A 144,179-nucleotide genomic window follows, 5' to 3' on the forward strand; every position below is an offset into this window, starting at 1 on the left:
TTCTGTTTCTATAAAAATTCCATTGGGATTTTGACTGGAATTGCATTGAATCTATAGATGGCGTTGGGTAGTATGGACATTTTAACAATAATAATTCTTCTGATCCAGGAACATGGGATATCTTTCCATTTGTTTGTGTCTTTTTCAATTTCTTTTATCAAAGTCTTGTAGTTTTCAGTGTACAGAACTTTCACTTCCTTGGTTTAATTTATTCCTAGGTGTTTTATTGTTTTTTGATGCGATTGTGAAGGAATAGTATTTTTATTTCTTTTTAAGATGTTTCTTTTAGTGTATAGAAACTCAAAGAAGTTCTATACATCAATTTTATGTCCTGCATTCTGAACTGAAACCACTGATTAGTTCCAACAGGTTGTTGTTTGGGTCTAAGACTTCCTCTATATAAGTTTATATCATCTGCAAATAATGACAATTTTACTTCTTTTCCAGTGTGGATGACTTTTATTTCTTTGTCTTGTCTAATTGTTCTAGCTGGGACTTTCAATACTATGTTGAATAACAGTGGTGAGAGTCTTGTCTTGTTCCTGATCTTAAGGAAGAGCTTTCAATCGTTCACCATTTAGTATATAAACCGGGAGTTTGTGGTAAATGGGCTTTATTATGTTGAGGTATGTTCTTTCTATATCCAAATTTTGAGGACTTTTATCATGAAAAGATATTGTATTTTGTCAAATGCTTTATTTGAATCTATTGAGATGATTATATCATTGTTTTTCATTTTACTGTTGTGGTGTTTCACATTTATTTATTTGCACATACTGAACCAACTTTGCCACCCAGAGATCAATCCCACTTGATCATGGTGTATAAATTGGTTAATATGTTGTTGAATTTGTCTTCCTTGTATTTTATTGAGAAATTATTCATCTGTATCAGGGATATTAGTCTATTATTTTCTTGTAGTGTCCCTATTTTCCTGGCATCAGTGTAAAGCTTGCCTCTTAAAGTGAGTTTGGAAGTGTTTCCAACTCTTCAATCTTTTGGAAGACTCTGAGAAAAATTGCTGTTAATTCTTCATTAAGTTTTTGATAGAATTCACCAGTGCGTCATCTGATCCTGGGCTTTTCATTTTGGGAAGTTTTTGATGACTGATGCAATCTCTTTATTTATTATAGGTCTGTTCAGATTTTTTATTTCTTCATAATTCAGTCTTTGTAGGTTGTTTCTAGGAATTTTTATTTTCTTCCAAATTATCCAATTTGTTGGCATATAATTGCTCATAGTAGTCTCTTACACTCCTATGAATTTTTGTAACACCATATAGGTATTAGGTTCAATAATAAGTAGAAAGACTAAGTTCAATAAAGAAATAAGGGAATGCAAGATATTGAGAAACAAAAGTAATCCAGGTCATAAAAAGGTATTTGGTTATAAAGGTAAAAATCTAAGTTAAAGAAGAAATATAATACGACTCTCTGTTGGATAGAAAATTTAGAAGGGTAAAATGCTGTTGCTCAGTGAATAAAATGTACTTTTATATTTTGTTTGTTTTAAAAACATAATATATAATAAAGAATAAATGGGACAAATTCATTAAATGGCCAAGATAGAGCAGGAAAGAGAAAAAAAGACAGAGAAATGGAAAAGTCTACCATCAGAAAAGGAGTATTGTTACAGCAAATGTACCCAGAGTAAAAGTCAGAAAGTGTATGTAGCACATGAAGTACAATCCAAGCTGGTATTAATATCCAATGAGTTTAATGTGATATATGGTGAAGGAAGAAGAGTTTTCTTGACAGTGATCGCTCATGTATTCAGGTGGCTGGAAATACAGTGGTGGTAGTAGATACGAGCATCCATCCAGTTTGAAGCAATGACCAGCCTTAAGTAAATGAGGGGAGACACTGAACTCAGATAATTAAATTATGGTGGAGAATAGACTCTAGTTTCAGTAGGGAGCTTAAATACAGTGAAAGACAAAGGAATTTCAGTCATGAAATTTGTGAAATCTCAAATATTTATGTCTGAAGGTACTGTAGGAATTTCTGGAGGTATAAGGTCTTTACAGTCTTTAATTGCTCAAGATGGAGTAGATCAGCCTGCTTATGTGTGAGTCAACATTAAAAGCTAAGTCAGGTACAAGGTCTGAGAGGCACACATGTTTGTGTTTTTGTAACTCATAATTAAGTACAGTCTAGATCTAAAGACATTTTGTTTCAGGTCCAACAGGCACTGGAGAAGATAAGTGTATCACATCAACAAATAGAATTAATTAGACATAAAGTATATTTATGTGTATATGAAGCAATATTCTCTCAAAATTTAAGTTAATTTGAGAGATAATAGTCATGATAAAATTGATATTTTCTTCTCTAGGCTTTATGGAAATTATAGTGATGTAAAAGTATGTACTAAATCATAACAAATGAAGTTTCTGTTCTCCAAAATAATTTTATCTCTCTTTGATTACTATGAAGTCATTTGATTAAAGACATTAGTTCTTCTATCTTTCTTTTTGGTAAAGATTAATATTAAAATTACTTTACAATCCCTGAACCCAAAACAAATGATGTTCATGGAGGCAGTCTCAACCTTAAATTATAAATCTACTGGTAGGACTTCACTAAGTAGATATTCTTTGTGAAAAATATCTAGAGATGACCCCCACATTTTGTTCCATTTCCATTTTCTCCATAGTCAGATAGTAGTGCATTTTCCTAAATCTAAACTATAACAAAAACAAAATATGAGTTCAAGAAAGCAGAGAAGTACTTTCCAAAACTTATTTCACTAACTATTAAAATTAAGACTAATTACTTTACCAAGTTTTATTTTGAAATTTTGTAGAGAGAAGAAAAATTTTCTGCCCTGAATAGTGATCAGTTCAGTTTTAAATATAATTTGAAAACAAGCACCTCAGTATATTGTTCAATTTCATATGTTACATACACAGTGTAGCTTCTAAATTTTATTAAGGAAATAAATGGTCAAAAATTTACTTCTAGTTAGTTTGAGTTTGATTTTATGCCAATTGCAACAAATGTTTTTTTTAAACTTATTTTGTGTGGAAAAAACTATATTACTCCCAAAGTGTAGAAATAATTGAAGGCCTGTCAGAAAAAATAAATTATATTGCTTTCATTTTTTTAAAAAAAAAAAAAGACTATTACAAATATCAGGAGTGTAGAGTGAAATTTCTGGCTCTTCTAATATTAGGCCAAGGATTGTAAATAAATGGCTCCATCTTAGTGTTTTCATCATAGTTACATGGTAGATATTTTACTTTGTTAAACATATAAGGACACTTGGAAAGTTTCCATGCCAATGGCAAAGTGGAAGGTAAATAGCTATTTACATTGAGGAGATACAGTAAGTTTTGCTTTCTTTTATTTGGGGAACTTTGAAAGGGTAGCTTTTGGAGAGAAGAATAAAATTAGACAGCTTTCATGAAACAGCTCTTTCTAAATGTTCTTAACATTCTCCCATTATGTTATAATTTCATATGAGTTATGCTGCCTGAATAGTTCCATGCATATGTAACAGAGGATTTAATAAGCAAATTATTTGGAGAGAGTAAATGTAATAAAGATATCATCTTGCTCTCAAGAACTTTTTATTTTGAGTGTAAAGTTAATAACAAAACATAGTTTGAGATGAAAACATGCATTAATTATTCCAGTTATTTTCTCTTTCTCTTAAGAAAATTATCCAAAAAGAGTCAAATTTGATTGAATTTAAGGGTCAACCTGTATGAAGGAATTAAAGATGAATGGTAGGAAGAATGGCCTAATGTTTTACAGTGGTAATAAAATCAGGGCATTGTGAGTTTATCATATGCCCCAAAATCACCAAATTATAGAATCAAATTCATTATCTAAACCACAAAGAAATTTGTGTTGTTTATAGGGATAATCATACAGCTGTGGCTAAAACATGCAAAGGGGGAAGAGACCTTCAAGTAAATTTTAAGAAAGTACAGGCTTAATTATCTGAAAGATATTTTTAATTTGTCAACATTTACTTTATTGAAAACTGTTTGTAATCTTTCTTTTAAATGCAATGTCTGTCATGGATACAGCTGAAGAAAAAATAAGGTTATAATGGAATTTGGATCCAAAGATGTCATTAGGAAGTGAGGCTTCATCAAAGATAAAGCAAGCTGCAAAGACCAGAGAAATGAGCTTTGAGAAGATGTATGTGGAAGAAGAAAAATGTATATTAGGTAAATAATCAAACTGAACATCAAATGTATTTGGGAGCAAAGTTAGAAATTTGTTTTGGATATACAGCAAGGATCAGGGACCAAGGACATAAAAATCTAATGAAAGTATGTCAGGAAATTTTGGACAATGTGAGGGGAAAAGGTTAATGTCTTGATCAATTGCTTTAAGGCTGTATAGTGGATGCAGATTAACTTTTCTGTTGAGGTTAGCAATGGAGAAACAAGAAGTCTGCCACTTGTTTCTGCCACAGCAACAATAACTTGGCAGCCATCCATGGACAAAAGTATCTTTGTGGAAACTTTGGGAAATAGGAGATTGGGAAATCCTGATGGAACCCAAGTGGTGGAGGGCAGTTTTGGAAAGGCAGGCTCACCAACTGTGGTACTAGGACCTATAAATCAATAAGGTAGTAGTGGACTTGAATAGCACTATAGACTAAATAAACCTAACAGACATATATAAAACATTCCATAAGTGTGAACAAATTTGAAAAGATTGAAATCATTTCAAGTATTATTTCTGACCATAATGGTATCAAACTATAAATTAATAAAAAAGGAAAATTAGAAAATTCACAAATAAGTTGAAATTTAGCAGCACATTTCTGAGCTACCCATGGGGCAAAGAAGTTAAAACGAAAATTAAGAAGTATCTTGAAACAATTGAAAATGGAAACAGAACATACCAAAAATTAAGGAATACACCAAAAATGAGTTCTAAAAGGGAACTCTATTGGTATAAATACGTACTAAAAGAAAAAAGAAAGACATTTAAATAAACTACCTAATTTAAAATTCCTAAAACTAGAAGAAGAAACTATGCTCAAAGTTAGCAGAAGGAAGGAAATACAGATTAGAGCAGAAATAAATAAAATAGAGACTAGAAAGACATTATAAAATATTTTAAAAATTAAGTGTTGCTATTTTGAAAAGATAAACACAATTGAGAAACTTTGAGCTAGAGTAATCCACAATAAATGAGAGAAGACTAAAATAATTAGTGAAAGTGGAGACAATACATCTGATACCACAGAAATACAAAGAATCATAAAATAATTCTATGAACAATATACATCAATAGATTGGTTAACCTAGAAGAAATGGATAAACTTCTAAAAACATACAATCTAACAAGACTGAAGCATAAAGAAATAGAAAATCTGAACAGACCAATTAAGAGTAAAGGATATTGAATCAGTGTTCAAAAATCTCCCAACAATGAAAAATCTGGACCCAGATGGCGTCAAGGATGAATTCTACCATCCATTTAAAGAACTAATGACAATCTTTCTCAACATCTTCTAAAATATTGAAGAAGGGAAAACAATTCCAAACTTATTTTATGAGGACATTATTACTCTCTTACCAAAATCAGATAAGGGCACTACAAGAAAAAAAAAAAAAAAAAAAATATATATATATATATATATATATATATATATATATATATATATATATACCAATATCTCTTATAAATAAAGATTCAAAATTTTTTAACAAAATACTAGTAAAACAAATTTAACAGCACATTGAAAGAATCATACAACAGGATCAAGTGGGATTTATCCCTGAGATGGAAAGCTGTTTCAACACATGCAAATCAAAAAATATAATACACTATTCTAGCAGAAAAAAGGATAGAAATCTATGATCATCTCAATAGATGCAGAAAAAGCATTTGACAAAATTTAACATCCTTTCATGATTTAACAGCATCTTTAAAAATTAGGTATAAAAGGAATGTACCTTAACATAATAAAACCTGTGAGTTATTTGTAGTGAGATGGATGGACTTAAGAGTCTGTCATAGAGAGTGAAATAAGTCAGAAAGAGAAAAACAAATACTGTATGTTAACACATACATATGGAATCTTAAAAAAAAGGGTTCTGAAGAACCTAGGGTTAAGACAGGAATAAAGATGCAGACATAGAAAATGGACTTGAGGACACGGAGTAGGGAAAGGGTAAACTGGGAAAAAGTGAGAAAGTGGCATTAACATATATACACTACCAAATGTACAATAGATAGCTAGTGGGAAGCAGCCGCATAACACAGGGAGATCAGCTCCGTGCTTTGTGACCACCTCAACGGGTGGGATAGGGATAGTGGGAGGGAGACGCAAGAGGCAGGGGAAATGGGGATATACCTATATACGTACAGCTGATTCACTTTGTTATACAGCAGAAACTAACACAACAATGTAAAGCAATTATACTCCAATCAAGATGTTAAAAAAAAAATACACAACAAGCCATAGATAACATCAACTTAACAGTGAACACTGGAAAGTTTTTTCTTAGATCAGAACAAGACAGGATGCCCACTCTGGCTACTTCTATTCAACAGAGTGAATATTTTGGTCAGAAAAGAAAATAAAAGTCATCAAAATCAGAAAGGAGGAAGTAAAACTGCTTCTATTTGCAGATTACATGTATTATATATTAAGATATGCAAATTCTTTATTAAAAATATAAGAACAAATAAACGAATTTTGTAAATTTGCAGAAAACAAAAACAATATACAAAAAATCAGTTGTATGTCTGTAGATTAGCAAAGAACTATCTGAAAAGGAAATTAATAAAACAATGCTCATATATAAAAGCATTAAAAAGAATATAATACTTCAAAATAAATTTAACAAAGGAAGTGAAAAATCTGTCAACAGAAAACCAAAAGACAACGATGAAAAAAATAGAAGACAAATAAATAAAAATATTCTCATATTCAATGATTGAAACAACAATGCTAAAATATCCATACCACCTAAGGCCATCTACAGATTCATTGCAATCTTTATCAAAATTCCAAAGGGATTTTAAAAAAAATAATTAGAAAAAACAATCTTAAGATTCATATGGAATTATAAATAGTCAAAATAATCTTGAAGAAGAAGAACAATGTTGAAGGATCACATATCCTGATTTTAAATTGTAATACAAAATATAGTGATTGAAGCATTATGGTACTGACATAATAATAGACACATAGACCACTAGAACAGAGTAGAGAGCCCAGAAATAAAACCACACATATACAATCAAATAATCTATAACAAGGGTGTCAAGGATACATAATGAGGAAAGGACAGTCCGTTCAATAAATTGTGTTGGAAAAATTGGACATCATATTCAAAAGAAGGATATTGGAACCCTATCTTACCCTTACAAAAATTTAATTCAAAATGTACTGAAGACTTAAACATAAGACCTGAAATTATAAAACTTCTAAAAGAAAACATAGAGAAAAGCTGCTTGATATTGATCTTGGCAATTATTTTTTTAGATAAGACACTAAAAGTTCAGGCAATAAAAGCAAAAATAAGCAAGTGAAATTATATCAAAGTAAAAAGTTCCTGCACAGCAAAGAAAACCATCAAAAAGTGAAAAGACAAATTATGGAATGGAAGAAAATATTCAAAAACCATATATCTGATAAGGGAGTATTATCCAAAATATATAGCAAACAACTAAACAGCAATAATAATAACAATAGTAATAGTAAAAAATTGAAAAATAAAACAAAGCAAATAATCAAATGGGTAAAGTACTGAATTTTTTCCAAAAAAGACAAATTGCCAACAGGTATGTGATATTGTACTCAACATCATTTGTCATCAGAGTCAAGCAAATCAAAACTCCAGTGAAATATTGATGTATATTATCAAAAAGACAACAGATAACAAGTGTTGGTAAGAGTATGGAGAAAAGGCAACCCTTTTGGTAGGAATGTAAATTGGTATAGTCATTATGGAAAACAAAATGGCAGTTCTTCAAAATATTAAAAATACAAACTGCCATATAATCCAGCAGTCACACTTCTTAGCATATATTCAGAGGAAATGAAATCAGGATCTTGAAGTGATATCTGCATTCCCATGTTCATTGAAACATTATTCACAATAACAAAGATCTGAAAAAAACAACCTAAGTGTTCCCTGACAAAATAAAATAATAAAAACCATATGATCTTCTCAATAAATGCAGAAAAAGCATTTGACAAAATTCAACATAAATTTATGATAAAACTCTCAAGAAAGTGGGCCTAGAGGGAACATACCTCAACATAAAAAAATACATATATTACCGGGCTTCCCTGTGGCACAGTAGTTGAGAGTCTGCCTGCCGATGCAGGGGACACGGGTTCGTGCCCCGGTCTGGGAGAATCCCACATGCCATGGAGCAGCTGGGCCCATGAGCCATGGTCTCTGGGCCTGCATATCCAGAGCCTGTGCTCTGCAACCGGAGAGCCCAGAACAGTGAGAGGCCCGCATACCGCAAAAAAAATCATATATTGCAAACCTATAGCTAACATCATACTCAATGGTGAAAAGCTGAAAGCATTTCCTCTCAAATTGGGAGCAAGATAAGGATGTCCACTCTCACCACTTTTATTCTACATAGTTTTAGAAGTCTTAGCCACAGCTATCAGAGAAGAAAATGAAGTAAAAGGAATCCAAATCAGAAAAGAAGTAAAACTGTCATTGTCTGTAGATGACATAATATTATACATAGAAAATCCTAAAGATACTACCAGAAAACTACTAGAGCTAATCAATGAATTTGGTAAATTTGAAGGATACAAAATTAATACACAGAAATCTCTTGCATTCCTACACACTAACAATGAAATATCACGAAGAGAGATTAAGGAAATTATCCAATTTACCATCACATCAAAAATAAAAAAATACATAGGAATAAACTTACCTAAGGAGGGAAAAGACCTGTACTCAGAAAACTGTAAGATACTCATGAAACAAATCAATGATGACACAAACAGATGGAGAGATATACCATGTATTGGAGTGGAAGAATCAATATTGTGAAAATGACTATACTATCCAAAGCAATCTACAGATTCAGTGCAATCCCTATCAAATTACCAATGGCATTTTTCACAGAATTAGAGCTAAAAATTTTACATTTTGTATGGAAAAACAAAAGACACTGAATAGTGAAAACAATCTTGAGAAAGAAGAACAGAGCTGGAGGAATCAGGTGCCCTGACTTCAGACTATACTACAAAGTTACAGTAATCAAAACAGTATGGTACTGACACAAAAACAGAAATATAGATCAATGGAACAGTATAGCAAGTCCAGAGATAAACCCATGTGCCTATGGCCACCTAATCTATAACAAAGGAGGCAAGAATATACAATGAAGAAAAGATTGTCTTTTCAATAAATGCTGTTGGAAAAACTGGACAGCTACATGTAAAGAAAATGAAATTAGAACACTCCCTAACACCATACACAAAAATAAACTCAAAATGGATTAAAGACCTAAATGTAAGGTTGGATACTACAAGACTCAGAGGAAAACGTAGGCGGAATACTCTTTGACATAAATCACAGCAAGATCTTTTGTGAACAACTGCCTAGAGTAGTGAAAATAAAAACAAAGGGGACCTTATTAAACTTAAAAGCTTTTGCAAGGCAAAGGAAACCATAAACAAGATGAAAAGACAGCCCTCAGAATGGAATAAAATACTTGCAAATGAAGCAACTGACAAGGCACTAATTTCCAAAATATACAAGCAGCTCATGGAGCTCAATATCAAGAAAACAAACAACCCAATCAAAAAAAATGGGCAGAATACCTAAAAAGACATTTCTCTACAGAAGAGATATAGATGGTCAACAAACACATGAAAAGCTGCTCAACATCACTAATTATTAGAGAAATGCAAATCAAAACTACAATGAGGTATCACCTCACACAGGTCAGAATGACCATCATCAAAAAAATCTACAAACAATAAATGCTGGAGAGGGTGTGGAGAAAAGGGGACCCTTCTACACTACTGGTGGAAATGTAAATTGGTACAGCCACTATGGAGAACAGTATGGAGTTTCCTTAAAATCCTAAAAATAGAACTACCATGTGACCCAGCAATTCCACTTCTAGGCATATATCCAGAGAAAACCAGAATTCAGAAGGTTGCATGCACCCCAATGTTCATTTCAGCACTATTTACAATAGCCAGGACATGGAAGCAACCTAAATGTCCATCAATGGAAGAATGTATAAAGAAAATGTGGTACATATATACAATGGAATATTACTCAGCAATAAAAAGGAACAAAATAGTGCCATTTGCAGAGACATGGAAGGACCTAGAGATTGTCATATAGAGTGAAGTAAGTCAGAAAGAGAAAAACAAATATTGTATAATATCGCTTATATGTGGAATCTAGAAAAATGGTACAGGTGAACTTATTTGCAAAGCAGAAAAAGAGTCACACATGTAGAGAACAAAATTATGGTTACCAAAGGGGAAAGAAGTGGGTGGGATGAATTGGGAGATTAGGATTGATTTTTATACACTACTATCTATAAAATAGATAACTAATGAGAATGTATTGTATAGCATAGGGAACTCTACTCAGTGCTCTATGTTAACCTAAATGGGAAGGAATTCTAAAAAAGAATGGATATATGTATATGTGTAACTGATTCACTTTGCTGTACACCTGAAACTAACACAGCATTGTAAATCAACTATACTCCAATAAAAATTTTAAAAAGTAAAATAAAAATTAAAATAAAATCATTGAATTGAGCTCCCCAAACTATAACATATTAGTAAAATGGAACTAAATTTGCTAGAACTGTCAACAGTAAGGGGGAATACCTTGACAAAGTGAAAGACAGTAATGTCTAAGTAAGGAGTCAAAATGAATATTTATAGGACTTGAGGTCTGACTCAAATGTAGGTCTTCCAGGGAGAGGAACTGCTGGGGACTAGACAAAATTTTTGATGTAATAGTTTAAGATTGGTAGACATAGAAAGCTGAGGCTGTTGAAGTTAGTCTTGGAAATTAAACAGTTGCTTCTTAAGGGGGCTGTTTTCCAAGGAGATTGCTATATCAGATAATTGATCTGCATGGGATTCCTGATGCAAACAGTAAGGTTATTTATTGGTTAACAGGTTAGTCCTTCCCAGGAAAAGTTTCCCTGGACCAAATAACTAAGTCATGTTGACTCAGATCATCTTAATTCATGGTATGGATAGCTAGGTTACGTTAAAACAGGTGGTCACAGTTCAGAAGTTTAATAGACCATGGTGAAAAGTAGGTCAGTCAGATTTTAAGGTCTGATTTCCTTTGATTTATTTTTCTAATGTGTACATTTGTTCTTCAAGTGAGGTCATGCTTTAGTCATATTCCACTATAAGTGTCTGTTCAAGATTATGATGTCATCATTTTATTAATGTCTGCATACTATTCCATTGAGCATGCCAGAGTTCAAATATCACACTATTTTGAGATACTTATAATATTAACATTTGTTAAACTTTTTCTCTATTATAAAATAACTTCTATGAACATGTCAGTAGAGCACTTTTTAGGAGTATTCTCTTTTTTGTTCTAACTATATTAAAATTATATTAGATTTAATATTTCAATTTTTTATCAGTTTCAGTGGGGAAAATAATATAATTTGACAGCAGTATATGCATCTAACAATTAGGCACTGATTTAAGTTCCATATCTTCCCGGAGACAATCGAAATGTTGTGACAGGACTTCCATATGCTGCTTTAACTAGAAAAGCAATCACATTAGACAGTATTGCCATCAACAATGTCCTTATTCAAGTAGCACCGACACTAAGAAAGCATATCAACAAGAGAAGCATAACAACACACTTTTCTTTTAGGATTTCACTGCAAAATGTGTATACAAATTCCCATCAAAAAACACTTAGCTAAGATTATGTTCTTATACGCTTATTCCAGAAGTCTAGAGTGACTCCTCAATTAAGGAATACCTATTTATAAGGCTTATTATAAAGATTCTATAGCAAAAATAAGTATAACCTTGATGCTTCACATCAAAACCAAAGTTATTGTATATTAATCTTGCAATAACATTATTTTAAACACCCCGTAAAGATTAATTGATCAAGTTATTCAGACTTTGGAAGATTCCTGAGCCAATGCATGATGGAGTGGATAAAGTGTAGATTCCTGAGGGTAAGACTAGTGAGGAAGGAGATGGGAACAGTTGTGATAAATAGAAACTGTGCCAAAAAGAAAACAAGTTATTAATGTATAGAACACAGGTGGAACAAAGAACTCAGGAAAACTGTTCCTATATTGATGAGGGAAGTAGCAGGAATTCTGGCCTCATTGGTGAGGGGGAGAGTTAATTGAATAACTCTATTTATGGCAACTATTATTTTCCATTAGCAAGTATGTAAAAGACCAGCTGGTAAGATATTTGTCATGATTTGACAGATTTGGTTCTTCAAGGCAAATTCTCTACAATGGGAAGGGAAAGGCCTGAGTGAAAATAGACAAAAGGTAAACTAGGAATAAAATGTTGTAAGCACACACATACAGCTCTAAATTCTTTAAGAATATACTGCCCTCCCTAAAAACACACTTATTTATTTTGAACCTATGAATGATTCATAATTATATTTGGAAATAATAATTCATATCCCATGTATTCCTCTCCCTTGTTTGGAGATTTTAGTAGCAGAAGCTTATGGATATAACACGTTGCTTGGTGATCTCAAACTTACACATTTAATCTCTTGTTGCCAGGGCATCTTCTGCACACAGCTCAAAAGCGAGACATTAAACCAATGTATTTCTATTTCTGTTTCAAGGCTTTCTTGGCTTTATAATGATCTCAAACCCTCTACCTTTTTAGAGAATTTTACATATATTCACATAATCTTTTAGCTCTGTATATAATGTGAAAATAAAAGAACCCTAAGGCATCGAGTTATAAATATAAAAAATTTGTCCTAGTAAACTACTCCTAACCACAGTGACAATTAAGATTACCTATTAAACTTGTAATACAATAAAATTATAGTAGAATCTTGCCAGTCACTTGTTGGCATTCCATTTAAAGGTGAACTGGGTTGGGTATTTATATGGCATATAAAAGGTCATTTTCCTTAAATATGCTTTTCTTTCTTTCAAAATTGCCATAAAATAATTTTAATACAATATACTCAACTAGAGCATGTACTCTTAAAGGCAATTCTATGAGATGACCATCTCAGAGCAATTAAAGGCCTTACTCTAGATGATACAGTAAGGAACAGTGTTAAGCTTTGCTCCTGGGTATTTTATCCATAATACCAGGGCCTGTGTCAAAAATGTGAATGTTTTTGATTAACAGAATTCCTTTCCTTCAAGATATTGTACTTACTGTTTCTTCTCTTAAAACCAAAACACTTAATAACAGCAGTTTTAGTTATTTTTAGACCCTGTATTTAAAATGTTTCCTTTATTTTAATGGAAAGTTTCTGTACTTTGTTAACAAAGCTGACAGAAAAATCTTGGTTACAACTAAGCAGATAGAAATAGCTTAGGATACACAAGAATAAGTCAAAATAGGATAGAAATAACAAACCTAGAAGCAAGATATTTTTTAAGAAATATAAGAAAACATCACACAAAAAAGAAAAAGGCTCCACTTAAATCAGCTTATATAAATTTACTTTTCCTTTCTTGGACTGAATATTGGACTATTCACCATGAACTATCCCTTCTGAGCTAGGTAAGCTAAAGTTATATTTGATAACGATCAACTAGAGACTAAGATATTTATTCAAAAGATTGATCTTAACTAAGTAAGAAGATACTTCATGTAGGAGGAGAGCCTAAATAAAGATTTAGAATCTAGTTAATCTTAGAACAAAAGGAATGGGTCTTGATAAATTAAAAATCCAGGAGCTCATATAGCTCAATATGAAAAGAAAAACAAAAAACAAAAAAAGAAACAAAACCCAATCAAAAAATGGGCAGAAGACCTAAATAAACATTTCTACAATGAAACTGAATCACTTTGCTGTACACTTGTAACTAACACAATGTTATTTATAAAGTATATTTCAATAACATTTTTTTTAAGTTCCAAAGCATAGTTCTAGTGGAATCTCTTTGAAGGTGAAATAATCAACCTTGGGTAGATATTTATGCATGTCTTAAAGGTGTAACAGAATGGCCATGTTGTGGAGAATGCCACTGTGAAAGTGTTGCCTTTACTATCACCCTTATAGCAAAGACTCTATCAGTCTTAGTCATCCACAGCCACTTTCACAGATTCTGAAAGAAAATAATACATAATTTTTCATGGAACATTCTAACTTTCTTCCTCCATCATGTTATAATTTTCAGTAAAGAATGAAAGACATGGTATTTAAATGTAAGAAGAAAAATGTAAATTTATAATTTATAGTTTAGTATTCTTCTTATAAGATTATTTTTTCTCCTTTCATTTAAAGTTTTAGATCACATCCTTCCTGCCCAACCCTTTCCGGAATGAAGAGGCTTTCCTTATTTATAAACTCTGATATCTACTTTGTCTTTTGAAATACGATTTTTTATGTCACATGATAATTGTCTTTCTTGAGAGTTCCTGGCAATTTCACTGTGCATTTGACAGATTCAAATTTCCTGCACAGTCAGACCACATACATGGGAGATGATCGTTTATTCAAAGACCTATTAGATGATCCTATCTATATATAACATTATAGAATATTATATATATGTGTATACACATATATATGTGTATATACACACACACACACACACACATATATATATATATATATATATATATATATATATATATAAATTTTACTCCATTGAGTTTGATCATTAAAAGGTAAGCAGCTACCATGGCACTAGACTTTCTCCTGAATATCCTGATCACCTGGGCTTTGAGCATCCTTTTGTAAGGTTGTTATCTGAGGTTGTAAGGACCTTAGAAAAATTCAGTTGGTGCCAGTTTTTAGACTGCATCAAGGACATAAGTTTGGGGTTGTTTTCTTTTAATATGTGATATGTGTGTAATATTTCCTCCGGCTTTGATGAATAGCTGACTTATAAACTCTTCCGGTAATTGTTGTGCCAAAATCAATAGTCACTACTACCTGCATAGTTTTGCTTTTCTCTGAAGAGCAGCAGTCCTTAGCAAACTGTAATCAAATGCCCTAAATCATACTCTTAGATCAGAGTAAAGAAACCATTCCGTGCTATATATTTCTCCTGTGTTCATTTCTTGCAGATGACTTTCACTGTGTTCTCTGTCCTGCAGAATTGGCCAGGTGAAAATCCTGGAATCAGGTTCTCTTGTGGAGGCCAATCCCCATGCCATCTTTGACCAGGACAAATGCTTGCCCTCTAGATGCTGCTAGGCTGATCTCTAAACCTTTTCCTCAGCACCTTTACTTGTACCCTCTGGTCTGACATACCTGCCCCTCACCTCTCAATAATTCAAATATGTTCTGTCCTCAAGTTCCAAACCAAGTTGAGTTTTGAAGACATTCACCCTACTGTAGCTAATAAGTAATCCCAAAATTTTTATGGTTTAATAATTTAAAAAAAAAAAATTGTATTTCATTCACTCAAAGTCCCCTGCAGACCTAGTGACTCTTCAAAGCCATTGTCCTCCATATGATGATTCAGTAATCCAGGCTGCTTGATATCTTGACTTAATATTTTAAGACAAGACTTTCTCCACTTTTGTTGTAGAAGAAAAGAGGTGGCTAGAGAACTGGGGTGAGTATTAAATGCTTGAAACCTAACATAGTCCACATTATCTCTGCTAATAGCTTGTTGACCAGAACTAGGTGTATAAGCTCCACTCCTAACTCCACACCCCATGTGTCTGGAAGCTGAAGAGAAAGGATATCTGTAAGTATAGCCTTACCATAAAAATATACTAATAGACAAGATTTAAATGATGTAAAAGGAAAAGTTTACAAACACATACACAGTACACATTCCTTTGAAGTCCCTGTGAAACTAATATTTAAGCAAATTATATATAAGGCCCATTTAAAAATCAAAATAAATAGCTATAAAGAATAAAGTAGGAATAATTACCTAATTATAGTGTAAATAACATTACAATTAATAGTAAAAATAGAGAACACTAGAGCTAAACCATAGATACTTACTTAAGAGAGTCCCATAATAAGCAAATTAAAGTTATCTATAATAATACCAATAACAATAATACCAATTAAATTTAATATTTTATAGACCTTACTGCTTGGCAGACTTTATTTACATTTATTACTTCATTGATCCTAAAGACTTCTCTATGAGATAGTTATTATTATCAGTCCTACTTTACAGAAGTGTAAACTGAGGTACAGAAAAGTAACATGACAAAGATCATAGAGACAATAAGAGGAGGATCAAAGACAGGATTTGCATTGCCACTTAGATAATAATGATACTATCAAAACTTACATGGCATGACTTTCAGGAATGCTCAGAAGAAATAATTTAGCTTGTTAAAACAAGATATTTTAACAGTGAACCAAAATATGCCTGGAGATGGAGAAGAAATCAGTAAAGGATATATGAACTCATTTTAAAAAAGAAGGGAAAAGTAGGACTGGCAAACAAAGCTTAGAATTATTTCCATAAATAGATAAATGTCTAGCCAATCCAATCAAAAATGTTTTAAAAATCACCAGGGTTTCCCCGGTGGCGCAGTGGTTGAAAGTCCGCCTGCCGATGCAGGGGACACGGGTTCGTGCCCCGGTCCGGGAAGATCCCACATGCCGGGAGCTGCTAGGCCCGTGAGCCATGGCCACTGAGCCTGTGCGTCCAGAGCCTGTGCTCCACAACAGGAGAGGCCACAACAGTGAGAGGCCCGCATACCGAAAAAAAAAAAAAAAAAAAAAAAACCAAAAAACTCCCCAAAATTATATTAAGGATGAAAATTCTACAGAGATACCAAAGACATTTAGAGAAGAAAAGATGGAAATTATATTCTCAAGAATATAGAATTAAAAGTAAAATTCTCAGTGACATGAATGATTTACTTAATTACAAACGACTTATGTTGAACACAAAAGATATTGTGAATGTAAATACATAATTAACCTTTCAAAAATTAAAATTTCACTAAAGAACTATCCTCTGAATTAATTCTAGGACCAGATGATTTTAATACCTACGTCTATTGAGAAATATTGAAATTCAAATTTACTGAAATTTATCAATAAGGGAGTTGCACTAAACCAAAAACAAAATGAAATCAACATAGCCAAATTTGATAAAAATAGAAGAAATAAACTACTTATGTGTGTAGGGCAACCTGGGTGTCTTGGAAGCACCTCTGCCTATAGAACAAATTTGTCATGGATAAGACACCTTCTTTGTAACATTTTTGTACCTAGGAGTGGCAGAAGAGATCTTCAAAGACACCCCCCCAAAAAAAAGCCTATTTGAGGGGCTGGGAGTCTAAGCTACAGGCAGATACAAAGAGCTGAAATGATTAGAGAACATGTAGCCCTATAATCTTTTCTGTCATGTAGATTTGAGTTTGCAAAGAGGTGCAGTTGAATCTGTGGCTTTCACATTTGATCTGTACACTTTTCTTAGTATTTTCTGGCTAGTGTTCCTCTGTGGTCCATGGAAGAAGAAAATTATCTTTTTTCCCCCCAATACAGGTATATAGGAGTCTCACAGTAAAAACAAAACAAAACAAAAAATAGACTCATAACCAAAAATTATCAAGAATACACAAAATGCTGAGAGAGAGAGAAGAAAAAACAATCAGTAGGAGGTTTGGATATTCAAAGTGAGATAAAGAATTTAGAGGAGATGTCTTTGGAATACTTAACTAGCTAAATGCTTAATTAGATAAAATACTTAACTAGATAAATTAGATAAATGAATAAAACATAAGAGGCTGTCAAAATGAACAGGCAAATTTGATACAGAGTGACACCTATACAAATGAAATTTTTAATTGTGAAAAATCAAACCTTAGTGGAATTATGAAAAATAGATTATATAGAGCTTAAGAGATAAATTGTGAATGATTGATATACAACACAGGAAAATAAAATATGGATAAAAAGTAAAGAGATATAGATGATAGGATGGAAAAATAAGTCTGTGTATATGTATATAAGCCTGTGTGTCAGTCTATATGTAAATCCAGAAGGAAAAAATAAAAAGAATGGATAACAACCACATTTTGATGAAATAATAACTAGAAACTTCCTGGAACACTTGAAAAGTGTGAGTCCTTATATCCAGTGAGAATGTAACTGAGTAGAACCCAATGTGGCCTTCCCAGGACAGGCCCCTTCCCCATGTCCTCTGCTGTAGCTCCTCTCTGAAGTACCTAGATAATAGTACCTGATGCATATTTCCTGAGTTTTTTCAGATGCTAAAACCACAACAAAATGGAAGAAATGAACTACTTGATGATCATGAGCATGCAAGTCCCAGGCCTTCTTGCTCCTAAGGATTGATCACCAACAAGAAGTCAGAGAATTGTGCATGAGCTGATCATATACCCTGGGTTGCCCCTCCCTCACCTTGCCTTTAAAAATGCTTTGCTGAAACCCTTTGGAGAGTTTAGGTTTTTAAGCATGAGCCACCCACCCATTCTCCTTCCTTGGCCCTTGCAACAAACCTTTCTTTGCTCCAAACTCTGACGTTTCAGTTTGCTTGGCTTCACTGTGCATCAGGCACATGAACTTACATTCAGTCATAAGAACGATATATCCTAATCGGGTTAAATAAAACAAATCCAAATCTAGATATATGTTTATAAATCTATTGAACACAGAAACCAAAAATAATATCATTAACAGTCAGAGATAGAAACTAGATGACCTACTCTTATTTTCTATTGTAGAGGAAAATCAAATTAGACTGAAGAAGACTTCTTAACAGCATCAACTGAAACCAGAAGAGAGGGAAATAAAATTAAGGAAAAAAACTAAGGAAGGGGAGTAAAAAGAGAAGTTCCACAAGTGCCTGATTTTCCGTAATTATGCTTTAGAATTGCAGCCGTCAAACAATGGATTCTGTGGAACTGAGGAGGACCAGGCATATTTTGCTGCGAACTTACATACACTAAGGAAATTGGGAAATGATGCTACATTTGTGCTCTTATGTTCTGAAGTTATGAAACTGTTTAGAATGAGGGCTTTATCATGAGCCTGCAAGGTAATGAACTAGACAGGAAAATTTCTTTAGAATGCATAAATAATCATATACTGATTCTATCATTAATTAAAATTTTGATCTTTTGCTCATCAGGGGCTTTTTGTTTTAATTTCCATTAAAAAAATTGTGTTAAAATATTTATCTTGATTACTGTGTGCTTTGGCACCCCTTAAATTTTACACTCAAGAGACATGTCTCTGTCACCTCACCCTAGTTCTGGCCCTGTATATCATATGGTGATTGTTGACTGAAAAAAATGCCCAACCTAAAAGTTGAGAATTACGTATTATTTGGCACACTAAACTGAAGATTTAAGCCCAGGACACAGCCTTTCAGTTACCTCGGACAGACTACTCTGAAGAGGTAAGGCAGGAGCAAGAATATATAGGAGTTTTTGAAACAAAGACCAGGTAGTCAGAACATCAAAAGATTACTGTTAAGTAAAGAAAACCAAATATCTCAAGTTAAGGAATTTAGTGCTTTTCTACGCACAGAAAGATGCAAAATCAGGGCTCATTGAAATCATTCCTTTGATATGTACCTCAGATATCTGGGGCCAGTATCCTGTGTTTTCCTATTCTGAATCTCCTCAGGGTGCAACTTTGTGGGGTAGGGTGTCTGCAGTGGCTGATGGCTTGACGGTCAGTATCCTGTTTCTATCTTGAGTTCCCTCAGAGCTTACCATCGGGATGGCTGTAATGTGATGGCTTAAGGGCTGCAACATCCTTTATTTACTGATATGGTAGGCAACATTTTTTTACTCACATGATCTATAAAATAGAACTAGATTACTTAGCACATAATATTGCTAATGACTTTAAATTAGATAAAGCCTGTGTAATTGGTGATATGATCTCTTTGATTAGTTTGGGGGAGAAATACAATCAACTCCTATCTCTCTCTCTCTCTTCTCCCCCATCTCTCCTTAAGTCAGAGTAATTCATCAAAGTCCCCTCACATGTTTCTATCGCAGAGAATTCTTGAGATGACCTTCAATCTTTCAATCACCCCCCCGATCCCCCCTAACTGTTCCAGTATTCCAGGTTCTACCAAAGCTGTCAGTTTAGGTTATGTGTCCCAAGTGGGGCAGGAAAATAAATAAGGTTTATCAGAGTTCAGCTGTTTCAATTTACCTTTGTTTTGTTGCAGACAAATATATTTGATTTGTTGTTGAAAACTTTCTGTTCAGTGTATTATTCTCTTAACATAAGCCCATTTCAAGTGATTATGTCACGATAAATTATAACCACCAGCACACAATGTCAAATTTCCCTGATTTCTGAACCTTCAGAACCACAATTTTCTCAGGATGAATTTACTTTGCATTGAGAATTTCACCCGAAATCAACTTCAACTGTGACTATCTCAACCCATCACATAGTTTCTAAAAATGCTATTTATTCCAAAAGTCATTCTACTCATATACAAATGTATTAATTATCTTTCAGATATCAGCATATAGGGAAGCGTAAGCGAGTCAAAAGATGCTCTTTCCCTTAAGGATTGTGTCCCACCTCATCTTATGTTAAATGCTTTAGGGTCAATTTAGTGTTAGCAAACTGGAAAATATCATATTGTAATTTTAATTTTAGGCTTCCATTACTTCCAGCCTATTGCATATTTAACACACACATTAAAAAAAAAAAGAAAAGAAAAGAAAACACAGGCACCCATACTTAAACTGAACACCAATTTGTGTATATAATTTGAATGCACTGAACATCCACATTTTCTTTTACATAACATTTTCTTACCTTCTTTGTAGGTTACTGACATGATTTTTCCCTTAGAAAGACCATATATAATGCTCATGAAAGAGATTTAAGTTAATCATTGTTTTAAAGTTAACTTTTTTGTTTAATTTTCCTCTTGAGGAAAGATAAATACAGTTACTTCCATGGCTGGGTTTTTCTTCTCACTGATACTCATTGTTCTTCCTTTAAGAAGCACAAAAACAATTTTCTGCAGGAACAACATACCGGCCATAGTGTATTGATTGCTTTTTGGTTTGAGGAATTTGAATGTACAACTACAGTTCTTCCTACTGGGAAACACTAAACCATGCTAATATTACATTTTGGTGGGAGAAAAATGAAGGAACTAGGATAGAATGGGAAGGAAGATAAATGAGACGAATTTCATAGAAGTAAGGCCTTTTTTTCTCTTTCAATACCTGTAGCTTTCTCTCATGTTAATTGTCTTTCTTTTAAACACACACACACACACACACACACACACACACACACACACATACAATTGCACCTTAATCTTCTTTGGCAAAAGCAAGGAAGTCCATGAATAGACCATGAATTTAAAAATTATTCACCCATCAGTTGATTCAAAACAAACAGCTTCCAGGTGATTTGGTAAAAGTGACTGGTTGACAAGTGAAAAATTAATGAAGATCTAGATTGTTAAATCTGTACATAGTAGTATAAGGAGCTAAGGGGATTAGAAATGACACTAAAAATGAGAGAAGAGAAATAGACAATCTTCTCTCAATTACCCATCTTGAGTTAATAGTCTAATTATAATCTTCATTCAGCATTATTTATGCCACTACCATGCTCCACTGATTTCATTGTTTTTAATTTAAAATTTGTAAAAAGAATAAAAGAATCCATTGCTTACTCCTGGCCCTATAAGAGTATGCTTTAAATTGAGAGCAAACAGTTTGGGGAAAGATGCTTAAAATGCTTAGAAGGAAGTGAATAGATGAATGTTCCCAATCAGAAAGAATTTTGTTGTTTATATCTGCCAAGTTCTCATATGCTACATTGGAAAAGTGAGCCCCATGGATATTAAACGTTTAGCCCAAGTCCATACAGCATGGTTTGTATGGATTGTGTGTTGACATAAACAGTTTTTACAATGGTGATACCAAAATCCTGTTGTCCCTACTTACATTCCTGTGTTATTTATTTTATCAAATGTCCTTTCCAATAATGTATCCATGTGTGGATCTAGATTTAAATAGTGGATTATTCATTGAATAAATACAAATTTGAAGGAAAAAATATTCTTCCTTGAGAAATTTAAAAATTGCTAAGAGAAAAAGCTAAAAAGTTAGGTTCATAGTTTACTTCAGTTTCTACTAAAATTCCCTGCTCTTGTTACAGAATGAACATCAAATTGGATTTAGGACAGATCATTATTTTTCTGATGTACTATCTTGGCTCTCCACATAAGTGTAGATTCTTCTTAAGCACTGTTCTTTCCAGCCACTCAGCTGGAATCTGAAAACTCTCATCTATCACAGGGAGCCTTCACACTATATCAGCTAACCCCCAAAGGCCAGAAAGGTGTGATTAGCCTTAACTGCATCAGTGAGGAGGGTAGGAGTAGAAAGGCGTCTTGACTTCCAAAATCTACCATCTTCTTTTCATAAAGCTTTCTTGTCTTGTATCAGTAATTTTGCTTATGGGAATCAGATAACAAATAAATTACCTGAGAAGAAAATTGATGTTCTCTCAGTCCTTATCAACATATGTATTAAAATAAACTGGACTCTATTCAAACTACCAATCAGTACAAGGATGCTTTAAAAAAGATGATTTGAAATATGATAGGATACATTTTCAATAACATTTAATATTTTACAATGTTAAGGGGAAATGTGAATATTTTCAATCTTCTTCCCCCTAATATCTGTCTTAATATAAAATAGATAACTTATCAGTAACCTGTTTGTGATTCCATTGAATATACAAATCCATTTAGAGAAATCTTTTCAATATTGAGTTTTAATTCCATAAATATGATTTATCATATTGCCAATAAGTTCACTTATGGAAAATAAGCAAAGAAGGAAAGGAATTAAGTGGGCTAGGAATCATTCTAAGAAAAATGTACAACATATCTAAGCTAAAATATTGAGATAAATTAAGAAGACCAAAATTAATAAAATAAATTTTAGAGAAACAGATATACTCTGCCTGAAGTCAAGACTTGTTATATAATTAATAAAGTAAGACATATGTATAAGATAAATAAATAGAACAATGGAATATAATGGAATCTAAAAATATTGAGAGTTGATTTATAAAAAAGCTGGCACTACAGAGTAATGGTATAAGAATAGTCTTTTGTATAACCTTCTTTCTAGCCAAAAAAAAAAAAAAAAAATCGAAATATTGATAAAAAAAATAACAGGAAAGGGGAAGTTTGGTAAGAAAGAAAACTTTTAGACAATAACTGCTCTATTCCAGGCAAACTCCACAGAAGAAATTGTGACCCCACCCCAAAGGCTGAGTGGAGAGTGCAGACTTCCATCTTTGCCAGGCTGTAATGAAGCAACACAATTTCCTCACCAGGGTAGTGTCAGAGATGACAAGTAGGGAGCTGAGGCATTCATTCACACTGGCAGTAAGTGACACTTAGGATTCCTAAGTGTCAGTGGAAGGGTTCCTTCTTATAGTGTCAGTGGAGATCAGTTAGGGAACTTGGGCTTCTACCTTCACTTGAGGGAAATGAGGCAGCTCTCTACTACATTCTAGGGGGTTTCAGAGGAGGTCTAGTGGAGAGTAAGAATTTTACCATGGCTCAGTTCTAATGAGCCAGCTGTGTTGATAATATAGTTCTGTATCTTGATTGCAGTAGTGGTTGTGCAAATTTGCACATGTGATAAAATGACATGGTATTATACACACACATTGAACCTATGACAGATTCTTGTTTTTTAATATTGTACTATAATTATGTAAGGTATAACCATTGGAGAAAATTAAGTGAAAGTACAAAGGACTTATGTGTACTATCTTTTCACCTTCCTATGAAGATATAGTTATTTTAATATCAAAAGTTTGGAAAAATGGATAGTAGGGCTTGTTGTTAAGAAAAAAAAATTAAAGAGAAATATTCATAATATATACATATTTCCCAAAATCAGTAAGAAAAAAATTAAGCACAAAGTTGAAAAGGAACTGAACAGGTAATTCATATATGAAGATACTTAAATATTTGAGAAATATATAAAAATCTGCTGAAAGTCATTGTAATTGGAAAATTGAGAATTGAAAGACAATAGCGCAGGCATTGGTGAGGATATAAAGAAATGAGTTTTCCTACACTGTTGTTAGTAAATTATAGTACTGTAGTACTCTATATATAGTAACCTGTAAATATTTAGTAAACTATTGTCCCTATAGTATTGAAGTAAATATTCATAGCTGTATAATGTATATACCAAATTTGACCATATTGATAATCTATGACCCAGCTTTGCTACTCCAAATGATAATAGCCAGTTCATTCACATGTCCCCTGTTGTACATATAACCTTGTTCATAAAAGACATCTGTAGTAACCCCCCAAGTACCCAACAAGTGTATCAACATTTTAATGTATAAATCAACATTTTAATGTATAAATAAATTGTAGTGCATTTGTACAAAGGCAATGACATTTCATATATATTTATAACAAGAGGTAGGTAAAATAGCTAAGTTAGTTAATATCATCTCTATTCAGAAGAATGAATAGTTCAGAATTTCTTCAACACATACATTCTTGACAAAAGCTGTTAGCAAAAGTGTTTCATACTGTTTATTTTTCACATTTAAAAAAAATAAATGTTTCCCATTGCCCTTCACATAGTGATGGCACATATTACGTAACCAATAAATGCATCCTTTGCTCAATTGAACAGTTTATTTAGACATTAATTTGCTGCCTCATTCAATAGATATTCTTTGAGCAATTCTTATGAGTCTGCAAATGAGAATGACCCTAAAGTTAAAAAATAAAATTATCTTTAGGGAAATCATGTCTAGTTAAATATTAAGAAAATGAAACAAAGAGAATGTCAAGAAATCACAGAGTTAAGATTTTTAAACCATACCCAGAACTTTTCCTAGAGGATGCAAAGACTGATCTGAAATTTGAAGGGCATGTGAAAAAGCTAGATTAACAAATATGAGTGGAAGATGTTATAAGCAGGGAAAAAATTATCCAAACAGGTTTAAATCATAATTAATTTTAGAATATTCATGTCATTTAAAGAATAAATGCACATGATAAACTATGTTGCTCAAAAAATAAATGTAAATGGGACAGGTTGGGAGGTCAGATAAGTAGATTAGGTAAGTGAGGTAGGCAACAATCAGATAAGGAAGGAAAATGTGAAAACTGTGTAGATTTCAAGGATTTCAAGCAGGTGCTTAATTTTCTCAGACAAATCTTTTTAGAAAGATCATTACTAAGTTAATTTCGATATCAATTAACAGTGACAAGGCTGAGGTTGGAGAAAAGAGGCAAGAGGATATTATGATAATAGAATAGTGAATTGATAATAGTATTAATTTACATGATGATTTGTTCATATATCAGGAGATATTCTGTTGATACTGGGAAAGACATTTCATTTTGTATCTATTCCATTCTGTCCATAAATGTCACCTCCATGGCTTAGTCACATAGTTTTCATCAAAATCTCTTCAATAGACTTATCTTCTTCTATACTTTAACTAAATTAATTTTCTTGAAATTCTTAAAGCACATATAGGTTTTTGATTTTTTTTCTACATCAAGTCTGTGAATTTCTGACTTATTGGAAAGATTTTCCATACATCTTACTATTATGCATTTATAATTATTTCAGCTTGTACTATTGTATCTTGATGGGAAGCAATATGAGTATCTTCTAATTTCTTCAGTCAGGACTTGCTGAGCAAAAACTAATAGCAATCTGAGATAAAAGACAAACGTTGGAAGTCAAAGGATGACTAAAATGTGGGCAACTGTAAGATGGTGAAACATTTCTGGGAGATTTTCATCTTCCCAGAGATAAGCTTTTATTTCAAAGGGAGGTAAGCTAAAGCCATGCATTTGTCCTTCAAAGGATTGTTAGATATTAGGTAGCACAAGTTTCTGTCACTCTTTCCAGAGGAGAGGGGGCAGGTGTCCAGATTCTATATATGTTTCCAGAGTCACTTTTTCTGTGTTGCAAGAAACTGCTGTTTCACAGGAAGAGTGACATATGCCCTCATCTCATTGTCATAAAGTAGAAAAATATGAGGCATGAGGAAAGGATGCATGTAATTGCTATAAGGAATAATAATTTTACCTCTCATCCAGAAACATCATGTTTTCTTTTATAACAACAATAAAAAATACTTACAGATGTTAAAAATGTTACAGATGTTACTTATTATTTAAAGTAGACCAAAGAATGAGTAATATTATTTTTATTTCACCTACTGTTTGTTTTCTTTAACATACTTATTAAAATTGTAAGTATGGGATTTATTTTCTACAGTAGATTTAAAAACAATTTTTGTTTTGGGACAATTATTTAAAAACAATTGTCTCCACAAGTAGTTTTTCAATCCATGATGCCTGCACATCAGTGAATAGCTCTGGCTGATATCACTTCCAATTCTAATATTTTACAAGTAACTTGGAGGTATTCAGTGAATCTTTTGCATCTGTCCATCATATCTATTTATGCAATCTCAGGTTAAGAACAATTTATGATAATTGGATGTGGGTATAGTCACAAAGCAATTTCCATATTTTTTGCTAGGTGCCAAAAATGGCTTCTTTTGGCAAGTACACCTCAAACAATACATTTGGTAAAGTTAACTGTCACTTATAAAATAAAGAAAAGGAAAAAAACTTTTTTTCTCTTTAATATGATAAACAAAATAGAAGAAAATGGCCATACACAAAAAAATTGGTAACAGAGAAGCAATATTGTGACACAAAGAATTACTCTATTTAGAATAAATAATAAGAAAAATGTCTCACATGTAAACATAATAAACAAGAAGAATTGAAATCCAAATCAGGTCAAATGACTGTGTGATGATGTAATTATTACTTACATATTAGTGTTGTACTTAAGAAATAGTCAATGAATTTCAGTTTTGATGTCAACTGCTGATTACCCTTACAACTCAAAAATGGTCACTGAATCCAGCTCACTAACATTCGATGGCTGACTTTTATTATAGGGCTCTATGGGAAATACATTTCTGTCAGAAATCGTGAATGCAAATCTAGATCACTATTATTATTACACTTCTTGGAAAATGTTTATTTTGAGATCTTAAAGTTGATATGGACACCATTTTGTTAAAGTGCTTTCAAGTTATTGAGAAAATTCTATTAATACCATTACTCCAATATCAAGAAACGTGTTCATTGCCATATTTTCAAAAGCATGTAGAAGTTTTAAAGTAATTATAAATTCCTGTTACATTGTACTGATTTCAAAATTAAATCATGTCATTATAACTTCCTCCTTTCTTCATTATGATTATAAACATATCAAGAATATGTTGTTATCTAGAATCAAATAATTTGGAAAATATCAGAAAATTAAACTACCTCTTCACCTGAACTAACTTGTGCTTATTGACAATTATTAACTTTAGAAATATTATATTTTTCTGAATATATCCTTCACTTCCATATCTTCCTGCTATTCCTATTTGGGATGTTCCATATAAAGGCAGACTGATATTTAACAGGTCATTATTTTTATTAATAGCAGACAATGCAGCATCAGGCCAACCCTCCTGCAGGTAGCAATTATAAACTTGGAACAAATATTTGTTTAAAAATACTATTTGAAGACATTGGTGAGTGACCAATACTGTACTGAAATTGGAGTTGGTTTACTCCTTTTAAGGACAAAAATTCCGTGTGTGAAATTCATGTTTATTGGGCTTGTCCCCAAAACTATTCCTCAGTTCTGTATCACCCAATGGCTAGCTAGAACTCAAATAGAAGTTTACAATCTTAATGTCTTGAGATGTGAAAGAGTGTTTTGAGAGCTACCACAGTATCTGAAATTTAAGTAGGGTTAGATTTCAGGCAGAAAGAAACCACAGTGGGAGGACTCTCAAAATCTTAGTTTAAACCCTACAATTTCATTGACAATTACTGAATTTTCCATGTACTGGCTTAACTAGCACCTTGGAATACACAAAGAAACCCAAGAAGAGTCATGTGTTTTGAGTAAAGCTATGTTTCTGAACTGCATATTTTACATTATGATTAAGGATGCAACAAAAAGAGATAAGTCTAACAAAGAATGAAACTAAGCCTCTATGGTCTCAAAGTGGCTAGCTGGTAAGTAACCTAGTTGGTAGAACAAAAGTCAAAATATAGAGATAAGAGACTATAACCCCATAAGTATTATGCATATGATTCAGTATTAAAATGGGGGAAATGTGATCCATAGTTGAGAAAAAGAGTGACCAATGAAAATAAACCCTGAGATAACATTGGAGTTACCACATTAGGAGTTTGCAGCAGCTCTTAAAAATATGTTTACAGACTAACAAAGATAGAAATGCTCAGAAGAAAAAATGGAAAAAAAAGCTAGTAGAACAAACATAAAATATAAAAAAATACATTAGGTAGGATGAACAGCAGTTTTGATATGAAATAAGTAAAGTTCAGCACACAAATATTCTGGAAATAGAAATGGAAATAAAAATTAGCCCAGCTTAAGTAGAAAGATAAAACAAATTTTAAAAATGAACAGTTCAGAATTCAGTGTATCAAGATGATAGAATAGAAAGATCCAGGCCCTCACTCTCTAATGGAAATACCAATTAAAGTACAACATATGGACCAACATAGCTTTGTGGGGACTCTAGGAAAAAGTTAATGATTGGCTGCAACCAAACAAACCCCCAACCAAGAAAAAAGCCACACTCAAAATTGTAGGAAATTTTATGGCATCTTTGCTTGCCTTTGTCTTACATTCTCCCCAACACAGTGCATTGTGTTCAGAAGAAAACCATTTATCGCCTGGCTCTTCAGTTTGCAATGCTCTGGACTGACTGTATTGTCTTCTCAAGTTGCTGATATCTATCTTGCCTGACTGGGATTACTGATGGGAATAGAAATATAATTTGTATATGAGGTTGGAGTCTACTGAAAAGAGTGGTGGGCATCATAATATGTGTGTGTATGAGCTGCAAGGGGGTCTCCATACCCATAGGTGCCTGGTGGCCTGAGATTATGTGGAGAGGAATATGATAGACCATTTAAGGTCCTGAGAAAAAGCAGAAGCAAGACATTTTGTTAAATTAAAACATTAAAAAGCACAGTGTATATGGGAGAATTGGGAAGAAAGTCCATATACAGGTCCAGGGAAAATGCCTCCCCAGAAAAATCCTAAAAGACTTTGATCTTTTATACTGGGCTGATTACTGGACTATTTCACCTGCATGGAGACAGTACACAAAACTGGGAAATGTAGCTATTTTTTTTAATGTCTAATTTTCAATAAAAAATTACAAAGTATACAAAAATAAAACAGGGAAATTAGACTTATTTAAAGGAATAAAATACATCTCCAGAAACCAAACCTAAAAAAAATATTAGGTTCAGATTTGTTTGACAAAACTTTAAAATTGATGTCTTAAATATAATCAATGACTTAAAGAATAACATAGACAGATTCAAAAAAGGAAATCAGGGAAAATATATAAGAACAAAATGAGAATATCAACAAAGGAGCAGAAATTACGTATAAAAAAAAGAACTAAAAAGAATTATAGAGCTGAAAAATACAATAACTGAATTGAAAAAAAAAATTACTAGGAAGTTTCAACAGCAGACTTAGACCAGCAGAAAAAAGAACCAATGAACTTGAAAACAGGTCATTTAAAATTATAGAGTCTGAGAAGTAGAAATGAATGAAGAAAAGTGAATAGAGCCTAAGGGACTTATGGAACACCACAAAAATGATCAATTATGCATATCATAGGGGTCCAGGATGAGAAAACAGCAGAGAGCTTATTTGAAGAAATAATGGCCCACAATTCCCCAGATTTGGGAAAAAGATGTGTATATACAAATACAAGAAGCTCAAAAAACTCAAAGTAGGGTAAACCCAAAGAGACTCATGCTAAGACACATTATAATCAAAATGACAAATGTCAAAACCAAATAAGGAATCTGGGAACCAGCAATAGAAAAGCAACTTGTCAAATGCAAGGAATTCTCACAAAGGTAATCAGCTGATTTCTCAGCAGAAGCACTACAGACCAGAAAGCACTGGGATGACATATTTAAAGGGCTGAAAGGAAAAAAAAGTCAACCATGAATACTATTATAATGCAAAAGTGTCCTTAAAAAATGAGGGAAAAATTAAGATATTCCAAGTAAATAAAACCTGAGGTAATTTCACCACTAGACCTACCGTATAAAAAAGGCTGAACAGTGTTCTCCAAGTTAAATAAAAAGGTGCTAGAAAGTAATATGAAGCCATATGAAAATATAAATTTAACCAAAAAAGTAAATATGTAAAGAAGTATAAAGTCCTATTTTGCAATTTTGGTTTGAACCTCTACTTTTTAATCATTTTATAGAATATAAAAGACAAAAATATAAAAATAATTAGAAATCTATGTTAATGTGTACACAATTTTTAAAATTCACTTTGCATTTAACAAATATTTTGGGTTCAGATTCATATATAATTCAAGTGTTTGAATGATAGCTTCTTAATGTTTTTGCTATCTGCTTGGAGTGATATAAGCTCAAAATTGTTGGGATCATCTACATAGAGAACCTCACTCTAATTTTGTCTTCTCAGTTCCTTAATACTGTTAAGCTTAGCCTCTCAGCCACAAGTTCTTAATTAGTAAATATCTTAGGAGGAAACACAGGCAGACAAGCTGGTCTCATTTCTAGCTCTTTGCTGTTCTTCATGATATTGCCTACTCTACTTCCTGAAGCCTGTGTATGTATAATTGCAAATTGTATACTATGTGTTCCTTCTTGGAAACTGTAAAAGCATATTATGCATGTATATGTGTATATATAATGATATTAATGTTAGATAGACTATAAATTATAATGTACATTTTAAATTGTATGTATGTTTTATATAGTGGATGCCAAGAATCTCATATATAAGCTACATTGGACACTATGTACATTATACACAAATAGTATATAATGTATTGTGTGTATTACATTTACACCTATGTGTCATATTTATATGTATGCATTATGTCATATTTTAATATTTTATTCACTTTTATAAGTTGTTTATGCATCACTGTTATTTTGCCATGTCTCTGCTTGGAATGTCATTATGTGTTATTTTTTTTTCAAAAAATACTAAATCCTAACTTTTCTTAGTGATTTTACTGTTTTCAGTATGCACCTTCTCAACCTTTCCAATATTATTCCCATTGATTCTAACCATGATTCTTTCGCTGTTCCTCATGTACAGTATATTCATAAGTCCTCATATTGGTCTCATCACCTAGAATTTTCTGTCTTTACCCTCACACTTTTATCAGTTGAATGCCCAGGTATTATTCTACCATGTAATCAATCTATAATAATTGATTTTGTTATCAATGTATTATGCTTGAAGAGACAAAAAGTTTTGGGAGGGCATTTCTTCTTTTTATCATCCAAAGGACCTAGTCTAGAGTCAAAATACAATCAGGTAATTGTTTCTTTAAACTTGTACATATTAAAGTTTGTTGTAATGCTTTTCTATTAAAATATAATGAAGAAAATGCCATTGGTAATTTGACAGGGATTGCATAGAATCTGTAGATTGCCTTGGGTAGTATAGTCACTTTGACAATATTGATTCTTCTAAGCCAAGAACAAGGTATAGCTTTCCATCAGCTTGTGTAGGCTTCAATTTCTTTCATCATGCTTTATATTCTTTGGAGTATAGGTCTTTTGCCTCCTTAGGTAGGTTTATTCCTAGGTATTTTATTCTTTTTTTGCAATGGTAAATGGGACTGCTTCTTTCATTTCTCTTTCTGATCTTTCTTTGTTAGGGTATAAAATACAGGATATTTCTGTGCATTAATTTTGTATCCTGCAAATTTACTGAATTCATTGATGAGCTCTAGTAGTTTTCTGGTGGCATCTTTGGGATTTTCTATGTATAGTATCATGTCATCTGCAAACAGTGACAGTTTTATTTGTTCTTTTCCAACTTGGATTTTTTTATATCATTTTCATCTCTGATTGCCATGGCTAGAACTTCCAAAACTATGTTGAATAAAAGTGGTGAGAATGGACATCCTTGTCTTGTTCCTGATCTTAGAGGAAACGCTTTCAGCTTTTCCCCATTGAGTATGATGCTAGCTGTAGGTTTGTCATATATGGCTTTTATTATGTTGAGAAATGTTCCCTAAATGCTCATTTTCTGGAGAGTTTTTATCTTAAATGTGTGTTGAATTTTTTCAAAAGCTTTTTCTGCATCTATTGAGATGATCATATGGTTTTTATTCTTCAATTTGTTGATGTGGTATATCACCCTGATTCATTTGAGGATACACAAAAGTCCCTGAAGAGCCAAAACAATCTTGAGAAAGAAAAATGAAGCTGGAGGTATCAGGCTCCCTTACTTCATACTATACTACAAATCTACAGTCATCAAAACAGTATGGTACTGGCACAAAAACAGAAATATAGATCAATGGAACAGGATAGAAAGCCCAGAAATGCACCTATGGTCAATTAGGTGTATTGGCCAAACATCTATGGTCAATTAATCTATGATAAAGGAGGTAAGACTATACAATGAAGAAAAGACAGTCTCTTCAATAAATGCTGCTGGGAAAACTGGACAGCTATATATAAAAAAACGAAATTAGAACATTCTTTAACACCATACACAAAAATAAACTCAAAATGGGTTAAAGACCCAAATGTAAGAAAGATAGTATAAAACTCTTAGAGGAAATCTTAGGCAGAACACTCTTTGACACGTATCACAACAATATATTTTTTGATCTGCCTCCCAGAGTAATAGAAATAAAAACAAAAATAAACAAATGGGGCCTAATTAAACTCAAAAGCTTTTGCACAGCAAAGGAAGCCATAAACAAAACAAAAAGACAACCCACAGAATGGGAGAAAATATTTGCAAATGTTGTGACCAACAAAGGATTAATCTCTAAAATTTACAAGCAGCTCAATATCAAAAAAAGCAAACAACCCAATCAAAAAATGGGTAGAAGACCTAAATAGACATTTCTCTGAAGAAGATTTACAGATGACCAAGAGGCACATGAAAATATGATCAGCATCGCTGATTATTAGAGAAACGTAAATCAAAACTACAATGAGATATCACCTCACACCAGTCAGAATGGCCATCTTCAAAAGTTCTACAAACAATAAATGCTAGAGAGTGTGTGGAGAAAAGGGAACCTTCCTACATAGTTGGTGGGAATGTAAATTGGTACAGCCACTATGGAGAATGGTATGGAGGTTCCTTAAAAAACTGAAAATAGAGCTACCATATGATCCTGCAATCCCACTCTTGGGGCATATATCTTGAGAAAACCATGGTTCGAAGGGATCATGCACACCAATGTTCATCACAATGCTGTTTACAATAGCCAAGACATGGAAGCAACCTAACCGTCTACCAACAGATGAATGGTTAGAGAAGATGTGTTACATTATACAATGGAATATTAGCCATTAAAAAGAATGAAATAATGCCATTTGCAGCAACAGAGATGGACCTGGAGATTATCATACTAAGTGAAGTAAGTCAGACAGAGAAAGACAAATATCATATGATATTGCTTATATGCAGAACCGAAAAAAAAAGATACAAATGAACTTATTTATAAAACAGAAACAGACTCACAGACTTAGAGAACAAATTTATGGTTACCAGGGGAAAGGATGGTGGGGAGGGAAAAATTGGGAGTTTGGGATTGATATGTACATACTGCTATATTTAAAATAGATAACCAATAGAGACCTACTGTATAGCACAGGAAACTCTGCTCAATAGTCTGTAATAATCTAAATGGGAAAAGAACTTGAAAAAGAATAGATACATGTATTTGTATAACTGAATCACTGCTGTACAGGTGCTGTACACCTGAAACTAACATAATATTGTTAATAAACTATACTGCAATAAAAATAAATAAATAAATATATATATATATATAAATGAGAAATTATTTTATGTCAGACATAATGGTAGACACAAAGATATAAAGATGGGTGAGATATAAGACTTTTTTTTTAAAGGAAATTGTTCCCAGATTCTAGTGTTAGGAGAGACCAAGTTATTACTGGCTAAGAGACTGCTCTCACTTCTCAGAGAGCCTAGAAATGAACTGGCCAGTCTCCAGCTGATATCAACCCTGAAATGCCAAATATCCAATACAGCTGGTCTCTTCAGTCAGGATGTTCATCTTGCCAATGAGGTAATATGCTCAACCATGTGAATCCAGGAATTCTAATTTAATTTAAATTTCTATGATAATATTTGGGTGACCCTGCTGCCTTTCAACTTCCTGCTTAATTTGTGAAATAGCCTGGGATGAGACTCACTCTCTTTGATCATTCTACTTTTAGAAGGAGGATGAGGGCTCAGTAGACCATCAACATTTTGCTGATGGGCTGCTTGTAAATTTCCCCTGCAACCTTGCCTTATTTATGTACTGTGCTATTCTGGTGCTTGCATCCACTCAGTTTGTGTGTTGCATGTGTTTCAATTCACATACCACATTTCAGTCTTCAAGCACTTAACCATTCATGCATATTTTCAAACCTGTTAATCTATATTTGATTTATACATTAATTTATACTGGATGACTAATCCAGCGCTTCTATTCTGGCCTTTTGAGTTCAGCAAGCTATCTCCCTGTATTCTGTATTACCTGAAAAATGAAGGACACAACAAAATGAGATTTTATCTTGAAAAATTCCATCACAGTTCATTTCATCAAAGTATCTCTTAAGTGATTTTGTTACCCAAACATGCTCTTTTATTTGAAGAAATATAAGTGACAATATTTCAACAAATTTTAAAACATTTTCAAGGGAATACTTTATACAGTAATATCTTTAGCAGATGATCTCTTTGGAATTAGTTGTAAATAAACAATTCTAAGTCTTCAATGACAAATGCTAAAATGAATTAATTGTCTGTGCAAAATTCTCCTCCTAGATTTGTGTTAATAAAGAGGCTATCCCTCAAATTCCTCCAAATTTCTGAGGAAATTATTCTCTTTACAAAACTCACTATAATATATATTGCACAAAATAAAACCATTTTTAAATAAAGCTGAAAATCTTCACAGCAAATTTCTGCCAGATATTATTTGATAAGCTGAAAACCCTTGAAATATCAGAGATAATAAATATGACAACTGACCTTTGGTTATAATACCGGAAATGTTACACTGTAAAAATGTCCATGCTCATTTTCTTCTGTTGAGGTCATTAGAGAAGAGTTTGTATTTAATATTTACTAGGAAAGAGCCCTAATTTTGTCATAGCTCTGATAACAAAGTGTATCATTTCTATGCTTCCATACATTTTTCTGCATCCTCCATTTGCTGTAGCAAAGGAGTAAAACCAAAGTCTCTTAAACACATGAAATTTATCACTATGTTTCAGATGGCCTTTATGCTTCCTTTAACAAACCATAAAGAACTGGAAGTGTCTTTTACTTAAAAATTGAAATAAGAGGATCACATGCCAAACTTAGTCTACCTTTAAATACAATGAAAAGTCCCCTCTCTTGCATGAAGGATAATACAGTGGCCCATTTATCTGGATGTCCAGAGTTCTCTCAAAACAAGCAATGTAATGCTCTAACCTCAGCCTGGCACATAGAGAAAGTACAAAACTGAACTTGATGTCTTCCCCATCTGTAAAAAATCTCTGCTCTCTCTTTTCTACTTATCTCACCTAGTCAGTATCTTAATAACCTCAGTCAAAAATCGATACTTAATCCCAATCCCTTTTCTCTCACCAGTTATTCACCAACTCCATGCCACCGCTTTTGTCTTTTTTTATTCTTAGCACCCTTTTTACTGATTCTCAACAAGACTCCAGCATCTATGACCAACACTGATACAAAATCACTTGCTCATTCCTTTCTCCTAACCAGTTCTCAGGCAATCTGATCAAGTTAGTCATGTTTGAGCAACTCAATGGCTTTCCCCTGTGTATAGGACTACAAATTACTACTGTATCCCCAACACATAGGTATTTGTCTGGCACAGTAAAGAACAGAAAAAAAATAAACCATTTGGACTGAAATAATTTTGTCTAGGTCTATATTATTGAAGAAATAACAAGCCCCCCATTCATTCTTATTCATACATTCGTTCATGCAGTAAGTCCTACATGACACTGGACACTGTACTGAGTAATGTGATAAACAGTTGGACAAAGATGTTGTACATTAGCAGCTATGACATGCAGAGAAAAGAATATTAAATTTCAGGGAGACAGATAAGGTATTTTGGCAACTGAGTTGGGGCGGAGGGAATGATCTTTAAAAGTGCAAATCAGGGCTTCCCTGGTGGCTCAGTGGTTGAGAGTCCGCCTGCTGATGCAGGGGACACGGGTTCGTGCCCCGGTCCGGGGAGATCCCACATGCCGCGGAGCAGCTGGACCCGTGAACCGTGACCGCTGAGCCTGCGCGTCCGGAGCCTGTGCTCTGCAACGGGAGAGGCCGCAACGGTGAGAGGCCCGTGTAAGAAAAGAGCAAATCAGTGACAATCTGAATAAAATATGCAGTATTCAAGTTAGAACCTTGAATAGGAAAGTTGTTTTGTTTTGTTTTGTTTTTAACAATTTTCGGGTGGATTCTGAAGATAGTTTGAGCCCCCTGAGTCCACATCCATCATCACACCATTCTCTTGCTTTTCTGCATTCTTCCTTTCTTTTCCCAACATTCAGAATATCTTTGCTTCTGTAAGTAATATAATATTTAACTAAGACTGTTAAGAAGTTACATTAGCTTATGTGTAAGACATCTGGATACAGGATGTGCTGAGAGTTAGGGCTATGACACATTGACATCTCTAGGAGCTCTGGTGTTTCCTATATAGGTTATCCTCAGTCTTTCAGCAATTTCTTCCCTTGGAAGAGCACATCCAATGTAGAAGTTCCAGCTTCACTTAAATATGACCACATACACTTAAGAAGAAATGGAGCATTTCCTTCCTGTGTCCCTTTACTAGGAAGGAAGATTTTCTAGAAGCCCCTCTGAGTTCCCATTGTCCAGCACTGGACCATAAGCCATTGTTCTAGTTTCAAGAGTGGATGGTAGAAAAGCAAAAATACGGTGTTTTCAATACTTATGTTAGAAGACAAGCTCCGTCAGCAAGTAAAAACAGGAAAAGGTTGACTTTTTAGTAGGTAACCAACAGCATCTTTTCTGCTGCTTCCTTCCTCAGCCATCCCTTTACAAGTGGTCTTCTTACTGTCATCCTTTCTCTGAATTGCTTTATCATTTCATGCATAGACAATGAGCCATACTGCTAGTTACTGTTTTGTGAATATGTCTGTGTTAATTTCTTAGAGCTTCCATAACAAAGTGCCATATTCTGGGTGGCTTAAACAACAGAAATTTGTCATCTCACATTTCTGGAGGCTAGACGTCTGAGATCAAGGTGTTTGTAGGAGCATGCTATCTCAGAAGGTGATAGTGAAGGATCTGTTCCAGGTTTCTCTCATAGCTTCTGATAGTTCATTGACTTGTGACAACTTAATGCCAATCTTCACTTTGTGTCCTCCCTGTGTGCATGTTCCTGTGTCGAAATTTCTCCTTTTTATAAGGGTATAATCATATTAGATTAAAGCCCATTCTAATGACCTCATCTTAAACATCTTCAAAGACCCTACTTTCAAATAAAGTAACATTCACAGATATTGGGTATTAGAGCTTTAATATCTTTTGTGGGGGACATATTTCAACCCATAACAAAGTCTAACTAACTTGCTGAGAAAGTAAATAATTTCAGGACAAGAACTTGTTTTTAAACATGTGTTTCACAGAGAGCGTGTAGCAGAATATTTTTAACATAAGAATTGCTTAATAAATATTCTGATTGAACATGATTCAAATCTTCCTGTTCTGACTCAGTGTTACCCCAAATAAGGTCCAGTAAACGTTAGTACTGTGACAGATTTTAATACACCTTCAATGGAAGGAAAAAATATCCCAAAGCCAGAGGGGATTTGGCAATAAGATTGTAATACAATGGGTTAAAATTTGTTACAGAAGTTATTTCACCTCTGGAAAATTTCATTGATTTTAGCATGCCATATGCATCTTACAAAGGGGTCTGAGTTATTTGAATGCTTGTTAATCTCTTGATGAACAATATCATGCTATAAACGCTATTTGGAAAATCTGCTCTCAGTTCATTAGGAATTGTCTAAGATACCACAGCTTATGCAGCTAATAGATCTAACTTCATCAGCTCCCAATTTATATATTAAATCACACGTCTAATCCATTTTTAATAGACATATCTTTTGTTTTTATGATATCTGAAATCTTTTTTATGATTCAAAGTCTTAGCTATTTTGTACCATAATATTAAAGTCATCCAAGGGGAGTATGAACTTTCATAAAAAAATACAGACCTAGCTGATCTTATTATTATTTTTTTTATTTTTATTTTTTAACATCTTTATTGGGGTATAATTGCTTTACAATGGTGTGTTAGTTTCTGCTTTACAACAAAGTGAATCAGTTATACATATACATATGTTCCCATATCTCTTCCCTCTTGCATCTCCCTCCCTCCCACCCTCCCCTTATTATTATTTTAAAATTCTATTTAGAAAACTAAAAATGTCTGTAGCTATTATAATATATTCAATTATTCAAACCTCTTCCTTTTGCAATACTCAATACTTGGTTGTATGATTTGTTCAATTGATAATTTTCAGATTTGGTCACATTTAACTGTGACCATGTAGGAATGTATTAAAAAGGAACCTGCAAAAGGGGCCTCAAGTTTGAACTGTCAGGAACGTGAGAAATATGGAAGTCCAAATGTCAGCACCGAGGAAGCTAGTTTAAATGTTATTTAGAAGAGATCACACCAATACTTGCATAGGCAGGTGCACTGAAAATGAACTTCTCTCCCCACATTTCAAACTGCTATCTGGTTTTCAAAATCCAGCTCAAAATGACACTTAGCCCAAGAAGCCTTTGGGCCGATTTCTCTGGGAATATGCGTTTTTTTGTTTTTTTTTGTTTTTTTTCTCTGTCTGGTACTGAAGAGTTGCTCTCTACTTAAAGCCAAACACAAAAGGCCTGAGTGCATGTAATTTACAGTGTAAGAAAAGATAAGGTGTTAATATCCAAAATATATTAAAAACTCATACAACTCAATAGCAAAAAACCCACAAAATGTGATTTAATAATGTGCAGAGGATTTGCATAGCCTTTTTTCCAAAGAAGATATACAGATGGCCAGCATGAACATGAAAAGATGCTCAACATCAGTAATAATCAGAGAAATGCAGACAAAAACCACAATGAGATATCACCTCACACCTGTCAGAATGGCTATTATAAAAACGATGAGAAGTAACAAGTGTTGGTCAGGATGTGGAGGAAATAGAGTCCTTGTGTACTGTTGGTGGAAATGTGAATTTGTGCAGTCACTGTGAAAAACAGTATGGAGGTTCTTTAAAAATCTAAAAATGGAAGCTTTACAGCATCCAGCAATTCCATTTTTGGGAATATATCCAGGGAAAATGAAACACTAACATGAAAAAAAATGCATACATTTCCATGTACAGTGCAGGATTATTTATAATAGACAAGATATAGAAGCAAACTAAGTTTGCTTAGTTTGCTTTATAGATGAATGAATAAAGACACACACGCACACAGTGGAATATTACTCAGCCACAAAAAGAATGAAATCTTGTTGTTTGTGACAAAATGGATGGACTTTGAAGTTACTATGCTAAATTAAGTAAGTCAAACAGAGAAAAGCAAATATTTAATAACCTCACTTAAATGTGGAATCTTAAAAAAAATCTCAAGCTCCTAGATACAAAAGAGAATAAATGGGTGGTTGACAGGGGTGGGGGTTGGGGGGAAAGATGAAATGGGTAAAGGAGGTCAAATGTACAAACTTCCAATTATAAACTAAACAAGTCATGGAGACGCAATGTACAGAACAGTGACTAATAATACTGCATTGCATATCTGAAGGTTATCAAGAGAGAAGATCTTAAATGTTCTCATCACACAAAAAATTGTGTAACTATGTATAATGACAGATGTTAACTAGAATTATTGTGGTGATCATTTTGCAATATATACAAATATTGAATCATGTCATTACCTGATTACCAATATAATGCCATATGTCAATTATACCTCAATTTAAGAAAGAAAAATATTCAACATTTTCTCAGGACTCTTACTCCATCTGGATTATTTGCCAAACTGGCAAGAGGATTTTAAGAATAGTTACACCTCTAAGGAGCAGGGAACCTCATTTGCAATTAAACATGTTCTAAAGTAAACATATTCTTAAGTAAATGCTCTAAGGAAAGGGAAGACCTATGTTTAGGAAGAAACTTGACTAAAGTTTAGTCAAACTGAGGGGGCCATCAAGGTCATTTTTGTCTTCATCCCACTGGAGAAAATCATGCAACCAGGGTAATTATCACCATGTCAAACTACCTAAACATGACATTGCCCATCCAACCAAACTGTAAGGAGCTGATATATCCCTTCACTTCATAAATGCAGAACAAATAATTTGACTCCTCACTTCAACATTTTAGCATGCCCAACTGGAATCCTTTTTATTATGATTACTGTGCTGTATCAGGAGGGAAGTATTTCTGTCTTTCATAAAAATTTATTTTGAATTTCTCTTAAGAATTTAAGGTGATAGACTATTTCATGTTTTTCTATTTTGCAATATTCAAAAAAAATGAAAAAAATGCCATGATGGTAGATTTTAGAGAATATTTGAGTCAAATGTCTGTGGAAAAAGATAAGAGTGGAAGTCAAAGTATCATCTCAATAAACCATCTCTCATTTGGCCAGAACCTTTAGAGTTTCAGGAGTAGCAAAGTTATGCGCTGCTGAATAATAAAAACTGCTTCACACAACAGCAACCTGGGAATCTGCCCAGGCAGCTGCACAAAGACCCTCCAGGCAGGATTATCCTAAACTTCCCTGTGCACATGGCTGATTAATTCATTCAAAACTGCATTTACATATAGTCCTATGGAAAGCATGCTAAATGTTTGAGAAGACCAGGACCATCTTCTCTGTCAAAAAAGTAACTCCAGAACAGAGAATTCCAGAGAAAAAAATGCCTCCATCAATGAGTACTTTGTTTTTGATAACTTTTACGTAACTGCTTATCTTACCTTGGAGCACTTTTTCAAATGGATCTGCCTGGGCATGTTTGCTCGTGTAGTCTTGGAGACAGTGGTCAATGCTCCCTCTGTCCATTTCTCCCTTCAGGTCAATCAACAAATTTCACTCTGTCTGCCTCTCTGAATGCCTTTCACAAAACAGGAGAAAAAATCATTATGCATTTTACATCAACAAACAGATTACATTTTGTTACGCCTGTCCCTTCTATTCCCAGGGATATTCTCAACTTTATTAATATCCTTCAAGTCCAATACATATCACCAATCATTTCAAATGCCTCAAATATTTGTCTTTCTGACAAATATTTACCAGGTTGAGTGGGGTGCAGTAAAAAATGCTTTCAAACTTCCCCAGTTGCATATAAAGTAAAACCTAATTTTTTAGGATTAAAAAAAAGAAAAACCTCTTACAGGTCATTTCTGTTGGTCAAAACATAAAATTAAATTGATTAATATTAATTTATAAATCTAAGTGTCTGTTTTTCAAAATAGAAATAAAAAAATCTACCTCACATGTGTATTGTGAATATCAAATATGATTATATAGCACATGTCTGTGTATGTATGTTTGTATATGAATATATATGTATATGTTTATATGTGTATATTTGTGTGTGCATATATACACATATAATTGCTTAGCTCAGTATTTGGGTAATGCTAAGCATTTCATATATTTTAGATATAATAATTGTTTATTTCTTGTAATTACTATTGCAACTGTGGTATTAATTCAAAGAAATTTCATTGGAATTTCAATATGACCCAGGATGTTACTTTACAAGAATAATTAAGAAAAATTTCCAAACAGAATTTTGAAAACAAATAGTTCAACTTGTCAGGGATGTCATGCCAGGCAGATGGACTGGCAGGTGAAAAAGAGATAATGTAGATGTACAAAATGATGAGGCTTCTGATTTGGACAGGTCATGCATTTGGCGAGGCAGAGTAGAGAGATATGTGTATGTGACGTTTGCTATGTGAAATTTATGGAAGGGCTTTGAATCCAGGTTATGTTAGTCATTTTTGTGTTGAACAGTGACATGTCCAAGTCCCTTCTATTAAAAGCAGGCAAATAACAACGCAGCTGTGTGTTGGAACAATTAGGTACTACTTCTCTCTGGTTGGATTGGTGTTTACAAAGAAAATGGATACAATGAATAAAATGTGGATTGGGTATCAGGTCTCTGAAGACTCTCAAAGGGTAAGATACCACGTTTATACTAGATTGGAGAATACGTCCCCAGCCCAAAGCCCCGGTAAGGATATCTTATTGTCTCATCTGGAATCAACATTTTGGCACTTAAGAATGGGGAAATCCAGGTCATAATGCAGTCAAATACACTCACCAGCCAGCTACACAGAGACCCATGCTTTAGAGACCATGTTCTAACAGGGCAGGTCCCACAATCTCTTCTCAATGCGGTGACTCTGTCTTCTGGGAAACACAGCCCAACGCATATGAAGATCTTACTGTTTCACTCAATTGCCAAGTTATTCCTCTCATGGGATGCAATGAAAAGAGTGCAGAGGGACCTTGATATTGTAAGAAAACAGTAGCTCCAGCTTCTAGGAAAGCACTAGGATGGTAAGATTAGCTTTTCTTTCAATCATTGTGAAGCATCTACATTAAACATCGTTGTGGAAGTTCCAGCCTATGTATGTATAATGCAGAAAACAAGAGTAGAAAAAAGTTATAATTATTTTATATAAAATGGTTTAGTAAAGTGTTCGGAAGTGACTGGCTACAATAGAGTTACGTAGAGTAGTGTGCCTCTATGCTAGAAATTACAAGTTAGAAGATAAAATTTAATGAAATCTCACTCCCAATGGCAATAAGACATATAAAGATACATAAAAATATCTAAAATATAATCCCAGTGAAAAATAGGCAGAATTTTTTTGGGGGAGACAATATGTATATTTGACTAAAAGGAGAAACATACTGGTACTGTATATTTGAATGGATTGATTAAGGAGTTTAAATATGGATTTTTTTCAAATGTACCATTCAAAGATTTATGATTAATAAAATTATAATAATTCAAATAAATTTCATTCTAAAATAAGACAAAAATAACGTATGTTTTATTTGGAGGAACTATTAGAATAGAGTATATATAGGACACTATAGCATTGAGAGCCCCATAGGAAACTGATTCCAGGCTTGAAGGTCAAACTGAATAGAATTAATAAAGAAGCTATTCAAAAGTTATGAGCAGGGTTAAGGGAATAGACATAATGTAGTCATGTCTTCAGGGACTGGCAACAACAAGAGGAAGTAATTTACCATCCCAAGAAGGAACAGAGAATGAACTAGGTTGCTGGAGCCTGAAGAGAGCTCATCGCCTTAGAAGAGGGATGTCCATCTGAGAAGATCTGTCCTGTGGAATGCAGCCTCTGTCAGAATGGTGAGGAGGAAGGCTGGGAAGGGGACAACTGCCTGACCACTGCTGCCTTCTGCTGCTGTCACCCATTGTCCAAATCCAACAAGTAGTCACGGGGCAGAAGAGAGTGGGTCAGGCCAAAGAGCATGGATAGGAGAGGATGGACAAAATAAAAAAAAAATATCTTTAACAGGTACCAGAGATATTTCTAAATATAATAAAGATAATGATTAACCCTGATATATAAGTGATACATTTATTGAAATAGTGATATGTCTAGGTATTCCTAGTCAAGTAGAAAATGCAGCAGAACAGAGTGTTTAGAAATACCCCTTTATAGATTAGTCTGTTTAAGTTACATTATGCTATGGAAACAAGGGACACAAAAATCCCTGTGGCTTACAATTACAGTCTTATTTTTTGCTTTCATCACATGCCCACTGCAGGTCAGGTATGGCTTTGCTCCATGTCGCCTTCATTCTAGCCCCAGGCTGACAGAACAAGCTCAATCTGAATGTGACTGTTTCCTTGGCAGTGGAAAATGGGACGTGGCAAACTACATGCTAACATGTAAAGCTTACAAAGTTTCCACATGGAGAGCATAATGTCATCGTTGCTCACATTTTATTGGCTAAAGAAAGTCATGTGGCCAGTCCTCTATGGTAGAGGATGCAAGCATTCTTGGAGGGGAGGAAGGGAAAGACCCTTCATTTTTTTGTTGTTGTTGTTGGTTAATGAATAATATAATTTATCACATCCCCTTATCAATGAATTAATATATGATAATAAAAGCATAATATATCAATAAAAACTCCATCAAAAAATTTGTTCATATAATTATATAACCATAGAAGTTTGAAGGTAGAAGGGAGATAAAACAATATCTGGATTTTCCTGATGTAGAAAATGAGCCTCAGAAACATGAAAGGATGTGTCCAAGGGCATAACCCTAATCAATTTGGGACAGATTGAGAATATACAATTCTCCACTAAGGTGTTCCAGCATTTGTCAGTTCTTCATAAACAGGCTTTGTTGAGCAGGAGGGAGCTCATGTTTTGGTGAACTTAGCACTACGTCTTAAGGCTAAGGTATGAATGCCAATTCAGTTTTTAGGTGTGAGATATAATGTGTTTTTAGGGACCTGGAAAAAGATCTGTCATCCCTCCCTCCCCAAATCTTTCTTCCATTCCTGCTCCTGTATATGAGAGAGTGAACAAGAGGAAGAACACATGGTATGTGGTTAGCAGACAGAATACAGGCACTCAGACTCAGATTTCAGAAGAAACCTGTTTTCCATAAAATTTTCTAGATTACCTATAGATAAGCAACTAATTTCTGTGTCAAGATTATTTTAAATGGGAAATTATAAAGAAAACAAAAATAAATTGGTCTATTTAGGTAGCAAAGTGACCAAAATCTCTAATGAAGTCTTTAGCCACTTCTCTACAGAGGTTGTCCAGAAACCCATTGTTTCATTCATACTGGGAAACCACTGAGAATTAGTTGATTGCCCTGTTTGAAATAACAGGACAAATCATATTCTTGGAAAAAAAGGTAAATGCAATGCCAGCTTTCCCTTCATCACCTGAGAGGACAAAACACAGCACTAGTTCTCTATTGCCTTAAGCCTTGAGAATGAGGAGAAGACAGCATTCATACTAGCCTCCTAGGAATCAATACCATCTATAAAATAAGCTAATATCATGTGTTTTATATTAGTTAAATAGTATCATTAAGTTTGGGAAACTCAATATGCAGAGTTTGTTATGTTCTAGTTTGTTATCATTTTCTCACCTGGAAAGACAAAGTAACTCAAAAACAACAATAGTCAACCTCATATGTGTGTGTTTGTGTGTGTATGTGTGTGTAAGTGAACTTGAAGCTGCTAAGTATACTTAAAACTTGCAATGATGTGGTAAGTCTAAGACACTTATTCTTAACAGCCCCTCATAAAAGAACAATCAAAACCACCTCTAACCTCCAGCTCAGTCTGTGTGGCATTATCAAAATTTAGTGAGACTCGAACTTTCAGGATTTTAATGAGGTCAAGCAGTTAGACAAAGAATGACTAATTTATAGGAAGGTCAGCTGGAAGGTACAGTGAACATAGTTTGTAATATAGGAAGAAAGATGATACAAAAGAATGAGGGTTTTAAAAAATTATTATTTTTTACGTGCTCAATACAGTGGGTTTACTGCTGAATTTTAAGTCCTCTGACAAAGCAAGGGGATATTTTATTCACAGTGTTCACGCATTCTGATAAAAGTTTGGCTCAACTATGTTGGGACAATTAGAGTGGAGATAAATCATCTGAGCTCACCAGACTGGCTGAATGCCTTTTACTTATTGGCGTGTTTATTTCCCACTCTTTAAATCCAACTGGAATGCTTTTCTCAGAGAGAGAAGGTACTCGCATGCCACGGTCAGAATCTTGCCTGTTACTTCTGCTGTTCTCTCTGTTAAGCCATGTCAGCTCTTAAATAGATGCTCTCAGTACTTCGAGAGAAACTCCACATACAATGGAAGCTGAACCAGACAGTGAAATGCATAAAACTAAACATGTGCTCTATGTGTTCCTGCCAGGCAAAACTGATTGCCTCAAGCATTTAAAAAAATAGTTTGGTGTCAGTAGGTGTTTATCCAGAGATGGTAAACCAACTTAATAGTCAATGAAAATAAAAAAGAAATGTGTTGTTAAACACAGCAGCTACATGCATATGGTAAAAAAGAAAAACTTCTTTTTTTATCCACAGCTTCTCCTCCCTAGATTTTAATACATCCTAACAAGATTTGACTGGATAGATACAAAATATATCCATTTTTCAGAGGACAATTTTTACCTAAAATAACCCAGAGAAATATTTGGGAATGTCCCAAATTGTAGTTGCTATGTCAAATAAATCACATCTAATATTTTGTAATTTTAACCATTAAAACATATTAGGAAATATGGCCTGTCGTTCTTTTGGCAGAAGCACATGATTAAGCAGCTTGGTGAATAGAATGAACAGGTGCTGGGATAAAAATCAGAAAGCCCATTCATCTTTATGCTTCTGGGGGAAAATAAACCGTTTGGGGAGTTCAACTAGTAGAACGCTGCTTTCTAGCTTTGGTAGTTTAGTGCATTTTGAGTGTTTCAGAGCTTTCTCTGATAATTTTAGGTTAGCTAATGTGGGAAACAATCATATACTGAATTGCTTGCAATGTGTTTGCTGTCTTATTGTGAAATCATGACGAGCACTAGTGGGGGACAGAGCTGTTCCCTACTGTCTGGGCATTACTGAATTGTACTATCATTTGTGTACTGAGTAAAAATAAATTAATCTGTGATCTCTGAATGCAAGAGCATGTTTGAATTCTTAATATCACATGTTTCTTACATACAATAAGTTATCAGAAATGTTGGTTGAATGATTGAATGGTAAATTACAATTAATTTAAACGCAGATATTGCTTTTGTATGTGTCATCATCTATGCCTGAAAAATGTCCTGCCTATCTGATGCCCTATACATCTGGTCCATGCTAATTCATTCTTTAAATTTCATATCAGATATCACTACTGACAGGAATCCTTCCCTGGTCATATCCCAAAACAGAGATAATTGCTCTTTCCTCTGAGCTATCTTGATACTATATGTATGCTTTTATGTTGTGCATATACACCCTTTTAAAATGTGGGTCTCTTCTGCAATTGGAGAGAATTCCTTTTGCTTATAGAATAGGTATTTCTCTACCTCTGTATATTTTTTTCAAGTATTGATTATGTAATAGACTTTCCTTACAGTTGAATAAATGCAGAGATTGGTAGATGGGTTGAAGAAGAGACGGTGTCTGTACACCCGAATTTCCAGATAAATATCTTTAAATAAATATGATGTGTTATTAACATAAAATCAGTTGAATGTGATATGTGAGGTACTAACTCACTTTTCAGTGGCTAAAGAATTATTTGAAGATACACTTCTTTTTAGATCTTGAAAAATGGTTATGAACTTGCTATACATATGAGAGGAATGACATTAGTCATTGAAAAGGCAAAGTTATTGAGCTAAAAATTGGTCTGATTTATTCAATGTAATGAAGAGAAATTCAGTGTTATATTAATAGTGAGAAATGAGAATTTACATGTACACAGGAATAGGAATAAAGGTTTTATTCCATGACTTTGGGAAGTGGAAAGTCAAAGAGAAGTATTTATGTATGTATATATGTATTTTCTTTTTAAGCAGAAGAGTGAAGTGCTCTGCCTTTGATTCCGAAAATAATGGCAGCAGTTTAGCAGATGGATTGGACTGGGCATAAACTCATCGGCATGAAGAGCAGTTAAGAAGTTCAAGCACAAGATAATGAGGATCCCTGGATGAATAAGTGACAGCATGGATAGAAAGGAAAATCAGATTTAAAAATACATCTAAATTACAAATGACCAAATATGTGACTGTTTATATAAGGTTGAAAGACATACTGGTGTTCGCCAAGTTTTTTGCTGTTATTTTTTGTTGTTTTTAACTTTAAGGAATTTTTTGGACTGTAGTATCATTAAGAGATATAAAGAAATACAAGAATTGAGTCAAAAGTAGAACATGAGCTGTAAGAAATTAAATTCTATTGCAGAAATTCTGTTGTGTTACTGGATTTGTAGATAGAAATGTCCAGTAGGCATTAAGAAATGAATTTATGTCATGGGCATATTATCAGATTAGAATTACAGGTTTTATACTTAATAACCCAGAGTAGTAGTTGGAGAACTGGAAATAATTAAGGTCACTTCGTGACTATGGAGCAAAGAACAAAAACGGATTAAGTTTAGAATTTTGAGGCTACTCTTGTTACTTTTGATGATGTTACTCTTAAGAATTGAACAGGGAAAAAAGCACTAGCAAAAGTGAACTGACCAGAATAAAAAAGTGGTAGCAAGTTAGTGAAAATACATTTGACTGATAGCAGAGAGCTTGACACTGAGAAACTGATTATATCTGTAATACATTTATAAGAGAGAGATGATGAAAGAATGCTCAAAACAAAATCTCTTTAAAAAATTTGTCATAATGCATTTTCCCCATGACATAATCTAGTTTCCAAGTAACTCTGCTGAATCATATGGAAGTACAGGTTTTCTTCTGTCTTTTCTCCAGGTAAAAGTAAGGTTTAGAATTGTAGAATCATGTCAGATCTCCTTCTTGGTGTGTTTGATTAGGCCTGTACCTTAACTTAGGCTCTCCAGATTTTCTTATTCCAATGATGAAGAAAGGGGAATACAAAAAATTCAAACCAAGGAAAATAATGGAGCACAAAAGGTTTTTCCCTAAGGTCTACAGCAGATCTTCAAAATCCCAAAAGAATGTACTTTTTTTTTTTTTTTTTTTTTTTTGCGATACACGGACCTCTCACTGTTGTGGCCTCTCCCGTTGCGGAGCACAGGCTCCGGACGCACAGGCTCAGCGGCCATGGCTCACAGGCCCAGCTGCTCCGCAGCATGTGGGATCCTACCGGACCGGGGCACAAACCCGTGTCCCCTGCATCGGCAGGCGGACTGTCAACCAGTGCGCCACCAGGTAAGCCCAGAATGTACTTTTAATACAATAAATTATCCTACCCTCATCTTGAGCCACGTTTAAGAAGAGTTTAGAGCTGAATTGAGTAGAATATTGGAGCTTCTCCTGGGTGTCAGTATCAAAGAAGGGAAGTAGAATTGGAGATGAGGGGGAGAAAGTTACAAGGTGTAATAGTCACTCAAAAATGACCACACACGCGCACACACACACACACACACACACACACACACACACACACACACACAAACAACATACACAAAGGTTTAATGAACAGTGAGTATAGGTTTTGGGATTTAGTAATTAGGTAGTAACTGATGGCCTTTGAGAAGTGAAACACACATGACACCTAAAGCAAATATAGCAAAATGTTAATAATTGTTCACTCTAGGTGGTATATATATAGTTTCACTACCTAGAGATGCAGCTCTGAAGAGTAAAGAGAGAAGTAGCACATGGAAAAGTAGGGTTTTGTAGTGTTTTCTCCCTTTATGATGCTAAGAAAATGAAAATAATGAATAAAGATTTAAAGAACATGTAAAGGAAGATGACAAATGTAAAATAATAATGATAAGTTAGGTAGAAGAACAAAAGTGGGTGATGGAGTTAATCTTAGAAGGGAAGCTCTAGAGAAGCTAAAGAGATTGAAAATTGAATAAGGAAAATGGAGAAGTTGGATGAGTCAGACACTCTGAGAATTCCAGATAGATAAATTGGCAAAATGTTAGATTAATTATAGGGATAGGTGGCAGTATACGTGAGGTTTCACCCAAAATAGAAGAATATTTTATTTGTTCTTCCATTCTTTCATCATGGTTAATTTTGAGAATTCATTTTAAAGGATTTTTAAATTGATATGCACATCAAAATGATAAATGAGAAAACTCACTATTCTACATTTAGGTATATTTTGTGTATCATGACTAGTAAATGTTCTTTGAAGGAAATTTTTTAATTCCTCAAAGCTTTGCTTTGAATATACTTCCTAAGAATATATTACAAAGATGAAATGTATAAAGCTCAGTCTTTTTAACTACAGAATAAAACATCCTGGGTGCAAATGTAATATAATTATCTTAATAAGTTAAACAAGTTTGCATCATAAGTCTGTCCAACTCAGGTTGCCTGGCTGATGTGGTAGAGAATGAGCTGATTGCTATACAGAAAGAAGCCTCTGAATGTAAAAAGCATATTTGTTGCTAGATATTTAGCTCATTCATTTGTTTCTGTTGGCATTATAAGCAGTCATGTATTTCACAAATATTGATTTATCTTTCATCAAAGATTTCTTGTTGCTCAAGGAGAAAACAAAAGCAAGAATCATAGCATATTAGGAAGATATCTCAGAATTTCCTCATTTTAAATATGAGCACAGTGAGGCCTACAGTCATTCATTGAATTGGCAACAAAGTTGGGAGAAGAACCCAGAACTTTACACACTAGTCTAGTATCTTTTCTCTGCAGAAAGAAATAGAAATAAAGAAAGGCATTGGAGTTCTTTCCCCCTATTGGATCCTCAAGGCAAAAATGATGGTGGACTCCTATAAGACAGAATGAGCCCAGTTCCTCAAGTCTTTGAATCTTATTTCATTAGCTTGATGTTGTATAGCAACCTTAGTGAGCAAGAAAAATCATCCAGTACTTTCATCATATTTTTGGCCTTTTATTCATCTTTGTGCTATCTTTTGTGCTTTAATAAATAGATACATAAATAAATAAATGAAATCTCTACTCACTAATTCACTAGGACATCTCATAGGAACACTTCTGTTTAACCCTTGTACTCTTACACTTGGCCTCCAGTGACCAGTTAGATTCCTGTGCTCCAGTTGGCAGTCAATAGGTGTGGCCTGGATTTGGAACAGTGTGGAATATTAATTACCTTACATGACATTTGAGATCATGAATTAACTTCATTTAGGCAAAAAGCTATGGCAGTTGTATCACTCAGACTCCAAACTGGAAAAGAGAAACTTACTTGTAATATTTAAAACAGATGAAATTTAACACAGAAAGTTATTTAAAAACCTGAGGGAATAACTAAGAAGCCAAAAAAAGGAGAGTGTGGCAACCCAAACATTAGCAAAAGCAGGAAAATACTTTCACTTCTAGGAATATAGGGACAAAGAGGATGTGATATTCCTGGGGACCAGGGACCAAGGGTCAACTGGTGGAAGATGCAACCAAGGTGGAGCTTTCTGGTGGGAGCTGGAGCTGTGGAGGAGACTGTACCCCCAACATACACCAGGACTGTTAGATACCCAGCCTGGGGTGAAATAAGGGGAATTTGCTCTGAATTTTCTCCCCTCTTACTCTGTAATCTCCTGCCAGTGTCTGCAGTACTGAACAAAGGACAGCAAGGAATTGAGGTAAAATAGCATGAAGACCAGAACAAGTGTTTCTCAAAATGTGATCCACAGAGTAACCATTACAGAATCAACAACTGTTGAAAATGCAGATTTCTGGGACAGAAATCAGAACTAATTATTCAGAATCCCCAGAGGTTGGTTGAGTATGATTCAAAAATTGCATATTTAATGAGCTAAACATTTCTTCTGTGTTCCAAAATGGAAAAATGTTGGAACTCTTGCTGATCAGAAACTGGTCAGGGATCAGAAGACCTTGGCTTGAAGTCTGGCTTATTGATTGTGGGAAATTTGGAAATTTAGTTAAACTCTCTAAGTCTCATTTTTTTGTATCTAAAAATAGGAACACTACCATGTTACTGGAGTTAAATGAGATAATGTGTGATATCAAAAATTAGAACATTGAACATGCTTTCATAATTTTAATTATCTACAATAACTCAGTTAAACTCAATTCTACTCTAATAAGCGCATTATACTGTTCCCTGCGGCAATATTAAGCATGGTCACCTTAATAGACTGGTCATGTTTTGGTTACTATCTACATACTTTTTCTAGAACTTTTTAAACTTACATTTTATGTAATATACCAAATATTTTTTGCACAATAACAGTTGTGGAGTAAATAGTATTGGATTGATTAGTACCTTTCATTTGAAACTCAATTTATAATTTCTCTTTGATGTATTTTTAATATATATTATCCATATATGTTAATTCAATTCATAATATATTTCTTTTCTATTCCTAAGTTATAGTTTACAATAACTCATGGAATGAGTTAAAAAAATTTAATTAAAAATGAGGGCTTCCCTGGTGGCGCAGTGGTTGAGAGTCCGCCTGCTGATACAGGTGACATGGGTTCGTGCCCCGGTCTGGGAGGATCCCACATGCTGCAGGGCAGCTGGGCCCGTGAGCCATGGCCGCTGAGCCTGTGCGTCCAGAGCCTGTGCTCCACAACGGGAGAGGCCACAACAGTGAGAGGCCCGGGTACCACAAAAAAAAAAAAAGAATATTTACTTACACGTTTTAGTTATTTAGTTAGTAAATCTTCTAAAAATGAATATTTATTTCCATGCCTAGTATTCATGGAAAGAAAGACTAATCATTTAAATTTACTGTTCTTAAATGGTTGCAAGATAATATTATAATTTTATCATCTTTGTGAAACACAATAACAACCTCAGCTTTGCAGTGTCTCAAATGTGGTGGATGGAGAGAAAGGGAAGCAGCATTTATTATTTGTGTATTAACGGCAGAAGTAATACATATACTCTATCTTTTCATCATTAAAACATCCTTCATGGAAATATACATTCCCTAATCTTACAGTTACAGTAACTGAGGCACTGATATTTGACATATAGTATTCCATGCCCAAGGTCTGGAAATAGGCTGGTCAAGATTTCAACTCATATAGTTCAATTTTTTTTTAATCCATGAAAATTGTTTTTTGCCAAATAGAAAACTATTGCAGCTTCTTTCTCTCTTTATTTCTTTTGCTTATTACAAATATTCTATAAGAAAAAGTGTAAAAATTATAAACATACAGTTGACTGAATATTCATGAAGTGGACCAGGACCTAAATAAAGAGGCAAAATGTGACTAGCACTCCAAAAACCCTCCTCATGTTATTTTCCAGGAACTAGCCATGTAAGCCTAAAAATAAAAATTATCCTTACTTTTAACATGATATATTTTTGCCTGTTTTTGATATTTATTTATTTATTTATTTTGGCTGCGTTGGGTCTCCGTTGCTGCATGCAGGCTTTCTTTAGCTGCGGTGAGTGGGGGCTACCTTCATTGAGGTGCGCGGGCTTCTCATTGCAGTGGCTTCTTTTGTTGCAGAGCACGGGCTGTAGGTGCGTGAGCTTCAGTAGTTGTGGCACATGGGCTTCAGTAGTTGTGGTTCATGGGCTCTAGAGCACAGGCTCAGTAGTTGTGGCGCACGGGCTTAGTTGCTCTGTGGCATGTGGGATCTTCCCGGACCAGGGCTCGAACCCTTGTCCCCTGCACTGGTAGGCAGATTCTTAACAAATGCACCACCAGGGAAGCCCCATTTTCATGTTTTTTAATCTTATTTATTTAATTAGTTAGTTTTTGCCTGTTTTAAAAGTGTACATAGTATTACATTTTTAGGTAGTTTTTGTATGTAGCATCTTTCTCTCATCTACTCTTAGGTACATACTGAAAAGATTTGAAAGGAAGGACTAAAACTGATGCTTGTATGCCAATGTCCATTGTAGCTTTATTCACATTAGTAAGAAGGTGCAAACAACCCAAGTGTCCATTACCAGTTGAATGGATAAATACAATGACATATTATTCAAGAAACAGTTGAATGGATAAATACAATGACATATTATCCAGCCAAAAAATGTTCTATACATGCTAGAACATTGATGAGCCTTGAAAACTTTATGCTAAGTGAAACCAGCCAGATCCAAAAGAAATTGCTTCATATGATTCCACTTACATGAAATATCTAGAAAAGCAAGTTCATAGAGACAGAAAGTAGATTATAAATTACCAGAGAATAAAGGGAGGGGGAAATAGGGAATTACTGCTTAATGGTTATAGAGTTTTTGTTTAGGATGACAAAAATTTTTGGAAATGGACTTAAAAGTATTTAAACACAAATTTTATTACTTATACTTCACCAGGATTTTTTAAAATGCATGAGAATCACTGACTTTAAGGAACTTGTTATTTATTTGAGAAGAAAGACAGAGACACGTAAGATGATCTACAGTTTATAGTAATAATCAATGACTTTTTACTTCACCATTTCATCACCTATCCCCCCACAGTATACATTTTCACACAAATACACAAATACATAAAAACATACACCTACATTCCAGGTCAACAAGTCTTTTTACATTATACTATCTTAACATAATTATTTAACAAATTTCTGTTACCCTAAGTCTACGTTTTCTCCTGTGTGATTTATTTTTGTCTCTCAATTCCCTGACCCTAGGTTTGTAGCCACTCTTACACAGCTGCCTGATTTAAATTCTATTCATATTACTCATCTATTTGAGACCTTTAATTGATCTCTATTGCCATTTGTTTTATCTACACTTTCAGGTCTTAATATTTATTATAAGGCCTTTTTTGATATGGCATACAGCTATATCTCTAGCCTCTTCACTCATTGTACAGAGATAAAAATTACTTATTCTCCACATAAGAAATGTGTTCCCTTGAGCTTTGTAGACACTATTCTCTCCATCTGGAACACACTACATTATCTATACCTTTAGGAAAAAGTCAGCATTGCCCCCTTTGAGTCACATCATATCTTAATTAAAATAATTGCACTTATTAGAAACATTTTGCTCCAATCCTTTAAACATCCCTTTCTAATGATCTATAAAAAACTGAGAACAGAGCATGTCTCATTCATCCTGGCAACCTCAACACCAAATAAATTTGTGCTGGCTAAATACATAAAGAAATTGATGGATAAAAGGAGACATCACTTCCAGCTGAAAGGAAAGTCTTTTAAGATGAAAGAAAACTTTACTTTCCAAATCACACAGTAACCAGAACATTTAGCTTAGGAACTGTTTTCAAGGAGCAAGTCCTTTTAATCTATTAGCCACATTAGTAGCAGAACTTATCTCTATAGAGATAACTAATATGTTAAAGCCAGTACATAGTTTTGCTCTTTTAAATAGGCTGAACATGTCCTATACAACCTCATTTACAAATGGGGTTGTTCATCATATTTTCTCACCATAGGTTTTGCACCAGATATTAATTCCTTAATATATTGAATCCTCACAAATGTCTGAGTCTCAGATTGAGTTAAAAACAGTGAGGGTCACATACTTCTTTAGCAAATCAGATGAATTGTTACTGTAGTGAAATATTCAACAGTAATAAACCTAGTGAGCCAGTGAAACTGGAAACCTAAAAAGAAGTTCTGGAATCAGTCTATAGTAATGATTGCTAAATCAAAAATTAGTCTGCCTGGGTCTTTAATTTTCAGAAAGAAGCCTGATCACATTTTTGACATTATCATTTCTCAGAGAAAAAATAAATGCAATTTGAAAAGCCAAACTGTAAGGCAGAAATAGCTTGAAAACAGGATAATCTTAATTTTGCTAGCACAGTTTATTTCCCAAGAGGAAAACTGTTTGCTATGAAACAAAAGCAAACTCAGTTAAAATCCCAAGCCACAAAACCCTGTTAAAGTTTTTGGAATGTGTCTTTAAAAAACAACCAACATACTCATAATAAAGTAAAAGGAAGTTATATAGAAAAGAAACAAGTTATTGAATAATACAGCAGTACCTGCCTTAGAGTTTTTAAAAGAGGACAGATGGAGAATTTTCCAAGAGTAATTTTTAATATGGGAAACCACTGGGAAGCAGTAAAGAAAAAACAGAGAGGATAAAAATGATCTAGTTGGACTGCATACACACTTTGGAATCAGTGCTGAGCAATTTTCAGCATGCACGATAGAATGGCACAGAGGCTGATTGTAAAGAGAGAAGTAGCCATCAGCATTTTGTTTCCTTTTCTTTTTCTTTCCATCCCTGCATATTTCCACACTTTTCTCAGGTGTCTTTGCCAACATTATGCAGCATGTGAGACAACATATACACCCCCAAAACCTCAATTTTACAACATCCCAATCTGAGTGAGTCAACAGCCCCTGAAGAAATGCCTAACATCTTAATTTATGCTTTAATCAAAGTAGAACATGTAGAAATTCTAAAGTTAAATCTTAGAATAAGGCTTAAAATGAAGAAAAGCAGTTTCTTCCCAAAGCCCACTCTAAGCCCAAATTCAGTTTCTCCTCCAAATAACACACAAAACACACACACACACTGCATTCATGTAACTGTATGCCTTTTTTCCATCCCTGAATGTTTTACATATTTCCTTAAATGAATATTCTCTTTATATTACCATGAGGGCAAATTATTGTGCACTGCTGAGTCTGTCATAAGCTATGATTATATTTCTTTCTTGAGAATTTTTCACATGTAATTAATAATTACCATTTATTTTCTTTATGGTATTTCTATATGTTTATCACTACTGCCTGCACAAGCTCTTTGATAAAAGTCTAAATCAACTGTTCCTAAATACAAACTCAGAGAGTTTGAGACAGACTGGGACCTGGGACCTGGGACCCTTTGCTGCAGTGCTTGCAGCTGGACAAACATCTCCTGGAGCAATAAAATACAAAGAAGCTATGAGGGACTAAAAATAACTGCATGCATGCACAGTTGGGGCAAATTATGAACAACAGGATACAAAAAGTCCAAAACCCCACACAGCACCACCAAGGAGGTGGTTAGGCCACCTAATCCACCCCTCTGGCCTGACCCCTGGACCCACTCCTTCCCTCACCCCACTTAAGGAACCAGCTCACCCCCCCTCAGCGAGCAAGCAAGGGAACCTGTTACTTGTTTTTGCACACCCTGCCCCTCCCCACTGCAGCAAGGGCCCCTGTAAAGCCTTGCCTGAATTTCTCATCTGGCCTTTTACCAATTTCTATTGATTAAGGAAGCCAAGGACCCTGGCTGGTAATAAGTTGATCATCTCTGTTTTGTTATTGTCCTTTGGTGATGGAGCCTGAATTCTCTGGCACCATTTTGGACTGATTGTTCTCTAGGCTGTTAACAGAGCTGTGCACACATGGCACCCTTCACTTCTACTTTTAGTTGCCTGCTTTGTAGATAGCACGAGTTCTTTGTTTTTGTTTTATTTCCTTGATTTTGAAGGACGACATGCTAAGCTTCCTACTTTCCTAAAAAATGTTTCAAGTTTTTTGCTTTATTTTTTAGTATTTACATATCTACTCATGTCTTTCTTTCCCCTCATATTTGATTATTTAACTGGATATAGAATTTAAAATTCAAAATACTTTCTCTCATAGTGTTGAATGCATTGCTCCATTGTGAGGTATTGATAGTTGGGAGTATGACATTATATGTTTCCTAATCCACTTTTGTGACTTACTTACATTGTGTATTTCATAGTAAGTGTTGTTTCAAATTTGTTTGTTTGTTTCTTTTTCTAAGATCTGATTGAACTTTCTGAGGATAAAATCAGAACTCTGGTGGTAATTAGGCCAATGTTGAATTTTTGGTTGACTTCTAGTCACTGAAGGAGAAGCATGAGATAGTTGAGAACATAGTAGAAGCAGTTGGAATAGACTTATTATTGGACATTTATTGCCTCTTTTCAGCACCAGGATGGGCTAAGAATATTCACTGTATTGCTTTTGCCACAGGTAGTGTCTTTCCTAAACCCATTTTGTTTCTAAAAAAAATAAAAGAGAGAGAAAGAAAGAAAGAAAAAAGAAGCTATTTTAGTGTATGTTTTCTGGTATTTGTGATGCTTTTGTTCTGGTTTTCAATTTTTTTGCCTCCCAGACTCATCACCTACCTGACCTTGTAATAGCATTTAAGGGACCGAGGACCAGATGAGTAGTATAATTAACAGAACCTATTTAACAGAGGCCTGACCCCATGAAATTAGTCTCATTAGAACTCTATACTAGCTTTAACTATCTGAGCTAGGCTAAGTCACAAACCAAAAATCATTACAAATACTGTGAATGTGATTCAGACTACAGGGGAGATTTTTTTAAAAAGGTAAAAATAAAAACAAACCAAAACACAAAAGCAAAACAGCATTCAGGAAACAATCTTTCCAGAAAGCTGCTGAGTCATAGATCACAGGTGTGTGCATCTCTGCTTCTTGCTCTTTGTCACTGCGACTTGTCTTGCTCTTCCTGCTGGGAAACCTTTGCTCATGGGGTTCATCAGTAACTGGAGTTGCTATGCAGGTGTGAAAGTGAAGACAATCCCCAGATTTCTCTAACAAATGTTAAGTAGACTCCCAATGGAAGGAGAAGCATACAGGAGAGGCACACACATTCTGGATTCCTTGCCTTGTTTGTGATGGCAACACACAAGATGGCATCCCAGAGGCACAAAACAGCTCTGCATCTTTATTTGTTAAAATCCCCTTTTCTCCTGCTATGCTTTGTTCTGTTCTTTCTTCTAGAAGTTTCTATTTCAAAGCTTCCTCAGTCTTTGTGTTGTATCTATAAATGAATTCATCCCCTCCTGAGTCAAGCTTTTGAAGAATGTTCCTGTTATTTTTAGAAAACTTAAAATATCACACTATATCCAATTGTGAGAGATAAGGTGAACTTATTTGCCTGCTGGATGAGTCCTTTCTGAGACTGGGACCAAAGAAAATTGCTGTGAAAATAATGTAAACAATGCATTGCAGAATTGGGCATGTGATGGTACCATTGTCAAAATATCTGTGATCATAAGACTTTCCTTGTTCTGTTGTTAAAGGAACACTTGGGCTGATGTATTTCTAAGAAAAGGTTTATTAACAATTGCATGAAGTAGTGGTTCATATGTTAAAGAAAAATCAGGACAAACTCCATTTATACAAGCAAGGCAAGAGGTTGTACTGTCCAGGTCTAGCTATAACCTACACAAAAGAGCTAGGCTGGTGGTGAGCGTCATACCCAAGATAGCATCCCAGCCAGCCTGCCACAAAGACTATTACAGACACATTCACAAAACTTAGTTTCAGAGTCAGGAGAAGAACATTGTTTCAATGATAATGTAGTACCCAGAAGAAGCCATTTACTGATTTTTTGTTTTACTTCAGTGTGCCTTTGAACATATTTTCTTAGACTCTAAGTTACTTCTTCTTTTGCAATTAATACAAACATCTTTGTTCCCCCAATATATGTACTCCACGAGGTCCCTAACTGCCCCCTAACATCAACCCCTACCTGCAGAGCTTGCTCCTCCATGGAAATCCATATCTGCATATTTTTGTTTAAAGCTATATTGTTCCTTTGGATGTCTGTCTGCACATAAGACTGTCACTCTCATGTGCTTTATATCTTCTCAGGGTTTGCTGAGGGTATCCATGGATAATAAATGAAGAAATGAATGAATAAACCTATTATCACTGGTGAAAAACGGAGTTCAAGTAAGTTTATAAACCTTGTTAGATTTTAACAAGACTCAGAAAGAATGGAACTCAGAACAGGAAAAATTTGATACGATGGGGAAATCAAGATATTCAATAATAGTCTTTCAATGTTATTATTATATTTTGACAGTATTGTTGTTCCTCAAATAAAATTTATGTAAAACCCTATATATATAAAAATTACAAAGGAGAATGAGGAAAAGGATATCCAACTATCTGACCCTTTTGCCTTTACCCAAGTGTATCTCTAAGTAACTCTAAGTTTATGCAATTCAGTTTGTGTGAACGATTGAACTAAATTGTACTCAAGATCATAAGCTCATAGGACATCCAACTGTTGCTGACCCTCTTGGATTGGGTGGACTCCAACTGGGTTCTTCTTGCCCATTGTCACTCAAGCCAATTGAATGAGACCAGGTTTGGCAAAGCAGAGCAGAAACTTTATTTGTTGATCAAAGAATGGGGAAGGGAGGTCTCATGCTCTAAAGACCCCTTCTTCCTAGGGAGAGAGAGGTGAGAAACTTTTAATGGGTAAGAAGTGGGTACTCCATCAGAATTCGAGAAAAGGGGAGACAATTTCTAGAAACTGCCAGATCATGTACAGTCCTTTGAGCTCCTTTACACATAGCACTAGTTTTGCCTAGCTAAATGCAAGTCCCCACTTAGGATGGAGATCATAGCATGGTAATAAGACAAAGGCAACTTTTGGACATTTTGGGTCTCATCTGCATGGGTGCTACCCTCATGGTCAGGCTAGAACTGGTTCAGGGCAGTTGACTGTTGCCCTCTTGGCCCGTGCTGGCTCTGGCTGGTTCTGCAGTTTGACTTATATGGACATCTGCCTTCCTTTCTGTAAGCAAGCACAGCTGTGGGCATAGACTAATGGATTGTGGTGCAGAATAAAGAAAGTAGGTTAGTCTCTGTACAGGTGTGGGTCTCTTCCAGTGACACAACCAAAGGTGTGGAACAGCTTTAATGACTATGCTGACTCTGTCCCTATACACTTAAAGTGACATTGCTGAAGACTCTTCATCCACTGCAAGTTCTGATGTGCCCCGTGTGTAGCAACCTGTCCTTAAAATCAGCAGAAATGTAAAGGGCCTGAGGCTGTGTCTTTGAGGCTCTGCATTACATCAATCGGTTAGCTGGTTCTAATTACTGGACTCTTGTACCATTTCTTGTTCCCACAACTTTATACTGTTGTACTGTTCTAAGAAGGAGTAACCCTCTCACTATTTATTCATAATGCAATATGGCAATTCTTCTGATGCAGTGTTTCTGCCTGGTTCTCTACAATATCAATTTGGAGTATGAATTCTATTTGCTAGTCTCAGGTTGGTTCCCACTGGCTGTGTGAAGAACATGTTTACCTGATGAACTTGCTGCTCCATGTGGAAGGCTCAACCCCTGGGACTCCTGGCTAGCGTTCTGTGCCTGGAAGCTGCCTAATTACCATCCCCCGACAGCTTCTGGCTTGGTTCATTCTATAAAACTGAAATCCAGACTGTTGGGTTGGGGTGGACAAAAGAAATTAAGATGTAAAATAGACGAATGTTGCCAATGTCAGTTTGGTTAGGGTCAACTGTGTTTATCTGAACTCATTAGACTGAGAGCCAGGAACAGTGATTTTCTTCCAATTCTTCCATGAGTTAAGATGTGATATTGATAACATCATTTTCCTAAATATCAAGTTTTATATTGTAGAAGTGTAGAATTGTCTTCTGGACTAAATAATCTCTAATATACTTATAATAATCACAAACATCTGATATTTTAGGGTTTCACAATTTTACCATGGAAAACAAGGACACTGTGCTTATCGTCTTTCTTCCATTTGTGCTACAAGTGCTTTTTTAATTGTTTCTCCCTGTACCTGCAGATTGTATTGCTGCGCTCACTCATGTCTACATAATTTATTTTCTAGTGACATAGAGAACCATATACTCCACAATTTTATCTCTCACCTCAAACTTCAAATGTATATGTTGAGAAGTTAGTCTCTAATTCTTCATCATTCAAGCTTTCCTTATCAATGATTCCTAACTCTCTTTTGGATCAGAAAGGTCAGGACAGACACAGTCCTCCTGGAGGACATTGCCACAATTAATAAGAATAACCACAACTTGGGGATTACAATATGTCATGTCTTTCCTCTAAAATATATTAACATATTGAATCTGCACAGTAATTTATGAGATAGTACATTTTCCCCATTTTTCAGAGGAGACATCAGAGACACAGAGAGTTTATGTGCATAAGTGAAGATTGCATAGATGGTAAGAGGCTGAGCTGGGATTCAAAGTTCAGCATCTCCAGCATCTGTCCTTCTAAACACTATGCTGTGCTACTTTGCTGATGAAGAGAGGAGCGTTCTTATCAATAACTTCTAACAGGCACATGACACATACCAACCATTCTTCTCTGCCTCTCCTGCTCTCTTGTCTGAAGCTTTTTTTTTCATCATCAATGAAATTTCTATGCTGTCAAATTATTTGTTTGATTTCTGAAAACAAAATCTATCTTCTCAAAAAGAAGCTCAGTGAAGCAAACCTTAAATTCTAAAGGTAATGCCTGCCAATTAGCAATGTGACATTTACCAAGTCACTCTCCCTCTGTGAGTCTCAGTTTTGCTTCTCTATGGACTCTAAGTTGCTACAGTCTGGTGATCTTTTATGATGATGTGAACAAAAAAATTTGACTTTTCACATTTAACAAGAAGGGTTTGCTGTTAACAGTTTATGAAATTATTTGCTATGAATGTTTATAATTTTCAGATAAATAACTAAATTTAGGTATATAGTGAGAAGCTTTAAAATGAGGTAAGTTTTAAACATGTACAGACCCTTGATGATAGCTTGGTATACTCACATAAATTATTTAACAGTTTTTCCTTAATTGGTGAAAGAATGAATGAAGGTGTTGATTGAATTAATGAAATAAGCATTGCCAAATTTAATAAAATCTCTGATCCTTATAACTTCATTAATATGGTTTTCTAAATAAGATCAGCCCAAAGATTCTTGGCATTGTACCCCAAGCAGGCAAGATTTTATCAAAGAGTCTTCTTGATACTGACTTCATTTTTCCCATCTATAGCTCTCAAGCATTTTTTTTTTAATCAGGTCATGGAGATTTGGGGAAACAGAGTTCTCATTGCCCCCTAGATCACATAATATATAAGCTATCCTTTTTATCAATGGATTCAAACAGAATGACTCAGTACATGCTCCCTTCACCTAGAGAAGGACCTCCATTATAGCAGTTATCCTGCTTCATTATGATTATTTATCTCTTAAACCCTCTAGACCATAAGCACTTTGATATCAGAGACTGTGTCTTATTTCTCCCTCACTTTCCATTCCTTCTCTCATGCCTGGTCTATGTTAATCATGAGAGAAATGTTGCTTGACCTTCATAACAAATGAGGTAATAGAGATTATAAAATAATAACTGCAAATACACCCCATTCGATAATTATAAGTCATCCTCCCCATTCGATAATTATAAGTCATATACTTTGGAAGCTGTAAAAGTTCTGTAGAGACTATGTTTTTGGAAACATCTGCTGGGATATCACAAGGAGGCATTTCAGCCTAACATCCCTGCTTCATGATATCTCTCTTCTGCATTTGCTCCTAAGAGTATCTTTCTTCAAGTAGCTCTCAGCTATCAGAAAGTCAAGTACTTCAAACATTACATGGATCCTGGAGTTGCCTAAAAAGATCTTGGGCAGATCCCTTCAGTGCCCCATATACAATTATCTAAACTGGATTTTCACCTTTTCTTCCAAGGTTCTGTTGCACATCCTATTTCCTCTGTTTCCATTGCTACCATCTTAGAGTAGAATTCAAATTACTAAAAACCTGGGCCCTCTATTCTTTTAAAATATAACTGACTTTTTACAGTAAACAATAGACTTTGCTTCACATTATATGATACTAAGTAATATAATTCATATTTTGACTGCAAGATATTTGCAAAGAAATTGTGAAAACTAATTTGGACACAGATAAGAATAAAATGTTTCTGTAATATATCAAATAAAAGTTGACCAGATGGTAGTAACAACAATACTGCAAGACACTGTGAAATAAGAGCCTTAAGAGAGAAACAGAAACCTAGGGGTGTTCAGATTTCTCCAGTCCCACCATCTCCTGAACAAGCCTTCTTGAATAATTGCTATAGTCTGAATATTTGTGTCCCACCCAAATTCATATATTGAAACTTATTCCACAATGTGATGGTATTTGGAGGTGGAGCCTTTGGGGAGCAATTAGGTCATGAGGGCAGAGCCCTCATGAATAGGTTTAGAGCCCTTATAAAAGAAACACCAGAGACCCCTCTTGTCCTTTCTGCCATGTGAGGTCACAGCAAAAAGACAGCAGTTTATGAGCCAGGAAGCTGGCTCTCACCAGACACTGACAAATAAATGATTATTGCTTATAAGTCACCCAGTCTATGGCATTTTCTGTTACAGCAGGAGACTAAGGCAGAAAATTGTTATGGAGAAATACAGGTGCTACTGTAACAGATACCTAAACATGTAGAAGCAGCTTTAGAACTAGGAAATGGGTAAAGGCTAAAAGAGTTTGGAGGTGTATGCTAGAAACAGTCCATATTGCTGTGAACGGTCCATATTGCTATGAACGTTCATTAAGGGCAATTCTAGTGAGGTCTTAGAAAGAAAAGAGGGGAGCTGTAGAGAAAGTCTCAATCTTCTTAGAGATACATAAGTAATCTGGAACAGAATGTGGGCAGATATATGGATGGTAAAGCCCATTCTGATGAGGTCTCAGATGGAAATGATGAACATGTTATTGGACACTAGAGGAAAGGCCATCCTTATTATAAATTGGCAAAGATCTTGAATGAATTGTGTCTGTGTCCTAGTGTTTTGTGGAAGGTTGAAATTGCAAGTGATAAAATTGGATATTTGGCCAAGGAAATCTCTAAACAAAGTGTTGTTGGAGCAGCCTGGTTCCTCCTGATGGCTTAGAATAAAATTCCAGAAGAGAAAATCAGTTAAAGATTGAATTGTTAAGCAAGAAAGAAGTAGAACTTAAAGATTTAGAAATAAGTAAAGAAGGAAGAAATAAAATTATCTTTGCAGATAACATGGTCATATATATGTAGAAAACCCTAACCAAAAGTACCTTTTAGAACTAAAATGTGAATTCAGGCAAGGTGAAGGGTACAAAGTCAACATACTGAACTCATTCATGTTTCTATACATAAACAATTAACTATCTGAAGATAAAATTAATGAAACAATCCCACTCAAAGTAACAACACAAATAAGAAAACAATTAGGAATAAACTTAACCAAAGAGATGAAAAATTTGCACACTGAAAATATAAAGTGTTGATGAAGAAAATTAAAGAAGGCACATAGATAAGTAGAAAGACATCCCATATTCAAAGATTTTAAGATTTAATACTGTTAAAATGTTTCTTCTCATTTTGGGAATAACTTGATGGTATCCCACAGGTCCTTTAGGCTCTGTTCACTTTTCCTCATTTATTTTTTTTCTTACTTTTGTCCAGACTGGATAAATTCAATGACCTTATTTTCAAGTTTACTCTTTCTGTCTTTTGTCTGCTCATATCGTTACTGAATTCATCTAATAAATTTTCATTTTAGTTATTATACTTCCCAGTTACAGGATTTCTGTTCTGTTCCTTAATATAATTTCCAACTCTTTAACATTTGCATTTTGTTCATACATTATTTACCTGATTTTCTGTAGTTCTTTATCCATGGTACCATTTTGTCTTTTCAGCATATTTAAGATGGTTGTTTTGAAGTATTTTTCTAGTAATTTTGATATCTGAGTTCATTTGGAGACAATTACTGTTCACTTATCTTGTTCTTTTGAAAGGACCATATTTTCCTGTGTCTTTGTATGTTTTGCATTTTTTGTTAATGTAAAGCTGAACATTTGAATATTATAATGTGATAACTCTGGAAATAATATTCTCATACTTACTCAAGGATTTTCTTTTTAAAAAAATATTGAAGGCTGGGAACTGACTTTTCTCAATTATTTTTGCAGAGACTGTATACCTTTTTGTGCAATGTCAGTGAAGTCTCTGTTCCTTAGTTGTGTTTAGCTAGTATTTTGATAGATATTTTATCGATTTCCAGATGTTCAAACAGACCAGATTCTCTCTTTGTCTTTTACATTTTAACAGTTTGATTATGATGTGTTTTAAGTGTGATCTTTTCAATTTTATGTTACTTGGATTTTGTTGAGATTCTTAAATGTGTAAATTCATCTTTCATCAAGCTGGAGATATTTTCAGGCATTGTTTTTTCAAATATTCTTCCTTAATCCCCTTTTTTTCTCTCTTTTCTCTTCTTGGGCACCCATATTGCCTATGTTGATATAATTGATGGTGCCCATAGACTCTGAGCCTTTATTCAATTCTTTGTACTTTTTCATTTCTGTTTCTCAGGCTGACATATTTTAATTAACCTGTACTCAAGTTTGCTGATGCCTTCGTCTTCAAGGTGAAACCTGCAGCTGAGCCCTTCTATAACATTTTAATTTCTGCTATTTTAATTTCAACTTCATAATAGCACTCTCTTTATATAGTGTCTATCTCTTTATTGGTATTTTCTCTCTGGTGAGTAATAGTTCTCATGTTTTCCTTTAATTCTTATTCATGATTTTGTTTAGGTCTTTGAACATTTTTATAATAGCTGCTTTAACGTCTTTGTCTAGTAAGTCCAATATCTGTGTCTTCTCAGGGATTGTTTCTATTGACAAATTTTATTAATCCTCTGCATGGATCACATTTTACTCTTCGTAGCTTTCCTAAATTTTTGTTTAAAACCAGACATTTTTAATAATATAATATGTCAATCCTGGAAATTAGATCCTCAGATTTTATTGTTTTTGCTATTTGTTTTTCTTTTGGCCGTTTGTTTAGTAATTTTCCTGGACTAATTTTCTAAAATTTTATTGTTTCCTGTGTGCAATTATCTGTTTGGATTGCATTTTGGTCAGTTACTGATAGGGAAGATATTCTTTAAATAACCTTAAATATATTAGACAAATAATTTTCACAGCCCATCTGTGTGTTGTGATACCACTTAAAACTTCTGTCAGGTATCACTGTCTTAGTCTTCACTTCCTGTTTTTACAGAGATTTAAGGTCAGCTAGAGGTAAGAGATTAGGACCTCCTTTAGTCATTCTTGGACGTATGCACAACTCTGGATATGTACATGGCTTTACAGGGCATTAAAAATTGTATATTTTGGGAGATGGGTTAAACATGTAATAACTGATGTGAAACCAAACAAAATAAAATTTTACATTCCTCCCTTTGACTACTTGGTCTTCCCTTTATAAACATAATCCATGAAAACAAGACAGGAGACACTGAAGCATAAGAGTGTGACTGAGCATCAGAGGACAGGGAAGTGGCTTGAAGAAATAATATGACATATAAAGCAAAGCTGAGTTTCCTCTGAAAAAGTTGCTTTAGGGCACAAATTTCTCTCTCAGTACGACATTTTATTTTCCAATTTATTCTGCATGTGTTCTGCCTCTAACTACTAACATGTTGACTCTAACAAATATACTAAACCTTGGGGGCATAAGTGATAATATAAATGGATAAATAGTTGATGGTAAATCTAATCAATTGTTCCCTAGATACACATAGAGGATACTTCCTGAAAAGATTCATTGTAGCGACTTCTCTGGAGGTCAGTTGTTTAGAATGTGCACTTCCAATGAAGGGGGTTCAGGTTTAATTCCTGGTCAGGGAACTAAGATCCCACATGCTGAGCGGCCAAAATTTTTTTTTTAAAGTCATTAAAAAGAAAGATTCTTTGTAGCTGTATGCAAAGCTAGAATAAAGCTAGCATTGTCTACATCTTAAACTCAACACATGTTGTCCATTCAAATAGTGTTTTTTCTGCAATACTTCTTTTACTTCTCTTTAAAGTCACCTAATCTATATGTTACTTACTCATTTGCATTTAATCATGGAAGCAATATTTACTGAGGTTTCTTTCAATCCTCTGTTTTTGAAACTTTTGTAATTACCTTGAAAATAAAATTTTATTACTGTTTAATAAAGTTTGGTTATATTTAATATAGAGGACATAAAATGTTAATAATAAACCTGATATAAATTTCACTTCAGGATCTAGAATGAATAACAAATTTGAAAGAAAATAAGATGAAATAAAGATTCATATATTATCAGAACTAATAGATGTTCAATGGTAAAACTTAGGGAAGATAATTGACCCTAAATCTATTTATGATCATATCTTTCATATAGAAGTAAATGTTTCCTAGGATGTTCATGCATCTTCTTAACTGTTTAGAATTTCTAAACTTTCACAGTATTGCTATTAAAATATGTATATTTAGAATTATAAATTCCCAAGGTAATGAAACTAATCAGTAATAAAGCCAAGGTGCAAACAGGATTCTCCTGACCCCTTGACCAGTGCTCATTCATTTCAGTTTCCTTCTGTTCTCAAGGGAAATTTATTTACTTTTGCCCTCTTTAGAGAAGACTACTCTGCTACACATTCTTTTTTTTTTTTTTTTTTTTTTTTTTTTTTTTTTTGCGTTATGTGGGCCTCTCACTGTCGTGGCCTCTCTCGCTGCGGAGCACAGGCTCCGGACATGCTGGCTCAGCGGCCATGGCTTATGGGCCTAGCCGCTCTGCGGCATGTGGGATCTTCCCGGACCAGGGCACGAACCCGTGTCCCCTGCATCGGCAGGCGGACTCTCAACCACTGCGCCACCAGGGAAGCCCTCTGCTACACATTCTTACTCAATATTTTTCCTACAAATCCTCACTTCTTCAATGTCTTGCTAACAAAGGGAAAAAATATGCTATTTTATTCTAATATGAAAATTACCAGTTACTTAGTGTATTAGCTTCCCCAAGAACATGACATTCAAATAGGACACATATTTTTCCTTTAGGGATAATCTCTAACCCCCAAGTAGAGGCCCCTATGACAACTTTCTGTGACTATTAGTAGGCAGGGATTCATTCCCAGTGCCAAAAAATTAACAAGTGATCTACTACCAGGTTTGAAACATCACACTTATTCATGAATAATGCAGTATATAAACCAGTACTCAGTCAACAACTTTCAGAGTATTTTCACATGAATTATCCCATTTACTATTTTTTTTTTTTTTTTGCGGTACGCGGGCCTCTCACTGTTGTGGCCTCTCCCATTGCAGAGCACAGGCTCCAGATGCACAGGCTCAGCAGCCATGGCTCACGGGTCTAGCCCCTCTGCGGCATGTGGGATCTTCCCTGACTGGGGCACGAATCCGTGTCCCCTGCATCAGCAGGTGGACTCTCAACCACTGTGCCACCAGGGAAGCCCTCCCATTTACTTTTATATCAAAGAACATCACATATTCTGGCCTGATAAACTGACAGAGACAAGGACTATGAGAGAAACCAGGCGGAATCAATGACCATGTTCCAGATTAGTCCTAAAATAGGTAAAGCAGTTTGTCATTACTGCTCAAGTTTTTACTTACCAAAACTAAGTTGACACAAACCTATTGTTTTGCATACATTCAAGTGAAGAACCCATCACATTGTTCAGAATATATTGTTGGCATATGTGACTGTCTAAAGGTCACTGTTGACCATCTTTATCTTCTGGCATACACTCCAAAATTATCAAGTTTCTACTGATAACTTTGACATGTATAACTCACCAATGAAATAAGCCTACCTTTAATATATCTTTGCATAAAACTACACTTCAACTCATCCACAATGACACACTAAAAAAATAAAATAAAATAAAAAATGAAATGAATCCTTTTCTTCATTTCATCCATTTTTTTCTTTTGCATCCAAACTGGAAGAGTTGTATATATAATATATTCATTGAATATATTATATAGAATTTTGAGCTAGAAGAAGTCAGTTATAATTATTTTAAATTATAATACCAAATCTCCAAATATTGTAAGGATATATGTAATGAATTTGAATTGACATATTTAAGACAGTCTCTGTGAAGAATAATATACACCTTAAGAGATAGAAACTTACAGTATGATTCTTAACTGGAAGTGAATATCAAAATCATATGTGATTTTTTTTTGAGACATATACATGCCTGCTATGCTTTTTAACATCAACCTAAGCTGACTGGTACAGATAATCTTTTTTTTTTCAAAAGTTTCCCATGTAAATCTTATACACATCTCCAAATGAACATGGTTGGTTACTCAATTTCTATTACAATAGTGACAAGTGAAAAGCTGCCTTAGTTTCGGTAAATAACGGAAACCACTGAAATAAGCATTCATGCAAAATGCAAGTGTCTCAGTCAATAATGCTTATTTTTTAATCAAATCACAGTTAGTTATGGGTCATTCAGTAAATAATACCTTTTCATGTGGTGGCTTCTAGTGTCTCCAGTTTTGTACTATATATGTACCCTTCAGAGAAGAAAGGGTAGATATGATTTTAATCACTTAATTTCAGAAGAAATTTTTTTTAATAAGAACAAGTCACATTGTGTCTACCAAATGGAAGAGAGGCAAGAAATATCAATTAGGAATAATCCAAGGAGAAAATGATAAACTTTGATGTTGGTGATGTTTAGTAACGTACTGGATAACCAATAAAAACTTGGGAGATACATGGACTTCTGAAACGTTATTCTTTACATTATGTGATCCTTACTATTCTTACCTCTAAATATTTCTGACTATAGAAATTAAATAGAACAATATATTTAATATTATAAAATAATCTCATATACTAGTCTGATCCTATGTGTCTTCTACTTGACAATGAAAACAAAGAAATAACCTACTTCTTTAAAAGGTCTAAGGCACTTGTTTAATTAGTTTAACCCTTTTAAGCCATCCATTTAATGAAATTAAGATAGGTCAAAAAAATTTTTTTTGTATTGAAATATAGTTGATTTACAATGTTTTAGGTGTAAATCAAATAGATTTTTCATTATACCAAATAACTGTTCTACATGGTCTTCTACCCAACAAATATTAATAGAGTTCATTGTTCCATGTGTTGCAAAAAGAAAAACACTTCATAACGGGAAATTGCATTTGTCAAAAAATTTACACTTTGGAAACAGGTAAGAATTTATTTCCTCTGCTCAATATTTGGCCCATTTCCTTCTCTGTAGGTAAGCTCTGATTTCTACCTTTAAACCTAGGGTATAATTCAGTGCCAAGGAAGTAATCTCTGACCTTTGGTTAGCAACCTGTGAAATACACAAGTCTAAGGATTAAAAAGAATGTTTCAGGCTTCCCTGGTGGTTGAGAGTCCGCCTGCCGATGCAGGGGACACGGGTTTGTGCCCCAATCTGGGAAGATCCCACATGCCATGGAGCGGCTGGGCCCATGAGCCATGGTCGCTGAGCTTGCACATCCGGAGCCTGTGCTCCACAATGGGAAAGGCCACAACATTGAGAGGCCCGTGCACCACAAAAAAAAAAAAAAAAAAAAGAATGTTTCTAGGGCCTCTAGGCTTTGGTGAGTTATTAATAGTTCCATACATTTCTACCTACTTTGTGTTTTTCCAAGGGTGATATGAGGATTACACTACAAAATGCAGCTAAAAACAAATAAATCCAACAAAAACTTAATATATGTGTTAAAGTTGACCCTGTGAAATTATTTATGAATATGTGGTAAGGCTAATACAGAAGTTTATTGATCAATATTTGTTGAAAGAGTAAATACACACAAGAAGATTAATTTGATTGAACCTTCCTGCAACTTATGTAAGGATACTAGACTTATGAGATTCAACGTAGTGAGGAACTAGGATATATATTTTCACTGGGTAAGTGATGCAATATTTTTCATACTCATTCTTGTTTTAACTTTCTGAGAAAGAGCTACTTTTTGGGGTTTTTTTTGCCATGCCATGCAGCTTGAGGGATCATAGTTCCCCCATGAGGGCCCAGGCAGTGAAAGCACCAAGTCCTGACCACTGGACCACAAGAAATTCCCCTGAAAGACTTACTTTAAACTCTGAGACTTTTGCTATTCTCAGTCACACAGAACATAAAATAAATTTTAGAAAGTAGTTGGGGAGGAGACCTTAAAGATGGCAGAGGAGTAAGACGTGGAGATCACCTTCCTCTCCACAAATACATCAGAAATACAACTACATGTGGAACAACTCTTACAAACATCTACTGAATGCTGGCAGAAGACCTCAGACTTCCCAAAAGGCAAGAAACTCCCCACATACCTGGGTAGGGCAAAAGAAAAAAGAGAGACAAAAGTATAGGGACAGGACCTGCATCTCTGGGAGGGAGCTGTGAAGGAGGAAAAGTTTCCACACACTAGGAACCCCCTTCACTGACAGAGACAGGGAGTGGTGGGGGTGAAGCTTCAGAGCCACAGAGGACAGTGCAGCAATAGGGGTGCAGAGGGCAAAGTGGAGAGATTCCCGCAGAGGAACGGTGCTTACCAGTACTCAACAGCCTGAGAGGCTTGTCTGCTCACCCGCCAGGGCAGGTGGGGGCTGGGAGCTGAGGCTCCGGATTCAGAGGTCAGATCCCAGGGAGAGGACAGGGGTTGGCTGCATGAACACAGTCTGAAGGGGGCTAGTGCACTACAGTTAGTCAGGAGGGAATCTAGGAAAATGTCTGGAACTGCCTAAGAGTCAAGAGACCATTGTTTCGGGGTGTGTGAGGAGAGGGGATTCAGTGTACTGCCTAAATAAGTTCCAGAGATAGGCACAAGCTTTGGCTACCAACACAGATACCAGAGACAGGCATGAAATGCTTAGGCTGCTGCCGCAGCCACCAGGAAGCCTGTGTGCAAGCACAGGTCACTATCCACACCTCCTCTCTCAGGAGACTGTGCAGGCCACCACTGCCAGGGTCCTGTGATCCAGGGACAACTTCCCTGGGAGAACACTGGTGCACCTCAGGCTGTTGCAACATCACGCTGGCCTCTGCTGTTGCAGGCTAGCCCCGCATTCTGTACCCCTCCTTCGTACTGTCCTGAGTGAGCCAGAGCCCCCAAATCAGTTGCTACTTTAACCCCGCCCTGTCTGAACGAAGAACAGATGCCCTCAGGCAACCTACATGCAGAGGCGGAGCCAAATCCAAGGTTGAACTCCAGGAGATGTGTGAACAAAGAAGAGAAAGGGAAATTTCTCCCAGCAGCCTCTGGAGCAGCAGATTAAATCTTCACAATCAACTTGATGTACCCTGTATCTCTGGAACACCTGAATAGACAATGAATCATCCCAAAATTGAGGAGCTGGACTTTGGGAGCAACTGTAGACTTGGAGTTAGCTTTCTTCATCTAATTTGTTTCTGGTTTTATGTTCATCTTGGTTAAATAACTAGACTTTATTATCATTGGTAGATTTGCTAATTGATTTGGTTGCTTGCTTCCTTTTCATATATATATATATATATATATATATATATATATATATATATATATATATAAAATTTTCCTTTTTCTCTTTTTGTGATTGTGTATGTGTAAGCTTCTTTGTGTCATTTTGCCTGTTTAACTTTGCTTTTACCATTTGTCCTACGGTTCTGTCTCTCCAGGTTTTTTTTGTTTGTTTGTTTTCTTAGTATACTTTTTGCACTTATTACTGGTGGATTTGTTTTTCAGTTTGGTTGCTCTCCTTTTTCTTTCTTGCTTTATTTTTATTACGTTTTAATTTTTAATATTTTTAATTTTCATTTTAATAACTTTATTTTATCTTATTTTTTCATTCTTTCTTTTTTTTCTCCCTTTTCTTCTAAGCTGTGTGGCTGACAGGGTCTTTGTGCTCTGGCCAGGTGTCAGCCCTGTGCTCTGAGGTGGGAGAGCCAAGTTCAGGACACTGGTCCACCAGTGATCTCCTCGCTCCACATAATATCGAAAGCTCACCCAGAGATCTCCAACTCAATGTTAAGATCCAGCTCCACTCAATGACCAGCAAGCTGCAGTGCTGACCACCCTATGCCAAAAATCTAGCAAGACAGGAACACAACCCCACCCATTAGCAGAGAAGCTGCTGAAAATCATAATAAGGTCACAGACACCCTAAAACACATCACCGGTTGAGGTCCTGCACACCAGAAAGACAAGATCCAGCCTTATCCACCAGAAAACAGGTACCAGTCCCCTCCACCAGGAAGCCTACCCAACCCACTGAACCAACCTTAGCCACTGGTGGCAGACACCAAAAAAAACAGGAACTACAAACATGCAGCCAAACAATTAAAGAGGAAATAAGCAGTCTACCTGTAAAAGAATTCAGAATTATGATAGTAAACATGATCGAAAATCTTGGAAATAGAATGGACAAAATAAAAGAAATGTTTAACAAGGATCTAGAAGAACAAAAGAGCAAACAAACACTGATGAGCAATAAAATAAATAAAATTTAAAATCCTCTAGAAGGAATCAATAGCAGAATAACTGAGGCAGAAGAATGGCTAAGTGACCTAGAAGATAAAACAGTGGAAATAACTACCACAGAGCAGAATAAAGAAAAAGGAATGAAAATAATTGAGGACAGTCTCTGAGACCTCTGGGACATTAAATGCACCAACATTCAAATTATAGGGGTCCAAGGAGAAGAAGAGAGAAAAAAAAAAAGAGACTGAGACAATATTTGAAGGGATTATAGTTGAAAACTTCCCTAAACTGGAAAAGGAAAGAGTCAATCAAGTCCAATTGAAGCACACAGGGTCCAATACAGGATAAATCCAAGGAAAAACACAACAAGACACATTAAACAAACTATCAAAAATTAAATACAAAGAAGAAATATTAAAAACAGCAAGGGAAAAACAGAAAATAACATACAAGGAAATCCTCATAAGGTAAACAGCTGATCTTTCAGCAGAAACTCTGCAATCCAGAAGGGACTGGCAGGACATATTTAATGTGATGAAAGGGAAAAACATACAACCAAGATTACTCTACCCAGCAAGGATCTCATTCAGATCCGAATGAGAAATTAAAACCTTTACAGAAAAACAAAAGCTAAGTGAATACAGCACCACAAAACCAGCTTTACAACAAATGCTAAAGGAACTTCTCTAGGCAGGAAATACAAGAGAAGGAAAAGACCTACAATAACAAACCCAAAACAATTCAGAAAATGGTAGCAGGAACGTACACATAGATAACTACTTAAATGTAAATGGATTAAATGCTCCAACCAAAAGACATAGACTGGCTGAATGGATACAAAAACAAAACTCATATATATGCTGTCTACAGTAGACCCACCTAGGACCTAAGGACACATACAGAAAAAGTGAAGGGATGGAAAAAATATACCATGCAAATGGAAGTCAAAATACAGGGAGTAGCAGTTCCCATATCAGACAAAATAGACTTTAAAATAAAGATTATTACAAGAGACAAAGAAGGACACTACATAATGATCAAGGGATCAATATAAGAAGAAGATATAACAATTGTAAATATTTATGCACCCAATATAGGAGCATTTCAATGCATAAGGCAAATGTTAACAGTCCTAAAAGGGGAAATTGACAGTAACACAATATTAATAGGGGTCTTTAACGCCCCTTTCGCCAATGGACAGGTCATCCAAAATGAAAATAAATAAGGAAACAGAAGCTTTAAATGACACTTTAAATGAGATGGACTTAATTGTAATCAATATTTATAGGACATTCCAACCCCAAACAACAGAACACACTTTCTTCTCTAGTGCTCATGGAACATTTTCCAGGATAGATCATATCTTGGGTCACAAATTAAACCTTGGTACATTTAAGAAAATTAAAATCTTATCAAGTATCTTTTCTGACTACAACACTATGAGCCTAGATAGCAATTACAGGAAAAAAAAAACTGTAAAAAATACAAACACATGGAGGCTAAGAAATACACTACTAAATACCCAAGAGATCACTGAAGAAATCAAAGAGGAAATTTAGAAAAAAATAACAAGGAAAACACAATGATCCAAAACCTTTGGGATGCAGCAAAAACAGTTTTAAGAGGGAAGTTTACAGCAATACAATCCTACCTCAGGAAATAAGAAATATCACAAATAAGCAACCTAACCTTACACCCAAAGGAATTAGAGAAAGAAGAACAAATAAAACCCTAAGGTTAGCAAAGGGAAAGAAATCATAAAGACTAGAACAGAAATAAATGAAAAAGAAATGAAGGAAACAATAGCAAAGATCTATAAAACTAAAAGCTGGTTCTTTGAGAAGATAAACAAAATTGATAAACCATTACCCAGACTCATGAAGAAAAAAAGGGAGAAGATTCAAATCAATAGACTTAGAAGTGAAATAGGAGAAGTAACACCTGAGATTGCAGAAATACAAAGGATCATGAGAGATTACTACAAGCAACTGTATGGCAGTAAAATGGACAACCTGGAAGAAAAAGACAAATTCCTAGAAAAGCACAACCTTCCAAGACTGAGCCAGGAAGAAATAGAAAATATGAACAGACCAATAACAAGCACTGAAATTGAGACTGTGTTTAAATATCTTCCAACAAACAATAGACCAGGACCAGAGGGCTTCACAGGTGAATTCTATCAAACACTTAGAGAAGAGCTAACACCTATCCTTCTCAAACTGTTCCAAAATATAACAGAGGGAGGATCACTCTCAAACTCATTCTATGAGGCCACTAGCACCCTGATACCAAAACCAGAAAAAGATGTCACAAAGAAAGAAAACTACAGGCCAATATCACTGATGAACATAGATGCAAAAATCTGCAACAAAATACTAGCAAACAGAATCCAACAGAACATTAGAAGGTTCATACACCATGATCAAGTGGGGTTTATCCCAGGAATGCAAGGATTCTTCAATATACACAAATTAATCAGTGTGATAAACCATATTAAAAAACTGAAGGAGAAAAACCATATGATCATCTCAATAGATGCAGAAAAATCTTTTGACAAAATTCAACACCCATTTATGCTAAAAACCCTCCAGAAAGTAGACATAGAGGGACCTTACCTCAACATAATAAAGGCTATACATGACAAAACCACAGCAAACATCTTTTGCAATGGTGAAAACTGAAACCATTTCCACTAAGATCAGGAACAAGACAAGGTTGTCCACTCCCACCACTATTACTCAAAATAATTTTGGCAGTTTTATCCACAGCAATCAGAGAAGAAAAAGGAATAAATCAGAAAAGAAGAAGTAAAGCTGTCACTGTTTGCAAGTGACATGATACTACAACTAGAGAATCCTAAAGATGTTACCAGAAACCTACTAGAGTTGATCAACGAATTTAGTAAAGTAGTAGGATACAAAATTAATGCACAGAAATCTCTGGCATTCCTATACACTAATGATGAAAAATCTGAAAGACAAATTAAGGAAACACTCCCATTTACCATTGCAACAAGAAGAATAAAATACTTAGGAATAAACCTACCTAAGGAGACAAAAGACTTGTATGCAGAAAACTATGACACTGATCAAAGAAATTAAAGATGATACAAATGGATAGGTATACCATATTCTTGGATAGGAAGAATCAACATTGTGAAAATGACTATACTATCTAAAGCAGTCTACAGATTCAGTGAAATCCCTAACAAACTACAAACAGCATTTTTCCAGACTAGAACAAAAATTTTACAATTTGTATGGAAACACAAAAGACCCCGAATAACCAAAACAATCTTGAGAAAGAAAAATGGAGCTGAAGGAATTGGTTCCTGGACTTCAGACTATACTACAAAGCTAGAGTAATCAAGACAGTATGTTACTGGCACAAAAACAGAAATATAGACCAATGGAGCAGGATAGAAAGCACAGAGATAAACCCATGCACATATAGTCACCTTATTTTTGATAAAGGAGGCAAGAATATACAATGGAGAAAAGACAGCCTCTTCAAAAAGTGGTGCTGGGAAAATTGGGCAGCTACATTTAAAAGAATGAAATTAGAACACTCCCTAACACCATAAACAAAAATAAACTCAAAATGGATTAAAGACCTATTAAGGCCAGACACTATAAAACTCTCAGAGGAAAACATAAGAAGAACACTCTATGACATAAATCACAGCAAGATCCTTTTTGACCCACCTCCTAGAGAAATGGAAATTAAAACAGAAATAAACAAATGGGACCTAGTGCAACTTAAAAGCTTTTGCACAGCCAAGGAAACCATAAACAAGATGAAAAGACAACCCTTAGAATGGGAGAAAATATTTGCAAGTGAAGCAGTTGACAAAGGATTAATCTCCAAAATTTACAAGCAGCCCAATATCAAAAAACAAACAACCCAATCCACAAATGGGCAGAAGACCTAAATAGACATTTCTCCAAAGAAGATATACAGATTGCCAACAAACATATGAAAGGATGCTCAACATCCCTAATTATTAGACAAATGCAAATCAAACCTGTAATGAGGTATCACCTCACAGCACTCAGAATGGCCACCATCAAAAATTTAAAAACAATCAATGATGGAGAGGATGTGGAGAAAAGGGAACCCTCTTGCACCATTGGTGGGAATGTAAGCTGATACAGCCACTATGGAGAGCAGTACAGAGGTTCCTTAAAAAACTAAATATTGAACTGTCATACGACCCAGCAATCCTACTACTGGGCATATATCCTGAGAAAACCATAATTCAAAAAGAGTCATGTACCACAATGTTCATTGCAGCTGTATGTACAATAACCAGGACATGGGAGCAACTTAAGTGTCCATCAACAGATGAATGGATAAAGAAGATGTGGCACACATATATACAGTGGAATATTACTCAGCCATAAAAGAAATGAAATTGAGTTTTTTTGTAGTGTGGTGGATGGACTTAGAGTCTGTCATACAGAGTGAAGTAAGTCAGAAAGAGAAAAACAAATGCTGTATGCTAATGCATATATATGGAACCAAAAAAAAAAGGGGTTCTGATGAACCTAAGGGCAGGACAGGAATAAAGACACAGACGTAGAGAATGCCTTTGAGGACATGCGGAGGGGAAGGGTAAGCTGGGACAAATGAGAGAGTGGTATGGACATATATACACTACCAAATATAAAATAGATAGCTAGTGGGAAGCAGTCACATAGCACAGGGTGATCCACCTGGTGCTTTGTGACCACCTAGAGAGGTGGGATACAGAAGATGGGAGAGAGACACAAGACGGAGGAGATATGGGGATATATATCTTTATATATAGCTGGTTCACTTTGTTATATAGCAGAAACCAACACACCATTGTAAAGCAATTATGCTCCAATAAAGATGTTAAGAAAAATAAAAAGTAGTTGGGGACAATTATTTGTAATCTGGAGCTAATCACAGATATTTAGCTAAAATACCTTTACAGAAAGTCAAAGATTAAAGATATGTAAAACAAAATGAGGCCTATTATCAGTCCAAATCTAGGGTGTAGACATCTTAAAATAACAGATAATTAACCAAATTTTAAATACATAATGTTAAAGGAAGAGTTTAAACCAATCACAAAGAGGCAGGCCTGTGTAAATAAATGCCACAAATTGAAGTTTAAGAATCAGTGAAGTGGACTTCCCTGGTGTTGCAGTGGTTGAGAGTCTGCCTGCCGATGCAGGGGAGGTGGGTTCGTGCCCCGGTCCAGGAGGATCCCACATGCTGCGGAGCAGCTGGGTCCCTGAGCCATGGCCGCTGGGCCTGCGTGTCTGGAGCCTGTGCTCTGCAATGGGAGAGGCCACAACAGTGAGAGGCCTGTGTATCGAAAAAGAAAAAAAATCAGTGAAGTTCAAGAATAAAGCTGTTATCAAGGGGAAATACAGTATGCTACAAAGAGATATTCTGAAGTAAGCAGTTCTGAAATAGAGACATACATGTTTAAAGATGTCAATGTCAGGAAAGATGTGGGCTCCTTAAATTCCAATTTGCCTATTTATATTGGTAAACTCAGTTATGTTTGTGGTTTCAATTATTGTTTATACGTATTAATTCAATTTCTTTGATAGATATAGGCCTATTCAGATAGTCTATTTTTTCTTGTGTGACTTTTAGCAAATTGTGCCTTCAAGGAATTAGTCCATATCATCTAGGTTATAAAATGTGTGTTCTCTCTCTTTCTTAGCTTCTCCTTCAGTTATTCTTACAAGGCCTCTTGGTTTCTAAATCCATCTGCTATTATAAATTGTTATATTTATATAGACTTTAAGTCAACTCTAAATTCTTCTTACTATGCAATAATGTGTGTGAAAAAATAAAAATATTTTTATATTTAATTATACTTACTTATAATTTATAAATATGTATGAGTATACATACAATTATTGATTGGTAGATTATTTATACTGAGGAAAAAAGTGTGTGAAAAGAGGAGTTGCCTCTTCTCTGCCCAACTAGGTGGTCATTGCTGTGGGGAAATGAATATAAGGGGTATAATAAAATTGAAGTGGAGACCACAAGAATAAACACAAAAACACTTCATAGGATGATATTCAAAATGAAGCTAGCCAATATGTTTTGAGGAAATGTGGCTTGACTCAGACATGAAGAAACTCATAGATGAGTAAAAATTAATTCTTAGATTAAAATATAAATGTGGAGATGAGGGTGGTCAAGATGGCAGAGTAGAAAGACCCTGAGCTCACCTACCCCCATGAACACAGCAAAACTAGAACTACATATAGAAAGTTACACTCACTAAGAATGATTTGAAGACTGGTGGAATAGCTCTTCTATAATGAAGGCTATAAAGAAAGAACCACACAGAGCCTGGTCAGATGGGAGGAGAAGCATTCTTGCTGGGACCCACACCCCTAGAAGGGGAGGGAGATATCACAGGCTCAGGGGTCCTCCTTAAGGAGAGAGGAATTTGAGCCCCATATTAGGCACTCCAGCCCTTGGATTTGACACTGGGTAGGTGAGACCTCTTAGTTGATTTGAAAATCAGTTGAGCTATTGGAGGTTGTATAAAACTGAGACTCTGCTCTTGAACAGCATAAGCACAGACTTGCTTGCTCCCATTCCCAGTACAGAGGCAGCAGATTGAAAATTGCCTGTTGTTCTGACAGGCCTGCCAGAACCACTCCAGTGCCCCCCAGCCCACACCTGACTCCTACTCCAGCCCTTCCTGCTCCAACACTGCTCCTTGCTAAGGTGGAGACCACCATTGCCAACACATGTCTGTGTACAGGGTGAGGAGCAGAGCCAACTTAGGTCCAGTCCTGACTCTAGCCATGGCAGAGTTCACCATCACTATTGCATGTAAACTTGCACATAATTCTGGAGAAAACAAACAAACAAACAAACAAAACAAATAGATTAGAAATGCAACTCAAATGCCTTGGGCTCCAACCCCGCCTTTAACCAAGGTGCATGCAGCACACTGGAGAAAAAGTGTAGCCAGTTCAGAAGTGCAGCCCCAAGCCCCTGGACTCTTGAAATGCCCTGAACAAATCTGCCATCACTCCAAGGAGAAACCTTACACCTTCAGGACTCCTGCTCCAGCCACTTGGGCCCCAGCCCCATCTTGATAGAGTGGTGATAGCCATTGAGCCTAAGAGAGACCCTGGCTGGTACCTGGCTCTTGCCCTATCTCCTCCCACTACATCCCTAACTCCCACTTAGGCAAAGGCTGCCAGTGCACACCAAGAAAACATGCAACCAGTGCTCACTTCAGATCCAGCTCTCCCATCAAAGTCACTGAGCACACAGATTGCATAGGGATGCCTCCATGCAAGGACATGTCTTTTAGACAAAGATAGGTAACTATTTCACCTAATTTCATAGAGACACACAAAAAAAGTAAAGAAAAAAAAGAGAGAGATGACAGAGGAATATGTTTCAAATGAAAGAACACAAAAAAAGAGAAATAAAAAACCTAATGAAACAAAGATAAATAATTTAACAGACAAAGATTTCAAAGCAATAGTAATAAAAATGTTAACTGAACTTAGGAATAGAATAGATGAAAACAGAGAGAACTTCAACAAAGAACTAGAAAATATAAAAAAGAACGAGTCAGAGCTGAAGAATACAATAACTGGAATGAAAAGTACTCTAGGAAGAATTAACAACAGCTTAGGTGATACAGAAAAATGCATAAGTGAACTGAAAGATACACTAGTGGAAATCATCCAACCAGAACAAAAAAAAGAATAAAATTAAATGAGGATAGTTTAAGGGACATCTGAGACATTGTCATGTGTACTAACATGTGCATTATAGGGGTCACAGAAGGAGAAGATAGCGAGAAAGAGGCATAAAATATATTTGATAAAATTATGACTCAAAGCATTCCTAACCAGAAAAGGAAATAAATATGCAGGTTCAGGAAGCACAGGGAGTTCGAAACAAGATGAACCTGAAGAGAACCACACCAAAACATATCATAATTAAAATGGCAAAAGCTAAAGATAAAGAGAATTTTAAAAGCAGCAAGAGAGGAACAAAGATTCACAACAAGGGAACTCCCATAAGGCTCTCAGCTGATTTTTCAGTAGAAACTTTGCAGACCAGAAGGGTGTGACATGATATGTTTAAAGTTCTGAATGGAATAACCTCAAAAAAGTATACTCTACCAGCCAGTTCATCATTCAGAATTGATGAAAATGTTTCCCTGACAAACAAAAACTAAAAGAGTTCATCATCACTGAACCAAACTTACAAGAAATTTTAAAGGGGTTTCTTTCAGTGAAAGAGAAAAGACTTTAACAAAAAATAAGAAAGTATAAGGAAGGGGAAAATCTCACTGGTAAAGGCAAATATAAAGGCAGTGGATCAACAACTTAAATAAGCTACTGAAAATGTTAAAAGACAAAAATTGTAATATCAGTAATAACTACAATACACAGTTAAGGCATAGACATGAAAATGTAAAATGTGACATCAAAAACACAAAACATGTGGGTGAGTGAAAAATTTAGATCTTTCAGAATATGTTTGTATTTAAATTGCTATCAGAGTAAACAAGTAGCTATTGTTATATGTCAATGTATATAAATCCCATGGTAACCACAAATCAAAACCTACAATAGATACGCAAAAGCAAGAAAGAAAGGAACACAAGCATACCACTAAAGAAAATCATAAAACCATAAGGGAATAAACAAAAAGAAGAAAAGAACAGAGAAGAACTACAAAAATAACCATAAAACAAGTAAAAAAATGGCAAGAAGTACATACAAATCAATAATCACTTTAAATGTCAATGAAATAAATGCTCCAAGCAAAAGACATAGGGTGGCTAATTAAATAAAAAACAAGGCTCATCTATACATTACCTACAAGAGACTCATTTCAGAGCTAAAGACACACACAGATGGAAAGTGAAGGGATAGAAAAGGCTATTCCATGCAAATGGAAACAAAAAGAAAGCTGGGGTAGCAATACTCAGATTAGACAAAATATATTTTATAACAAAGTCTATAATAAAGTACTAATAAGGACATTATGTAATGATAAAGATATCAATCCAAGAAGAGGTAATAACATTTGTAAACATATATGCATCTATTATAGGAGTGACTAAATATAAAAAAAAAAATCAAAAGACATAAAGGAAAAAAAATAGACAGTAACACAGTAATAGTAAGAGACTTTAACACTCCACTTACTTCACTAGATAGATCATCCAGACAGAAAATCAGAGACAGTGATCTTAAATGACACATCATACCAGCTGCATTTAAATGATATATACAGGACATTCCATCTGCATAGCAGCAGAATGCACATTCTTTTCAAGTGCACATGGAGCTTTCTCCAGGATAGATCACATGCTAGGCCACAAGTTTCAATAAATATAAGAAGACTAAAATTATATCAAGCACCTTTTCTGAACACAATGGTATGAAACTAAAAAATAAATTATGGGAGACAAATGGAAAAGAACCCCAAACACATGGAGAATAAACAGTTTGCAAGTAAAATACCAATGGGTTAATGAAGAAATCAAATAGGAAATCAGAAAATACCATGAGATGGATGAAAATAGAAACACAACTTTCCAAAATCTATGGGACACAGAAATAGCAGTTCTAAAAGGGAAGTTTACAACAACACAGGCCTACCTTAAGAAACAAGAAAAATCACAGAAAAGCAACCTAACTTTCCACCTAAATGAATTAGAGAAATTATGATAAAAGCCCAAACATAGCTGAGGGAGGAAATGAAAAGATCATAGTGGAAATAACTAAAATGGTAATCCCCTCCACAAAATAGAAAAGATCAATGAAACTAAGACTTGTTTTTTTGAAAAGATAAACAAAAGTGACAAACCTATAGCCAGGCTCATTAATAAAAAAGAGAGAGAGGGCCCACATGAAAACAATGAAAAATGGAAGTGCTGAAGTTACAACTGATATCACAAAATATATAAGAAACTCAAAAAACTCAGTATCAAACAAACAAACAATCAGATTTAAAAATGGGCAGATAATCTGAATGGACATTTTTCCAAGGAAGATAGACAGGTGGCCAACAGACACATAAAAATATGCTCAACATCACTAATTATTAAGGAAATGTAAATCAAAACCACAATGAGATATCATCTCATACCTGTCAGAATGGCTACCATCCAAAAAATGAAATAACAAATATTGGTGAGGATGAGGAGAAAATGGAACCCTAGTACACTCTTGGTGAGAATGTGAATTGGTGCAGCTACTATAGAAAACTGTATGGAGGTTCTGCAAAAATCAAAATATAGAACTACCATATGGTCCAGGAATTCCATTTCTTTGTATACAACTGAAGAAAACATAAACACTAATTTGAAAACATATATGCGCACCAATGTTCATAGGGTACTTTATTTACAATAACCAAGATATGAAAGCAACTTAATTGTCCAGAAACAGACGAATGGGTAAGGAAAATTATATACATATATATGTGTATATATATATATATATATACATATACATACACACATATATATGTGTGTATATATCTATATATGTGTGTATATATCTCTATATGTGTGTGTATGTATGTATATATATAGATATATAGATATATATATATATACATACATATATCTCAGCCATAGAAAATAATTAAACCTTTGTCATTTGCAGCAACATGGATGGACATGGAGGGTATTATGCTTAGTGAAATAAGTTAGACAGAGAAAGACAAATATGTGTATGTTTTCACTTTTATGTGGTATCTAAAATATATAACAAATGAATGAATATAACAAAACAGAAATAGACTCACAGATACAAACTAGCAGTTACCAGCAGGGAGCAGGTGGAAGGATGGCAAGGTAGGTGAAGGGGATTAAGAGATACAAACTATTAAGTATAAAATAAATAAGATACAAGGACAATGCAGGGAATACAGACATTATTTATGATAAATTTTTATGAAGTATAATCTATAAAAACTGAATCCCTAGGCTATACACTTGAACCTGGTATAATCTTGTAAGTCAACTATAATAATTATAAAAAGGAAAATGATGAAAATTAAATAAAAAATACAAATATAGAGATGACTAGAATATGTCCATAGAGTAAGAAGTAGAGTTAGATTGGTAAAACTGAGAAGTCCTTTTCGAGATATGCTTGGGGAAGCAAGGCTTGTGCAGCCAGCAGTAAAATTGAGAAATTATGATGCGTAGCCTAATAGAATGCTCTACTGTTTCACATTCTTCTACTTACAAAATCTTTTCTTAATCTGAAACTTGGCTTCTGGACTTCCCTAATGGAACATAATAGTTTTTAATAAAAAGTATTCAATTGGGTCTCTAATACAAATATTAATTTTCTGAGTTTAGAACAGTTTTCCTATATTTTATCTTATTACATTCTTTTAAAAAATTATAAACCTCTTACTTGCCTTTTGAATAAAATCCATGTTTCCTTATGTGCTATTCAGAATAATTATGATCTTGTTTCTAAGTACATGTTGATCTTTATTTCTAACAAAATCTCTTTACCCATATTCCAAATATGTCATATATTACATAGTTTCCCATTTCTCTTAGTTTTCCATGTGTGACCTTATCTCCATATTGATGAACATGTTCCTTCTATCTATCTTATATTTTTATGTAATGTATTATTTTACCCACTCCATACACCCTTATATATACCAAGGAGGAGCTCTGACATGATTCAAATATTAGAAAAATATTGGGCATTAATAGGAAAGAGTTTTATTGTGAAAGAGAAACATGTTAAACATTGTTGTGTCTGCAGGGCATACATATTTACTTTAGAATCTAGTTCTTTTTTTTTTTTTTAACATCTCTATTGGAGTACAATTGCTCTACAATGGTGCATCAGCTCCTGCCCCACAACAAAATGAGTCAGCTACATATATACACACGTTCCCATATCTCCTCCCTCTTGCATCTCCCTCCCTCACACCCTCCCTATCCCACACCCCCAGGCGGTCACAAAGCAATGAGCCAGTCTCCCTGTGCCATGTGCTGCCTCCCACTAGCTATCTACCTTACGTTTGGTAGTGTATATATGTCCATGCCTCTCTCTAGCTTTGTCACAGCTTACCCTTCCCCCTCCCCATATCCTCAAGTCCATTCCCTAGTAGGTCTGTGTCTATTCCTGTCTTACCCCTAGGTTCTTCATGACTATTTTTTCCCTAAATTCCATGTATATGTGTTAGCATACGGTATTTGTCTTTCTTGTTCTGACTTACTTCACTCTGTATGACAGACACTAGGTCTATCCACCTCATTACAAATAGCTCAATTTCATTTCTTTTTATGGTTGAGTAATATTCCATTGTATATATGTGCCACATCTTCTTTATACATTCATCCAATGATGGACACTTAGGTTGCTTCCATCTCCTGGCTATTGTAAATAGAGCTGCAATGAGCATTTTGGTACATGACTATTTTTGAATTATGGTTTTCTCAGGGTATATGCCCAGTAGTGGGATTGCTGGGTCATATGGTAGTTCTATTTGTAGTTTTTAAGGAACCTCCATATTGTTCTCCACAGTGGCTGTATCAATTTACATTTGCACCAACAGTGCAAGAGTGTTCCCTTTTCTCCACACCCTCTCCAGCATTTATTGTTTCTAGATTTTTGGATGATGGCCATTCTAACTGGTGTGAGATGATATCTCATTGTAGTTCTGATTTGCATTTCTCAAATTATTAGTGATGTTGAGCATTCTTTCATGTGTTTGTTGGCAGTCTGTATATCTTCTCTGGAGAAATGTCTATTTAGGTCTTCTGCCCATTTTTGGATTGGGTTGTTTGTTTATTTGTTATTAAGCTGCATGAGCTGCTTATAAATTTTGGAGATTAATCCTTTGTCAGTTGGTTCATTTGCAAATATTTTCTCCCATTCTGAGGGTTGTCTTTTGGTCCTGTTTATGGTTTCCTTTGCTGTGCAAAAGCTTTGAAGTTTCATTAGGTCCCATTTTTTTATTTTTGTTTTTATTTCCATTTCTCTAGGAGGTGGGTCAAAAAGGGTCTTGCTGTGATTTATGTCATACAGTGTCCTGCCTATGTTTTCCTCTAAGAGTTTGATAGTGTCTGGTCTTACATTTAGGTCTTTAAACCATTTTGAGCTTATTTTTGTGTATGGTGGTAGGGAGTATTCTAATTTCATTCTTTTACATGTAGCTGTCCAGTTTTCCCAGCACCACTTATTGAAGAGGCTGTCCTTTCTCCACTGTACATTCCTGCCTCCTTTATCAAAGGTAAGGTGACCATATGTGCATAGGTTTATCTCTGGGCTTTCTATCCTGTTCCATTGATCTATCTTTCTGTTTTTGTGCCAGTACCATACTATCTTGATTACTGTAGCTTTGTAGTATAGTCTGAAGTCAGGGAGCCTGATTCCTCAAGCTCCGTTTTTCGTTCTCAAAATCGCTTTGGCTATTTGAGGTCTTTTGTTTTTCCATACAAATTGTGAAATTTTTTGTTCTAGTTCTGTGAAAAATGCCAGTGGTAGTTTGATAGGGATTGCATTGAATCTATAGATTGCTTTGGGTAGTAGAGTCATTTTCACAGTGTTGTTCTTCCAATCCAAGAACATGGTATATCTCTCCATCTATTTGTATCATCTTTAATTTCTTTCATCAGTGTCTTATAATTTTCTGCATACAGGTCTTTTGTCTCCTTAGATAGGTTTATTCCTAGATATTTTATTCTTTTTGTTGCAATAGTAAATGGGAGTGTTTTCTTGATTTCATTTTCAGATTTTTTATCATTACTGTATAAGAATGCCAGAGATTTCTTTGCATTAATTTTGTAACCTGTTACTTTACCAAATTCATTGATTAGCTCTAGTAGTTTTCTGGTATCATCTTTAGGATTCTCTATGTATAGTATCATGTCACCTGCAAACAGTGACAGCTTTACTTCTTCTTTTCTGATTTGGATTCCTTTTATTTCCTTTTCTTCTCTGATTGCTGTGGCTAAAACTTCCAAAACTATGTTGAATAAGAGTGGTGAGAGTGGGCAACCTTGTCTTGTTCCTGATCTTAGTGGAAATGCTTTCAGTTTTTCACCACTGAGGACGATGTTGGCTGGGGGTTTGTCATATATGGCCTTTATTATGTTGAGGTAAGTTCCCTCTATGCCTACTTTCTGCAGGGTTTTAATCATAAATCGGTGTTGAATTTTGTCAAAAGCTTTCTCTGCATCTATTGAGAAGATCATATGGTTTTTCTCCTTCAATTTGTTAATATGGTGTATCACATTGCTTTATTTGTGTATATTGAAGAATCCTTGCATTCCTGGAATAAACCCCGCTTGATAATGGTGTATGATCCTTTTAAGGTGCTGTTGGATTCTGTTTGCTAGTATTTTGTTGAGGATTTTTGCATCTATGTTCATCAGTGATATTGGCCTGTAGTTTTCTTTCTTTGTGACATCCTTGTCTGGTTTTGGTATCAAGGTGATGGTGGCCTCGTAGAAGGAATTTGGGAGTGTTCCTCCCTCTGCTATATTTTGGAAGAGTTTGAGAATGATAGGTGTTTGGTCTTCGCTAAATGTTTGATAGCGTTCGCCTGTGAAGCCGTCTGGTCCTGGGCTTTTGTTTGTTGGAAGATTTTTAATCACAGTTTCAATTTCAGTGCTTGTGATTGGTCTGTTCATATTTTCTATTTCTTCCGGATTCAGTCTTTGCAGGCTGTGCATTTCTAAAGGATTTGTCCATTTCTTTCAGGTTGTCCATTTTATTGGCATAGAGTTGCTTGTAGTAATCTCTCATGATCTTTTGTATTTCTGCAGTATCAGTTGTTACTTCTCATTTTTCATTTCTAATTCTATTGATATGAGTCTTCTCTCTTTTTTTCTTGATGAGTCTGGCTAATGGTTTATCAATTTTGTTTATCTTCTCAAAGAACAGCTTTTAGTTTTACTGATCTTTTCTATCATTTCCTTCATTTCTTTTTCATTGATTTCTGATCTGATTTTTGTGATTTCTTTCCTTCTGCTAACTTTGGGAGGTTTTTGTTCTTCTTTCTCTAATTGCTTTAGGTGCAAGGTTAGGTTGTTTATTCGAGATGTTTCCTGTTTCTTAAGGTAGGATTATATTGCTATAAATTTCCTTCTTAGAACTGCTTTTGGTGCATCTCATAGAATTTGAGTCATCATGTCTCCATTGTCATTTGTTTCTAGGTATTTTTTTATTTCCTCTTTGATTTCTTCAGTGATCACTTCATTATTAAGTAGTGTATTGTTTAGCCTCCATGTGTTTGTATTTTTTACAGATCTTCTCCTGTAATTGATATCTGGTCTCATAGCATTGTGGTCAGAAAAGATACTTGATACAATTTCAATTTTCTTAAATTTACAAAGGCTTGATTTGTGACCCAAGATATGATCTATCCTGGAGAATGTTCCAAGAGCAATTGAAAAAAATGTGTATTCTGTTGTTTTTGGATGGAATGTCCTATAAATATCAATTAAGTCCATCTTGTTTAATGTATCATTTAAAGCTTGTGTTTCCTTATTTGTTTTCATTTTGGGTGATCTGTCCATTGGTGAAAGTGGGGTGTTAAATTCCCCTACTATGAATGTATTACTGTCGGTTTCCCTTTTTATGGCTGTTAGTATTTGCCTTACGTATTGAGGTGTTCCTATGTTGGGTCCATAAATATTAACAATTGTTATATCTTCTTGGATCGATACCTTGATCATTATGTAGTGTCCTTCTTTGTCACTTCTCATAGTCTTTATTTTATAGTCTATTTTGTCTGATATGAGAATTGCTACTCCAGCTTCCTTTTGGTTTCCATTTGCATGAAATATCTTTTTCCATCTCCTTAGTTTCAGTCTGTATGTGTCTCTAGGTCTGAAGTGGGTCTCTTGTAGACAGCATATGTAAGGGTCTTGTTTTTGTATCCATTCAGCCTTTTGGCTGTGTCTTTTGGTAGGAGCATTTAGTCTTTTGGTAGGAGCCTTTAGTCCATTTACATTTAAGGTAATTATCAATATGTATGTTCTTATTCCCATTTTCCTAATTGTTTTGGGTTCATTATTGTAGGTCTTTTCCTTCTCTTGTGTTTCTTGCCTAGAGAAGTTCCTTTAGCAGTTGTTGTAGAGCTGGTTTGGTGGTGCTGAACTCTCTCAGCTTTTGCTTGTCTGTAAGGGTTTTAATTTCTCCATCAAATCTGAATGAGATCCTTGTGGGGTAGAGTAATCTTGGTTGCAGGATTTTCTCCTTCATCACATTAAATATGTCCGCCAGTCCCTTCTGGTTTGCAGAGTTTCTGCTGAAAGATGAGCTGTTAACCTTATGGGGATTCCCTTGTGTGCTATTTGTTGTTTTTCCCTTACAGCTTTTAATATGTTTTCTTTGTATTTAAATTTTGACAGTTTGATTAATATGTGTCTTGGTGTATTTCTCCTTGGATTTATCCTGTATGGGACTCTCTGTGCTTCCTGGACTTGACTGAGTATTTCCTTTCCCATATTAGGGAAGTTTTCAACTATAATCTCTTCAAATATTATCTCAGTCCCTTTCTTTTCTTCTTCTGGAACCCCTATTATTCGAATGTTAGTGTGTTTAATGTTGTCCCAGAGGTCTCTGAGACAGTCCTCAGTTCTTTTCATTCTTTTTTTCTTTATTCTGCTCTGCAGTAGTTATTTCCACTATTTTATCTTCCAGGTCACTTATCCGTTCTTCTGCCTCAGTTATTCTGCTATTGATGCCATCTAGAGTATTTTTCATTTCATTTATTGTGTTGTTCATTGTTGCTTGTTTCATCTTTAGTTCTTCTAGGTCCTTGTTAAATGTTTCTTGCATTTTGTCTATTCTATCTCCAAGATTTTGGATCATTTTTACTATCATTATTCTGAATTCTTTTTCAGGTAGACTGCCTATTTCCTCTTTATTTGTTAGGTCTGGTGGGTTTTTATCTTGCTTCTTCATCTGCTCTGTGTCTTTCTGTCTCCTCATTTTGCTTATCTTACTGTGTTTGGGGTCTCCTTTTTGCAGGCTGTGGGTTCGTATTTCCTGTTGTTTTTGGTGTCTGTCCCCAGTGGCTAAGGTTGGTTCATTGGGTTGTGTAGGCTTCCTGGTGGAGGAGACTAGTGCCTGTTTTCTATTGGATGAGGCTGGATCTTGTCTTTCTGGTGGGCAGGTCCACATCGGATGATGTGGTTTTGGGTGTCTGTGGACTTATTATCATTTTAGGCAGCCTCTCTGCTAATGGGTGAAGTTGTGTTCCTGTCTTGCTAGTTGTTTGGCATAGGATGTCCAGCACTGTAGCTTGCTCATTGTTGAGTGGAGCTGGGTGCTGGTGTTGAGATGGAGATCTCTTGGAGATTTTCACCATTTGATATTTTGTGGAGCTGGGAGGTCTCTTGTGGACCAGTGTCCTAAAGTTGGCTCTCCCACCTCAGAGGCACAGCACTGACTCCTGGCTGCAGCACCAAGAGCCTTTCATCCACACAGCCAGATACGTGGTGGGTCCCCCGCCCCCTGGGAGGTCTGAGGTCCTCTGCCAGCGCCCAGCAGGTGCTCTGTAGGCATTGTTCCACGCGTAGATATACCTCCAGTGTATCCATGAGGAGGAAGGCGATCCCCGCTTCTCACTCCTCCGCCATCTTCCTGGAAGCTCTAGAATCTAGTTCTTAAACTCCTTCTTTCTAAAATTATGTTGTCTTATTTGCATTCTCTTTCTAGGAACTATAAGAGTGCTGTGGCAAGATGGGCTTGGTGAAACCTCAGTCTCACTGGAAAACGTATCCTATTTTGGGAGGCAAACTGGGTCCATAAGGATGAAGGATCTATTCTGGGAACTTAAGTGTGCCTTTGTCTAGGCCTAAGGGGAATTCTCCTTTCACATTGACTCAGTGTATTTTCCCTGTTCTGAGGAACCACACTTATGCCAGCAGCTGATGTCTCCTGAGGGCAAGTAAAGTGAATTTATTCCATGGCATTTGTCTCTATTACAATTACAAAAGTGACATCTCCACCCACACCACCACTAGTCTCCCACCTGAGATAATTTTCTTGAGGGCTTTTTCATTTTTAGCAATGTTTTAGTGCATAGCACAATGCCTTTTATGTAGCAGAAATTCAAAAATTACTTGTCGAATATGTGAAGCACACAGAGAGATGATAAATAAAAGCTTACAAATCCTTGATAAGCTCCCCATGATCACAAAGATTCATAGAGCAAAGTCGTAGGCATTGTTTAGGAATTTGGGAAACTATTTAACTATTTTAAGCAGTAAAATGACAATGAAATTTCCACATGCATATGCCCTTTCTGGCTACAAAATGGATAATAAATTTTCATGATATGGAATTGGATGGTGAGACCAGTAATACAGTTATTACTCTATATAAAAGTGGTCTCAATGGAGAAGGAGGGAAGTGGACACATTCAAAATAGTTCTATGAGACATAATTAATAGGTCTTTGTTATGAGTTATGTGTGAGCAGGGAGGGAAAAAGAAGTTTCAAGGATAATTCAGCTTTTCACTTTGGGCATTTGTATGAATGTTTGTGCTGATTATGAAAATAGAGAGGAGAAGAGAGGCTTAGAGAAAGCATGAATTCAGTTTGCGGACTCTTCTTTTGAAGTGTTCTTGAAATTTCTGAATGAAATATTTTATCAGGTTGTATATAATATATGACTTTTTAGGTCAGAAAGATGTTTGTGCAGGGACTAATAGTTTAGAAGTTATCAGTGTTGAATAATCTGCACCATAGGCATAGATAAGATGGCCTAGGGAGAAAAACAAATAATCCTAGAAATGAGGCTTAGAAATTCCATTATTCACCATCATGGTAGAGAATAATGAAACACAGACTGAGAAAGTTCCTCCAGAGCAGGGGAAAGAGGCTCCAATGTCATGGAAGACAAAGAAAGAAAATTTTAAGAAATGGATAATAAGATATATTTGAGGTGCTTCTGGGGTTTAGCAACATATAGTTAAGTGGTGACTTTAGCAAGAGTACTTGTGTTCATCTTGCCTGGGTCCAAAGCGGAATGATGGTAGATTGAGTAAGGAATAAAAGATAGGAGGTGAAAAAATGAAAACTAAGTGAAGAAAACCATTTTTTGGAAAAGTTTGTCTTTGAAGGGAGGGGAAAAGACATTACAACCCCCAACCCCATTCCCCACCAAAATAAAGATGAGCTGAGAAAGTTGTGTGTGTTTCTTTGGTTGTTTCAACGTTTGCCTGCTTACACTCCTTGGTTTTAAGACGGGAGAGACTTGAACATGTTTAAATTTTTTCTGGTTAGCAACTTTTTGTGAAAGAAACAAGATGGAAGACATCTCAGAGAACACAACTGTCAATCTTTAGGTACTTTATAGGCTCAGACACAAAGTCCGTACAGAGATCCCTAAACAAACGTTTGTTGATATGAATTTGTGCAACACCAACCAGCTGTTACAAATCTGTCTGGACTGTGAGCCCAAGGACACTCATACTTCTCTTTGTTTTTCTCCCCACTATGTTAACATCAGTGGATGGAACTCAGTCAATTTTGACCAGTCACATCCATCTTCTGCTCATTTCCCATTGCTTAGCACAGTTCCTGGCAGAGAAGACACTCCCTTTAACTATTTGTTGGATAAATAGTTAGATGAATAAGTAAGTAAGGGAAATAAATCCAATAATGCAGGCCCTCAAGAAGTCTCTGATAGGTGTTTTCTTAATTCTAAAATGTCAGAGAGTATGAAGGCCATGAGATTGATGTTCTATATATGTTTTATTCACCTGGAAATTTCTGTATTCCTTGAAGAGGACCATATAGATAAGAGAATCATACATTTCCCCTTCTGTGTCTTGTCAGTCTATTTGATCTGATACAGGTCTAATGGCTTTGATTACCCTAATGGTTACTTATTTTAGGTTTTTTACATTTTTTCCTCGACTTGGTTTGCTTTCATGCAGGTACCTGTGAGCAAGGACATTCACACACAGCATTAATTTGTATTACTAACTTTAAATTAAAAAATGTATGTATTTCAGATGAACTTAATACCATTTTCTTTTGATTTTTTTTTTTTCCCGGTACACAGGCCTCTCACTGTTGTGGCCTTTCCCATTGCAGAGCACAGGCTCCGGATGCGTAGGCTCAGCTGCCATGGCTCACTGACCCAGCCGCTCCGCGGCATGTGGGATCTTCCCAGACCGGGGCACGAACCCGTGTCCCCTGCATCGGCAGGCAGACTCTCAACCGCTGCGCCACCAGGTAAGCCCTGATTTTTTTCTTCTTTATCTCTTCTTTTCTTTTCACTCTGTGTTAGATGTGCAAGAATGCTTCCAATCAGTATATTCTAACATATTCCTGCATATTTTCATTTGTGTGCATGTGTGGGTGTGTTTTAAAATTAATCTGTTAGAGGTCTCTAGAACTTGTTGAATGGGAGATTTTACCACAGGTTTCCTTGCCCAGAAGCCCACACAGGTGTAGAAAAGGATTGGTAGACATTTACATACCCAAATCTTTAATTAACCTGTCCTTTTGACCCCAGGTCTCATGTTCACCTCCTTGGAACCCAGTGCATCACAACTTTTCAAGGTTTCTGCTGGGCTGACCACCTCTTTCATTGGCTCTGATCCTTCATGTCACATGATTAAGGATACAGCTTCTTCTCCATAGATTTATCAACTCTTCTTCCATTTATTCTCTCTCGATGTAGAAATTTGTTGAATGCTTAGTAGTTAATGACCTCATCATGTTTTCTTATTATGGATTTATACCTTTTAATATTTTTGCATAATTTTAGTATAGCCTTAGAAAAAAAAGGAGATACATTTGCATGACTATGTCAGTAACTATAATAGAGTGCTATGTTCGACTTTGAAGTTAGGTTTATTTTCATTCTTTTAAAATGTATCACTCCCTTAGGGTAGAGATGGCAACTTCACGTACTCTAAAGGCAGCTGGTTGTTGTAAGAAATTAGGGACCAAGCTGCTTGTATTGCACTGAGTTTAAGTCCTTGCAAATTGCACTGTCTTTTAAAATAGTGCAGTCACAGACACAGAACTTGTCTGTGGAACTCATATTGCTTCTAGTTTACAGATTCTCATTAAGACAATTAAGGACAATAATCAATGGAACGTTTTTATTGATTATGCAAGATCTAGCAAAAGTACAATACACAAATTAAATCATGCACTATATTTGTACACATTCTTTGGGGATTTTATTCTCCTGTTTATAATATAGAGGATGTTAAATGTGACATTATACCGTTAAAATACAGTATAATGTAATATCCATAGCTCTTTCCAATATACTATTGCATTTGGGTTTTTGAGTCTAACAGAAATGTTATGAAGTACACACACAAAAAGAGGAAAAGAAAATGTCATATCTTAATTTCGGAGTTGTGAGTATTTGAGTTTAAGATGAATTATCTCAGGTCATGCAACTCTAGGGCAAAATTTAAATATATGTTAATGACTTTTCCAATGTTTATCTATCCCACTGCCCTGTCTGCTAAATTCAGTGGTACATACCTCCTATCAATACTTATATGAGCCTTTAGAAGAATTTAATAAATTCTAGGCATTCTTAGAGTCTCGGTATATAAATGTCTGCATAATGAAATTTAAATGTGTTCTGCCTAGCAAATTTTTTTTGTTTCTACTTACTAATTATGCTTCAAATTCCATCATGAAAATTTTATTTTATTTTATTTGATCCCTGTAGGTATTTTGTCCACCTTAAAACAGGTTTCTAAGATATAAAATTTTAAATGTATCCAAACTGAGTTGGAACATATTCATACAGATTCAAAACAGTTTTGAAAAGAGAGAAGATGGGAGAAGATAGTAAGCTACTATCCACCAAAATGTACTTGAAATGTCATTATTTTTTGCAAGTGTTTGTCTAAAGGGTAGATTTGGGGCACTAAAGGAAAACAAAATGTCATTTTGTGAATTTGGTTTGTATCAGTCTATTCTGAGGATATATAAGTAGTCCTATCTTTACAACACATTCACTAGCCATTTGCAATTGCAATTCAAGCTACCATATTAATGGGAGAGAATGAATGATGTCCTTCCAAACAGCTCTTTGCTTTCTGTCTTTTTTGCTGAATCCTCCTCTTTGTGACTATTTTAAATAGAAACTGGATTTATTTACAGTAATTAATGAGAGTGGGAGTCATATCTACTTGGCTAAATAGAGTGATTCTTTGCAGGTCAATGAGTGAGTAATTGAACAAATTATTGCACAGTCAATTCAATCCCACAAGCAATTTGAACATGCTTCAAAAAAAACAGGTTATTCCTATCAGTGGAGTTAAGCACAACACAGGAGTTCTGGGATGCCTGTATAAAGGTTCTAACAGATCAATAGCATTTTGATTTCCTTATACTAGTGATAGAAGCATAAAGAGAGTGAAACTAAGTCTCAAGAGGCCATTTTGAGTTCTGATTCTTCTATTAATTACCTGTATGAAACTTGGAAGACACGAAGAACATAGACAGGAAAGCAAGGGTTAAGGGAGACATAAATCTTCAATCTGAGGTGCTTCTCTTTAGAAAGGTAGTACTCATTAAATCTGAAGCAATGCTTCCAAATACCAGCTGTACAGTCTAAGTACTCTGGTGTACAGATATTTCTTGAGTAGCTATGAAGCTAAACCCGAGATTTCTTTCATACCCAAAATGTTTAGAACACTCTATTGAGTCATGAAAGCCATGAAGGATGGCTTTGTGATATGTCAACTTGGTTAGGCTGAAATATATTCCCCAGAATTCCCTTCCTAGTATTTTTTATGGAGTGGACTAAAAAGGAGATTCTCTCCTGAGATTAGGTGGGCAGTGGAAGGCAGCAGCCATGTTGTAGCATGCCATTTTGTCTCCTAGTTATTCAATCAAACACTAGTTTAGTATAGATGCTGCTATCAAGGTATTTTGCAGATGTAATTCAAATCATGGATTAGTTGATTTTGAGAGAAGTAACTGATCTTGAGCCAGGTGTGTATGTGTGTTTAGCTCCGTGACAGAGATTTCTGACTTCTGCAGGATAACTTATTAGGCCAGAGACATCAAGAATTGTTAGGGTTCCTGCTCATGGGGGTACAGGCTACACATAATCTTCCCTTCCTTCCTGTCTATGGACTCTGGATTACAATATTAGTTATGTGAGGGCAGTCTTATGACTGCTTAGCCAGCTCCCATAATTTCCTACAAAAATAAATATATATTTTATTTTATATATTATAAATACATAAATAATTTGTTTTAATTATTATATACAATAAATATGTAAATAAAGTAAATATATATTATACATACATGTATAGATTATATAACTATAAATTTCTCTCTTTTTTCTTTTTCTTTTTTTTCTCTCCTGCACATGAAGGCTTACACCCTGTGAGTGGTCCAATTATGAAAAAGAGAAGTGTTTCTAAGCAGTTAAGTTATATAAATATAAAAAAAAAAATGTGTGTGTGTGTGTGTGTGTGTGTGTGTGTGTGTGTGTGTGTATTCTATTTGTTCTGCTTTGTGGCTTGAACTCTGAAGGATATACCATGTGAAGTGTGGAGAGAAGTCACCAGAACTCAGGAACCTGGAATCTCAAATCTCATCTACAAATGACTCATTCACTCTTCTAAAAGGAACAACAGAGAAATGAGCACAGAACAATAAACTGAGCATTCTACTAACCATACAATAGATTGAGCCCTAAATTCTAGAGTACAACTTGAGTGACTTAAGACTATAAGACAAGGGTTGTCCAACTTGACTACATATTAAAATAAACTAAGATATTTTTATAAAAAGTATACCCATATTTGGGCTCCACACACATAAACTCTGATTTAATTGACTTGTGTGGAGTAGGAGCCAGAAATAGGTATTTTTATAAACCTCCACATGCTGGCCAAGTTGAGATCTACTGTGCAGGTCAAGTGAAGTATTTATTTTTCTCAGTTAGAGGTAGGACCAGATACCAAGTTCTCTACTTAGCCAGGACCTAATCTATTGTCCTCTGCAACTTACCACCATATGGTAAGAACAGACCAGGACATTAAGTGACAGTAAATGAGGAAACATCATTTTATTAAGGCATCGGAACAAAACTACTCACCTTGGACATTTTCAGACTGAGATATTTCCCAAAAAAGAACTGCCCTCTAGTCCATACTTCGAAAAATTTTCAAGAAAGGAGCTCATTAATAGGGTATAAAAACCTTATCAGGCTAAAACTTAAATCACTGTAATTCTTACACTAAAATTTTACTCACATACACTGCATCTTAGTAGAATGTCTTTTCCTCTGACCATTCCTCAACCTTGGCAGAGGAATGAAGATAGGGGTAGGGAATCTGAGACTACTTATCCTAGACACTAACATTGTGCATCTAAATTTATTCAGCATGTGAGAATAATGAAGGAATAACACTGAACTCTATTCTTATCTACAGAACCTCCATTGAAGAAAAAAGCAGTGAAGCAATGATTCTAATTATGATGATAAAGAGGTCAGGTTAGAGTTCAATTGAGCCAGAGAGAGAAACTGCAGTTATTTTATCCTTTCTTCCTTTGTTCATCCTTTATTTTCATAAGAGTTTAGTATGGCTATTAGGATAGAAAGTTGAAGTCAGCTTATCCCATTTCCAGTTATCTGAATATTAACAGTGTGAAAAAAAAGATATTTTTCTATAAATGACCAAAATTGAATCAGTACACTAGGAAATTTTTGGAAAGATAGAGTTAGAATTTCTACAGGCAAGCCCAGCCCCAGGTAACACTGTGAAATGGGTGGAGCTTGTTTTCTCAGTTTCCATTAGTCTCCCCTCCCATAGCCTACCCAGTTTACATTATCCATTTATTGGTTATCTTTCTACTTTTCCACACCTACATATAAAAACATCATTCCTGGAAAAAATAAAAAATAATAATATGAAATATCCATTTATTAAGCACTTTAAGCCAGGTAATGAGTTAAGCCCAGTACTAAGTTAAGCATTATATATATATATATATATATATATATATATATATATATATATATATTTATTTATTTATTTATTTATTTATTTATTTTTAATCTTTATATTGACTTGAGCAAATAGATATAATTATCCCAATTTTACTGAGTGAAATTGAGATTCACAGAGATTAAGTTTCATGTCTAAGTTCACGCAAGTAGAAAGCAGCACATCCAGAATTAAGATCCAGATTTGATGAATTCCAAAGCACACCTACTTATTCCCCAGGAGATAGAGATTCTGCTTTCCTTTATGCCACAACAACTGAAAACTCCTAGTCCCTACCCCATTTGTATAATGGTAATTAAAATTTACCTATCTGTATTTAACTTTCTTGGGGATACTTTTCTCTTTTGTAAAGTTTCTCCCTGCATCCATATTATTTTGATATTGGCAAGCAAACATGATAACCTATCCAAATTATGTAATTGCTTTTTAAAGTGAGGATTCATTGCTTTAATCTGTAGAAGACATGGCTAATAACTTAGTGCCTATATATATTGGCACTGATAGAAGAAATATACAGGACCACAGAATATACCATAGTATAACATAAGATGATAAAATTGAATGATTGAAAATATTACAATGAAAAATATAAGATAATGCTAATAAAAATAAAATTGGTTCCTACCAGCTTGACGTATTTATAGCCATTCTGGGCAAACAAACACATGAACATTTTCAATAGGATTTTGTTGAATTATCTTAGTGGACTAAATTAAAAATATAAGAACATAAGTGCCAAATAGTAATGGAATAATATCTCTTTTTTTCTCTTGTGTTTTCTCTTTTTCTCTCTCATGGGGTGTGAAGGCTCACATCCTATAGGTGATTCAATAATGAAAAAAGAATCACATTGTTAAACAATTCAAAATTTTTAGTTAGTAGGGATATAACAATTACAATATCCAAGATATATTTTTGCTACTTGAATGTAAAAATGGTCTAGTAATAGTTTTACAGAGCAGTTTCTAACTGTGGATTTTGAATTAGTTTTTTTGAGTCTCGTATTTTTTTTTTCACGTTTGAATATCTTCTCTTGACTTGTTCTACCAGATGTAAATTGTGCCACTGAGACCCTTAAAACTGAGTTCCCCTGCTGAGTTCATGATTCTCTCCATCCAAAACTGTATTCTCATTTTTGTCCTGCCCCTGTTCTCCTCACGATTGATGAATATCAAACAAAAGGTGGATTGAAACCAAGAAGGTCCCTGTGGGGCCTTAGAAGGTACAAAAGCCTCTCATTGTCCCCTGTTTCTTGTTTGTAGAAAAAAAAAAGAAAAGTCTTTAGTCTCCTAGGCCTTCCCAGAATTCCCCAAGAGCAAGCTCAAGCACTTAGTTATCAGGACAATAGAATCACAGGACTCCTAGTTCCTCCTGATGGGATATAGATAACAATCTGATACATATCTTTGGGTTTTTCTGCAGAAACTAAGCCCTCACCCCGCCCCACCCCACCCAGATCAACATGCTGAGCACAAGCACATAGTCCCCAAACTGGTTGGAACCAGAATGTTGAAATTCCAGAAGCATCACCCTGTTACCTCACAACCAACCAATCAGAATAAGGTCAAGAAGCTGATCAAACATGCTACAACACTCTCCCCTAACACTGTCTTTAAAACCCTTGCCTGAAAGCCATTGGGGAGTTCTAGTCTTTTGAGCAAGAGCTTCCCATTCTCCTTGCTTGTTGCCCTGCAAATAAACCCTTACTTTGTTGCAAGCAAGAGTTGGGCTTTCTGAAATGCAGGCACTTGAGCTCTTGCTTGATAACACTACCTGTCTTCTGAGAAACAAAATGCATGTTGCTTATCAACTTCTGGAATTTTTCCTCATAAATATACATGTTTCCCTGATCAATACCATATCTTAAAAATAAGTGGGCATGTGTTGAAATGAGGGCTCCAAGCAAGTATGAGTAAAATATTGGGGAGAATTAAGCCAACCTTCAAGGAGGGACTCTGGGCTCAAAGGAAAGTGATGAAACTACATGACATTTCAAGTCCAGGCTAGGAAGGTAACAACATCCAGAGCAATCAAATTGATGAATTTTTAGAGGATTTAGTTACTTGGGCTATAGGCTTAAAGATAAGCTAGGCTGATGAATCTGCTAGGTAAACCATTTAAATAGGAGGGCTACAATGTTATTATTTAAACTGGCTTTCTGCTTATTGTCAGGCACCCAGAGCACAGAAACCAGGCTGCTGAAGATGAGAGAATTGTAAAACCCCACTGACTAATTAACAAACAACAGATATTCTATCAATTAGTGTTTTGCTGGTTTTGAGTCTGAGTGGGATTAATTTCTCAAGTGATTTGTAATTATCACAGCATTCAGCAACATGGACTTAACAAGCATAAATGATATTCAACTGACTGTTCTAGAGGCCACTCATTCTTTCCCAAATTGCTCTCTTATTTTTATATTTGCTAAAAATGTTTCTTCTATATTCCTTCATTTACTCCCCAGTCTTCCAAATTATTGAGCTGTGACTATCCTTAACTGTTCCTGCTCCTTCACACTTAAATCCAATACTTAATTAATCAACTATCCTCCCCCAAATCATGGAAATATTGCTTTATTAGTTTATATCACACCACCAAAGACTTACTACAAACTTATTCCTAGTTATTCTGAAATTTTGGAAAATCTTTTGGATATTTTGGACCTTTCTTAAAAGTAGTCCTGGTGTTTTTTATTTGAATCATGAAGGCAGGGGTTTGACAGCTCTACCATTATTTAGTGAATTTATTTGGTAAAGTAATATGAATTCATTTAACATCAGATTCTTCCAAAAGTGGAAGCAATACTTTTTCAAAAGTTGCATTGCACATGAAACTCTCCAAGAGCATGTATGACATAGTAGGCATTCCAGAAGATTGGGTGTAGTCCGAACTTTTGCTGTCACTCTTTTAGGACACACATTTGATCAACTAGTTGTCCAGTTAAAACCTCAAATTTTTAACCAATAAATTATAACATTTAATCCTTACTCCCAAACTTCCTTACCACCATCATTTCCTCACCATTCAACTTACACCAGATTTAATGCCATTTTTATACTTTAAGATGAGGTAAATGAGACCCAAACAAAAATCCATTAATTATAGTTCCCTGCCTCAAGGTGAAAAAAATCAGGAACCTGTCTTTATGATCAGGCAAGAACACATGTCCCCAGAAGAACAGGAGTGGGGACATGTCAGGACTCCATTTCCATAGGAACTCAGATAATAGTCATTTGTATCCAGCATACCTAGCCCTGTGCCAGGAAGTTATGAGTTCAGGGATGTTTGTTGCATGAATGGTTGATTGATTTTCAGTGAGGTCATGTTGTATCACACTCTCTTTGATAAATATTTAGTTCCTGTCTCATTTTTTAGAAACTGCTTTAAGTTCAGGCTAGCTTATCTTTAAATTATTCTGTGGTCTTCTAACCTACCAGGAAGGACACATACTGCCTGATATTGATCTCTTTCTAATATTAATTGGTATAAAGACTCTCTCTCTCCCAATTCTCTTTCTTTGTGATCCAGTATTGAAGGAAGTTTGACCCTATCTATCTATCTATCTATCCACCTACCTACCTATGAATGATTGGTTATTAACTTGTACAGTAAATCAGCTTATTTTTGCTACATTTTTCAGCTAAATATTTGTAGTTAAGTATTCAAGCAAAGTGTTTTGCTTTGCACATATATTTGATGCAGAGAGAAATTATCCTTTTCTTCTGTTCAAATGACCTTTCACCAAACCTTTTTATGGGGAGTGACAATGGTAGAAAAATGAGGAGTTCTAATAAACATGAAAAATCCTTTTCCTCTTGTTCAGTATCTCATGGTAACAAAATCAACATTTTCATGGACTAAGAGCCCTAAGTTCAGATAACAAGGATTTTTTTTCCAGAAAAATATAATACATATTTTAAACCACAGGTATTTCAAAATAAAATCAATTCTCATTTTCATTTAACACCTCTTACTTATATGCTATGCTTTGTCCCTGACCTTGTGTCCTCTGTTGAGAAGATTTCTGATCCCACAGATCTTCTTATTCAGTGACTACTGGTCTTACAATGTCTCACAGTTATCTGTATTTTCCACTTGCAACATATTTGTGAATTGTCTTTATTTCAGGTAAGCTATGTTTAGTGGTATTGAATCTAAAGATCTTGTAGTTACATCCACAATCAAATGGAATATCAGATGATTAATTTAACATCTCAATCACTGTATAGTTACCTGTATTTCATGGCAACAATGAACACTCTTCACTTTTATTATTTGAGAATTTTTAGAGTTGAAAGAGGACTTAGACATAGGATACAGAACACTTTCATCACCACAAGAATTCTTCAAACTATTCTTTTATAGCTGTATTCAATCCCACCCCCCAATGTTTGTCTGAATGCCTCGAAATCACCAATCTGTTCACCTATTCTAATTTTTTTAGCACAGGGAGATCAGCTCGATGCTTTGTGATGACCTAGAGGGGTGGAATATGAAGGGTAGGAGGGAGGCTCAAGAGGGAAGAGATATGGGGATATATGTATACATATAGCTGATTCATTTTGTTGTACAGCAAAAAACTAACACAATATTGTAAAGCAATTATAGTTCAATAAAGATGTAAAAAAATATATGTTATGTAAGTGGAAGAATGCAGTATGTAACCTTAATGGATTAGATTCTTTCATTTAGCTTTATTCTCTGGAGATACATCCAGGTTGTTGCACATAGCAATAACATTTTCCTGATCACTATTGATTCATGTATTTTGCCCATTTTCTAATTGGATTGTTTTGTTGTTGTTGTTTGTTTTTGTTTTTTTTGCGGTACGTGGGACTCTCACTGTTGTGTCCTCTCCCGCTGCTGAGTACAGGCTCCGGACACGCAGGCTCAGTGGCCATGGCTCATGGGCCTAGCCGCTCCATGGCATGTGGGATCTTCCCAGACAGGGGCATGAACCCGTGTCCCCTGCACCAGCAGGCAGACTCTCAACCACTGCGCCACCAGGGAAGCCCGGATTGTTTGTTTTTTTAATTTATATTCTGTGAGTTCTTTATATCTTCTACTTTTATCTTTTTGATATCCCTTCTACTGCTCACTTGGGGTTTAGTTTGCTTAATTTTTTCTAGCTTTTTGTGGTGGGAGATTAGATTATTTAAATTGTGACAGTTTCTCTATTCTAACACATACATATATTGCTTTAAGTTTCCCTTTCAACAGTACTTTAACTGTGTCCATCCAACTTTGGTATATTGTATTTTCACTTTCATTCAGTTCAATATAAATCTTGAGTTCCCTTGTGACTTCTTCTTTGACCTGGGGATTACTTAGAAGTGTGTTATTTAGTTCACAAGGATTTGGAAACTTTTCTGTTATTTTTCTGTTATTGATTTATAGTTTGATTTCACTGTGATTGAAGATCACAGTCTGTATTATTTTAATCCATTAGAAATTGCCAATGTTTGTTTAGTGGCTCAGGATATAGTCTATCTTGATATATACTCCATGAAACTTGAAAAGACTGTAGTCTCCTTTTGGATGGAATTTTTTGTAAACTTTGATTAGATCTTGTTGGTTGATGGTATGTTTAGTTCTTGTATATCTCTGCTGATTTTATATCCAGTTTTCTATCTATTTCTAAGAAAGGGATATTGATGTCTTCAACTACAATGTTGGATTTGTCTATTTCTGCTTTCAGTTGTCAGCTTTTGTTTCACCTATTTTGTACATCTATTTTTTGGTGTATATACAGCTAGGGTTACTTTGTCTTACTGGTGAAATAACTTTTTGCATAATGTCTCTATCTCACTTTTTTTTTTTTGCTCTGAAATATACTTCATGAATATAGCCATTTCTGATGTTTTAGATTAATATTTTCCATTCTTTTACTTTCAACCTGCCTATTCCATTATAGTTAAATTAAGTCCTTTGTGCACAGCATATAGGTTATAATAATCAGGTAATTTTTTGTTTGTTTATAATCTACTCAGATAATATCTGTCTTTTAATTGGTATATTTAAGCCATTCACATGTAATTATTGAGATTTTAGAATTTAAGTCAGACAATTTATTTTTTTATTTGTTTATCTACTTCTTTTTTTCTTTTTTTGGTTTGTTTTCCTGCCTTCCTTTGAGTTGTTTACACAATTTTATAATTCCATTTTGATTTATCTGTAGTGTTTTCCAGTGTATACATTTGTATGCCTTTTTTACTGGTTTCTCTAAGTAGTACATTATATGTACATTATTGTCAATTTCTTGATCCTCTTGGCCCCTTTCTAGTCCTTTGGGTAGAGAAAGGAGGCTCTTGTTAGGGCTTTTTATCTGTGCCTACTGGGATTTGTTTTTCTTGTTTGTTTTTTCAGTTCTATGTGGTGATATATGAGGCAAAAAAATGAGGAAACTCACTGCCATGCTGTTCTCCTGGTTCTGAGGTCCCTGGTTTTTTAACCTTCTTTCCAACTTCCAAAGACTTATTATGTTTGTTTTACCTGTAATTTTCAGGGTTTGTACTTAGGAGGAGTAATAGGGAAATGTCTATCTCCCTCATGTTTCTGGAAAGAGAAATCCATCTATTTAATACTGTTTTTAATTGCTTTTTCTCTTCTCTTCTCTCCTCTCTTCTCTCTTCTCCCTCTCCCTCTCTCTCTTTCTCTCTCTCTCTCTCTCTCTCTCTCTTTTAATCAGACATTTTATTACCAGTTTTTCAGTGTTGCATAAATCAACTTATTACTCTAAATTTATGTATATGGTCGGCCTATATCCAACTCCAATTGAGATCAGAGTTCAGATCATTTACTATGGAGTTTCTGGGTTCCATGTTTGCAGGACATTTGAGCAGAGAAGTTCCCATAAAAGCTCCATAACTTTTAGATCAGTTGTTCTGCCTATGACATAAAATGAACTCCCCTGGGTGCTGTGCTTAACTCCACACCAGCCTATTTACATAATAGCTACAGCCTGGGTATTACGCTTGGTTAGTGAGTGCCAAATATATCTGCAGCAGCTAAGAAGTGATAACCACTTTGACCTTAGGTGACCTGCTCGTCTTTTGAATTTCCATCTTGAAATTATGAAAAAAAATAGTCATTCAGTTCCAATAGCTTATGATACTCTACCTTTTTGGATAAACTCCTTCAGACCTTCTTTCTTATCCACTGCTACTCTTCAAGATGGTGTCTGAGTGTATGAAGAAGGGAAGCTTTCAGAAACTCATATCAAAGATAAAAAGAGGATTTTTATTAACAGGTACAAGTGTTTGTCCTGTCCTATTCCTGTTCTGATGTCTCTGTCAGTGATCCTTCTTTCTGGATGTCAGTCACCCTGAAGGCTTTTCTGCCCAAAGACTAAGTATAATGACCTCAAAGAGATTTGTCTCCTCAACTAAGGAACTCTGGTCCTCTGTGCCAAGGAGGTCTCAACTTGATGCTTAAGAGTACTAGGTACCTAGTCAATACTACCTCCACTCTCATCCAATCCACTGTCCATAGATATGTCCTGCCACTTAGGGCCACAGGTTCACTTCTTACTCATCATATGTAGCCCCTAAATTTCTCACCCACTACTGATCTTGCTTTCTTTCTGATATATTATTTCCTTCCCCAGTAACAGGAAACCTGGACATTCACTGATATGTGCATATTCTTTTCACATTCATTGGCACCTATGTGACTTGAAAATGCAGATATGAGCTTACTCTCTACCTAATAATATGATCTCCTCAGGTTTCTTAGAGAGTACTTGACTATGGGGTCTCTTCTCATTGCCATGAGGTCCAGACAAACACTTCTCAAGAAATCCTCTGTTTTTGGCTTTACCATCTCCTGCTAACAATAATTGAGGTGCAGAAGTTACAGAATCATCAGAACTCACATTTCATCACCTGCTTTCAGACTCATTAAATATTCTTTTGTTTAATAATTTGAGACTAGAAAATACAGCTTGCTCTTTGTTCTGGTTTATAACCTGAATTTGTCCTCATCTAGTCTTAATTTTTATATGTAAAATAAGAGTTTAATTTGAATTTGTGGAATCCATTTTTCTCTTATCAAGGTTTTCATATTCTTTATTGCTTTGGAAGTTGGATCCTCTTTCTACTTACTGACCAATAAGCCTAAGGGTCATCACTGGAGATAAAATCTTTCAATGGAGCATAATTTATGTGGAATATAAACAAAAAAAGTAACAACATATTGTCTTCACTCTATATATCACACAAATTTGTAATTTCCCTGTTCAAATGAATACATGACATTAGAATAAAGGTTTTCAATCTCATAATCCTATTAAAATATTCTATGTCTATGGACCTACAAGGAAACCCAGCTGAAACTTCTCTAGCAATACTTGTTCAATTTTAATATTCAGCAAGGGATCACATATGCTAATTTGCATATTAATTTACTTTGTCTTTGCTTTTCCATAAGATCATGCCTTATTTTCATTTTCTCATCTTTATTATCTCAATGTTTGTGTTAAGCTCAGTTGGTTATTATCCAACCATTTAAGCAGAATGCATTATTTTCCAGAATTACAATATCCTTATTGTTCTCTAGAGGTGATTAATTACTGATTTCATAATTACTTTATCATGGAGCCCACAGAAGACATGAAATAAAATGCCTGAGTTTGTTTTCTTGTTCATATTTATTTTAAGGAAATTACTATTGGATTTTTAAACTATCATTTAAATGAATTAATTCTCAACCCCGAATTATAGATCTAAAATGCCAACATTGTTTAATACAAAGCAACTATGTACATATCTTAGGACATTTTTGATGGCAGTGCAAAATGGTCTGCTTAATAAGTAGTGCCTGGGACTATAAAATAAATATGTAATAAAGCTGCCACTCTGGTGAATTGATTATTTTAAATTATAATTAGAACAAACAAAACTAATCTTGGAGTTTTAAGAGGACATCTTCTTTTATAGGATCATGGCTCCTATCAGCTTAAAGTAGTCCACTTTATGTGTTTCTGGATAGAACAGTGTATTGTTTACTGAACAGGTTGCTCACAAGAAATCTTGCATTCTATTTCCTTTTACAAAGGAATAGAACAAAATAAATTCTGCCCTTTTTTCAAATAAAAATATACCTTTGGTTAAATATGTATTATATACTAGGCAAGATGTTAGGGAATGAGACTACATCATGAAATTTCACATCTTGAATATCATTCAGTTCTGGTGACCTGGTCTCAAGAGAGTTTTGCAGGGAAACTATATGCATACATATATATATATATGTGTATATATATATATATATATTTATTTATTTATTTATTTATAGTTATATATACATATATAATTAAACAACTAAATAGACCTGAGTAATGAACAAAGATTTGTTGCTTTCTTAGCACAGACTAAATAATTAAGAATGTTTGGTTCTCCTGGAAAGTGTGAAGTTGAGATAGGAGGTATTAGAATAATTTAATTCTAGGCTTTGCCATAACCTTGCTATGATTTGGTGTTACTCATTTAATCAATCTCAACTTTTGTGTCTAGATTGATATAGGAATTATTTAATGTAGAACATTCCAATTATCTGTCTTTTGAAGCCATGAAGTCTCCCTTTTTTTTTTTTTTTTTTTGCGGTACACGGGCCTCTCACTGTTGTGGCCTCTCCCGTTGCAGAGCACAGGCTCCGGATGCGCAGGCTCAGCGGCCATGGCTCACAGGCCCAGCCGCTCCGCGGCATGTGGGATCTTCCCAGGCCGGGGCACGAACCCGTGTCCCCTAAATCAGCAGGCGGACTCTCAACCACTGCACCACCAGGGAAGCCCTGAAGGCTCCCTTTTTAAAGGATAAACATCTGGGAAAAATTAGCTGGTAAATAAGACCTAGTTTTGAATAGTATATTACTGAGATAAAAGTTTGTGATAAGATTCAACTTCTTAAATTTTATACCTCTTAACATCTTTGCCATTCATTTAACATTCACCAAATTAAGCATGTTTTCATGTCCTATCAGAAAAATCATCTTAGCCCTACCCTACATGGTAGGGCCCCTACAGGGCCTTGAAGATTGAATGTTTAACAAAACAAACATTTACATAGCAAGGGGTATAACCTTGTTGAATTTATCATCTCAAGATGTGATAAGTGAAATTATAAAATGTTTCAAATTAAAAATAGTGTCCAAAAATTAATAAATTACGTTTATCAAGAATTTTTGAAAATATTAGAAAAAGTTATTTTTAATGGATTCTCCTCCCTAGGGAAAAATATGAACATGAATTGTAAAGATCTTTGAGACAGGCAAAAAAATCTTACACATAACATCACAGCTTATTCCCTAATACTATTAAGGACCAATCCTAAATAGCAATTCTGTTAACTCTGATACTTTGAGATAATTTTTTTTTCATGAATTTTAATTTCTTGCCTCTTTAGGTATAACTAATCCAGCACAATCTTATAGTAAATTTATTAGAAATATAACTTTAAAAAACACCATAAGTTTGCAAAAAGGAAACACAGATTTGATACTGATTTTCCATAAAGTAGGATATTTCTACAAAAAACAGCTTATAAAGTATGCTTGAAAACTTTAGCTTTTTGTACAAATTTTATGTACTTGAAACACAATAACATAACCAAAGCCTTAGGATCCTCTTTTTAAAAACAAATAATTCCAACAGTCCACTCTAAATAATGAAATGCTTATCTTCTTGCTTCACTTCTGATAATTCCTATGGATATTATGTGGTTATAATAATCAGCTATAATAAATGAAGTACTGTTTTCTTGGAGTGATACATGACTAACATTGGTTTTTGACACAGAGGGTCAAACACTGGATTAGAAAAGGTGACTGCTGATGACAAATGATAAGAAAAGAAGATGCTCCCATGAGGTCACTCAGACTGTGAGACTGACAGTGATTTGAAACAAGAGTTCCTTAATTCAATACCTCATCCTATGATACTTTTTTTTTTTTTGCAGTACACGAGCCTCTCACTGTTGTGGCCTCTCCCATTGCGGAGCACAGGCTCCAGACGCGCAGGCTCAGCGGCCATGGCTCATGGGCCCAGGCGCTCCGCGGCATGTGGGATCTTCCCGGACCGGGGCACAAACCCGTGTCCCCTGCATCGGCAGGCAGACTCTCAACCACTGTGCCACCAGGGAAACCCCTATGATACTTTTGTAATCACTAAACATGAAATCGAGCCCAGGTTTTGCCAGTTACTAAGTATATATGATAATGATCATTCCATGTAATCTCTATAATCCTCAAATTTTTCATCTGTTATGAAGATGGAGATAATGCATAAAAATACTTAACAGTATCTGGCCAAGAGTAATCACTAAAAACACTTTGCTTCTACTTCCATTATTCAAGAATAATTAATTCATATTAATCTATTGATAGTTTCACCTAAAACCATATTTTCAGGGTGTATACAGATTAAGTGAATAACGAATGGATTGCTTTATACTCAAAAAAGTGCCTGCAGTTTTTCTAGTTTTCCCCAAATTTTTATAAATGAGGTAAACCTTGCCTCCTAGATTATAACAATAGCAATCCCCAAATGAATATGTAATAAATGACTTCTTACATTTCTTCTTGTTTTTGTAAGAATTAAATTGTATATATATATATATATATATATATATATATATATATAGTATAAACGGATGCAGCCTTTCCTTAACCATCAATGCTTTTTCTATTACCTTTGCAGAAAATTAAAAGTTTACCAACATTCCAAAGTCTAATTTAAATGTCATATTTTTTATAAAGCCTTTGAAACTACTAAAACCAAAGTGATTTTTCCCATCTTTGAACTTTTACAAAATTTAGACCCTAACATTTATTTTAGTCTTTTAATCACATAATGTATTTTCATATGCTCCCCCCAGAATCTGATGTCTGATGTTAAAAATGGAACTCAGTGTTCAACACATACTTAATGCACAATAAAATCCTGTTCATTTGATTTTTTTTATACCCATGTGGGACATATACTACTGCACTGTATTACACTATGTTGGCCAGGAAAATAGCACGTGATTTTCTATTGAATTGAAACTTGTGTCAGCTTCTAAAAAAATTAACTAAACAGAAAGAAAAGAGGAAGACAACAGTAATTTTATGTTAATATTATTATTTATCCAAAGGAAATCAAATAGATTTCATTTCACTTGCCAGAAGTGATTAGTTAAAGTGGCTGCCAAGCTTACTCTGTTGCAAAAGTCTTGGAGAATCTTTGGGTTGACCCAGAAGTGGAAAGAACAATGATGAGTTGAAGTACCTCTGACTTGGGCCTTGCACAGGGAGTAGCAATGTGTGTGTCTCACACCAGCTATCATAAAAACTTCATAGCAATGTCACAGCTGGCTAATAGAAGGTCACATTCCTTTAATAGCATGAGTGTATAGAGCTAAGAAATTACAATAATCTATTATTTGATGTTACATTAGGAGAATACAGGCACATAGAGTAAAGGCTGAATGTCCTTTCTCTTTAAGGAATATGTTGGTGTTCAACTGGTTAAAAAAATCTATATTTAGAACATTCAAGCAAATTAAAAATGTAAATTTTCATTTATTTTTATTGCTTGTTAATTATCAATTTTAAATAGATATTTAAATAAATATTTGTGTCACATGAATTGATAAATAAAGTCATCCATGCTAAAAATAAGCTTCTCAAAATGATACTACATTCTGTATAATCTACTTGAGGGCAATGGGACATAATTGCAGGGATACAAACACATACCATGTGCCATTCAAATATTAGGCATGCAGTGAATTCTCTCTGCATTCCACTGCAATGCATAAAAGTGGCCATGTTTAGTCACAAATAATTTGGTTTATGATGTTTAATGATTTACTTTGATTCTCTAGGCAATATTTTATACTAAAATTGGGATTTGGACTACATGAACTCTGGGTACCTTTATGTGCTAATATTCTGTGACTATATTTTATGACAAAAATGACATTAAAGTAGAACAATTAGATTGATAATACTAAAGATTAATGTTTCGATCAGCCAATATCTACTTTAATAGAAACAACCAACTCCCCCACACCAAATAAGTTAGGTATTACTACATAGGAGAAGGTACATGTATACAATTTATTTAAGGGTAAGTGATTTATAATCACAAAAATAACAATTAGTTTGTCAAATTACTTTCTCCCTAAATTTATGCATGTGATATTCTTATACAAATAGAAACAATAGGGGAAAGTTATGGCAAAATATACTCAAATGTATATTTTGAGTTATTTTCTTAAATTTTCTTAAATAAAATTTTCTTAAATAAAATCCCAAAATATTTGGAATATTTTCTTAGGCTTTATCCTTCTTTCTAAAATTAAATGCTATTTAAGGGTTTCTTCTACTTGGTATTAATTTGCTGTAGGTGTCATTGCATTTTAAAATTACCTGCATTCAAACATGCAATAGATTAAGAACTACAATATTACTTTCTAGATTCTCTGTAATAATTATTGCTAAACAAATATTTGATCAAGGCTTAATATGTTACAAGGTTATATTGAAAGTAACCATTGCTTTTATCTCATTAATAGTTCATAGTGTGGTTAAAAAAATAAGGTGTTCTCCTCTGAAATTCTTAATTATATGCTTGGTGTTATGTACTAAACAGATATGTTAGGGGTACTAAAAGTAATTTGAAGGGCAATAATGATAATATTAGAAAGGCATTATACTCAGAAGAGGTAGGATTGAAAGGTCCTTGAGAGATGGGTAAAATCTGAATGGAAACTGGAGAGATTTAAGGACTTTGTTGTGAGTAGAACAGTGTGAGCCACATCAGAGTGGGTTTCCTCCATGTTTTTCTCCATCACTGGGTGTGTAGGTCTCCCACATGGTATCAGTTTTTAGAGTCCCTGAAACCTCTCCTTTGTCTCTTACAATTAAAAAAATCCCCATTGATTCCGCTACTTGCATTTCTTCCCAATCCTATATTCCAATTCTCTATGTGAATTAAAACTAAAATATGTATTAATCCAATTTTATTGTATATTTTATAAAGATAGGAAACATATTGATCTAGTAGTGTTTAAGAGTTGGGAACTATCCTTTTAGTGTAACAAGCTTCCATATACATCTTCAAATATATGCAAATGTGTATTAATCACAATTTTAAAATTATCATGTATTTTCAGGCTTCCATGCCTTGTCTCAGGCTAGTCCCTCTGCCCAGAATGATCTTCCTGTTACTTTTACAGCAATTTTACTCATTCTTTACGGATCATCTCAAGTGAACTCATCTGTGAAGCTGTCTATGGCTTCTCATTAATACTTCTTATATTTTCACTCAAAAGAACATTGTGTATAGTTAGTTCTATATAACATTAATTGAACATTTTCCCCAACCAGCCAAGTGGAGTCCTGAAATGATGAGTCCAGATCAAAATACTTTGTCAGTGCAGCTCCTTTACTTTAGGAGGGAAGAAGTGGAGTAGAGGGACCACATCCAGGAAAATACCAAGTTAAACCTGGTGGGTCATCTGTAACTAATCCTCTTTGGCTATTAGGAAATATCAAATAATTTCATAAGTACTGGTGGCAGAGCATGTTTGCAGATACTTGAAGATTATAAATCTCCCTTCTTCAATCTCATTATGGATGGTAAGCAACAATGAAAGAAATTCTTAGACCAAACTCTAGAAAACAGGCAAGTGGACATACCAAAAAGTAGGTTTCCTTTTAGTATCACAGAAAATACATTATTAGACATTTTCAAAATAGCGCATAGGTTGAAGGGCTCATTCCAAGGAAAACACAGCAATATTCTGATGACGAGCAGCAAGCTTTGTATGTGGACCAAGGGAAGAGTATCTTCCAAGACTGAAGAATCTGCTTGGCTGCCCAATGGTGAGAAGTTACTGTGCTTGCAAGATTTTCTGCCTAGTTCATGAAAAGTGGGAGTCTTTACTATGTTTCTAACCAAACATTCTTCTTGAGCTTTACTCATTTCATACAAAAAGATGTAGTTTTTAAATTTTTATATTAATTAACAAAACTTTTGCTATAAAGATATATGAAGAATTTTGAAGGTTGAATATGTTTTCTGGAATACCTGCTTTGAACACTTTGAGAGCAAACTACCATTAAGACAAAATACTTGGAGATGGAGATACACATCAGAGTGCACTATTACACAAATGAATTTTTAAAGCAAGTATGTTGTCACAGAAAATATAGCACTATTCAAAATATGCCCTGTTGTGGGAGAGAGGGAATCCTAGCAAGAAATAAGAGATGTAAAGTGAGGAAATGCTAGAAAAGAAAGGGAAAGAAAATACCAGAAAAATCTGAAAAAAAAAAAAAGAGTCCCAAACAGAAGGTGAGTGTAGGGTAACTTCCTGGCAAAAATACATTAGATAAAGAAAGTTTTTCTGATACACAGCACTATGCATGTGAAGTAGCCCAGAGGAAGGTGGTTTTATTGACTCCTACCTAATATGGATAATTGTTCATACATATGTTTTTTTCTCTGTTTTGACTGTAAACTTCTTGAAAGCCTGGACTGCTTTGTTAATACTGCATTTTCCTTTCCCAGTGCCCATTATAATGCTTTACATATGGTAGGCATTTAACAAATGACTATTTACACAAATGAATCTACACTATTTTCTTCACACTTTGAATGAGAACCAGTCACAGTTTCCCTCCTGACTTCCTACAGTTACATGATATAATGCTTGTGGAAGCACTCAGATAATTATTTATGGATATAACCATTTAATTTAATATTGTTATGAAGAAATAATAACATTGCTCCTAGAAATATACCTCTAACATGCAAACATTTGAAACTGCACTTGCTCCCTGCTCTTTGTAGCAAATGCAAACGTGTTTAATAAAATTCCATTTCAGAATGCATGCTGCTTCTCTTCAAAACTTTAGCTATCTTCCAAATACTGATAATTGTTCCAGAGATTAAGCCATGAGGAGATATAACAGAATAATAACTGAGTAACATTTTAAGATCTTAGTCATACACTGTATTTAATAACAAGGGAAACAGATTGGAATTAAGTGAAAAAATATAGTAAATCTTGCCTCATTGATGATGAACATCAAAATATACAAGGCTTTACAATGCTCTAAGTTTTATTGTATTATTAGTGAGTGTCATATAGATATAATCCTGGTAATGGTTAATAATTTAAAGGAAAATGAATCTTGATACTATTATGTACCTGAATTTGCTAACAGGCAAAAAAAAAATTCTGAATTAAAAGGCATTTCTGTAACTTAACTACTCCACTTAGTGAATTAATTTAACATCACAGTCTTTACATTCTAAACACACTTTAATTGAATACCTCAACAAATACTCAAAATTTTCCATTTTATAGTTGAGGAAAGGTTAAATTATTTTTTCCCACATCAAGTTTGTCATAATAAGAACTCCAAATCCAAGTCTTTGGGATTACAGTGTTTTCTTTTTTTTTCTTTCTTTTTTTTTTTTTTTGGTACACGGGCTTCTCACTTTTGTGGCCTCTCCCGTTGCGGAGCACAGACTCCGGACGCACAGGCTCAGCGGCCATGGCTCACGGGCCCAGCCACTCCGTGGCATGTAGGATCTTTCCGGACCGGGGCATGAACCCGTGTCCCCTGCATCGGCAGGCGGACTCCCAACCACTGCCCCACCAGGGAAGCCCTACAGTGTTTTCTTAAGCTACATTATCTCATAGATGATATTATATTCAAAGTTCATTGTTATTCCACTGTACAACATTTCTTGGGAATTTACCTGGAGTTTCTGAGAGCATAAACAGTGGCAGAAATATACAGGGAGCTTACAAGCAAGTGGCAGAAATATTGGTAAGTTACAAGATAGATAACTAAAACTACAGATTAGGGTATCCCAACCACCAGGTACAGATGTTGAGTGCTAGCCAGGTTTGCTCCAATAAAATTTTTTTATCATTAGCTCCCCCCACCAACTTACCCCACACAAACACACACATATACGTATAAACACACCTTTAGTAGAAGCAATAAAAGATCTAGGATGGACATAGAGTGGTATGGACCTATCTATTAAGGTAGGACACATATTAAGGAAAGAGGATAGACATCAGGAAAAGAATGCTAGATTTCAGAATATTGGACCTGACCTAAGCCAGTTTCATCAAAAATTCAGAGGGTTTTTTGGTAGTCTTTCGGAGTCACTGAATATTTCAAGATACCAATAGCATAAGGCACCTTCTCCTATTTAGCCTACTCTCATTTTTCCAACAGCACTTTTTTCTACTTTACATTTGATCACAGTATAGATAAGTATATACCTTGGATTTGCATTAAAATGTAAAGATGGACTCTTCCTGCAATAATTCAAACTGCAGGATATCTACACAAGTGTAAATGAGACTGCATTATAGTGCTATTTTTTTCAACCATATGAATGCTAGAGCACCAGATTTCCCCCATTTAATTTCTCTATTAAGTTCATGTAAGCATAAACAATGTTTAGTTTGTGTGTGTGTGTATGTGCGTGTGTGTGTGAAAGAAAGAGAGAGAGAGATGTAAAGAGAGAGAAGGGGGGCAGAGAACAAGCTTGAACAAGAACTAGGACACAGATAGCTTCATTGAGAATAAATTAAAAATTAAGGAGGTGATATTTTTTTCCTAGAAATACAATAGAAAATGCAACTAGAGATCAACATTCTCCTTTATTGCCAATCCAATGTCTGATTTAGCCCTATGTCTGGTAAGTCTTTAAGTACATATTCAGAAATATATTGCGGTGTTCCTCTCTCCTTGTCTTCCATGAGCTTCAGCTTTTATGTTTTTCAATCAGGGACATGACACAACTCATGTGTGACTTGCTTGGCTGGCAAAGTACTGATGTAACCAATTAGTTGGCTCCCTTTGGAAACACCAATATTATGCATAGCATACAGTGTTGCTAAGTCAGTCTCTCTCATTCACTCTCTTTTACTTTTTAATTAATTGAGCCAGAGGAATGGATTATATGTATTTGTTGTTTAACATATAGATTGAAAATTATTCCTTTCCCCTACCTGGCTTGCAAATAACGTTTCCTCCACTTTTGTCTGAATAACAATCTCCATCTTTAAATGAGGCCTGTCCAAATTATGGAAAAATTATAACATTTGCTGACAGCCAGCTTAGAAGTGATCAATCAAATTTCCCCAAGAGAAAATTATATTTTTAAAGAAGTTTTATAACTTTGATGACTTCAAAGGTCAAGTTATTACTTTTCTTCAATTTAAGGACATGTTCTAGAGTCAATCAATTTTAGTTCAACATAAGACCTTGCTTATTAATTTTACCTCCTACATTAACTTATGTAATTAAATCTGCATTGCCAAGCAAAATGCTGATTACCTTTTCTGATGGACAAAGTACTCTATCTGGTTTTTCTTTTCTTTTTCAATTTTCATTCATTTAAAAGAGGAGATTTATTTTTTCTTGTATTGAGAATAAAATAAAAGCAATTATCTAGTATGCTTTTGTGTTTGTTTGATAATGAATCTCAAGGCCTCTCCCTCTCCATCTGTCAGGCACAGAATTTGTTGGGCTATGGTGAGCAGTACCCTCCTGGGATAGTGTCTGTTTAGTGTTTGGTTTCAAAAACTCCATGAAAGTCATACAAAAGTCTGTCTGAGATGGAGCTCAATGACCTAAAAAAGTCTTCTTGACTTTCTCTCATTCTATATGCCTTTAACGCCATGAGCATTTTCCTGAATTAGACTGACTTGATACTTTCTTCATAATTCTTTTCATGATGTTCTCTGGAATTCCCAATGACTTTGTTCTTACTTTTGTCTTAGACCTCCAGTAATTTGTTCAGATAGATACCCACCCTTCTTTTTTACCAATGCTCAAAGCCCAGAGCAATTTTGCTTCTCAAATAATAACAACCCTAGGCTTCACTGTACCTACTCTGCATGCACAATTATATTTCTAGAACTTCCTTAATGCTAATGGAAAAATGCTAATACTTTTAGAGAACAACTTTATCTAGGAAAAACTAAGTTAAAAATGTAAAGTCAGATTGTCCATTCCTAAAGCAACATTTGATAATGTTTGTGAAAATGCTGTGAAAAATATTAGATACATATAAAAATAAGGGTATACAACTATGTGTAAATATGTGAAATTATGTATAAGGACATAAATAGTATAAATACATAAACATATATAAGACATATATATATATATATAAAATACATGTTTTTGTGTGTGTAAATTAAGATGGGCAATGTGGTACAGAAGTACATATGTAAATACTGTTGGCCCTTGAACAATGAGAATGTTGGTGTAAGAATACTCTGTGCACTCATATCGGCTTACAATTTGTAGTTGGCCTTCCATATATTCTGTTCCTTCATATCCACAGTTCTGCATGTGTGAATTCAACCAACTGTAGATGGTATAGTACTGCAATATTTACTACTAAAAAAATCCACCTATAACTGGATCCACACAGTTCAAATCTGTTGTTCAAGGGTCAACTTAATTTACACTGGACATATATTTTTTCATACCAAAATAGAAAATAAAATAGAGTGGGAAATTTACTATATTAGCAATTTTATGTTTTGACACACACATACAAATTTGGGGACATACATATTTTAAAATATCATAGTCTCAGTGAAGCCTAGCTAATCCACCTCACTTAAAATTATAAACATTCCCTTCCTCTTTTTAAGCCTGGTCAACCTTTCCTATTTTATTTTCACCATAGTACTCAATACCACCTAAAACACTACAGATTTTTCTTGTTAACTTTTATTTAGATATCTTCTCACAGAAGAACAAATGATCTACAAGAGTAGAAATTTTCATTTTTTATTCATAGTTGAGTCTGGAACACCTAGAAGAGTATATGGTAGTTGCTTAACAAATATAAGGTGAATATATCTTTTTATATTGACAATGATGATGCTTTTAATAAAGCACCATTTATGGAGTGCTTAGTATGTGACTAGTATGGAAAATGTTATTCAATTTTCACAAAAAATACCTAAGGTGATATTATCCACATTTTTAATATATGAGAATGTTGAGATTTAGTGTTTTTAAGTTATTTGCCTAAGGTTACATTGTGGAAGAATACCACCTGAAACCCATATATGCTCAATGTGAAAATTCATGTTTTTAACCACTAAACAATTCCAGCTTCAAGTAATAAAGACTACATAAGGACATTCATAGAGTTGCTTATACCATTAAATACACTGATACATATTTACATTCAGAGGATTTCTGCTGGAATTCGGTAGATTATTGAGTTACTTAAATGAGAAAATATTGATTTTAACAAAGAATGAGATAAATGAGAATATATATGTACAGTTTTAATCAATTCATTTGTCAGAACGCATTAATAATCAAAGTTGACAATGTGAGCTAGGAGTTCATTCCTCAGATCAAGATGATGTCAGTCCAGATTCTTTTTCCTCCTTAAATGTTTAAGACTATAGATCTGCAGCAAAGAGTAATTAACCATACAACACAAAAGCAAAAACTCCAAAGTCATATGTATTTGTTTGGTAACTTTCTTTTCATTAAATTTTATTTTCTGCTAATAGTACACTCATTTTTTAATTATGTGTTGTAATTTTGTTTTTCTTCCCTTCAGAGAGTCCAGAACCATGAGAAATTTCTTTCATGTTTTTATATTTTATAGTACCTGAGTTTAAACAAAGGAAAGCAATCATGTGAAATTCTCTTTTCCGCCCACTTTATTTTGATGAATTCACAAACTGTAGTGGGATTTTCTCTCTTTTTCTAAGATAATTAGAGCAATTAATTCGTGTTTCTTCTTTAAAGATACTTGTTTTTAGACTCTCTTCTTAAACTTCATATTTTGCCTTCTATTATTTTTAGGAAGCTTGAAGGTTGTCCAAATTACATATCTAAATAAAGATTTAAACCAAAATAAGAAAGAAAGAATCTCACAATCACAAAGACATTACAAAGGCTCTCCACATAGCTATTATTTTTAGTGTTTGATACTAGTTTCTTTTTTCTCTTAGTTATAAATGATATAGTTGTTTGAAATATTTTCTCATTAACTTAACTAGATTTTAGACTAAATTAATTATCAAATAGCACTAAATTTCCAATTATTTATGATTAGGAACCATAACAATTTCCAATTAAAACTTCATTATTATTTTTATCTATAGAAAAGTAGAGCATTAAATACAATGGTAGGTCTTTTTGGATGGTAACACGTAATTGAATCAAATTGTGAAATCACAGTTGAGTACCTCAGCAACAATATTTAAATGAATTAACCTCCATTAGTGAAGTTTTCAACTCACTAATAAATTGATATTATATAATATATCATTATTTTGAGATTTGAATTAAAAGAATCTGGTACAGAAGCCAAAAATTATAGTGGTTAATGTCATCATCATCACCATCATCATTATCATCACTAAATAGTAATGCTTTCATTCCACAAACTAATGTAGGATTATAAGAAATATGTCTAGATTCATATGTTATGCAAAGTTAATTTAGCTCTATATTTTATCTCCAATGTGATATATCCCTCCTGTTAATTTGTTTTAAAGAATGTTTCAGCTGCACTGCTTTCATTATAAGTAGATATCCTTGACCATGTTTTCTTTAGACCATGTTTTCTTTAGACACAAGACTAAGCAAGTATCTCAAACCCAAAAGTATTACTGAAGATGAAGCATTATAAATGTCTAATTTAAGTCACATTTCCTTTTAAAGTTTCCAAAATAGTACTGCTTAGCCAGACAAATAGGTAAGCCACAAAGTAGTAGCAATCTGTTAACTATTGTTTATTCACTGGTGTGGTTTAAAGTTCACCATGGTATGTGAGGGTTTCCATGAGCAGGGAGCATTTCCTTGAAGCCCATGATTAATGGTGGTCTATCCAAATGACAGATGACTATGATCAAGATTGATGAAGGCAATGAGTCCTTTTAGCTTTCAGACACTGGTTCCTTGGAGATAGGAGGAGAGAGCCTCAGCCTGTCTCATTAGCAACTAGAGGCCAACAGAGGAACCAGAATGAGCAAAAGCCTTGGGTGAGGAGCTGTGAGGTTGTGTATCTGGGGTGAATATTTTGCTATCAATAGACTGTAAGTATATTGGTTACAAGTGGGAAATGAGACTGTAAGAACTTATAGCATCTGGGTTTTAAAGTGCCTCGAATAATTGAAATGATCAATGAACGGTAATGTCTATTATTGCTTGTCCCTAGGATATTGACTAGAGGGAAGGAGTTAGGGGATTGTGAGTGCTAAGGGGTGTGAGGCTGAGCCAAGTTGGGAAGAGATTGGAAAATTGGTCAGAGCTGTAATAGGAAGCCATTGAGTGTGTTTAAGATTAGAAATGAAAATGCAAATATTAATTTAGAAAGTCTGTCAAGGATATTCAGTTAATTAAGTCACCTACTCATTTATTTACTCAACACATCTAATAGAGTTCTATTTTTTTAGGTATGAGACAGATAGAGGGAAAACTTTAACATTCAACTTTATCCTCTGGGCTGGTAAGAATCTCAGTTATTCCCAATTCTGGCTGATCAATGAAATTCCTCAGCCTCCTGACACCCTGTGTTTGTGTCTGTGGAGTGGGACCCAGGAGTATGTCTAAAATGTCCCAAAGGTGGAGACAGAGGAATGCCAGTAACAACTCATCACAGTCACTGATCTCTGTGGATTGTGTACCCAGATGCAAAGTCCTCAATAGCTCTGGTCTTCAAATCCTTGACCTTCCCTCCCCAGGGCACACAGAGATCCAAGCCTGGCACAGGTCTAGGGGTTGATTTCACTGTAATTTCAGCAATGGCACTCACCAACAACATTCAATCAGGTCAGTATTTCTTCTGTTTCCACTCCTACATAGGACCCTAGTTTTAAGTGCTTCAAACTCCAAATTGTATAGCACTGGGTAATTTTTTCTGACAGGAATGGTCATTTAGTGAATTCATTCACATATTCATTTATTTACTTAACACATCTAGTGGATTTCTGCTCTGAGCATGGTGCCTAAAAGGTCACATTTGTAAAACAGAGGTGATCCTATTGTCTACCTCGTGTTGTTTTGAGAGTGAAGATTTCCCAACACAATGCTTAGTATAGAATACATTTTCTAAACTGTCAGCTAATAGTAATAATGACAACAATAATAATGGCAATGGGTTTTCTGTTGTAATTAAATAAAAAACTTTAAATACCTTAGTTTTAGCATTTGGGTTCTTGCCTTGATTCTCAAATGATTGACTCTCTCTTTTATTACTTTTCATGGTTTCTCTGAAACTGTGAAATTGTTTTCTTAAGAACTCTCCAGATGTAGAATATTTTTCCTAATTGAAATTGTAGAAAGAGTGAATTTGCAGTTCTTGTCTCCTGAGAGGCAATTTAGAGACTGTGGTGGTTTAAGTACAGATGATAGTTGGTATTTAACATGCTGCATTGCAATGATGTGCAGTACACTGCCTGTCTACCAGCCAATGTTTCCTGAGCTCTCATTATCATAATACTTCCAACATGATTATCTGCCATTGAGCACTTATCATACACTACTGAATATACATAATAAATTGCAGCAGACAATGGCTTATCATTCCTCCTATTTTATAGCTAAAGAGAAGGTAACTAGTGATATAAAGTGTGTGCAGTAAACAGAGTCAATGTGAGAAATGAGATTCCAATACAGCTTTGGTGAAATCATAAGGCCCTGTACATTCTGTGTCTCTGAACACAAAACTGTCTTAATATCTTGTACTACACTTATTTTCCAACTACTTAAATTGATTTATAATGTGGAGGTTGGGGTTTAATGTGCTGAATATAAAGAATACCAGTTACCTTTGTACACAGTAGCTCAGTTTGGATATCTACTTTACACTTTGTATAGCAACTTCACATATAGTTTTTTAAATTAAAGGTATAAACGTTACTGAGTGTCTTTCCTTCACTACCAGAAAGGGAGTAAATACAACAAAGAATAACTTGACCTTCCTATAAATACTGATTTCCATATCCTTCAATTACTGTACAGTATAAGTAATTGAGGACAGTTTAAATGGTTATATAATCCATAGGCTCTTTTTTGGATTTTAGCAAGAAGTTAAATCCTAAATTGAAGGGAAAACACCTTTAATCGTGAACTGCTGATTGGGGAAAAGGGTTCTTAATAGAGGAATCAAGTGTGATTCCAACAACACAACAAGTTTAGGAACTCTTTAATTCATATTATCTTCTATAGTTATGTTCTTTAAAATATACCATTTCTATTCCAGAGTTAAACTAAGCAGACAACTATAAACACAATATGGGAGCTGAGAAAAAGGAGAGACATTCCCTTCATCAGAGAGACCTTAAATGAAATATGAATTGGACTTTTTTTATGGGGACTACAGGAAGCACTAAAACAAGTTGCCAGGTGGGAATAATCTAAAATAACTATGCTTCCTAGTTTGATTTTTGTTTCATCAACTGGTCTAATCATTGGACATTCCAGTGCAAAGTGTTCAAGACTGTTGCTTATTCAGACAAGTCCTTCCTAATTCCCTTGTGAAATAAAATAAAATTGAATGACCTCATGTAATCTTGATTTGCTAGGGGCACATATTTCCTATTCTTGTGCATTCATTTGTGATAAAATGCAGTATGTGCTAAGTAAGATTAAATGACCTAAAGAGTGGTAACATAATGACATTATATACTAAGTGAATTCACATCAATCATTTTAAATAATGCAAAGCAAAACATTCTAGAGGGGGAAAACTGTAAAATGAGGCTGCTCTGAAATTCTCCTGTAATCCTAAGGATAAAGTTTGGAAGGATGATGAACAACATGGATTTAAATTGCAGAGCTGTTCAGTAGTCACTTGCTGAGATAATGCTAGGCTACAGGTAGCATAGAACTATGTATAGTTATGGTTTTCCCTAGTTATTAACTGGTGGCACTAACAAAAGGATGTGGCAAATAGGAAGATGCTTGGCAGAGACAATCTCCAGAGGGCTGTTTGATTATTCCTCAACCTTCGTTGAACACATGGACACCCACTGTGATATCTACCTGTTTCCCTCTTCCGAATTTATTCAGCCATTTTTAGATACATCTGTTCTTTGGATTTCCTATATAATCCCATTTCAAAATGTCTCAGACTTCCCGAATCTTCACTTTTACACTTTTTCTTCCTCCCTCTATAAAAATTGAGAAATAAATTATATACATTTATAATTATAAAATATAGGCAGATATTTTGATATTGTACACATATTTAATGACACATTGTAGTTATGGATATTTCCTGAACAGTACATGAAAAATTATATATGAAGGGCTTCCCTGGTGGCGCAGTGGTTGAGAGTTCGCCTGCTGATGCAGGGGACACGGATTCGTGCCCCGGTCCGGGAAGATCCCACATGCCGCAGAGCGGCTGGGCCCGTGAACCATGGCCGCTGAGCCTGCGCGTCCGGAGCCTGTGCTCCGCAACGGGAGAGGCCACAACAGTGAGAGGCCCGCATACCACACACACACACACAAATTATGTATGAAAAACTCATGCTTTGTTTTCTTCTGCTACCTTCTTTTACAGCAGCAGAAATTACAGTTATGGAGTTTGTTTTAATTTTTTTTCCTTTTTTTGTTTGTTTAAATAGTGGGTTGGGTTTGAAATAGAAAGAGGTAGAAGCAGAGAACACTCAAGGCTCATCGAACAATTTAAGATCTTTAGGGCTCCTGGATAAAAACTGATTCATCTAGCTCTACTCTACATACTTCATGATGTTTTCAGTGTTCCTTCTGACAATGATCTTACATATTTAAAATCTTGAATTATCAATTTTACTCTGCTCTCCCGAGCTCCAGATAGATTTTTCTGCTATGTTCTAAGTCAATTCAGTCAACTGGTTTTTGCCCCTGATCTAGTTGTTGAAACGTAGGTTATTCCTCACCACCCACACCAAGCCCTGATTATTAATTCTTTCTCAGCAGCTTATCAGAACTGTCCAAGTTGTATAATAAAGGTGAATGTCTACATGTTATGCTTATATTATACACACACTTTTTTAAGGGTGAAGGAGAAATGCATTACAACAAACTGTATTGATTATTTCTAAGTAACTACTGTTAGCCAGCATGGCAATAAGTGATTTGGTGTCTAGATAGAAGAAGTAGGTTCAGAGTTTTCCAGTAATAAGGGAACAAGCAGGAGCTAGACATTTCCCAGGGATGCAAATTTAATTCTTTATTATATTCAGTCTCAGCCATGTTATGTTTTCCCCTGCCTGCCATGCCCACCCCAAGTCCTTTAAATATAAGACTGTTCCTGAAAGAAGTTGATTGGCTTTCTGAGATGACAGAAAGTGGGTTTGTTCACTACTTTTTATTGTTTTCATGTGATTTTACTGATGGGGATGCACCAGGTTCTCCACTGAGCATTATGGCTTCTCTCAGCTCATGTGGCAAAGGGCAAGATGAAGATACAGAGTTTTTGTTATTTATTAAAAAGAAAAACATGATGAAACTATATCATAACGTCATTCTAATATATATGATATATATGTATATAGCATATATAATGATATGACTATATCATTACAGTCATTCTAATATGTGTAAACAATTAGTTTCAGGAGAATTAGTACACAGGTAAAAAACAATATGCATTGGTGTTGTTGTTTTTGCTTGTTTTGTTACTTTTGGGTCCATTCAGACTAATATTCCACTTAGCATTTATATCAACTAAGTGCAACATGGCCTTATTCCAGGAGCACATGAAGGTAGTACCAAAGGTCAGTGAAGAGAAAACAGAAGATTTTGTCCCTGATTTGAGAAATGGAGTCTTGGGTATAAAGTGAAACTCCATGGGAGATACAATGAACACAATTGTAGAGATGCCAAGAGTTATGGTTCAGAGTATGCCACAAAACTGAGGAATTTGGGAACAGACACAGGATGTGAGCCAATAGCAACATGAGAAACCATAGACCGAGATGATGGGCATGCTGGGCCAAACAACACCTTTCATTCCTGGGTCTGATGTGGCTTTAATAAGCAATTACATGCATTTTTACTGCATCCATGTGTCTTAAAATCATAGTCTAATTTCACACTTGTCAAATCAATTCATCCTTTAACAACCACCTTAAATTGACCTTATTTCCTGGAAACATTGGTAATTATTGTATTTAGTAAGTGTGCTACTGTGAATGCTTTCAGATAGGCATCAAATAATCAACTACTTGATTGTATGCTTTTGAAGTTATGTGTGATCTCTTTTTACTATCATCATCCCCTCAAGGTCAGAGACAAGTTCCCAGCTTAGAAAATCTTAATAAATAGAAGAATTTTACTTGCCTTGACTTGACCAATTTAACATCTGTAAACAGTTTCCATAGATACCCATTTTAGAGGACAACTAACAATATTTTGTGGAATTGAAGATTTTCATTTAATTGATCATCAGGAACATATACTTGATTATCAACATAAACTCTGGAAAACATTTTTTTTTAACTTTGAATGAGTAGGATTTAGAAAGTAATTTTAAAAAATATTTTTCAATACCCATTCTCAATTTCAGAAATTTACTGACATTGCCCTATCTTCAGGGAAAATATCAGGGCAGCTAGTCAATGACTGCTAGCTTTCAGGGCCATGAGTAATTCCATAGCAATTGTCTGAATGTTTGGAATAGCAGAGGATGGACAACAGATTTATTGCTGGGAAATATAATCTCTGTAATGGCCTTTGTCACATTTTGCAGCATATAAAACATTCCTGGGAGACAAATATGGCTCACTCAGTTTGCAGCTAGCTCTTTAGGGTCCATCCATCTTCACAGATGTGTCAGTAAAGACACTAAAGTCATGGTGGAATGTGTTCTTCAGGGAAGTTTCATTTACTCTTTAATGCAACAACCATTTATAAAATACAGCTGGAGAAAACAGTCATTTAGAAGAAACTCATCAGTGGCAATACCATCCTATTCTGAAAGCCGGTACGTATGAACCAAGCCAAAGCTGATTTAGCATTTCAAAGATGTCCTTTCCTGATTATCCCCTTCCAGCTCAGGACAGAAATCACAAAAGCTAATGTTATCTTTGCTGCCAATAATACAATGAATGATGTGCTCATACTAGAGGACTTTCCTCCGTGGGGTTATCCCACTTGGACCTTCAGTAAGCTAGGCTGACAGTGCAGCTCTTGATAACCATGTTTTCTATGTGTTGCACCATAATTATCTTCCTGGGAAACAGACATAATAAGAACATCTTGGTTAGAGGAATATAAATGTTTTCTCTTGTGTGTGTATTTGTGTGTGTGTGTGTGTGTGTGTGTGTGTGTGTGTGTGTTCAATGCAAGGCCACTGTTTAGAGACAGAAAAAATTCTCCTCTATTAAAAAAATAATAATGATTAGAGCATGGATGCCTATTTCTATTAAACAGCCAGGGGTGATTCTTTAACAAGAAATGACACATGTGGAGGGCTTTTCTCTGTCCTCTGTAATTAAATTTCATAAAAGCTAAAATAGGTGAAGTCACAGAAGAATGGGTATTTTGTCTTGTTCTCTGTGTGAAGGGCTTCCTTCAATGGGAAAACTGAGCTTATTGGAAAGTGTACTAGAGTAATACTCTTTCAGCTATCACCTGCTTATCTTGCACATTATGAGTCTCAAGATTTTATACTACCTCCACTGGTATGCTCTTCCGCCTACCATTTTTTTTTTACCTTGTTCTCTTAAACCTTTCTTGTTTAATATCATTGACCTATTATTGTAATAGTAAAATAATTGATAAAATAATTCTAGGCCAAGCGTCAGTAGCTAGTTGTGACTTAGAACACTATAGATGACCTTCTGTAGTTTTGGCAAGTTCATCAAGACCTGCATACTATCACCCAAAAAGTGATTTAGTAAAAGTTTTTAGAAAATGATACAGATCTAAGAAAAGATACTATTTTGGCATTCTGTATATTATATGAAAGTCAAGAATAGCAAAAGTTTGGGATTAGCAGATGCAAATTATTACATATAGAATGGATAAACAATAAGGTCCTAATGTATAGCACAGGGAACTATATTCAATATCTTGTGATAAACCATAATGGAAAAGAACATGAACAGAATGTATATATAAGTATAACTGAATAACTTTGCTGTACAGCAGAAATTAGCACAACATTGTAAATCAACTCTACTTCAATAAAATAAAATTTAATAAAAGAATAGCAAACAAAAGAATGGTTTACTATGTGTGAGGGATATTGACTAGAAGGTACACAACAAAATTTTCTGGGGTATTGAAATTTTTCTGCAGCTGAGGTTGAATTATGGTCACATAGGTGTATGTATCGTGAATATTTATTGATTATACGTTTGTAAACCTTATTATGCTCTATGTAAATTTTTTTAAAAAGGTGAAATTAAAAAGCAGGGGTTATGGATCCATCCACATTTTTCTTTGGGCAGGGAGTATTAGTGTTTCTTCTTGCCTGAGTGCATGAATAGGTCCTATTCCTGTTTGGAATTAACCTGAGTACCTTATTGAGGGCTCAAATGTGAGACTTCTGTCTGAGACAGCTTCCCTCATTCACTGATGGTGAACACATTGGAATTCTTAAATCTCAAAAGGACTCTAATGTAAATGAATCCTTTGGATCATATCTCAAAAGTTAAAATCCCCCATCTGAGTTTTGGATGCTCTTGAATCCTTTGGGTGGCCAGTAGATAATGATATCTACTCTCTTTGAGCCAGTCTGCTATGGCCCTAAAAGAATGCCATTAAAATGCACACGTAACCCAATACAAGACACACTCCATGCCACTTATGAAGTAGACCATTGTGTGTGCCAGCATAGTATGTTAAAAGGCTTTTGTTTCTTGTTTCTTTGTTTTAAAAAGTTCTTTCTACCTGGATTCTTTTCTGAAAACTCAGTTCTTCAGCTACATAGCCCCACATGTGTACAAACGCACATACACACCAAACACAAATACTTTCTTTTCTTGGTTTCTGGGTTCCTGGCATATTATTGCAAATAGAACTCATCTGGAATTGAGTCAGAAATGTACATTTTTAAAAAAAACAATTTTAACTCCATTTTAAAGAATGGTTGGGTTTTATGTGCAAATCTATTGGCAGTTACTAGGAAAGAAGTAACTTTGTAGCTTCAGGAGCTGACTCTCTACTCCCAGCTATCCCTTAGTAACTTTGCAGGCAGACCACGTAGGCAAGATAGCATCCCAAAGAAGATAAGGAGAAGTCAGTGGGTCTCCATGCAATGGAAATATAATGAAGAATCTGACCTCCTTCCTTAATAATTCAGATTGTTTCCCCTTTTTTCCCTTTAAAAATTGTCATGGCTGAGCAGAATCTTTGGAGTTGCTCTCCAAACAAGAGTCTACCTTCTCCCTAGATTGCCAGATTTTCTGAATAAAGCACCTTTCCTTTCTACTGACACTTGCCTCTTGATTATTTGCTTTTGATCAGCAAGCAGCCAAACCTGAGTTCAGTAACAATATGATAAATCATTAATTCCATTTCCAGCCTTTCTCTCTTCTTAATAGAATGGGGGGGGGGGTAAAAGTCCCAAGCTTCCTACTATGGTTTGTTCTTTCTGGTGACCAGCAAGAGCCAAACTTGAGCTATTTCATTAGAACAAGGATGCTCCTCTCACCTAGGAAACTATGAGGGTTTCAGGAGGTCTGTGCTAGGAATGGGAGTGGGCAGAGACCAATATTTATTTTCTAGTATATCACAAGACCTAAAAGTGCTAAATTCTTAATTCATGGGATTGAAAGAAGTGGGGATTAACAATGATGAAAGATAGAAAACATGGGTAGTCAATAGGACATGTACATGAGATATTCTACAGTTTTCTGATGCTAAGATTTAATTCTGGTGGGCAAAGGAGCATGTTGAATAAATAAGGAGTACAAAAAACTTTGCCTTGAAAAAATAGCCTGAAACCTTGAGAGGGTTAAGTGAATAATAAGTCTTAATTATGCAGTACATGAGTGTTTGGTATGAGATCCAGAAGAAGCTTAATGAAAATTTTCAAGATACTGAAAACTGAAAAAGCTACTGATACTGAAAAAGAAAGCAATAGAAAAAATTACTACTACTACTATCTACTATAAATCTACTTTAAGAAGACAAAGGGAAAACTCTCTAATTGAGAGCTTCAGATCTTAAGATGAAAGTCTAGATTAAACTTCAAAAAAAAAAAGGAGGGATGCATTCATATTTGACTGCTTAAAAAAATTAGTCAATTTCTATTTAATTCTGGATCAGATAGGGTAAGCGGGTCTGAAAACACAGATAGAGAGTTAGATAGATAATAATACATAGATACACAGATAACAGAAGAGAAAATTTATTATTTTTTAATTTATTTTTAAATGTTTATTCATTTATTTATTTTGGCTGCACTGGATCTTAGTTGCAGCATGTGGGATCTTTCAGTTGCAGCACACGGACTTCTTAGTTGTGGCCTGGAGATTTCTCAGTTGCGGCGTGCGAACTCTTAGTTGTGGCATGCGTGTGGGATTTAGTTCCCTGACTAGGGGTTTAACCCAGGGCCCCTGCATTGGGAGCACAGAGTCTTACCCACTGGACCCACAAGAAAGTTCCAGAAGAAACAATTTAAAAGTATGAATTTAAATGTCATTCAAAATAATTACTTGATTCAAAAACATTAAAATGTTTAAAGTTAAAAATATATATAAAAAAGGGGAAACGTACCTTTAAACCTCTGGGAACCATACTGTATAGCTGCATTAAACATGGGATAATTTGACAGGGAAGACCACTGATGAGTGTACAGAACTTGCAAGTATAATTTTGAGCACCCTGTTTAGATTACTGCATATTCTGCCTTGAGCTCATGTTCATCTGAGCAACTTGCAAAAAGGAAATAAGCACCAAATAATGGAAGATGAAATTTTCAATGTTTTAAAGGTTCATGGGGGACATTTTTAGGAAGGAAAGAACCATATTTGGATCTGGATACCAAAGCTGATAATAATACAAATTTCTAAATTTATGAATTCACAGAAGAAAGAAGCATTTAAAATTCAATTCCCTTAGAGAGGTGTTAATAAATCCTAATGAATTCCCTGTGAATGGAATACTGGCAAGTATTCTCCTTGCCTCTGCTTCCTTCCTTTCTGCCCACAACAGTAAGTCAGTCTCTGCTTTCGTCCTGGTCCACAGCAGCAATGTGGGTCTTGTAGATTGTATACTGATAATGTGGTGACCTAGTGTTTTCTGCTCCCATGTGCAAGATCTGGTAAGTTAAAGTCAAATGCATTGGACTTACTGCATTTTTCTATCTTGATCATGTGGATCTGTCATTGGAAAAGACCATTATCAACCACATCCTTCAAGGAAATAATCATTTCTCATGACAGCCATTACATATGATGATGAGATGTCCAAACTATCACAGAAAATAATCAATGATTAAGACATATTTATTATTTCTATGTTGCAGGTTACCTATAATTCAATGTAAGCAGTTAGGAGTGCTGAGCTGGCTCATTTTCCTACACTGGAAGGAGGCCCAAGTGGTGAATTAATCCAGATTGTCTAAATGCGGCCCCTTTTTCTGAAAAAAAAAAAAGGAACTAAATTTTTTGAATATAGGATCTTGGTGTTAAATTTGGAAACTTATTGCAAATTAGAGGGGACTGTATTTTGGGCTTATTTTATCACTGGGCATTTACTAATGAATGAAACTCTATAGTCGACTGTGTGGCTGTCAGGAGACACTTGTCTGTGAGTCTCTTGTATTCAGCCTGTTTTCCGGTTATACCCCAAATTCAAGCCCAAAACTGCTCTTTGTCCAGGCCATCATTGTGTTTGTGAGAAGCAACCTTGAGGAATGAGGTAATGCCTCTCCGCAGAAAAGAACAAATTTACTAAAGAGCTACTACAAAGCAGTGGATTCCCCAGGCTCAGTGTTCTCCTATAATAGAACCCACTTGTGTGTATAGGCATCTATCTAGATCAGTGGTTCTCAGCTGGGGGAATTCTGTTCCCCAGGGACATTTGGAAATGTCTGGAGACGTTTACTGTGGTAATGTTTGGAATATATATACATTTTATTTATATATATATATACACACACATGCACATACATACACATAGTGCAATATGTATACATACATATATGCATATATGTGTACGTGTGTGTATATACATATACATTCATCTATTATCTCTCATCTATGTCTATCTATCTAGAGAGAGAGAGAGCAAAAGTGTATTGTATAAATGAATACTAGTAATGCCTGCTGCTCTTAAAATATGAAATATTTAGTGATATGAATTTGATATCTTGGAACAGCAAGCCACCATGCATGTGCTGTGCCTGGCCACCAGTGACCCAGCCATCAGTACGTTCTTGAGGCAGAGACAGCACTTGCATTACAGTAAACAAAACAAATAAACAAAATTTTTTATTGATTCCCTGGATAGTTACTTCCTTAAGTTAGCAATAATCTTAATTCATTTGTTAGATTTTATTCATAAATAAGTGAGGAAAAGGTAATCCTTAAAGTTCTTGTGATGTTTAATGTTTTATGTCAATTAGAATGGGACACAGAGTTCTCAGATATTTGGTCAAACATTATTCTAGGTGTTCTGTGAAGGTTGTGATGGATAGGATTAACGTTTCTAACAGTAGACAAAGTAAAATGGATTGCCCTTCATAATGTGGGTGGGCTTCATCCAGTCAGATGAAGGCTCCAATACAGCAAAAGGCTGACCCTCACCCAAGTAAGAGAATTTTCCTGCCTGATGGTCTTTGTACTGGAATGTTGACTTTTCCTGGTTCTACAGCAGGTTCTGACCTTCAGACTAGCACTGGGAGACACACACACACACACACAAAACACTTGGTTCTGTTTCTCTGGAGAACCTTGACTAATACAGTTCTTTATGCATTAAAAAAAAGTTATTTTTTTAAGGTATTGATATTTCCCTTTTACTCTATTCTGTCCTTTCCTTTACATTTTCCTTGATATCAGTACAAATCTCACAATATTTTTCCTGTTTATGTATAAAATATGAGACGAAATTGTGTCTTATTTACCAGTACATCTCCAAGGTTTATGATATCTGGTGCACATGTGCATTAATGTTTGTTACATTATGCCAGTATGAATGAATGTGTAATTAAAAATAAATTACTGCCTGGATTATAAATCTTAATTTATTCTAAAAACAGTTTAAATAATGCCTGTAGCAAGAACGATTATCTTCAATGGGTAAAGAAATTACTCCATTTAATTCTAAGCTGAAAAATATGAAATTAATCATATCAGCCAACATTTTGAGAAACATATTTTTGCTGCCCACTTTTCCAACAAACATAGTGGTCCACAGTGCTTTTTTTTTCTTTTTTGACTGCTTTCTGTACAAATTATATCATGAAAACTTAATGAGTAAATTCAACCATTTCCAGGATTACCTTGATTCTTTACAAGATTATCGTTTCAATGCTCTTACTCGTGGTGTCAATCTTTCCAAAATTTTACATTTAGGAGATGAATCAGATCTTTTTACTCTGTCAGTCAAAACCCATGAAGAATTTCCCATCATATTTAAGGGGAGAAAGATGGCCTACTCACCCTGCTTCCATTTTTCTCAAGCTTAGGTTTACATTGCCTGGATTGCTTTGATAGCATACCTATGCCCAGGACCTACCCAAGACCAAAAAATCAGACTCTCTGAGGAAAGGCCTGAGTATTCATTTTTTTATAGCTCCCAGAGTTGAAAACCATTCTCCTACATGACCTGGCTCTGGCATGCCTTTGCAAACGACCCCCGTAACATTTTCTTTCTTGCTTACATAACTCTAGTCCCATTAACTTTTTGTGGTTCCTTAAATTAGCCAACCTTGCTTCCATCTCAGGAACTTTCACTTGGCATTTACTTGCTTTCCCAACATTGCTCATTTTCTCATTCTTCTCAAGAAAAATTCCCTTTGCATTCTGAGTCCCACTCTTATCATGTATTGGCATACTTTGTCACTCTTACATGTATGTATACCTGTGCTTCCATCTCTTTCTCCAGAAAACAGGTTGATAAGGGCAGGATATTTTTCTGTCTTGTCCTTGATCTAACTTTAATGCATAAAACTTTTAGTAAAATATAAACACTTTATCAATAATGCTAAATGGAAAAATATATCAATTAGAAGCACCAAACAAAAGATAGGCAGTAATATCAGAAAATGTCTAATGGCCTGATTTGTGCACTTTTCTGAGATAATAATCTACTTGGCAGCCAATACAGGGATCCCTAGAGTTCAGAAAATTTGGAACTGGGGCATTATACCAGGAACCAACTTTGTAAAGACATAGACTGCTTTCTGGTTTGATCTGATAGCTATACCAGCTTCTTATAAAGATAGTCTGTGGTATAAATATATTTAATATACAATCCAGTATCTTAGCATTACATTTCCTCCTCTATCAAGTTGAAAATGAGACTCACTTTCTTACCTCATGCTCACCTTTCATGGACAGCTGGGGTGGAAGTTTTAGAAATACTTTTCTTTTTGAAGATGTAGATTCTAAGGGAAAAAATGTATCTGGTTTTGGAGTAACATGAACAAGAGACAGGATCTGACTTTACCACTTGCTAGCATAATCCTTTGTTCAAATATACATGAATATTGCGATTGACATATAGTAGGTTTGGCTTATTAGAAGCATTACTAATAAGGAGGGAAGGAAGTATATAATTTTTCACCTGTTTGTATACCTCCTACAGGTAACTGTGGATCCCACCCCTGACACAGTCATCTTTGAGAATCTGCCTGCTCTCTGTTTCTTCCCCAAATGCCTGTATTCATTCAATCCTGTCACATATGATTAGTGTCAGATGGCATTGTGCATACCTGCACACTGATTAGCATTTCTGTGTTGATTTTCTAGCTATTCCTATTGCTAAGTTCTAGTAAATTAGAAGCAATGACACTGTCTGCCCAGTTCCAATTATATTTTTGACTACAGCACCGCCTTCTTTCAAATAGCTTTACTTTTACAGAGAGAACAATAAACGTTTCTTTGCTTTCTATTTCTATTCAACTGAATCACAAGAATTTTATGTAAGTAGAATGATCTTTGATGATGCTTCATAAAGGAGACACTGCATAACCCTGAGGTGTGTGCATTGTCTTCTATTACTTTGCATTAGGGATTTCAGCTCTGACATCTTCAGCCACTTTCCAGCAACATTAGACTACTTGCTTTAGGACACACTTTTCAGATATGTCACTCTTGACTAGACATAGTCATTGGCTATAGAACACCAGTTTCAAAAATAACTCCTCTGATTCAGTTTTATATCAGTCTGAGCTAAATATGAACCACAGATAAGCCTTTTATATAAACTGTTCCAAATTGAAGGGGCCTCAAAATCCCTTACTGTAACAGAAACTGACCCCTTTATAAAATAATTTTGCCCAACTACTTTCATAAAGCCCCTTGTTTGTCCTGCTAATTATTATTATTTGTCATGTCATGTCAGTGCAATGAAAGTGTTTTGCCCACAACCTCTGAACTATTAAGTGAAACAGATTTCATTTCTTCAAAAATCTCATGACAGGGGCTTCCCTGGTGGCTCAGTGGTTGAGAGTCCGCCTGCCGATGCAGGCGACACGGGCTCGTGCCCCGGTCCGGGAAGATCCCACATGCCGCGGAGCGGCTAGGCCCGTGAGCCATGGCCACTGAGTCTGCGTGTCTGGAGCCTGTGCTCCGCAACGGGAGAGGCCACAACAGTGAGAGGGCCGCATACCGGGAAAAAATAAAAAAATAAAAAATAAATTAAAAATCTCATGACAGCATTCCTCCTCTAAAAATTCTTCTTTTACCCTAGGTTTGATGGGAAATTTCCTCATCGAAATTGACATGCTCTTAACAAGGGTCAACACTAGGCCACACTATGTTGAATCACACTTCTGTTTTTCCATGCATTTACCCTCTCTCAGACAAAAAGTGCCCTCATAATTTTGTCACATCATGTGCCCTCACTCCCTGAATGCCACCCCAACATTTAACTATCCTCTTCCATTCCGATTACTAGTTTTGAATTTGGCTGATAATCTAATGAATAAATCTTAGTTGTTATATTCACCAGAGACCTCCCATTTTCATCCTTCTACTGTCTTTGTAACTTGTGCATATTTCATTAAAAAAATTAGTAAGCCGAAATATAAATGGCAGTTCCAAGAGGCATATTAAAGAGTGAATATTGTCTAACAGAGAACCTCATACGGCCCCTTCTACCACACATTAACTTTGTTACCCTTTCCTATTATCAATTTATTATATATATTATAATAATATTATATTATTTATATATTAATAAAGATAATACTGAACTTACCTGTAACAATAATTGAAATGGACAAAATAAATTATATATAGAAAACCACGCTATTACCTCAAAAGTACTCTTCAAATGTATGGGATTCTCAAGTGTTCTAACTGCTGTTTCTACTCTACTTAGAGCCTTATGTCACCACTCATATTATGTACTTTATTTTCTGACTGGGGTTAGGGCCTACTTCTCACACCAGATGGATAGGATAACTCCTGAAGGAGATTACCCTTCTCTCTGGATTGAAGCAGGGTCTAGCATTGTTCTGAATATAAAGGGTCAGGGCAAATCATATACTTCCTCTTAATTACAGAGGAAAGTATTTCTCACACCCACTTCCATCTCCATACAGCAGCAAAAATTGTCAAGTTTGCATATTACAGGTTTACAACCAAAATGCATTGTGACTGTCAGATCCAGAATTTAGCAAGCAATTATGCCTTCAGAAAAGCACACATGAAGGTCACAGAGTTCTGTGGAGTCTATGATACTACCAGAGCACTTTAAAATTGGGAGAAAATGACTCTATAGTTGATATTCACTCCAGATACCAGTGATTTTGAAGAGAGTTAATGTGATGGAACAGAGTTGGAAGAAACCAGTCCAGTTGGTTGAATTTGAACTGCTGATATATATATATATATATATATATATATATATATATATATATATGTTTTAATTAATTCAATTGATCTTCCCCTAGTTCTTCTACAGTACCTTCCTTGCATCCTCCATAATCAAGGGGGTTTATCATGCAGAAGAAACATTTGCAAAGGCTGTTTTTTAATTTTTTTTATTATTATTTTTAACATCTTTATTGGAGTATAATTGCTTTACAAGGTTGTGTTAGTTTCTGCTGTATAGCAAAGTGAATCAGCTATATGCATACATATATCCCCATATCCCCTCCCTCTTGCATCTCCCTCCCACCCTCCCTATCCCACCCCTCTAGGTGGTCACAAAGCACTGAGCTGATCTCCCTGTGCTATGCGGCTGCTTCCCACTAGCTATCTATTTTACCTTTGGTAGTGTATATAGTGTATATATGTCAGTGGTACTCTCACTTCTTTCATCCCAGCTAAACGTATCCCCTCTCCATGTCCTGAAGTCCATTCTCTACATCTGCATCTTTATTCCTGTCCTGCTCCTAGGTTCATCAGAACTTTTTTTTTTTTTTTTTAGATTCCATATATATGTTTTAGCATACAGTATTTATTTTTTTCTTTCTGACTTACTTCACTCTGTATGACAGACTCTAGGTCCATCCACCTCACTAACTCAATTTCGTTTCTTTTTATGGCTGAGTAATATTCCATGTATATATGTGCCACATCTTCTTTATCCATTCATCCGATGATGGATACTTAGGTTGTTTCCATCTCCTGGCTATTGTAAATAAAGCTGCAATGAACATTGTGGTACATGACTCTTTTTGAATTATGGTTTTCTCAGGGTATATGCTTAGTACTGGGATTGCTGGGTCGTGTGGTAGTTCTATTTTTAGTTTTTTAAGGAACCTCCATACTGTTCTCCATAGTGGCTGTATCAATTTACATTCCCACCAACAGAGCAAGAGGGTTCCCTTTTCTCCACACCCTCTCCAGCATTTATTGTTTGCAGATTTTTGATGATGGCCATTCTAACCGGTGTGAGGTGATACCTCATTGTTGTTTTGATTTGCATTTCTCTAATAATTAGTGATATTGAACGTCCTTTCATGTGTTTGTTGGCAATCTGTATGACTTCTTTGGAGAAATGTCTATTTAGGACTTCTGCCCATTTTTGGATTGGGTTGTTTGTTTTTTTGATATTGAGCTGCATGAGCTGCTTATATATTTTGGAGATTAATCCTTTGTCAGTTGCTTCGTTTGCAAATATTTTCTCCCATTCTGAGTGCTTTTTGTCTTTTTTATGGTTTCCTTTGCTGTGCAAAAGCTTAAGTTTCATTAGGTCCCACTTATTAATTTTTGTTTTTATTTCCATTTCTCTAGGAGGTGGGTCAAAATGATCTTGCTGTGCTTTGTGTCATAGAGTGTTCTGCTTATGTTTTCCTATAAGAGTTTTATAGTGTCTGGCCTTACAGTTAGGTCTTTAATCCATTTTGAGTTTATTTTTGTGTATGGTGTTAGTAAGTAAAGGCTGTTTTTTGCCTTTGCCTAATGTAAAAAGAAATCACAAGGATTTCAACAGGGCAAACGGGGATATGAGAAGAATCAAGAAAAGCTTGGAGAAAGCAGTCCCCAGACTGCAGAATAACCTAGTGGCCAGAGAAGTAGTAGTCTTCTACTCACATGCTACAATTTGGCAGAGACTCCAAGGTTCATCTATCCCAAAAGACCTCACCTATTAGCTTAAAACTGTCCCAGAAACTCAAACAAAATTTACTCTGTTGGATTAAAGCATGTAGTAAAATATAAATATAATTCCTGGAAGGTTTATTACAGCAATGCAGATTAAGTTAATACATTATATAAATTGAATGGACTTAGCATATTTGAAAAGTTTTACCGTTTCTTCATAAATGGAGAGAACATCAATACAATCTATAGAGCTAAATTTTAAGAAAGCAGATTTTGCTCACAATAAGAAAGACAAAGTCAAAGTCCGGAGTTATCTAATGATGGTGGGTGCATTGCTGCTTAGATAAGCAGTGGACTCTTTGTCATCACAAACACTTCGGCTGCAATGCATATTATATAATAGCACTGTACAAAGGAAACAAAACGTGAATCAGAAGTGCAAGCCATATATGTAATTATAAGTTTTCTTATTTAAAAATAAGTATTCTCATTTAAAAATAACTTAAAAAGTAGGAATTAATTAAATAATGTATTGGATTAGACCTAATATATCCAAAATATTGTCATTCCAACATGTAATGAATATAAAAATGAGATTTTTACAATTTTGTGTTAAATTTTTGAAATTCCATGTGAACTTCAGTTTTCCTTGAAATATGGATTAGTCATATTTTAACAGTTACACATGCCCAGTGGCTACTGGCTAGGAGAGTGTAGTTATAGAGATCTCTCAGATACAGTAAAATATCCATCCTCTAAGTTTACTTCCACTTTTAATATTTATTAATTCCATTTTTTAATGATCAAAACATATTAAATAGACTTCCAATTGCATAAAGCAACTGCAATGAGAATTCTCTTTGTCAGGCACAAGGAGAAGATGCTACATGGAGGGCAATGGTCACTTCAGGGAAGAAGGGCAACACAAATTAATATTTTCTGCCTCAAAACTTTGAACCAAAAAAACATATATATGTGAAACTTAAGCAAATTGATTAGACAAAGAAATGAAGTATTTAAATCCATATTTATTGGTTATTGTTTTTTTGCAGAGCATTATGGAGAAATCAAAGGCCATGTCCTTAAAGAGCATTTAATGATATATGGGGAAGCCAAATATATATTCACATAGAAAACTAACTGATATTAAACAGTGTGACATGAAAAGATGCTCAACATTGTTAACTTTTAGAGAAATGCAAATCAAAACTACAATGAGGTACCACCTTACACCAGTCAGAATAATCATCATTAGAAGGTCTACAAATAACAAATGCTAGAGAGGGTGTGGAGAAAAGGGAACTCTCCTACACTGTTGGTGGGAATGTAAATTGGTGCAGCCACTATGGAAAACACTATGGAGGCTCCTCAAAAAACTAAAAATAAAATTGCTATATGATCCAGCCATCCCACTCCTAGGTAAATATACAAACAAAACTATAATTCAAAAAGATACATGTGCCCCCTATGTTCATAGCAGCACTCTTCACAATACGCAAGACATGGAAATAACCTAAATGTCCATGGACAGATGAATGGATAAAGAAGATGTGGTACATATATACAATGGAATACAACTCAGCCATAAAAAAGAGTAAAATAATGGCATCTGCAGCAACATGGATGGACCTAGAGATTATCATACAAAGTGAAGTAAGTCAGAAAGAGAAAGACAAATACCACATGATATCACTTATGCATGGAATCTAAAATATGACACAAATGAACTTGTCTATAAAACAGAGACAGATTCACAGACATAGAGAACAGACTTATGGTTACCAAGGGGGTGTGGTGGGGGAGGGATGGATTGGGAGTTTGGAATTAGCAGATTCAAACTATTATATCTAGAATGGATAAGCAACAAGGTCCTACTGTTTAGCACAGGGAACTATATTAAATAACCAGTGATAAACCATGAGGGAAAAGAATATGAAAAAGTATATATATATATATGAATCACTTTGCTTTACAGCTGAAATTAACACAATATTGTAAATCAACTATACTTCAATAAAATTTTTCAAAAACTGTGATCTTACTCTTTCTTTTTCTTTTTTTTTTTCTTTTTGGGGTATGTGGACCTCTCACTGTTGTGGCCTCTCCCGTTACAGAGCACAGGCACCGGATGCACAGGTTCAGTGGCCATGGCTCACGGGCCCAGCCACTCCGCGGCATGTGGGATCTTCCTGGACTGGGGCACAAACCCATGTCCCCTGCATCAGCAGGTGGACTCTCAACAACTGCGCCACCAGGGAAGCCCGATCTTACTCTTGATTCTCCTTTATTCATACCTTGCATGCAATTTACCATCAAATCTGATTGGCTCTACTTTTAGATATCCCCAAAACCTGACCTCATTCACCAGCTAATGCTGCTACCACTCTGGCCCAATATATCTTTATCTTACACATTGATAATTGCAAGTCTTCCAACTAGGTCCCCTTCTGTCCTTCTCTCCTTGTAGTCTCTTCCCAACAGAGTGGGATCCTTTTAAAATATGATTCAAATTATATCACTCTTCTGTTTAAAATTATTTTGTTTTCCCATTTCACTCAAAGTAAACATGTATATCTGTGTTCTGATCTAAAAAATCCCTCACATGATCTGCCTCCGTCTCACTCCCTGAAACTGCCTCTCTGAATTTATACACTTTATTATCTTACTTAATCACTTTGAACACTGGTATTCTTGTTGTTTCTCAAAAATTCCACGTATGGCTCAACTACAGGATTTTGAACTTGATGTTTCCTCTATGCTCTATGCTGTTCCCCAAGCTATCCACATAACAAGCCCACTAACATCATTCTCACGTTCTCAGTGAATCTCTCTCTGCTCAACACATTTTAAAAAATTTACCTTCCTTCTTGATACCTCCAATTCTCTTTTAGTGTCTAATTATTTTCTCCTTAGCAGGTATCCCTATCTAACATAACATAATAAATATTTACTTATTTATCATGTGTATTGTTTGCCTGTGTCATTGAAATACAAGCTCCAAAAAAGAAGATTTTTTTTTACCTTTTTGTGCTCTGCTATATTCCCAATGCATAAAACAGTGTTTGATACATAATAGGCATTTAATAAATATATTCAAATGAATGAATGGATGTTGCAAGGGGAAACAAAGTATGCACATATCTTGTCTGACAATAATAGATTATAGATAAAAAGTAATGAGTAAGGGGTAAAGCTAATTATTTCTCTAGGAACTCAAAAGGTAGATTTCTCTGCAGCTGAGTAGACAGAGGAGGTTTCTTGGAGATACACAGAGTGCCTGGAGGAAACTGAGGGGCAGAAGAAGAAGGCAGACATCCCTAAGAAGAGGAAACAGGGAGCAAAAGTGGTATATAAAATAAATATAGTGCAGATATTATTTTTACAAGTCACAAACACTGATGAAAAACAAAACTAAGTTAAAAAAAATTATACTATAGCACAGAATAAGTTATATCTCAATCACTTTTACTACCTGATGACAGGTAGATTAATCTTGGGTACTGTTGATCAAGACCAGCAAGGGGAGACATATTCCACACCAACACTCCAGTTTAGGTAAGCTTCAGAGCTAGAATAAACTTAAGAGAGAGGGAGTGAGGGTGAAAATTATCTGAAAAGATTTGAGTTTTAAGCCAGAAATGGTTGCAATCAATGAATCTTAACAAGGTCATGTGGAATTTACAAGGTATAATCTATCTCTCTGTCTGTCTGTCTGTTTGGCTATATCTATCTATCTATCTATCTATCTATCTATCTATCTTTCTATCATCTATCCATTTGCCTATAGCTGGACCATATTCATACAGGCCTTCAATATCTAACTTTGGAAATAAACATTTTTGCACAGGGAAATGTGCAAAAGAACCTCAGCCACTTGTCCCATATACCAGAAAAAGGAAAGCAGAATGTAGTAGTCAAGGGCTTGCATGTATCATAAAGCCCATGTGTATATAAATGAGTTGAATGAAGATGCCTTTGTATATTGGTCCTATGTTGTTTACTTCTCCACAGCTGACTGGGAAAACTAAAAATTTTATACCTCTATTTGCTTTAAAAATAGTTCCAATAAGCATATTAGTGCCTGCTTGCTTTGGATCATCCACAAAACAGCGCCCAATATCTGCTAGCCGTAAATAATACAAACCTTGGGGCTATAAAAGACCCCAGGCCACTGCAGCCTTTCTGAGTCTTCCGACCCCCCTCCCCATTTTGCTGCTGAGTGCCATCACTTAGAAATTTACCCTCTAATAAACCTCTCCCTCAGGAGTTCTCTAGCCTTCTTTGCTTCCTGGTGTAATAAGGAAGAAAAAATCTGACTCTATATTAGAGCTGGTCCTTTTGCTTTAACCTTTGTGCTCTGCTGCCTGTGCTGAGTCATGCTGGCTCTGCATCTTTTGTAAGACAATGTTGCCTATAGCCTGAAATATAGAGGTTAACCTATTCTCAAGGCTATGACCTTTAGGAGTCCATTCATATAAAAAGTTTCAGAACAGAATAACATGTGTCTTGTTGGAGGTTTACAGGAACTTTGTGACCTGGTCTAAATGGACAGTTACAAGAGCAAAGGATTGTTTTTTTAATTTTTATTTATTTATTTTTTTGCAGTATGCAGGCCTCTCACTGTTGTGGCATCTCTCATTGCAGAGCACAGGCTCCAGACCCACAGGCTCAGCGGCCATGGCTCATGGGTCCAGCCGCTCCGCGGCATGTGGGATCTTCCCAGACCGGGGCATGAACCCGTGTCCCCTGCATCGGCAGGTGGACTCTCAACCACTGCACCACCAGGGAAGCCCAAACAAAGGATTCTTACACCAGGAAGTTTTCACATCTCCCTCACCTTGCCTTTAAAACTGCTTTGCTGAAACTCTTTGGAGAGTTTGGGGATTTTCTGGGCATGAGCCACCTGTCTCCTTACATAGTCCTCTAACAAACCTTTCTCTGCTCCAAACTCCAATGTTTCAGTATTGTTTGGCCTCATTATGTGTCTGGCACATGAACTTGCATTTGGTAACACTGGGTTGTCTCTGGAAGGTCTTATGATGTGAGGGACCTCCACTTGCATGCAATCCTGTCAAAGTCCACCCAAACAAAGCCCATTGTTTAGTACTACCACTACATGGTCATATATTTTTCCTTGATCAGCCCTCATATCCTTGATCTTGCTACACAAAAGAATATCAGACTATTTGCTAATAGGCATTAGATGGCTTTCAGGACAAGGAAGCTTATTCTGCTCTTGTTTTATTCCGACCTACTCTTCATATATTTATGAAATGTAGGAAGAAGAAATGCATTCTGTCTTCTTTCTGTTCCTCCCATTTCCTCATCTTTCCAAGTAATTTCTTCTGCTCTAAGATATAGATAGTAATATTTTATTATTTAAATTTATTTTATTTTTCTTTTCTCTTAAGGGAGCAAAAATGTGATCCCTATATGCAATTAATATAAAGTGGCAAAGACAGACCAAATTTTCTTCCAACCCATTTCCTCTGTTTCAGGAACATGCATAAGGTTTATGCGTAGAATAAACATTAACCCT

Source organism: Tursiops truncatus, chromosome 14, assembly GCF_011762595.2.
Source record: "Tursiops truncatus isolate mTurTru1 chromosome 14, mTurTru1.mat.Y, whole genome shotgun sequence".
NCBI lineage: Eukaryota > Metazoa > Chordata > Mammalia > Artiodactyla > Delphinidae > Tursiops > Tursiops truncatus.